This window comes from Taudactylus pleione, unplaced genomic scaffold (assembly GCF_031769625.1).
Source record: "Taudactylus pleione unplaced genomic scaffold, aTauple2 ptg000685l, whole genome shotgun sequence".
NCBI lineage: Eukaryota > Metazoa > Chordata > Amphibia > Anura > Myobatrachidae > Taudactylus > Taudactylus pleione.
Window position 1 is genome coordinate 3,280,137 of NW_028285087.1, and position 144,179 is coordinate 3,424,315.

The 144,179-nt window shown below is 47.7% G+C and overlaps 1 protein-coding gene across 1 annotated transcript; it reads right to left on the reverse strand.

Moving 5' to 3' along the window:
- Positions 1-4,254: 4,254 nt before the first annotated feature.
- LOC148477865 (solute carrier family 2, facilitated glucose transporter member 3-like) lies at positions 4,255-58,978 on the reverse strand. Its single transcript, XM_088456096.1, has 10 exons — positions 58,891-58,978; positions 53,411-53,509; positions 39,954-40,114; positions 30,773-31,013; positions 19,709-19,871; positions 16,786-16,973; positions 14,104-14,208; positions 8,014-8,115; positions 5,879-6,082; positions 4,255-5,569 (listed from the first exon to the last, which is right to left on the reverse strand). Exons 1-10 carry the CDS (start codon positions 58,903-58,905, stop codon positions 5,360-5,362), a joined length of 1,488 nt encoding a protein of 495 aa, XP_088312222.1. The 5' UTR covers positions 58,906-58,978; the 3' UTR covers positions 4,255-5,359.
- Between the last annotated feature and the right edge of the window lie 85,201 nt (positions 58,979-144,179).

Genomic DNA, 144,179 nt, shown 5'->3' on the forward strand with positions numbered 1-144,179 from the left:
CAAGTATGATCTTTGTGTGGAGGATTGCCATTCCCTTGCTGTGTGTGTGTGTGTATATATATATATATATATATATATATAAATATATTGTGACAGTCTGGATAGGGGTCCCTCTTCTGGGGTAGATGGACTCCCTCTTTACATACACAGCAGCCGGAGAAACAGGACACAGTTCTGGGGTTCTCGTGCAAGCTGGTCGGAGCCAGTCTTTATTGTGCCAAACACATAAATAAAATAAAACATAAACAAAATCCTAGCCCGTCTGGGCTCTAACTAGACAGTAGGTTCCCTCACTAACAGATCACTAAACAAGTTCACGTCCACTGTACTTACAGGTTTGTATCACACAGTGTTTCAGAGCAAGCTAGCCTGCAGGCCTGCTCTCCCAGGTGTGAGACACTCAGCCACAACTAAACCCAGCTTATATCAGCCATTTCCAGGTGCAAGCCCTAATGAGCCTGCTACCAGTCTGAAAGGCCCAACACCTGGAGTGGCCTGTGGATGGAGCCCTCCCTCTCCTCACATCCACACCCCCAGGACCCATTCCGGCTTTTCACCAAAGCCGACATTTCTAAGTCTGTTTCTTCAAACAGACTTTTCTTGGGGGTTTCAAAACACATAGGACAGGAATCTGGGACACACATAGAAGCCATTCCAGACTTTTCCAGTGCTTCTATCACAATATATATAGAGATGTCTCCTCTTATACTGAGTGTCTTTACACCATATGGCTGTGACGACCTAGCCCGACTGGTGCAACGCAGACCCAGCGAAACACCACTCACAGTGTACCACAGAGTAGTGTTCACTCTAGGTCCGGCGCCGGACCTAGAAAGGGGCTCTCCAGCACGTGCCCGAAAAGGGCCTGACCACCTAAATATACTCCCCATTTTCATCACTCTTGCAAGCGTGCATGGCGCAGCACCCCGCTAAAACTGCCTAGCGGTAACACTAACAGAGGCTGGGCTGCCACTTTAACCGCACAGGAATTGGGAACACACATGTACAAAGCACAATGGAACTTGGTGCGAGGAAAATCCGTGGCTTCTCTTACACAGAATAAGACTCAGTGGCACAACAATGTACGAGTGTCGCAGATCCCAGGGGTCAGTGTAAGCTAGCAATGTAGTTTTGTTGCTTCTAGGTTTTTATTTATGTGCGGTGCAGCCAAGGCACAGAGGATCTGACCTGAGAGGGGCAACAGTACGAAAGGACACATCTGTACTTATATATACAGTATTGTGTGTCAGGGTAGTATGTGCGTTCTAAGGGCCTGATTCAGACCCATTCGCTAGCAAGCGATCGCTCGGAGCGAGCGATGTTTTGCAATGTGCGCATGCATCGCAGTGCGCAAACTAGGCTGAGCGATCGGGAAGCAATCGCTCACCCAGCAGAGACAGCCCAGCTGAATGAGTGACAGGAGAGGCCGTTTGTGGGTGGTAATGGGCAGGCCACTGGAAACGGGGGAGTGGAGGTGCGAACGAAGGCGTGCCTGGGCATCTTAACGCCATTTCAGAGGCGTGCATAATTACCAGTCAGCATCATAGTACACGTCACCTGGTTGAATTATACAATGAAGTGCTCGCAGTGCTTGTGGTAGTGTATAGTCAACCTCAAGCGCTGCGTTCACTTCCGATGGAACCCGATGTACCGATGGTTGCATACACTTCCTGGAGATGACATGCGCTAGTGGGCATCTAAAGACAGGCTGGTGGGCGTCTGCATACACACCGCCATCGCACGCCAAGACATAGTGGGCATGCTTATACCTTGCCGTGCGATCGCCTGCCTTGCCGTCACTTAGTTGAATTTGCATACGCTGGGAGCGAGCGTACGCATCTGGCGAACGGGTCTGAATTAGGCCCTAAATGAGATGTGAACATTCAGTAGAACTAGTAGTGGCATTGCTGCCTTATACTGTAAAATACCACACTATGCTAACTTTTTGCAGCATATGTTTTCCTTTTATGTTTAGTAACGATTTAAATGAAAAAAAAAAAAAAGTTTTGATATCCTACTGAGAGGGCGAAATATAGTTGTGGTTCCCCGGCCAGCTGTGTGTACACAGGCAGGGCTGAAGGTATCTACAGGCAGATAACTCTCAGCATAGGTGCCTTAGGGGCCTATTTATCATGTATCCCTGCAACTTACCAAAGGCTGAACGCAGATGAAAGCTATCTCCTGCATTCAGCTAGGTTACGTAGGATACTGCAGTGTTCCTTATTCGGAATCAGTATGAATCCATCGTCATGGTTCAAATCCCGACACTGGAAGACCGGCAGGAGTGAAGATCCAAACAGGGGATTAAGGTAAGTAAAACTAACCTTACTCCCCCCCTAACCCTCCCTTAGGGGTGCCTAACCCTAACCTTCCCCTCTAGTGCCTAACCCCCCCCCCAAGTGCCTAAACCTAACCTCACCGTCCCGCAGCCTAAATCTAAGTCTCCCGTTGGGGTCCCCTAGCCTAACCCTCCCGAGAGGGTGCCTAACCCTACTCTCCCCCCCGCGGCTGTCTGCGCCCGCCACCCGGCTTACCTTCGTTAAGTGTGCTGGGCATCGGGCTCCTGGCGTATCGATAATGATAGGCGTCAGGATTTCGACCCCTATCATTAGATACCTGCCGGGATTTGACAGTAGGGAAGCCGGCATTCGGCGTTTCGACCGTCGGCTTCCTGACTGTATCCCCCTTATTCATAGTGGAGACTTTGCGAAGCTTGGTCTTTTAGCTAATGCCGCCTACAAGTGACGTTAGCCAGCGTAGTCTGTCGTATATAAATTTTTGTGCATGCATTCCTCCCTGGCATCTTGTAGTGTGCACATCATCACTGCTATAAGTATGCCGTGTAGGAGGATATTATGGTGAAATCATTGCTGAACCAGCCTCTTTTCTGATTCGCTGTTCCAGTAGAACTGTAATCATGAATTGCCCAATTGATTAATCTGCTACTGCTACAAATAAAGACCTATGTTACTTAACGGGGCAAACCATCGGAGATTAATAAATAGCTTTACCAATGTCCCCTCATACACCTAGTTTCTTTTCGTCATATGGCGTGAGACATTTGGCGCGATTTGGATGCTCTGCCAAGGGTAGCGCAGCGTACTTTTTCCTAAGTATTGAAACTTAGTTGCACCGTAGCCACCTATAAAACCAATCACAGTGTACTAGGGACGCTTGGTTGCGACTATTGTCTCAATAGAAATGTTAGAGCATATGTACAAAGGCGCAGATTAAGCATAAAGAAATGTCCCGGGAGGAATAGCCAAGGCCGCTTGCATCAAAACCTTTTTTACGCAGATTTGTGACTATGTCACATTCCTCCCATCTTATAAATGGTAATCGGGACCCTGACTCCTGGACCTGAAAAGGGGGTCGTGGCAGTGGCGTAACTAGTGTATATGGAGCCCAGGACAAGATGAAAAACGGACCCCCTTTCCTCCCAACCATTTGTGCAATGAAGAAGGGGGCGTGGTCACTGAAATATGGGGGCGTGTCAACATGACACACCACCGTTTCTCGTCACTCTGGGAACATTCCTTTCCATTCTATATGCACCTTAATGCCCCCAGTAGTAGTGCCCCTTATGCAATGCCCCTTGTGCAATGCCCCTAGTAGTAGTGCCCCTTATGCAATGCAGTCGGCGTGTTTGTTTTAGTGTGTAGTGCCGCGGACTGCACTGCCCTGTACGGCGTCACCACCGGGTCTGACAGTGTCCAGTGTATGTGTCCTGCCAGACACACCCTAGCTACCCCATTGGGTGGTGATCTAATGACAGGGGGCCCCCCACACCCATCATTTTCATCATGCTGGGGGCCCTGTGCTCCGGGAGCCGCTGGACGTGCACCCAGTCCCTCTCTCCACAAAATAGATGCAAATTTAAGAAAAAAAGACAGTTGGCAGGCACCAGCTAAGTTGCAAGGCCTATGGCGTGCCAAGCGGAGCTATTTGGTGCAACCACAACAAAGGTGTATGACATCAAATCTGCATCTAGAAATTGAACGTTCTTATAATTAAACTGCTTCATTGTTAACTATTATATAATGCTGGCAATTACAGTATACAGCGTTAAACTTGTAGAAACTAGCATGCAAAAAACATGTTTCATTCAAACAGAACCATGAGCTGTAAACTGATTTTGTCTGGGTACCAGCAGATAATCATATAGGAGCACCAGACACAGCAATCAGGAGAACACAGAATTGTCTTTGACACAAGTTGATTTTTAATCATAAAACAGATGTCATTATTCTCAGATTGTTTTTTGTGTGTGTCCTGTGTATAACAGAATGTGATTGATGTAAGCTGTAGTTCTGTCACTACTGTACTTTCCTTGATACTGTACAAAGTTACAGATAATTAATAGCAGTATTTCGTGAAAACCTTGTTTTCGCGTAAGTGAAGAAATGTTCTTCATGATGAGAAAACTTATGTATTTATTACTTCATTGCTTGTTTATTTATGTAAATGTTTTAATTTATTAGGCTAAAACAACAGCGATGATTTATGTTCTCAAACCGCGATGCTTCCGGTGAAGGTTAGCAAGTGCTTATTGTAACATTTCTCAAAAAAAGGTTGATCTTCAAAAAAGCGAGCAAAATAGAAAATAAAATGTAGAAAAATATATTTTTACAAAAGACCTAGAATAAATATATTGATAATACAGTTGGCTGTTGTATTCCACATGCTCTTTTCATTCCTTCATTGGTGTGTGCTGACGTGGAACAGGGAAGGGGGGTTGACTGTTTTTCGGCAATGTCACACATTTTATACAGTGATTTTATGGTAACCATGGTAATCATGCCCTGGTGACGGTTGGTGCTGTAGTATTGCACTGAATTATTTACAGTATTTGTCTGCAACTATTGGGCTATTTCTGAGTCGGGCGGACCTTTGCCGGATCTCGCTTTGCGCGAGTCTGGCATTTTGGGTTGACAACTGGACGGCATCAATGCGATCACACGGAACCTCACATAAGCCCTACAGAAACTTGTATTAGCATAAGGTAGTAAATCAGGCCTCCGCAGCATCACACAAACGTCACCACTTTGCGTCCAACTCAGAATCGAGCTGGGTAGGTTTGCAGGAGGAAAGTGCCTTCTTCTGGAGATCTGAAAAGTCAGCCATATAAATACTATCAACTATTCCCAGAGTTCAGTCCGTCATGCAAAAAGTCAGCTTGTAATAACCCAATAGACTTTACGGAGACCAATACCATCGCTTGAGTCATGCAGAGCAATATTTTTTTATCTTCAGCAATCTCCTCTTGTTTCAACCTTCTCCAAATTCACCAAAAACACTGAGGAATAGGTGTTACAATGTTCAGCAGATGCAAGAGAGTTGTCGACCACCCCTGTTCTATTTATTCCGCTGGTTCCGCCGGTACTTTGACTCCAGTTAATTCCAAATTGTTAAGTTTGCTACTGGAATTCACGCCCTTCGTCCTCTGGAAATCACGAGCGATATCTTCGAATGTCCGGCCCCGTGTCTCGGGGACTTTGAAGAAGGTGAAGACGAAGAACAGTATCAGCAGACCCACGAAGATGAGGAAAACATATGGGCCACATCCTTTCTTTAATAGAGAAACAAACAAAAGTTATAATATTATGACTCCTTATAATGTACAGTACTTACAGATTGTGTTGCTATGTTTAATGGATGTACCCTTAACTTGTAATAATTCACTATGTATGTAGTGACAGTCTGGACCACAAATAACAACCTGGCTTCCCACTATATCACCTAAATGATAATGCTCTTACATAGGTTTTGGCATTTATGACTTTGCCAGAAATTTGTACTATTTTCACCCATCCAGCCGCATGCCTTCTTTACATCCCTTTTGCTCCCAAAACCAGACAATATTGCTTGTCCTACTTACCGCTGCATAGGGAAATAACATCCCCACCAGAAAGTTTGCTGTCCAGTTTGAGCACCCAGACACAGCCATGGCTGCTGGCCGGGGACCTTGACTGAAGAGCTCAGCCACGATGAACCAAGGAATGGGCCCTGGGCCGATCTCAAACAGAGCCACAAATCCAAAAATGGCGACAATGCTGACATAACTCCATCCAATTGCATGATCCTGTTGGGCCCAACACAAAAGTGACAGTGAAACACAACAAAACTGACTTGTTTGAACTAAAAATTAAAATAAATGGTTATACGCGGTGTGGCATATGTCTGCAATTGAACAAACAACAGGTGGGGCAGAAATTGGGTGGCATTAAAAGGTGCTGTATAGGGCAGAAGAGTAAATGTAGAAGTATTTAGATAAATAAAAGATGGCAAATTGCTGAAACGGGATGTCAGAGCCAATGGAACATCTACAATAAGAGTCATATGCAAAATAAATAAAAAAAGAGAATGTAATTTATTCATGGGTAGTGGACTCTGAATACAAAGTAGAAGAGCATTGTGAGGAGTTAGTGAAAAGTTCAGCAGTAAGGGGTCTATTTACTAAGCTGTGTTAGGAGATAAAGTGAACGGAGGTAAGGTACCAGCCAATCAGCTCCTACCTGCCATGTCACAGGCTGTGTTTGAAATATTACAGTTAGGAGCTGATTGGCTGGTACCTTATCTCCGTTCACATCTAACAAAGCTTAGTAAATAGACCCCTAAGAGTTGTGTATGGGAAAGTGAAGGGCTTATTTGAAGGAACCAGGGTGAGTTGCAATAAGCGAAGATGGTGAAATGCGTTATACATCTGAACAAAAGTGTGTAAGTGGAGCATAACAGAAAGATGGAACAAGTTGTATATGGGAAGCAGACGGAACAAGCTGTATATGGAAAGTAGATGGCCCAAGCTGTATATGGAAAGTAGACGGAACCAAGCTGTATATGGAAAGTAGATGGAACCAAGCTGTATATGGAAAGTAGATGGAACCAAGCTGTATATGGAAAGTAGATGGAACCAAGCTGTATATGGAAAGTAGATGGACCAAGCTGTATATGGAAAGTAGATGGCACAAGCTGTATATGGAAAGTAGACGGAACCAAGCTGTATATGGAAAGTAGACGGAACCAAGCTGTATATGGAAAGTAGATGGACCAAGCTGTATATGGAAAGTAGATGGACCAAGCTATATATGGAAAGTAGGAGGACCAAGAGGTTTATGGAAAGTAGATGGACCAAGCTGTATATGGAAAGTAGACGGAACCAAGCTGTATATGGAAAGTAGATGGAACCAAGCTGTATATGGAAAGTAGATGGAACCAAGCTGTAGATGGAACCAAGCTGTATATGGAAAGTAGGTGGACCAAGCTGTATATGGAAAGTAGATGGACCAAGCTATATATGGAAAGTAGGAGGACCAAGCTGTTTATGGAAAGTAGATGGACCAAGCTATATATGGAAAGTAGGAGGACCAAGCTGTTTATGGAAAGTAGATGGATCAAGCTGTATATGGAAAATAGATGGACCAAGCTATATATGCGAAGCAGACGGAACAAGCTGTATATGGGAAGCAGACGGAACAAGTTGTACAGTTTATGGAAAGTAGCTGGAACAAGTTGTTGTTTGGGAGGAGAAAGGCTGACCTGCATATGGAAAGATGAATTAATGTGTTGTGTGTATGCGGATGATGGAATACATTGTGCACAGGAAGAGGATCGAGAAAGTTGTGTATAGGGGGAGACAGGGTTGACTATATGGAAATATGATGGAATTACTGGTCTATAGTCAGGTAAATGTATGATTTCAACAAATATTCAGGTAGGGGATGATAGATAAAATGGAGAATTACACAATGTACAATTCAGGAGCCAGTCTGTTAATGAGACTGGTGGTATGAATAGACATTAAGTAATAAGGAACCCTTCAGTCAGCAGGTGGCTAATGGTTGCAGAAAAACAATGGGTTCACATTGTCAAGGTAACTTCTATGTGGATACAGCCAGGAGTTTGGCGAATAGCAGCATCGGGAGACAGCAGAGCCATGCAGAGTACTATACAAAGCATAGTTAACGCTTGTAGAACAGTGCTGGGAGATGGATCAATTCTATACCATGTTCTCACCTTGAGTCTAAGAGCGATTGTCATAATGAGAGCAAACACCGCCATTCCACCGAGACCAGTGAGGTGCAGAGTCCGGCGACCAGCGCGTTCTACAATCAAAAGCTGAAATGGAGGAGATAATAATCAGAAAAGCTGCGGTGGAAAGATCACATATGGCTCTTATATATGCCAATCATTTTATATACATTACACACAGTTCATACTTCCATTATAACCATACACTATTCAGATCTTCTGTGAACATTATGTAATGTTTTTTTAAACCTATATACATTGTATAACACTGATTAACAATTAACATACACTAAGGGCTCTATTCATTATCACTTAATTTCTACAAAGGCAACATTCTCATCTGCTTTTGTAGAAATTAAGTTTTCGGGCCATTCATCAACAGGGTAATGCAGCAGATATCGCAGATATCTCCTGCTTACCTTTGTCTTCCGAAATGGCCCGCTGTCCCCATACACTAGTATAGGGACCCGAATGCTCCCGCAGTCAAGCTCCGAAAATATTGCGGATCCCTCCGCCCTGTCCAGCTCCTTCCACCAGGCGCCGGGGCTTTTGTGTGCCTGCGTGAACTCCAGGTCATGGAGGCATGACATTGTATTGCTAGAGAGCCGCTGCGATTCTATGGAAGGGAAGGGGAGGGGAGGGGGGACTGGGAGGTGACCAAAAGACATTGCAAAAATTGGAGGTGGCTTGGGTGTGTTGTGGGAGTGTCAGACACCTCCTGCTGCATTTGCATTTTAGCCAGGATGGAATTGCTGCTTGTGTGCAGCTTTGTAATTCCGTCCTCTGCTGAATCACCCCCTCAGTCCATTGCACGGAAGTAGCATTTGCTTATTTTCGCACTTGCAAATGCATGAGAAATCGTAGCCGCACATGAACTGCGTGCACCATTGAATCACAGCCCTTAGTGAGATAGTAACATTAGCTGATGGCTGTATAGGCCTGATGATATATAAATGCTTAGTTTGTGGGTGAAAGAGCAATAGTGGTCTGAGCATTTATGGTTAATTTATTACAATTTTATGATTGAAAGCTTTTTATCAACAGGGTGCAGCCTATAAGAGTGTAATAGGGATTGGAGCATAGTGTTATATATAGGTTGGGATTCACGGGTCACTTCCTCTTTCCTGGGGAAATCCTGAGTGATAAGTATCACTGACATCCATTTGCTGTTATTATTTACCTGTCACTTGTCTTTCTTTATTCCTGTGCCTGACTGGGTGGGCTCTGACAGCCCCTCCCGCAGCTGTGTTACCACTCATTACCCCATGTGACTCTGACCCAGGTTGCAGACATGTCCCTGCTCCTGTCCTTTTATCTGTTGCTCTATCTGCGCTCCAGGGGTGCTTGCCTATTCCCTAGACTCACTGGCCTCGGCCGCCCCTGCCTCTAGTGCTCAGCGGGAACCTCCCACTCATGCTTTATGGGCAAGTGTGGACTGCAACTATTCAGCCTGGTGCTGTTTTCAAGGTCCTCAGTGGCGCCTCCTTCTGATGGAGTGAATAGGTGCCTTGGTCTTCATGGGCTGTATGTCCTGTCGTCTCTCCTTGAATCCATCTCGCCTTTTCCTTTTTATCATTATTCAGATCTATACCTACCTTTGGGGTAATCTCTTCTCTATTCATTTTGGCCTACCTGTCTGGAGGGCAACACATGCTGCCTGTTTAATGACATTAGCCCTGCCTTATCGCCAGACCAGGATGGGTTTACTTCTTGCAGCCATAGTTTGGAGCTGTTTCTGGAGACATTACCATTCCTTAGGTGTCGGGGCCCAAGGTGAATGGCATGCTTAGTCTTGTCTACAAGCTTGGCACACCAAAGGGCTTAACAAGCGCCATCTGCTGTTGGAGTTTTTCAAATACTATTTGAAGTTGGGCACCGGATGCCATGCCTTATGTTCTGTGTGACAATTTAGGGGGGTTCAGGCCATCAATTATCAGAGAGCATTTTCACCCATGGTGCTACTTTTAAATCATTTGGTTCTTCTCTGTCTCAAGGTGATCATTGGCTTACCAGGTTGGCCGGTATAAGGTGGCTACAATGTCTGCACTAAGGGGTTGGGCCAGCACTAAGGTGATTCTGGATGATAGGCGATGGCTAATTCATCTGGGGGTTTTGTGAGCCTTCATTGATTCGCTGGATAGAGGGCCTACTATAGAATTTGAATTTGCTTTGGTAGATGTAAGGAGTAGGGATAGATGGGAGGAATAGGGGGAAATGTGAGCGGGAGATGGGAGGATTAAGAGGAGAGGGAGGTGGGATGCATAGGAGGCGAGGAAGAAGGGAGGATTAGGGGGAAGAGAGAGATGTCATGAATAGGGGTAGATGTTAAGAATAGGGAGAGATGTTAGAGAGAGAAGGGTAATAAGGGGCGACAAGAGAGGGAGATCTGAGGAATAGGGGGACATGTGAGAGGGAGACGGGAGGAATAAGGGAAGATGGGAAAGTGAGATGGGAGGAATAGGGGGATATGGGAGAGGGAGATGGAAAGAATAGGGGGAGACTGGAGAGGGAGATGTGAGTAATAGAGGGAGATGGGAGAAGGAGATGTAAGGAATAGGTGGAGATGGGAGAGGGAGACGGGAGGAATAAGGGAAGATGGGAAAGTGAGATGGGAGGAATAGAGGGATATGGGAGAGGGAGATGGAAAGAATAGGGGGAGACTGGAGAGGGAGATGTGAGAAATAGGGGGACATGGGAGATGTGAGGAATAGGGGGACATGAGAGAGGGAGATAGGAAGAATTGGGGGGAGAGGGACAAGAGGAATAGAGAGAGATGTCATGAATTGGGGTAGACAAGAGGACTAGGAGGACATGGGAAACGGGAGGAATAAGGGGAGATGGGGACATGAAATTAGAAGAAAAGGGGAAGATGGGAGGAATTGAAGAATACATGAGAGGGAGATGTGAGGAATAGGGGGAGATGGGAGAGGGAGTTGTGAGGAATAAGGGGAGAGGGAGAAGGGAGGAATAGGGGGAGATGTCATGAATAGGAGTACACGGGAGGACTAGGTGGAGATGTTAGAGGAAGAACGGAGGATTAAGGGGAGATGAGAGGGAGATCTGAGGAATAGGGGGGATGGGAGGAATAGAGGGAGATTGGAGGAACAGGAATACGGGAGAGGGAGATGTGAGAAATATGGTGAGATGGGAGAAGATGTGATAAATAGGGGGAGATGGGATAGGGAGATATGGGGAATCGAGGAAGATAGGAGGGAGAAGCGGGAGGAATAGGGGGAGATGTTAGAGGGAGACTGGGGGAATAGAAGGGAGATATTAGAGGGAGATGGGTGGTATAAGGGGAGATGGGAGAAGGTCATATAAGGAATAGAGGAAGATGGGAGAAGGAGATGGGAGGGATAGGGGGAGATGGGACAAAGGAGGAATTGGGGGAAATGGGAGAAAGGAGGAAGAGGGGGAGATGGTAGAGGAAGATAGGAGGGAGAAGCGGGAGGAATAGGGGGAGATGTTAGAGGAAGAACAGAGGATTAAGGGGAGATGAGAGGGAGATCTGAGGAATAGGGGGGATGGGAGGAATAGAGGGAGATTGGAGGAACAGGAATACGGGAGAGGGAGATGTGAGAAATATTGTGAGACGGGAGAAGATGTTATAAATGGGGGAGATGGGATAGGGAGATATGGGGAATCGAGGAAGATAGGAGGGAGAAGCGGGAGGAATAGGGGGAGATGTTAGAGGGAGACTGGGGGAATAGAAGGGAAATATTAGAGGGAGATGGGTGGTATAAGAGGAGATGGGAGAAGGTCATATAAGGAATAGAGGAAGATAGGAGAAGGGATTGATAGGGAGAGATGGGACAAAGGAGGAATAGGGGGAAATGGGAGAAAGGAGGAATAGGGAGATGGTAGAGGAAGATAGGAGAAAAAAGGAAACATGGGAATGGAAGATGGGGAGAAATAGGGGGAGAGGGTATAGGGAGAGGGCAAGAATAAGATGGGAGAAAAGGATGTGAGGAATAGAGGAAGATGGGAGAAAGAGACAGGAGGAATTTGAGGAGATGGGGAGAGAGATGGGAAAGTGGGGGAAGAGAGAAAAAATCCGGCGCAGCATCCACAATAGCTAGCGGTCTGGCAAATGACGGCTCCAAAACACCAGTAAAAGTAAAGAATATATTTATAAAGTTTCCTAAGCCACCCTGTGTTGTACATTCTGCTTTCTGAGTGATTTGCGTGACTGTTCAAAGTAATCTCTCCCTGTATAAAAACTATAATGCTCTAAGCACTCATGTATTATATAATAAATGACCGACCCTCCAGGCCTGCAGCCTTAGCCTAAAGGTAAGGCTGCAAAGGATAAGAGGGAATAAATAGCTAAGCTCTACGTGTTTAGGCATGTAGCCCCTACCGTGTGGCTAAATGGCTTTTTCTTCTATGCACATTCCTGGAATATTCAGGCCCAGACCGCTACGTGCCCTCTCTGCCTTCCTCCCACATTACTGTTATTTACATTACTGCTGTCATTTTCTTTTTGGAAAGATGGAAAAGGACTGTTCAGATAAAGGTACAGTATATGAATGCATCAGGGGCGGAGGAAAGTTGTTGGAGAGGATATTTCATTTGACTGTCGGGTTTCCAACTGTGTATTTGACATTTGCTGATGAGTGGAAAGTTGAAAATGAAGGAGGTCTTCCTCATAGAGAACGTGGCCAATCACGTGCTGCCTTTTCCTGAGATGCAGTATTTGTCAGAGACTAGTGATGTAGAAATATGGCAAAGACAGTGAGCAACGTTTTAATTATTATTAGGAAATAAGGAATTTTTTTTCCGGATGTTGGGTTGTGAGCATAAATGGATCAAATTATGAACCAATACGTTAAATTTTTGTGGTAGATATATACTATGCTGATTTACATTGAGAAACAAGACAACAATTTTGTTTGGTATCCAGATATGTAGCTCATTATAATTGGTGCAGCTAGTACCCTTACAAATACACAAGTATATTTATTTTCTGTTTTTACTTTAATCGGCTTGATAGTAAAGAAAGCTATTGAATACGTTTAACAAATTTTAGTCCTAGAATATTTGGATGAGAAATAGAGATGAGCGGTTTGGCTTTTCTGAAAACTAAACACACCAAGTAGAACCAGGTCCCACAAATTCCTCGCAAATTCGGAACCCGGATCTGAAAACCGGATCCCACACATTTTGGATTGCATTTAAGTTCCTTCCTCGTGATTTTAAGTGCTGTGAAGTGGTCAAAATTGACTGGAAATGACTGGAAATTAATGTTATTGGTGTTAATAATACTATAGGAACAAAAACAGGTCCAAGTTACATCATTTTAGCTGATTTTATAAATTTTCAAAGAAATCCAAAACCAAACCAAAACACTGGAGCCTGATTTTGCCAAAATCAAAACCTGACGAAGATTTAGACCTAAAACCAAAACTCAGAGGTCTGAGGAGCTCATTCAGACCCGCTCGCTAGATGCGTTCGCTCGCACCCTGCGTATGCAAATTCAGCCACGCCCAGCAAGGCAGGCGATTGCACGGCAAGGCATTAGCACGCCCACTATGTCTTGGCGTGCGATCACTTATTGTATGCAGACGCCCACCAGCCATTCATATGACGCCCACTTGTGCACGTCATCTCCTGGAACTGAATGAAAACATTGGTACATCGAGCACCATCGGATGCGATCGCAGCGCTTGAGGTTGACTATACCTTGCCGCAAGCACTGCGATCACTTCAGTGTGAGATACAACCCGGTGATGTGTACTAGGACGCTGCCTTTTAATTATGCACGCCTCTGAAACCGCGTTGAAACACTCAGGCACGCCTGCGTTCGCACCTCCACTCCCCCGTTTCTAGTGGACTGCCCCTGTCACCACCCACAAACGGCTTCTCCTGTCACTCACTCTGCTGGGCTGTCTATGCGCAGCGAGTGATTGATTCCCGAGCGTGTGCACACGCAAATTGCGATACATACGCATGCGCAGATTGCAAATATAGGCCAGCTACGAGCAATCACATCCTAACGAGAGGGTCTGAATCAGCTCCTGAGCTCATCTCCAGTGAGAAACATGCACCCCGACCTGTCACACAAAGTGTACTCACCGATACCACAGTAAACACAGTGTTCACCACTCCAGCGCCAATGGTGGCATAGACTGGTTGAGCAACTCCTGCACTCTCAAAGATATTGGTGGAATAATAGAAGACCTGCGAGGGGAAAAGATGGAGCCAGTAAGAGACAGGGAAAACAAAGGGAAGATCAGGGCGTGGAATTGGGAGGTGGGAGAAGAATAAAGGGAATGGAGGTAGGTAAATAAGAGAAGTGTAATAGAGGGAAGATGCCTAAATTGAAGACACATCACATTGTAGGTTCCAGTTCAGCCATTTAAATTACAACTGAATGTAAAACCCTGATCCAGTAGGTAGAGAGGGCTATTAGATAGATAGTATTAGTATTGGTCCTGATTTCGTACGGAACGCAGCTGCAAAAATATACTAATGCCAAAGGGCAGCCGGCATAAAGACGCCCACTACTGCTTTCTCATATCCGTCCAATGCCGCTCTTCTGCTAAAACGTCGGTACCATCGACGCACAGTCACGCTGCACTTACAGCCGGTCTGACCAGCCAGTCTCCTTGCTCTTATGCTGCGTATGCAATAGCAGCGGCTCATTTATGCACGCTCATGAAACGGCGTTCAACAGACAGACACGCCTGCGTTTTTCCGAATCCCCCGTCGTCCACCCCCAAATGCTGACAGCCTGTCACTCACTTTTCGATGGATTCCTCTGCATCTGTCATCGCAATGCAATCGCTGTGCACGCGCAGTGCGGCTTAGGCACAAAACTATCGTTCGATCTGTGTCCGTAATCGCCATTGTGTCCACTGCTGAATCAGGCGAATTATCCTTAGTATAGAGTGATCTGTAGCGCTGATTGTAGCACTGTTTAGATATGAGATATATACACAGTCGAGTCACATTATTATGACCACCAGCAGGGTGTTTGTTCTCTGATGTTTCTCGCTTGACACGCCAACGTCCATCCGTTCGATGAAGCAGAAAACGTGACTCAGTGGAGAAGGCAACCCTTCGCCAATCAGTGGAGGTCCAATTCCGATACAGGCGTGAACATTGAAGCCTTTTTCGCCGATGCATCTTTGTTAGCATAGGTGCAGTGACCATCCGTTTGGTTCGGAGCCCCATACGCAGCAGAGTTTTAGACACCCGTTTGGTGGCCCCCAGGTTCATTGTGACGGTGAGCTGCTCCAGTGTAGTGTCGGTCAGCCCTCATGCACCTTCGTAGCCGACGTTGACCTCTCACATCAATGGCACGTGGTGCTCCACAGTTTCCACGTTGGTTATTCGCACTCTTGCCATTTGTCCAGTCACGATACACCTTCACCACAGCAGGACGCAAACGGCTCACAAACTGCGCTGTTTCAGAAATACACCACCCTTGGCCCGAAAGCCAAAAATTATCACTTTTTACTACTCGGATAAATCGCCCCTTTTACCCATGACAGCAGTGACTGATATGTATGCAGACGGCCTATCGCACACCTTATATACCCACCAAGCCAGCGCTAGGCACGTGACGTACTTCATGGGCTATGCGCTGCCGGACGTTAAATGTAGGAGGTGTTCATAATATTGTGACTCGACTGTGTAGATTATAGATAGATAGATAGATAGATAGATAGATAGATAGATAGATAGATATGAGACAGAAAGATAAATAGACAGATATGAGATAGATTTTAGATAGATAGATATGAGTTGGATATATAGATAGATATGAGTTAGATAGATAGACAGATAGATAGATAGATAGATAGATAGATAGATAGATAGATAGATAGATATGAGTGGGCTAGATAGATATGAGATAGATGGATATGAGTGAGATAGATAGATATATAGATATGAGATAGAAAGATAGACATGAAATAGATGGATAGATAGATAGATAGATAGATAGATAGATAGATAGATAGATAGATTATGAGATAGATAGATAGATTGATATGAGTGATATAGATAGATAGATATAAGATAGATATGAGACAGAAAGATAAATAGACAGATATGAGATAGATATATATTAGATAAATACTGTAGATATGAGATATATAGAAAATATGAGTTGGATATATAGATGGATATGAGTGGGACAGATAGATATGAGATAAATAGATATGAGTGGGATAGATACAGTAGATAGATAGATAGATAGATAGATAGATATGAGTGGGATAGATACAGCAGATAGATAGATAGATAGATAGATAGATAGATAGATAGATAGATAGATAGATAGATAGATAGATAGATAGATGAGCATAGTCGGAGGGCAGAAAGCACTGTATGAAGGAGGACATGTCTGAACCAATAAAGGAAGACACGACTATAACCCTCCCTTACAGAAAGGGTTATGAATAGAATAGAGGGCTGCCGGGGACCTGTGACATCACACCCACGTGACCCGGCATGAAAGGGGGAGGGGTGGGGATGCTAATGGGGGACCAAAAGTGTCCCCTTGCGGGCTCGCTACGCTCGCCACGATTCGGGCACGGTGGCTCGCTACGCTCGCAACAAATATTTATTCCCCCTCTATGCCCTCGTGGAAGGTAACGCAGGAGCGGTCCAGCCCTCTTGCAGCGGTCACATGGTTGATACGTCACAGAGGTCCTTTCTGCACATAGGATCTAGCATAAACCTTACAGAAAGGTGAAGTGTCTGAGGAAGAGGAAGAGAGTTTGGGAAGCAGAGGAGGAGGTTACGCACCGCGTTGATGCCAGACAACTGCTGTGACAGCTGCAGAACTATAGCAATGATTATCGGCTGCCGATACTGCCTGGAGCTGAATAATTCTATAAAGGACACGGGTTTCTCCTGGGCCATCCTTTGACCTTCTTCTTTCATCTCGTCAATGGCACTGGCTACATCATGGGTGCCACGTAATCTCTGTAGGACTAGAGGCACATACTGGGTAAATCATCGGCATATTAGATATGTGAGAAGGTTTTCTGACAAACATGAGTACGGTGATGAGAATTTCCCTGCTTGTTTTTGTAGTATATTTGTACGGAATCGGTATGGAATCCCGGCTGCCGCATCGCTGGCAGTTCGATTCCCGGCAGCCCGACAGATCAGCAGAGCCCGGCAGTGGAAGCCCGACAGCGCTGGAAATCCCGATCGTCCCTAAAGTAAGTATAAACTAACCTAACCCCCTAACCCTCCTTAGGGGTGCCTAACCCTAACCTCCCCCCCAAGTGCCTAACCCTAATCCCCCTTCTAAGTGCCTAACCATAACCCTCCCTTCCCCTAGCCTAACCCTCCCGGGGGGGTGCTTAACCCTAAGTCCCCCCTGGGTGCCCTAAACCTAACCCTCCCCCCCCACACGGCTGTCCACTCGCGGCACCCGGCATCCCTTCGATCGGGATGCCGGGCGCCGGTCTACCGGCGTGGGGTAAATGACAGGCGTCTAGACATAGACGCCGGTCATTTATCCCACGCCGGGATAAAGCAACCCGGAAGCCGGTTTCCCGACTGCATACCATTTGTACATGCACAGTCCAAGCTGAGTACACCGACACTTACTGTATGTTACCCCAGGTGTTGTTCATGTACAGGCTCAGCGCCTGATTCTGAGTCAGGGCATCCGTGGCTGTTTACCAGCTCACCCATGAAAGCCTACTTAGGGCCTGATTCAGACCCACTCGCAAGCGGCTGTCCGCTCGCAAGTGGGTCGATGGTGTGCACTGAGCATGCGCACGACGGAGTGAGCTCCGTCGTGCGCATGCGCCAGACGCGACGAGCGAAGGAAAGTCCTTCGCTCGTTGTGTCTGATCAAAGGGGGCGTGCTGTCGATGTTGATTGACAGCACGCCCCCTTTGGTAGGCGTGCCGGGGGCGTGCCTCCCTGACGGGGGCGTTCCCACGGGAACGCCTCCCGTCAGAAGCCGGCCCACTGACATCACTAGTGATGTCAGTGGGAGTGATTTTGGCTCTGATAGAGCCAAAATCACTCCGGAGCTTGCGGTTGAAAACCTCAACCGCAGGCTCTGGCTCGCAGTTTCGATGGTCGCGATGGTCAAGACCATCGCGGCCATCAAACTGCACGCTCGTATAGCCTGTGGGTGGTGACCCACAGCTATACGAGCGTCCAGGAGGACGCTCCATTTTCATGGAGGGCGGCCCTCATTCAGAGCGTGCGCTCTGCTCAGAGCGTACGGCTCTGAATGAGGGCCTTAGTCAGTTGCATATTAATGCCCGAGAGGGCCCATGTGCAGCAGGCTATCCTTACATAGATATCATTGGGAAGATGGCATCACGGAGGAGGGGGGACTGGCTTGTCGGCACCAGGTGTTCATGCCGTGGGTGCAGGGTGTGAGATGGGGGGGCTTCTCTGGACCCGTGTGCACCACACACCCTGCACTCACTATAACTATGCTTATGGCATACTAAAAATCCATGTGTCCGTCATCATTGTATATGGACCTGCACCTGCCCCGTGCTGGTAGCAAGAGATCCGTTTGACACAAGCGTCCAATTTCCATCCGCTTCATGCATGGAAGCCGGCATACATCCCTGCGACACCCCCAGAACACAGAAGAGTTGTATGGCCAACGCCCATTTCACGGATAGCGTGCTCCTTGGATGGATGGATTTGTATGCACTAGAGAACTCTCTGCAAATACCTGATCCGGAGCATGCGCAGAAGCTGATTTCTACCTGCCGCGCATGCGCACTGTGCGGAAATCTGCCAGACCCCTGCACACCCCTAGTTACGGCCCTGGTCTGAGTGCACAGCTGGCCACCGCATATTGCATAGTACCATATAGAGTCAGCATGCTGGTTCTCTGTATCCATAGTGGGTGGAGCTCTTAGTTTCTGTGCACTTCCTGTGCCCTCCCTGACCTCTGCTCCTCACCCTGACCATTGTTCCTCCTTCACCAATTTCTCTGAGCTTTTCGATGCTAGGTAACATCATCTTCTGATGGAGACACCCTAAACCTGTCATTGGGGTCTTACAAAGACCTCCGAGTCAAAGCTTATGGGTGGGCATAGGCATACTGCAGGAACCCCTCCACGTAGCAGCGGTGATTGGTGAAATGGGCTACAACTAAAATTAGTATTGGCCCGATAGGCATTGATACAGATTTTTATCTAGGCCATGTTTTTAATAAATGGACCCCATTCTCATACATGTCTGTCTGACATCAAATATCCTTAAATTGTTCCCTCTACGGCCCTTGCCTCTATTGATGATAAGATAAACAATAGATAGTTATTAAGATAATTATCATGTTCAAAGTCTCAATTGCTTGGATAGTTTGGACAAAGAAGCAGATCACTTGTTATATTAAATTGTTATTCTCTGATGCTCCTGGGTAAATAAACTGCTTTCAGCAGCAATGTACGTAACCTACACCACTTTTTGCCTCCTTTACCCCTTAATATAATCTTATTAACAAAACACTGAAGGGGAGATGTATCAATGCTTGGAGAGTGATAAGTTGGAGAAGTTGCCCAGAGCAACCAATCAGCTACTAACGGTCATTTATCTAGCACAGTCTATGAAATGACAGAAGCTGATCGGTTGCTTTGGTAAACTTCTCCACTTTATCCCTCTCCAAGCCTTGATACATCTCCCCCTTACCGAGCATTTCCCTTATAATGGTCATCGATAGTCCAGCCGTACTCACTTTCCTCAGCTTTCTCATTCTCCTTCTTGACAATCAGCAGATACCGGGGACTCTCCGGACAGAACGGCAGCAGTGCGCACTGGATGACCGACATGATGACTGTGAGTCCCAGTAAGAGAGGCCACAGTATGGTGGAACCCAGGATAAATTCCAGGCCAAAAATCTAGTGGAGGAAAAATGAGCAAAGAATCAATGGTCATGTCATTTGGAGTTCAATAAGTAGTTAAAGGTTGGAAAAGCAACATCTATCCGTGAGCCCCAGTAGGGCCACATTGACCAGTCATAAATGCGGATAAGCCTGCCGGATGGTAATTTATGGTCTAAAGTTAATCAAGTACATTAAAAATTATCCAACAGGATTTTATAAAAAAAAATGGAAACAAATAACATTAACATCAATTTTATATCGGTCATCGATATATCAAACCATCGGTGTCCGGAAATATCACGACGATTGCAACTTTGATTTCCCCAGCGGCTGCTCCTCTGAGCAGCTGTCAGATTAAGGTTCACATAGGACCGGAGCTAAATATTTATGAAGGGTCTATAGTAGGGGTGTGCACCGGCCACTTTTCGTGTTTTGTGTTTTGGTTTTGGATCTGGATCTTTCTTCGTGTTTTGGATCTGGATTGGTTTTGCCAAAACCACCCTTCCGTGTTTTGGGTTCTGGGTTTTGTGTTTTGGATCTGTATTTTTTTTTAAAAAAGCATAAAAACAGCTAAAATCACAGAATTTGTTGGTTTCTCTGCTCCTATGCTATTATTAACCTCAATAACCTTAATTTCCACTCATTTCCAGTCTATTCTGAACACCTCACACCTCACAATAGTGTTTTCATGTCCAAAAGGTTGCACCGAGGTAGCTGGATGACTATGCTAAGCGACACGAGTGGGCGGCACAAACACGTGACCCATCTAGGAGTGACACTGCAGTGGCAGACAGGATGGCAGTTAGAAAAACTAGGCCCCAAACTGTACATAATGCAAAGAAAAAAAAGAAGTGCAAGATGGAATTGTCCTTGGGCCCTCCCACCCACCCTTATGTTGTATAAACAGGACATGCACACTTTAACAAATCAATCATTTCAGCGCCAGGGTCTGCCACACAACTGTGGCTGAAATGATTGGTTCGTTTGGGCCCCCACAAAACAAGCTGGCAATTAATGTGTCCCTGCACAAACTGGCTCTACGGAGGCAAGATGTCATCCTCATCCTCCTCATCCACCGATTCCTCACCCTCTTCAGTGTGTACATCCTCATCCTCACAAAGTATTAACTCGTCCCCACTTGAATCCACCACCACAGGTCCCTCTGTACCTTCTGGAGGCTGGTCTCCCTGGAAGAGCTGATAATTCATTTTGATGAACATCATCTTCTCCACATTCTGTGGAAGCAACCTCCTACGCCTTTCGCTGACAAGGTTCCCGGCTGCACTAAACACTCTTTCGGAATACACACTGGAGGGGGGGCAACTCAGGTAAAATAGAGCCAGCTTGTACAGGGGCCTCCAAATTGCCTCTTTTTCCTGCCAGTACAGGTATGGACTGTCTGACATGCCTACTTGGATGCTGTCACCGATGTAATCCTCCACCATTCTGTCAATGGTGACAGTATCATATGCAGTGACAGTAGACATGTCAGAAATTGTTGCCAGGTCCTTCAGTCCGGACCAGATGTCCAAACTTGGTCCTGCCTGCCCTGCATCACCGCCAGCGGGTTGCTTAGGATACCTAAGTTTTTTCCTGGCAGCCCCAGTTGCGGGAGAAAATGAAGAAGGAGCCGTTGACGTGTCACGTTCCGCTTCAGCTGACAGTGTGTTCACCAGCAGGTCTTTGCACCTCTGCAGGCTTGTGTCGGCCGGAAAGAGAGACACCACATAGGCTTTAAACCTAGGATCAAGCACGGTGGCCAAAATGTAGTGGTCTGATTTCAACAGATTGACCACCCTGGAATCCTGGCAAAGCGAATGAAGGGCTTCATCCACAAGTCCCACATGCCGAGCGGAATCGCTCCGTCTTAGCTCCTCCTTCACTTTCTCCAGCTGCTTCTGCAAAAGCCTGATGAGGGGAATGACCTGACTCAAGCTGGCTGTGTCTGAACTGACTTCACGTGTGGCAAGTTCGAAGGGCTGGAGAACCTTGCACAACACGGAAATCATTCTCCACTGTGCTTGAGTCAGGTGCATACCCCCTCCTTTGCCTATGTCATAGGTGGATGTATAGGCTTGTATGGCCTTTTGCTGCTCCTCCATCCTCTGAAGCATATAGAGGGTTGAGTTCCACCGCGTCACAACCTCTTGCTTCAGGTGATGGCGGGGTAGGTTCAAGAGTGTTTGCTGGCGCTCCAGTCTTCGGCACGCAGTCGCTGAATGGCGAAAGTGGCCAGAAATTTTTCGGGCCACCCAAAGCGTCTCCTGCACGCCCCTGTCGCTTTTCAGAAAATTCTGCACCACCAAGTTTATTGTGTGAGCAAAACATGGGACGTGCTGGAATTTGCCCAGATGTAATGCCCGCACAATATTGGTGGCGTTGTCAGATATCACAAATCCCCAGGAGAGTCTAAGTGGGGTAAGCCACTGGGCGATGATTTCCCTCAGTTTCTCTAAGAGGTTGTCGGCGGTGTGCCTCTTACTGAAACCGGTGATACACAGCGTAGCCTGCCTTGTAACGAGCTGGCGTTTCTGAGATGCTGCTACTGGTGACGCTGCTGCTGTTGCTGCGTAAGGTGATACATCTACCCAGTGGGCTGTCACAGTCATATAGTCCTTAGTCTGCCCTGTTCCACTTGTCCACATGTCCGTGGTTAAGTGGACATTGTGTACAACGGCATTTTTCAGGACACTGAGGACACTTTTTCTGACGTTTCTGTACAGTCTCGGTATCGCCTGCCTAGTGAAGTGGAATCTAGACGGGATTTGGAACCGGGGACACACTACCTCCATCAATTGTCTAAATCCCACTGCACTAATGGCGGATACCGGACGCACGTCTAACACCAACATAGCAGTCAAGGCCTCAGTTATACGTTTTGCTTCAGGATGACTGCTGTCGTACTTCATCCTCCTCGCTAAGGACTGTTGGAGGGTCAATTGTTTAGTAAAAGTAGTGGTGTTCCTACTTCCTCTCTGGGATGATGAACGACTCCCAGCAGCAGCAACAGCAGCAGCGGCAGCAGTAGGCGTAGCAATGCAGGATCCTCCAGAGGAATCCCGGATAGGAGAGTCAGTCATGCCAGTGACATGGCCTGCAGGACTACTTCCGATCCTGACTAAGGAGGAAATTGACGAGGAGGGAGTTGACGGTGTGGTTTGCAGGCGCTTGGATACAACAGGACAACGGGATTTAGGTGTCCCTGGACTGCTTACGGTCTTAGCCAAAGTTTCTGAACTTGACAGTAACTTTTTATGAACGCGCTGCAGGTGCCGTATAAGGGAGGATGTTCCTAGGTGGTTGACGTCCCTACCCCTACTTATTTCACCTTTACATATGGTACATATGGCAAGACAGTTGTTGTCCGGATTTGGATAGAAATATTGCCAGACCAAAGAGGTGGAATGTTTGGTCTTCTGCCCAGGCATGACCGTGATGGGCTTTTTCATCCCACGGACAACAACTGTCTCCCCCGGAGCCTGATTTAAACAAACCACATCACCATCAGAATCCTCCTCGCCAACTTCCTCCTCAGCGCCAGCTACACCAGTATCCTCATCCTGTTGTACTTCAACAGTGACATCTTCAATTTGCATATCAGCAAGTGGACTGTGGGTGCTCCTTTCAGCACTTGCAGGGGGCGTGCAAATGGTGGAAAGAGCCACCTCTTCCCGTCCAGTGCTGGGAAGGTCAGGCATCGCAACCACCACCACACTTGGACTCTCCTTGGGGATTTGTGATATCTTCTTAGAAAGCACAGTTCTTCGCTGTGCTTTTGCCAGCTTAACTCTTTTGATTTTTTTAGTGGGAGGAGGGCTTCCATCGTCATGTGAAGCTGAACCACTAGTCATGAACATACTAGGGATCGACCTTAACCGTTCCTTGCCACTCCGTGTCGTAAATGGCATATTGGCAAGTTTACGTTTCTCTTCAGCTGATTTAAATGTCTTTTTCAAGGTCATTTTCCTGAACTTTGCCATTTGGGATTGTATGTGCCCTCTACTATGACATTGGGCATCGGCCTTGGCAGACGACGTTGATGGCATGTTATCGTCTATGTCATGACTAGTGGCAGCAGCTTCAGCACTAGGAGGAAGTGGTTCTTGATCTTTCTCTATTTTATTTTTATCGGAGAAAGTTTGGTCCTCCATTTATGTTATATCGATTTGATATATACGTGCGGCTAAACACAGAAAATAATTTTTTTTTTGGTTTGGACTGGAGTGTACTTTCAGGGGTTACAGCACCCTTTAACGGTCAAGCCAGCCGGCCCTTTACTTATGACACAGGCGCACGCTTGGCACTACTTTGTTGATGCACGTGAGGCTACTGCGCACACAATTCACAAACACAGAAAATAATTTTTTTTTTGGTTTGGACTGGAGTGTACTTTGGGGGTTACAGCACCCTTTAACGGTCAAGCCAGCCGGCCCTTTACTTATGACACAGGCGCACTCTTGGCACTACTTTGTTGATGCACGTGCGGCTACTGCGCACACAATTCACAAACACAGAAAATAATTTTTTTTTTGGTTTGGACTGGAGTGTACTTTCGGGGGTTACAGCACCCTTTAACGGTCAAGCCAGCCGGCCCTTTACTTATGACACAGGCGCACGCTTGGCACTACTTTGTTGATGCACGTGCGGCTACTGCGCACACAATTCACAAACACAGAAAATAATTTTTTTTTTGGTTTGGACTGGAGTGTACTTTGGGGGTTACAGCACCCTTTAACGGTCAAGCCAGCCGGCCCTTTACTTATGACACAGGCGCACTCTTGGCACTACTTTGTTGATGCACGTGCGGCTACTGCGCACACAATTCACAAACACAGAAAATAATTTTTTTTTTGGTTTGGACTGGAGTGTACTTTCGGGGGTTACAGCACCCTTTAACGGTCAAGCCAGCCGGCCCTTTACTTATGACACAGGCGCACGCTTGGCACTACTTTGTTGATGCACGTGCGGCTACTGCGCACACAATTCACAAACACAGAAAATAATTTTTTTTTTGGTTTGGACTGGAGTGTACTTTCGGGGGTTACAGCACCCTTAACGGTCAAGCCAGCCGGCCCTTTACTTATGACACAGGCGCACGCTTGGCACTACTTTGTTGATGCACGTGCGGCTACTGCGCACACAATTCACAAACACAGAAAATAATTTTTTTTTTGGTTTGGACTGGAGTGTACTTTGGGGGTTACAGCACCCTTTAACGGTCAAGCCAGCCGGCCCTTTACTTATGACACAGGCGCACGCTTGGCACTACTTTGTTGATGCACGTGCGGCTACTGCGCACACAATTCACAAACACAGAAAATAATTTTTTTTTTGGTTTGGACTGGAGTGTACTTTCGGGGGTTACAGCACCCTTAACGGTCAAGCCAGCCGGCCCTTTACTTATGACACAGGCGCACGCTTGGCACTACTTTGTTGATGCACGTGCGGCTACTGCGCACACAATTCACAAACACAGAAAATAATTTTTTTTTTGTTTGGACTGGAGTGTACTTTCGGGGGTTACAGCACCCTTAACGGTCAAGCCAGCCGGCCCTTTACTTATGACACAGGCGCACGCTTGGCACTACTTTGTTGATGCACGTGCGGCTACTGCGCACACAATTCACAAACACAGAAAATAATTTTTTTTTTGGTTTGGACTGGAGTGTACTTTCGGGGGTTACAGCACCCTTAACGGTCAAGCCAGCCGGCCCTTTACTTATGACACAGGCGCACGCTTGGCACTACTTTGTTGATGCACGTGCGGCTACTGCGCACACAATTCACAAACAGAAAATAATTTTTTTTTGGTTTGGACTGGAGTGTACTTTCGGGGGTTACAGCACCCTTTAACGGTCAAGCCAGCCGGCCCTTTACTTATGACACAGGCGCACGCTTGGCACTACTTTGTTGATGCACGTGCGGCTACTGCGCACACAATTCACAAACACAGAAAATATATTATTTTTTTAGCACTTGGGGGGAGCACCCCTGATGGACAGAGCACCCCCTGGACAACACTACAGCACTCCTTTAGGACTGGGACACTGCACAGGACTTTGGAGTGGACACAGCCCCTATGGAGAACTGACTGCACAACACAGTCCAGCCAGCCCCTATGGACTTTGAAGTAGTGGACACAGCCCCTATTAACAACAGCAGCACAGCACAACACAGCCAGCCCCTATGGACTTTGAAGTAGTGGACAACAGCAGCACTACACTACACTACACTACACAGCCCTAACTCCCACCCTCCCTCTTCACTGTCCACAGCCGAGTGAGAAAATGGCGCCGACGCGGGTACCTTATATAGGATCCAAAACCCGCGAGACTCGGAAGGCGGGATGATGACGTTTTGCCTCGATTTCAGATCCGAGTCAGGCGGGAAAAGTCGAGCCTGACTCGGATCAGACTCGGATCGGGGGGGTTCGGGGGGGTTCGGATTTCAGAAATCCGAACCCGCTCACCCCTAGTCTATAGTGTGTCACTGAATAGGGCGTGACCAGCGTTGTAGCGAGAAACAGCGGTTTTCGAGGGGGATCCATGCAAATATTAAGAATCCTCCGGATTTTAAAAGGAGGTACTACAGCAGATATCTCCGATATCTGCAGTGGTTCCTCTATATCTGACCTCAGCACAGCTCCCATAAGTTTCTATAAAGGATGCTGTCTGATTTACCAAGTTCTGGAAAGTGAAGCCTAGTGTAGCTTATGGACTTTTTACAACCTTCTCAGTCTTCCAGTGAAGAATGCTCAGGCTGACGGACTGTGCAATGAGGGCCTGATTCTGTCCCAGCTCGCGAGCGCTGAGCGCTCGCAACCGGGTCGATGATGCCTAATTGCGCATGCGCACAACGGGTCAGAATTAAGGGTCTCGCACCAAAGGGGGCGTGCTGTCGATGGTGATTGACAGCACGCCCCCTTTGGTGGGCGTGCCGGGGGCGTGGCTGCCCAGACCGAGGCGTTCCCGTGGGAACGCCTACTGTCTGGGTCCGGTCCCACTGACATCACTAGTGATGTCAGTGGGAGTGCTTTTGGCTCTGATAGAGCCAAAAGCACTCCTGGGCTTGCGGCAGCGAGACCCTACCGCAGGGTCTCGTCGCAAGCCCGATGGTCGCGATGGTCTTGACCATCGCGACCATCATTTTGGCCGCTCGCTATAGCTGTGGGTGGTAACCCACAGCTATGCGAGCGGCCGGGAGGCCGCTCCAAAAAGGAGCAGGGACGGCCCTGATTCAGAGCGAGCACTCTGTCAGAGCGTCCGGCTCTGAATCAGGGCCTGAGTTCTCAGAGCCCTTGTCCCAGCAATAGATTCTTCCTAATGTTCATTTCCATCTTGTGAGTTTAGGCAATAATATCATATAATATCATATACATTTAAAATGTGGGATATGATATATCGACCACTTAGTGACAACAGTTAAAACGCCATAGTATGTCACTGACATTTACAGATACATATTACAGTTCTATAACACCCTATGCTATGCCCAGATTTCCCACATACATTGGGCCCCATTTACAAACGAAATATAACCCCTTTAGCGCTCGCTAAAAGGGTTATACCATCTTGCTGTATTTAGTAAACAGCGGTAATCTAAGATTACCGCTGTTTGTACAGCATCGCTCTCGCCATCTAAAAGATGGCGAGAGCGATGCGGGCCCCATTGCCGGCAATGGAGACCCGGCGGTGCCTTTCCGGCTTCAACGAACCTTCCAGGCACTGCCGGGTCTCCCTGTCATGCACATGCGGAGACGGACCGTCACGCATGCGCATGACCCTGGAGCCCTGTCGCTGGCAGCGTTAGGCTGCCAGCAGCCCAGCAGAGGACCTCGTCGAGGACGAGGATTCCGCTGGACTTCGCGGGACCTCGCCGGAGGGGTAAGTATTTCTAAATACCAGTGGAATTTTCGTTTGTATCACAGTGATACTAAACGAAAATTCCCGCTGGTATTTCCCTTAGTTTGTAAATGGGGCACATTATGTGATATATAATATGTGAGGTCTGTTGGGGATATTTATATGCATATACAGACATGCATATAAATAAAAAACATAGAAATATCCCCTCCAGACCCCATATAGTTCAGATTATCTACCTCTATCACCTCACTCAGTGACAGGTCTCAGTCAGTCACTGACGGGGAGGCTGCCAGCCTCTATGTGCTGACCCTTTCCTGGTGGGTGCAGTGAGGTGTGACATCACACAGCGCAGAGGTACTCTATCAAACATATCACCTGCCCTCTTCACTCCAAGCTTTGGCCCCCTCCGTGACACGCTTCAGTCCTGTTACGTGCTCCTCAAGCTCCTGTACCCTCCCAATTTAGCACTGTATCAGCTTCACCCCTCCTTAGAGCACCACTATTATGTTAAGTAGTCCAATATTAAATAAGTATGTTATTAAATAAGGTGTGTGTGAGGCAATGGAGGCAGCATATGTGTGAGGCTGTGGGAGCAGGGTAGGTATGAGGCTATGGTGGCAGCTTATGTGTATATATATTTATATATATATATAATACATATATATATATATATATATATATCATGGGCGTCGTGGGAGGGGGGGCAAGAGGGCAGCTCGCTCCCCCTTCTCAAACATTTGGAAGGAGTGGCAAAAGCAGGCGGTCAGGGGTTGTGCTTTATAGGAATAGACTGGAGGAGGTGTTATGCGCGGTCATTCAGTTAACACACAGCACATTACACCTCCTCCGTGTGATGCAGGGGCTGTGCAGCTTATTGCTATAAAGCAAAGCCCCTGACCATCCGTGGCCTCCGCTCAGGTAAGAGAGAAGGTGGGAGGAGGGGAGAGAAGAGGTGGGGAGGGGTCTGATCTGTATATACATATACTATATATACTCTGTACTTCTCTAGAGATCATACTCCGTGGCTGCACTTTTCTGATAAATTAAGTGCCTAGGAGCTATCTAACTCAGGGCGGAATTCAATTAGTTTCGCATCGGCGAGAAAGTTCCGCCTGCCCGACTTTTCGCCTACATCGCGTGTTTTGGATGCAAAAAACTTATCGATCGCTTCCCCAGTTTTCGCCCTATTCAATTACTATCCAGGCGAAAACGGCAAGCGGCGAATGCAGAACAGGTGGAAAATACTGTCAGAATAGGGGGAATCAGTCTGCACCCCCAAAAAAGATGCACTAACATTGGGGATCAATGTAGAAGTGTTCCAATGACCCTAATAATACTATTTGGGGTACTGAAGTTGTTTAAGATCCTTGTTACTACTTACTAGCGTCCTTGTTAAAGTGGTGAAGAATGGCATAAAGCAGTATTTTTGGGTGAAAATAAGTAGTCCAGTCAAATTTGGGATACTTGAAAATGGGTACTAGGATATTTTTATGCCTGTAAAGTAAAGTTTAAAAACATGTGAAAACGCACCTATTGCAAGCACCTGCAATACTTAAAACACCTGGCCCCTCCTTACAGACCCCTAAGAAGGCTATTTTGCTAGTTTTTATTCTTGTCCCCCCACTTTATACTTTTTCGCCCCCAAAATGAAAGTACTTTTTTGGGGTGTTCTTATGTTTTTTCCCCGGATTTTTTGACCGTGTTGTCTTTTGGGGGCTGTCACAAGGGTTCTGAGTGGTTTCCCCTCATTTGCACCCCAAAATAAAAATGTTGCACTTCTTTTCTCCTGCTATTCTTAGGCAAATCTTTTTCGGCTATTACATTGCATTGACTTTCCGCGAGTTGAAAAACCGTCTGGAATTGAATTTGGAGATAAGTTCCGACCACGCGAATAGCCCCGATCGGCGAAACTTTTCTGCGGAAAGCGGCTCTTCGCTTCTAATTGAATACGACCCTCAGTTGCCAAGGGACTCCGGAGGGATTGGTCAGGTGGAATTGAATGTGCGGGACTATAGGTTATATGGTGGCGGGACTTATTGTGCCACTGGTGGGTGGGGCTTTGGCAGCCTTGAACAAATGGGTGGATCTTCAGACTGCTGGATGAACGGGCACTCAGTGCTTTGAAGTTTGGACATCTGAGAGGTGAATGGGCAGGGCTTTGGACGGCTGGGATCTGGATGGGTAGAGCTAGGGAAAGCCGGGGGTGAATGGGCGGGGCTTCACAATGCTGCTGGTGGTGACAGGATTTTTTTTTTCCTGTTTTACCTGTCATAACTGTCTGGACTACAGTGGGCCTATTTTCATGGGGAGGCCTGGATCTGCAGCTCCACTAGCCTCTTTGTTAGCCTGGCCCTGCTGCAGGTACACACGGGGGGGATGTTCTGGGAGGTCCTGCCGTGCTACAGCAATGATCGGCAGCATGGCAGACACTGGGAAAAGGTGCAGATATGCAGAGGGGCCGGGAATGAGTTGCAGATGCACCAGTGGGCATTTCTAACTGATCGTATTGTTTGCGACTACTGTATGTCAGGTAACGCACTGCATGGTGTGGGCACAAACGATGCGACCACACCACCTCATTATTGCCTATACTTTTGAAGCATAAGCTCAGGTGCATATTGCCATATCTCACTGCCAAGAGAATAGTTAATACTTGTTCTGTGCAGATCGTTCTGCATACCTCACAATCTAACCACATGTTCATAAATGCTTGCCCCTAGGAAAACTGGCATCCCAAAGTTTCCAGAGCACTCCTCGAGATGGCACCATTCCCAACCATTGTAAGATTCATCCTTGGGTGAAAGAAGCCAGGGGTGCAGTGCCATTTGTAGGGCAAGCGTAATGCCAGGTAACACATAACACCATGCCAAAATGCCCATTGTGTAACCTGATGTGTGAAAGTGCTATTGTCTTCTCTTGCCATCAGGTTCGCAGGCAATTGTGAGTAGGTGCAATGATATACACTATAATCAGTATCATAAACTGCCTTATATATTCAAGTGCAATTGTCATAAAAAAATGAAGCACGTTACCACAGTACATAGTACCCACCTGTGCCACCAATATTCCAACTACAATTCCAAGCTGATTCAGGGTCCCCAGGGCTCCACGGTACACGGTGGGTGCCAGCTCTCCGATGTACATTGGCACTAGACCGGTACAGAATCCAGAGAAAATCCCAACGATGAATCTTCCAATGATGATCATCTCAATGGACCGAGCTAATTTAGAGAGAGCCATGAACGCTCCTCCCACCACGGCGAAGACATTGACCAGCAACATTGCGTTCCTCCTAGTGTAGGGCACATGAGAACAGTATTCACAAAATTTGTAAGGCTCTTATCTGTGCAATCCCCTACTTATATAAATAATAATAATGTATATCATTTATCTTTACTTATCGATCATGTATTTGGCTGAAATGAGATATAGAACGTCCAGTGTATGAGGTTTTGAAAGGGGTAATTTTGTTTGTAAGAGTCATTTGCATTATAAACATTGTTCTTTGGCAAAGACACTAGTTCCACTTCCTACATAAGTATCCTGGGAACATTATATCATTATATCAGCCCAGAATATGGCTCGGTGTGTAGGATGCAGGATGATTTAAAAAACATATTCAGGGTTGCAGATAGGAAGAGGGTGTGTATGTAAGGGAGAACCCTGGAGTGCAGTGACCACACACCCTTCTGCGCACCAAAGTAACCCTTCGACCCCCTACAGTAATCACAGCCCAGTGCCGGGTTGGCCTAATGTCTTGATGCCCTGAAAATTGTCTGCCTCTAATACAGGCCATCCTTATACAGTGTGATTCCCCGTTCTGGCAACGCTGATCGATATAAAAAATGCAGATCGGAGGACATCATTGATCAACGATCTGTCTGGGAAAGTCATTAAAAATCCCTAACTTGCCGATTCCAACCATTTTTGGGTCAAAATTGGTGGAATTGAGATCATCCAAAATTTTGGATTTACCCGGCATCGGCAAAACAGGAAATTGCCCCATTACTGGCGAGAGGTATGGGCCCCATAAGAGGACATTATTGAATCTATATTAGAATTAATTTGTGGCTTTCATCCTACAAAACAATATTCATGCTAACATGTAGCCAAAGTCACAATCTAAACTTTCATACAAGATTTCAAATGGAATTATATTGCCAAGTGATAAAGTGCAAAATTTAACAAATACAGGTTAATTTACTAAGCAAAGCTCACCCTTGCCTACATCAATGTGTGTAAAAATGGAAAGTGCATCAGTTCTCCCAGATAGTTTAGTGCACAAAATGTGGGGGTTACTTGCACAGCCTTGGAATATTATATGTATACTGGATAAAATGTAAGAAGGGATTAGTAAAACTGTATAGACGTTCCACCTCAGTGAAGAGATACTGTGCAGCAATATTATACACAAAAATGGAGAAACTCTCAGTGCTCCCGAGCAGCCCCCTGATCAATCACCTAAAAGGGTATCCCCACACCCTAATCAACATATAAAATACACACAAATGGTGATATTATCTAGGGGATGTAGTTATTAGACGGGTGGACGCAATGCCGCCGATCTAAATACTGACACTTCCTGCCCTACACGGGACTTAACATAGGCGTCGAAATGCTGACGCCTATGTTAGTCCTGATGCCGGAAGACTGACCCCCACCATCCCGATCATCGTCTGACGGGTAAGTATAACACTTAGCCCAGGGATGGGGGGGTTAGGTTTAGGGACCCCTGGGGGGACTTAGGGTTAGTCACCCCCTCCCCCCCCAGGAAAGGTTAGGGTTAGGCTAGGGGAAGGGGGGTTTAGGGTTAGGCGCCACTAGGGAGAGATTAGGGTTAAGCACCCTCCCAGGAGGGTTAGGTTTAGGGTGCAGGGAGGGGTGGTTAGGTTTAGTCACCCATGAGGGGAGGTTAGGGTTAGGCACTAGGGTGGAGGTTAGAGTTAGGCACCCCTAAAGGAGCGTTATGGGGGGGGATAGGGCAGGGTTAGGATACTTACCACCACCGGTCGGAATCTCCTACTGTCGGATTTTCATTGTCGGGATTTGAACCAGCTCAGTTCAGCCGCCGGTATTTTAATCCCATTCCGTTATCTAGTGGCGCTCATGAAACATGGATAAAAATCAAGAGTATAGTCACATTCCTTTCATATGAAAGTATCACCGTGAATCCTGCTATGTTATTATTCCTATGAGTCAATCAATAACATCCAGCTGTAGATGAATTGTAGCAAATATTTGCAGCTGTATCTTTCTCACGCCTTTCAATATTCACAGATTTCATATGAAAGGAATGTGACTAGAGTCAATAGATAACGCTAGTGTGACAGGATCGGGAGCCCCTCTACTGTTATTTCAACTTCTAGTATGGTGCTAACCAAACTATCATAGGACCCTGCATATTATTCTATATTTCCATAATTGTTTTTTGTATTTTCCTTATTTGTTTGCATTAATAATAATTATAATAATGTTATTTATATAGCACTTTTCTCCTAATAGGATTTAAAGTTCTTTATGTTTGCTTTTACAGCAATAAATACAAAACAAGCTGAACAGGGACATTAGTGAAATAGGGTAAACAGGAAAGTCTTGAGTCTATTTTGAGGGACTCTAGAGTGGAGACCTCTCAGACTGTGCGGGAAGCGAGAACCTTAGAGTCGGAGCCTCAAAGCTGAAAGCTCGAGCCCCCAAATGAATTCCGGGAGATTCTAGGTACTGTTAATAGTCCTTCATCAATGAATCACAGTATTTGAGTAGGACATTAAGGAATGTCAGGTAGGGCTTTTGAAAGTCAGTAAGCCAATCCTGAAAACGATTCGCCATCTTACAGGCAGCCAGTGAAGGGAGTAGAGAATGGGTGTAATGTGGCTGGAACGGGGCTAGTTGGTTAATAGCCTGGCAGCTGCGTTTTGTACCATCTGCAAGCGGTGCAATTCTTTTGCTGGGAGACCAGGGTAGAGAGCATTGCAGTAGTCTAGGCGTGATGATATAAATGCATGTATGACTTAGGCAGATCTTCTGAGGGAATTAAGTGTTTGATTCTGGCTATGTTCCTCAGATGAAAGAATGAGGATTTGATTGTGGCTGATACCTGATGTTTAAGTGTCAGATGCCACAATCCAGGACAACACCAAGATTCCGCACATGTTCAGTGTTTTTTAGTTCTGAACCCCCAAGCGTAAGTCCTGTTGATTGGCTATGCTGCAGTCTTTTTCTCTGATGGTTAGCTCCTATTATCAGGACCTCTGTATTATCAGGGTTCAGTCACAGCCAACTGGCATCATAAACTCTCAGCTAGGTAGAAAGTTATGGTTGTTATTGGGTTCTCAGTACCCAGAGCAAAGGACAGGTACAGATGAGTATCATCTGCATAACAGTGGTAGACCAGGCCATGATATCTGATTATTTCACCCAGTGGTAGCATGTATACTGCACAAAGCATGGGAGATAGTATAGAACCCTTTGGAACACCACATGGAAGTGGCACTGGTGATGAAGAGTTTACTCCAGAAGAAACACTCTGTGACCTGCCAGTGAGAAATGATTTGAACAAGCTAAGGACTGTGCCATCCAGTCCACAGAAATTTTTCATATGCTCAATTAGAACCCCGTGGTCCACGGTATCAAATGCTGCTGAGAGATCCAGAAGATCCAGAAGACTTAAGTTTGAACAGTCGCCCATGTCTCTTGCAATGAGAAGATCATTAGGCACACGTACCAGGGCTATTTCAGTGCTGTGTCTTCTCCTGAATCCAAACTGAAATGGATCATAAATATTATGGGTAGACAGGCGGATTTCTAGTTGAGTTACCACCACTTTTCCAATAACCTTTCCTAGAAAAGGAAGGTTTGATACCAGTCTGTAAATGGACATGCAGTTGGGATTTAAATAAGGTTTTTTAAGAAGTGGTTCAACAATTGCTTCCTTCAGTGGTTAAGAAAAAATGCCTATATGCAAATAGCAACTATTTTTGCAAATACAGGGCCAGTCATGTCCATACACCAGATTAGCAGTTTGGCTGAAGCAAGGTCCAGATCACAGGTGGTGGGACGCAACTTACGGGTAATTTTAGCAATATCTTTTACATCCATTATGTCAAAGCTGTTCCATGGAGATGGGTGGCTTACCTTGGCAGGCTTGATAGTTTGGCACTCCTTTGATGGCACTGTAGGGATTCTAGCCTGGATGGAAGATACTTTATCTGCAAAGAATTATCTTGACTGGGAGATGGTTTCATCAGGCTGCAGACATGCTGGTTTGCAAAGCATCTCCACTGTATGGAAAAGCTGAGCTGGCCTATAGTTTGCTGCCATGATCTCATTTGAAAGGAACTCTTTTCTTACGGGTGATTGTTGATTGATATTCTCCAATAGCTTTGATTAGTTTTAACATCCTTTACCAGGTTCGTCTTCCTCCATCACTTTTCAAGTCTATGACCCATTTTCTTGAGGTGACTCACACTGTTGTCAAACCAAGGGGCTTGACGGTGTGGTATGCAGGGTCTTAATATCCATTGCAGCTGTCACATCCCTGTTATTGTAACTGACTAAGGAACAAGGCTCTTCACAGGCCCCCATTCCCCGAGAGATATCCAGGTTTGCTGCAAGAGCCTGGGGAGTCACACCCCTCCTTGTACGATACGTGGTGATCTCCATGGGTAAAGTTTTACTTTGAGGGGTTGCAACTGAGAATCGAATTGAGTGGTGGTCTGACCATGTGACTGGGTTTCAATTTAGGTCAAATACTTCTAATCCAATCTGGAAGACAAGATCAAGAGTGTGACCACTTTTATGTGTGGCAGAAGGAATGACTTGTATGAGGCCCAGAGCATTCATTGTGCATAGGAGGTGTTGACCAAGGTGTGAGAGCTCATCATCAATCCATGCATTGAAATCCCCAAGGATCAGCCATCTTTGATGCTCCAGAACAAGTCCAGCAACAATAGCTGCAAATTCTTGTAGAGATTTCTTTCCATCTCCAGCGTGCGGTAAATGAGAAGTACTCTGAATCCTAATTCTGTAGAACTCTGAGCAGTGATGCACTCAAATGAGTAATTTCCATTGGGTGGATCCTAAGCTTAAGTGCTTTTTTAAAGCAGAAGGCCACTCCCCCTCCCCTGCAGCTCAGTCTTGGGTTGTGAATGACAGGATAATTTGTTGGAACTGCAGTTTCCAAGATAGGTGCTGCATTTTCGTCTAGCCAAGTCTCCGTAATACAGGCAAGATCTGAAGATTCAATAAGGTCAGCAATTGTCGCAGTCTTCTTTCTTATAGATCTGGCATTACAAAGGACGGCCCTGATTGGGCCTGTAGTTTTCTTTATATTGAGTGTGGGGGCTCTGGGAATGTCAGTCACAGAGCAGGAATTTACAGATCTGTTCTTCCAAGCACATGGCCGTGTGTTAGGTACCACTTCCATTCGTCTCCTAAATGAAAGTGGTGAGCCTGAAGGCAAGGGACTTGGGTGGTTACAGCGGATAAGAGATTTTCGGCATCGCTTCCCATGACTGCCCTGCTGAGCTTTTCTTTAATATGCCAAGGGATTTCTGAATGGAAGCCTGTGCTGGATTAATAGGAACTGCCGCTCGCGGTGGTCAAAGTATACGTATAAAGCTGGAGGTGTACAAGTACATTGGGTCTTCCATGAGAGAGACAAGCTGCATACACACACAAAGATTTTATAACTAACGATTTTATGAACGATTTTCTGTCATATTATCTGTCAGATTTTTTAAAGTGTAATGAATGATTTTTGAAGTACAAACGATTTTTGCATATTCCCTTAATGAAAATCGTTCAGTTGACAAGTCTGACTGAACTACAAACGTGAACGCGCATGAACGATAATCGTTCATTGGCCCTCATTCAGAGCCGTTCGCTATTTGCGGTCGTTCGTTTAAAAACAAGGGGTGGCTATTCAAATGATCCGTACGCACATTGCAGTCTGTTCACACCTCTAAGTCTGAACGAACGAGCAAAACATACGCTCGTTTATTTGTTAAAAACGCCCCCTGGCCGCTCGCACCATACGTCATGTCCGCTATTTATTAGATTAATCGAGTACATCGACCAGCGTATGAACTGCTCGCTATTCTTGTGGTTGGTGTTTGCTACCACAAATTTGCGAGCAGTTCTGGCTCTAAAATAACCCAGTGACGTGGTCATTGACGCTGCTGTTTTAAATATACACACCCATAAAACGCCCGTTTTGACCTTTAAGCACGCCTGCGTTCGGATCTCCACTCCCCATTTTCAAGCACCTTCCCCTGTTACCACCCACATACGCCTCATTCTGTCACTCAAAATAGCAGGCACTCGCTATATAGCGTACAAATGATTTTCGGCCGCACTGACTGGTTCGCGCATGCGTACTAGAAAGCGTACGCATGCGCAGATGTGCAAACATCGCTCGGAACGAGCGTACTGCCGCTAACGAGCGGCTCTGAATGAGGGCCATTGTTTGACTCAGAAAGTGACCAATTTTTTCAAACGATTTTTCGAACGATTATCGTTCAACGATATCGTTCAACGATAATCGTTCAAAATATCGTTGTGTGTGTATGCAGCTTAAGGATGAATTGCATTTGATGATGAGAGAAGATTAAACAGTTTCATATTTTTATTTTTTCTCAATTCTGTGCGTGATCCAGAAGTTATAATGGGATTCATGAACAGAGGGCCTGATTCAGACCCGGATGCTATGCTACACTCGCTCGCATTGAGCGATTTTTCACAATCTGCACATGCATATGATTCACAATGCGCATGCGCGAACCAGTCATTGCGATGGGAAAGTGCTCGCCCGTAGCCCGCAGTCGGGCTGCTATTTTGAGTGACAGATAGAGCCGTTTGTGGGTGGTAACAGGGGAAGGTGCTTGTAAATGGGGGTGTGGATGTGCAAACGCAGGCGTGCCTGACCGTCAGAACGGCGTTTAATGGGTGTGCATAATTAGCAAAGTAGCGTCATTACACACGTAACTGGGTTGTATTTTAGCCAGAACTGCTCGCAATGTTGTGGTGGGAAAAGGCTCCCACAAGCGCTGCGAGCAGCTCCGATGGCTCTCGATGTTCCCTTTTAATCCTACAACTGCCGGAGATGACGTGTGTTGCGAGTGGCAAAGTGGCGTCTTTATACAGATGCGAGCGCATAGTGCGGCCGCTCGCTATTACTTAGTGGGCGGCTTTACGCGGCGCAGTGTGAGCACATGATTTAAATAGCCGGCCCCTTTTAGCCAGTGAGCGGCCGCAAATAGCGTCCGGGTCTGAATCAGGCCCAGAGTCTAATTTAATTTGGTTATTGCTTTATCCAGTTGCTACTCTCTTATACAAAAGGTTTTGAGCAAGTCTAAATAAGTTCACTTTTCTTTTCAGTTTCCAATTTAGGCCCGTAGTAAATTAGAGGCGAAAAGTCGGAAAACTTTCGCTAGGCCGATTTTTCTGCCTCCTTCGCCTGTTTCAGAGGCGGAAACTTTACGTGCACGTCCCCACATTTCTCCCTATTCAATTACTAAACAGGCGAAAACGGAAAGCGGCGAATGCGGAACAGGCAGAATTGGGGAAATCAGTCTGTACCCCCCAAAAAAATGCACTAACATAGGGAATCAATGTAGATGTGTACTAATAGCACTATTAAAAGTGTTTGGGGGTACTTAAGTAGTTTAAATTGCTTCTTATTAGCAAAAGTGGTGAAGAATGGCATAAAGCAGTATTTTTTGGTGAAAATAAGTAGTCCAGAGAAATTTGGGGTACTTAAAAATGGGTGCAAGCATATTTTGATGTTACTAAAGTGAACTTTTAAAAAACTTCAAAAACGCTCCTGCAGCAAGCACCTGCAATCCCAAAAACACCTGAATAATCCTTGCAGACCCCCAAAGAATTCTATTTCGCTAGTTGTTATGCTTGTCCCCCCACTTTTGACTTTTTTGCCCCCAAAACGAAAGTACTTTTTCGGGGTGCTCTGAGGTAATTTTTTTGTTGATTTGTCCTTTGGGGGGCTGTCCCAAGGGTTCTGAATCGTTTCCCCATGTTTGCACCCCAAAATAACGATTTTGCACTCTTTCTCACCTGCTATTCATAGGAGATACTTTTCCGCCTATTACATTGCATTGAGTTTCCGCTTAGGCGTAATCGTCCTGGAATTGAATATGGAGATACTTTGAAAACAGGCGGAAAGTCCGAATCCGCGGAAACTTATCTCCAAACAGCACTTTTCACCTCTAATTGAATTTGGCCCTTAGACTCACACAACTTATTCCAGGACAAAGCAGGCTTGTGGAACGGTGTTAGAAGCCATTTCTATTGTCTACTGTAGGTGTGAAAATCCCAGTGTGAGACTCCTTTTGAAGTGGATAATCCATGCAGGGTAAATATAACATGTCTCCTGGGAGTAAGCTGGGCTCCTGTGTTTTAAAATGAACAGACCTCCAGATTTCAGAGGCTGGGGATACTGAATCTTAAATTATTAATGCAAGAAATCATAGTTATTTGCCGACCAGAGAACAGAGGTGAAGGGAAGAGCTGGATGGAGGCAAAGATAGTTTGTTTTCCACAGTACCTTGCTCTGTGGTGTCCACTACAGAGCTGATGTCAGTCTCAGTTGTACTGGAAGTGCCAGAGGTTTCAATCCTATCCAATGTGAATCTCAGGGCAGGAATGCAATCCATTGATTTTGGAGAGATGTCCACGTAGTGCAGTACAAGGTAAAGGTAGGTCCTTGGATATTCGTGATGCTTCTGGTGTCAGTTGTGTTGAATTTAAGCTGTTTTGTAGAGATGTTCAGGAGCATGTAAAAGGTGAGGCAGCCATCGTGGGTCCCTGTATTAATACACATTTACTTACCTGGAACAGTTGAATTGAGATGAGGTATCACCAGTCTAAGGTAAATCTTGAAATAAACTTTAAAGTACAATATAACATCTAAGGGCAGCACTGTTCTTATTTATATTATTCATCAGAATTATTCACTATGCACTACAGTATGTATTCATCTCTGCTGTCCTCCCCAAGAAATTGTGCCAATTTTGTCTTGTCCTACTTGTTCCTCTGGTTCCTGGCTTGAACCAGATTTAATGAGGCAGCTTGTGTCGGGAGCACCCTTAGGTGTTATAAATCTGTATTGTCCTATTCCTATGTACTCCTCATCATGTCTAGAAATACCACTCATCGCCAACCTCTCTCTCTTCCTATCTGTCCTTCATTTCATCCCCCACAAGTTCAGATACAGCCTCACCTGCCAAAGCGGTTTGCAAAGTATCCCACGGAAAGGGAGCCGACCATTCCGCCCACAGGGAATATGGCCACAGAGAGAGACCATAGTGAGGTTTCAAGGCTCTCGGACATCGGTTTGTTGTAGCGATGGATATATGTTTCGTTATAGAAATTCTTGATGATCTGCAGAAACCAACCAAAGTAAATGTCTTACAAATCAAGTTAACAAGTCAAAGCACATTGGGGATTATTCTGAGTTGGGAGCAAAGTTAGAAAAAAGCAAGTAACTTTGCACCTGGAACAAATCATGCTGCACTGCAGGGTGTGCAAATACATTTATTATTTTTGCCTGCAGGGTAAATACTGTCTGTTTCTGCATGTAGCCCCCAAATGCTGGGCAACTTCATTCTTAAGCTGGCCACACACATAGCGATTTTTCAACCAATTTGGCCGATTTCGACGAATCGTGTAAAATATGGACAAATCGTGAGTATCCACTCTTGATGGCGATGCGCGTCCCCGCTCGTCGTATCTCACATCTTCAGATCTGCCGTGCTGTAGGGCAGATTTTCCAATCTGGGACATGATGGGTGTCGATCGAGAGTACTTTTTTAGTCAGGATTAATCGTACAATTCATCGTACATTGCGGAATTTAACAGACAGGGCTTGCACACGCCCATCCGCCATCTTGTGCAGCATCGTGATTGCAAGAAGAAGGAAGCATGATCAGGAGCCTGCACAACAAGTCTGGATTTCAGCACTTTGGTGAGTATTGGTTCTGTATTAAATGCAACCTCACTTCCCACCAATGTATGACCGAGCCACCGCCCGCCTGAATGAGGCGGGCGGGTGGTGGCTGGGTCACGCATCAGCCTCCCACTGCCCACCAATGTGTGCCACCCACCTACCCACCAATGTGTGCCACCCACCTAGCCAATCGATGGCCACCAATGTCACGGACAAGCTAAAAAATACCTTCAAAATCAGCAAACACTAAAAATGTAATAAAATGCCAAAAACATATTTAGTTCAACAACAAAAAAATAAACATTACAACAATATCAATACATATATTAAACTTGTTCTTGTGATACATCTGTTTATGATGGTTGAATATACCACTAGAAACAAATGTATATCAACAACATAAACAAATACATTGCTGCACCAAAAAAATGAAAAAGATATTACAATACTTTTAAAAACACATTACATTCCTGTAAAAAAAAACATATTAAAATACAAAATAAAACATTAAAAACCAGAAAAATAACATATTTCAATACTTTTAAAAACATATTACGTTCCTGTAAATAATACCATTAAAATACAAACAAAAACAAAAAACATCAAAAACCAAAAAAAAACATATTACAATACTTTTTAAAACACATTACATTCCTGTAAAAAAAAAACATGAAAATACAAAAAAAAAACATTAAAAACCAGAAAAAAACATATTACAATACTTTTAAAAACACATAACGTTCCTGTAAAAAAAACATAAAAAATACAAATAAAAACATAATTAAAACCTGGAAAAAATATTTGTTAAAAAAATATAGTAAATAAATAACTATAATAACTATAGAAATAAACATAAAAAATGTACAGAACAATTTACAATTGTAGCTTAATAAAATGTCCTTTATTTTTTCCTTCCTAGCAATGTCTATGGATAGCGAACGCGAGTTTGTGACTGGGTTCCTGGAGATACTACAGTCAAAGGAGTGTCTATGGTGGACTACACCCAAAAGTTCATTGCAGATGCTGACCTAAAAACAGTCAGACACAAAATCCAGAACCTGCGTACCGTCTAGATAAAAGAAGAGAAAAAAGTGGAGGATTCAAAAAGGTCTGGAGCAGGCACCGACGACTTGTACCAGCCAACATTGCGGTACTATCACTTGATCAGCTTCATTAGTGAACAGGAGCCACAACGCCAGTCAGTTGTCCTGATGGCCGAGCGAGAGGGAGAAGAGGAGGCGGCAGAAGTGAGAGGACCGTCTGAGGAAGTTTTGGTAAGTAGAGACACAGGCAGTTGTGTAACTATAAATTTTTCTCCCCCATGCCAAAAAAGTTTCAGGCGCCCCCCCCCCGCCCAAAGATCAAACACACCCAATGACGACGTTTAAGGTGTGTGGTTACATGATACAGAAACGTGCCTTACACATTATGACACACTAAGGAATGCCCCTTACAACACATTATGCCACACCGTAATGCCCCTTACAACACATTAACACATTATGCCACACAGCAATGCCCCTTACACATGCCACACAATAATGCCACGTATAACACATAATGACATACAGTAAAGCCCTTATAACAAATGTATGCCATGCTGTAATGCCCCTATTTCACATTATGCCATACTGTAATGCCACATACAACACATTATGCCACACAGTAATGCCACATACAACACATTATGTCACACAGTAATGCCCCTAATAGCACATTGTGCACAAAGTAATGCCAAAAACACATTATGCCAAACAGTAATGCCCATTACATCCCACCCTGACAGATCTACTTCACCAACCCTCCTCTCTGCTCCTGCCAGTCTGTGACCTCAGTTCAAGACAGGTTGCAGCCAGTATTTACCTTACATGCAAAAAAAAATTTATGTATTTACACCCCTTGCATTGCAACATGGTTTGTCCAGGTCACAGTTAAGTGCTATCTCTCTATTCACAACTCTGAATCAGGCCCACAGTTCATAAACCAAAACCTTTTGTTGTTTTGTAGTTCAATCCCAATTGTCCAATATTGTCATTTATCTCACAGACGGTCCTCCTGCCATGGCACCCAGTCTGTTGAAATAGGCCATATACTCATCCCTCACTTCTTTGGCCCGTGCTGTCGGTTGTCGAAATTGGTGGTGCAGACAAAGATGTAAACTGGGCAATGTCCTCCGGAGGTCCTACATCTTCTGGTCTAGCTGTGACTGGTCCTCGCTGTGTAGTCTTCCTTCGCAGAAAGTTATACAGCACGCCATCACGACCCAGTCTATCTTCTCCACGCGTAGGTTTATGTTGGTGTGGAAAATGCGGAACCGGTTGCTGAGTATTCCAAACGCATTTTCCACAATGCACCGTGCCCGTGATAGACGATAATTGTAGATCCTCTTCTCTCTGGTGAGGCCCCTCTGTGCAAATGACTTTATGACATGTTCATGTAATGCAAAAGCCTCGTCTGTGACGATAACGTAATTTAGGCCGTGCTTTGTCTCGTCCAGTGACGGCAAGTTGAGGGTTTTGTTGGTGAGTCTCTGGTAGAAAGCCATCTGTTTAAAGGACCCACCATCTGAAGCACGGCCATTCTTGCCAACATCCACAAACAAAAATTCGTAGTTGGCATTCACCACTGCCATGAGAACGATGCTGAAGAAGCCTTTATAGTTGTAGTAATATGATCCGGTGTTGGCAGGTGGGTTGATGCGGATGTGTTTTCCATCGATGGCTCCTCCGCAGTTAGGGAAATTCCAACGTTGTTCAAACTCTTCAGCGATGCTCTTCCACTCCTCCACGGTATTAGGAACTGGTAAAAAGTAAAATATGGGTTAAAACATGACTATAATATTGTTTTTCTTTTTTTTCCTATATAGACTCAAGAGCCTGATATGTCCTCCACGCCAGACCAAAGTTTGCTCGGAGACAGCGAAGGGGATAATTTGACCCCAGTGGCCACACCCATTCTGCCAGGACCATCATCTTCATTGGTATCACCCCAAAAACAAAAACAGGCAAGAAAGCAGCAGCATACAGAACAGGAGGACTTGTTTCTCCAAAAAGCTGAAAGCATCCTTCAGAAAGCCCCTGATGATATCGACGATTTTACTACACATATTAATAGTCAAATTATAAAAATGGATGAGGTAACTAGTAAAAAATTCCAAAGGCTCACCTATGACCTTTTAAGTAGGTCACTCAACAGAAATTTGCACGACTCCACTTATATTGCTGACCCACTGCTATATTTCCCTGCCCCAAACACCTATGTCAACCCCCCCCCCAGCCCAGTTGGAGATTACTCCCCCACCCAGCACCCCAAGCACGGGCCTTACCATTTATAATGCCCTACTGGAGTCAGAGGAAGATTTGCCACGTTACTCTTAATTTTTATTATTTTTTCTTGTTCTTGCCTGTACTATCAGCAAATGTAATCACTCCCAATTGGTGCTGGCTGTATGCTATACGGTGGTGATGACGCTAATTGGACAAGGTCACTACACACATGGCACAAGTACAGATTGCTGGAAGCTGGGGCCACAATCTGTACTTGCGCCAAGTGTGTATTGGCCTGTTCAACCTGGTGTCTGACCCACCGTACAACATACAGCTGGCTACCTATTGGGATTGATAACATTTGGTGATAATGCTGTTTTCTACAATTTATATACTTGTTGATGCTCTATATAAAATATAACTAAAAATGATGTTATTGCCTGCAGTTCAGTGCACAGTCTGGTTTATGCAGCCTAATTGGCTGTCTTATAATAAAGAGTTTAAATAAAAAACACAACAATTGTTAGTGCCTGTAGTTTTTATAAGGAGTTAAAAAAAGTTAAATAATAATTTAATAGACTGTTATGTAGTGTTGTTGCCACGCATGTGTTAATGACTGCTATGCAGCACACTCTTGTTAATGCTGGCTTATTGGCTGTCACAGTTTTGATAAAGAGTTGAATTTAAAAAAAAAAAACTACAAAAAAAAAATAAAAAACTTTTTTTCTTTGACAAGAAACAAATGTGCAGTGTGTTTTTTTTTTTTTTCCTTACCTTGCAATACTGGTACTGCAGCACTTTAACGATAGCCTTGCAGGTCTCCGGAATGATGACGCCCAATGACTGAGGTGAGATGAGTGTCCCAAACTTCAGGTCTTCAAATGATCTTCCTGTAGCCAGGTACCTCAGGGTAGCCACCAGCCTCTCTTCAGCAGGGATTGCCCTCCGCCACCTTGTGTCTTGCCTCCGGATGTGGAGGGTCACCAGATGCAGCAACTTCTGAAAGGTGGCGTCATCCATGTGCAGGTAGTTGCAGTAGTCCGGGTTGTTCTCCTTGATCTCCATCAGCAGGGACATGTGAGAGCGAGTATCCTTTTGCTGCAGCCAGTCCTTGGTCCAGCATGTTCTTCTCCTCCTTCGCTGGGCCCTCTCCTGGATCACCTTGACCTCAGCTTGGGAGACCAACACTCTATACCGATAAGGATCCATCAGCACAGAATTCAGGAACAGGATAGAATGCAGGTAGCACACACACACTTGCAGGTAGAAGACACTTTGTAAAAGGCAAGCCAAATACAAAGAGCACAGTAGCAATGTACAGGGTTCAGCAGGTATACACCTAGCCTCATCTAGTAGCAGAGCAGAATGTGCACAGGTTTAAAATGGCTCCTGCTTTTTATACCCCCTAGCTAGCCCCTCCCATTGTTATGATTATTTAAATTTCCCCCCAATCGTGAAGAGGCTCTTGTGTTTATTTTTTAAACTCACGATGTATCATGCACGATCTCACGATGCGTACGATCAGATACATCGTGAGATCGTGTGTTAAATTGGCAGGTGTTTTGACCAAATCGTGACCACGACTTGCTCCCGGGGAAAGTTCAGGGGAAATCGTACACATCGTGTGATCGTGAGCACATCGCTATGTCTGTGGGCACCTTTACACTGCAATTAAGATTTGAGTTTGGACACGCCCCTCCCAAATCTAATTCTCTCTGCACATGTTACATCTGCCCCACCTGCAGTGTAACATGGTTTTACTAAGTTGCAAAGTTACTTGCTCTTTATGATTGCTCCCAACTCAGAATTAGCCCCAATGTGTGGTAAAAAAAAAAATTGGCTGCACAAAGTTCTCCCTGAGAAAATCAATTTAAACATCTGAAATGTTCAGCAAATTTTGCTGAAATGATGGAGCAGAATATGTAACTACCATTTAATTGCTGCTGATTACAGGCACAGGTGTGTAGTCTCTGACCTGGCAGATTACATCATTTAAATGGTTTACCCAAACTTGCCCACTTTGTGGCTCCCTCCGTGGAGGTGCAATCGTTTCATCGTGACTCCCAGTACCGTGACTATATAGTACCGAGATTACAGGCATTGTAAAGCAGCGACGGGGCTACAATGACGCAATTCAACTCGGATCGCGTGTGCGAGTGGGTGGCGGTTGGCTCCGGGAGACTTGTCCACTCTTCCTGGTGGCTGGGAGTACCACACGATTTTTGTGAGCCTCCCGACCATTCCGAGTGAGTATGGCCTTCCCATATTTTTCCAACATGTCGTGAACATAATTGCAAAGTCATTCCTTGTATTTGAAATCACCTTCAGTAAACAATTATACAAGATAACACTACATGTTACTGTAAGAAATACAGCTTAGGATAAACGAGTGCAGCACAAAACATTACTGTACAGCTGGTAACTGACAAGGACAATGCTCTTCTTAATTCTATTGTGTCCTAAAGTGCATTTTATCAAGCAACCAGAACACAGGATGATCAGATAGAGGGACCTCTGCTAAAGACAACTACTGCCTGCCGATTACAATCAGTATCTACCATGTAAAAGCCCTGTACCATGAGCATTTTTACCATGCATTTAATGCGTGTCATCATGTATGAAGATCCCAGTGAGAACCAGGAGAAGCTAATGGCAGTGATTTTAATTAGGGGTGTGCACCGGCCACTTTTCGTGTTTTGTGTTTTGGTTTTGGATCTGGATCTTTCTTCGTGTTTTGGATCTGGATTGGTTTTGCCAAAGCCACCCTTCCGTGTTTTGGGTTCTGGGTTTTGTGTTTTGGATCTGTATTTTTTTTTAAAAAAGCATAAAAACAGCTAAAATCACAGAATTTGTAGGTTTTTCTGCTCCTATGCTATTATTAACCTCAATAACCTTAATTTCCACTCATTTCCAGTCTATTCTGAACACCTCACACCTCACAATAGTGTTTTTATGTCCAAAACGTTGCACCGAGGTAGCTGGATGACTATGCTAAGCGACACGAGTGGGCGGCACAAACACGTGACCCATCTAGGCGTGAAACTGCAGTGGCAGACAGGATGGCAGTTTGAAAAACTAGGCCCCAAACTGTACATAATGCAAAGAAAAAAAAGAGGTGCAAGATGGAATTGTCCTTGGGCCCTCCCACCCACCCTTATGTTGTATAAACAGGACATGCACACTTTAACAAACCAATCATTTCAGCGCCAGGGTCTGCCACACAACTGTGGCTGAAATGATTGGTTCGTTTGGGCCCCCACAAAACAAGCTGGCAATTAATGTGTCCCTGCACAAACTGGCTCTATGGAGGCAAGATGTCATCCTCATCCTCCTCATCCACCGATTCCTCACCCTCTTCAGTGTGTACATCCTCATCCTCACAAAGTATTAACTCGTCCCCACTTGAATCCACCACCACAGGTCCCTCTGTACCTTCTGGAGGCTGGTCTCCCTGGAAGAGCTGATAATTCATTTTGATGAACATCATCTTCTCCACATTCTGTGGAAGCAACCTCCTACGCCTTTCGCTGACAAGGTTCCCGGCTGCACTAAACACTCTTTCGGAGTACACACTGGAGGGGGGGCAACTCAGGTAAAATAGAGCCAGTTTGTACAGGGGCCTCCAAATTGCCTCTTTTTCCTGCCAGTACAGGTATGGACTGTCTGCCATGCCTACTTGGATGCTGTCACCGATGTAATCCTCCACCATTCTGTCAATGGTGACAGTATCATATGCAGTGACAGTAGACATGTCAGAAATTGTTGCCAGGTCCTTCAGTCCGGACCAGATGTCCAAACTTGGTCCTGCCTGCCCTGCATCACCGCCAGCGGGTTGCTTAGGATACCTACGTTTTTTCCTGGCAGCCCCAGTTGCAGGAGAAAATGAAGAAGGAGCCGTTGACGTGTCACGTTCCGCTTCAGCTGACAGTGTGTTCACCAGCAGGTCTTTGCACCTCTGCAGGCTTGTGTCGGCCGGAAAGAGAGACACCACATAGGCTTTAAACCTAGGATCGAGCACGGTGGCCAAAACGTAGTGGTCTGATTTCAACAGATTGACCACCCTGGAATCCTGGCAAAGCGAATGAAGGGCTTCATCCATAAGTCCCACATGCCGAGCGGAATCGCTCCGTCTTAGCTCCTCCTTCACTTTCTCCAGCTGCTTCTGCAAAAGCCTGATGAGGGGAATGACCTGACTCAAGCTGGCAGTGTCTGAACTGACTTCACGTGTGGCAAGTTCGAAGGGCTGGAGAACCTTGCACAACACGGAAATCATTCTCCACTGCGCTTGAGTCAGGTGCATACCCCCTCCTTTGCCTATGTCATAGGTGGATGTATAGGCTTGTATGGCCTTTTGCTGCTCCTCCATCCTCTGAAGCATATAGAAGGTTGAGTTCCACCGCGTCACAACCTCTTGCTTCAGGTGATGGCGGGGCAGGTTCAAGAGTGTTTGCTGGCGCTCCAGTCTTCGGCACGCAGTCGCTGAATGGCGAAAGTGGCCAGAAATTTTTCGGGCCACCCAAAGCGTCTCCTGCACGCCCCTGTCGCTTTTCAGAAAATTCTGCACCACCAAGTTTATTGTGTGAGCAAAACATGGGACGTGCTGGAATTTGCCCAGATGTAATGCCCGCACAATATTGGTGGCGTTGTCAGATATCACAAATCCCCAGGAGAGTCTAAGTGGGGTAAGCCACTGGGCGATGATTTCCCTCAGTTTCTCTAAGAGGTTGTCGGCGGTGTGCCTCTTACTGAAACCGGTGATACACAGCGTAGCCTGCCTTGTAACGAGCTGGCATTTCTGAGATGCTGCTACTGGTGACGCTGCTGCTGTTGCTGCGTAAGGTGATACATCTACCCAGTGGGCTGTCACAGTCATATAGTCCTTAGTCTGCCCTGTTCCACTTGTCCACATGTCCGTGGTTAAGTGGACATTGTGTACAACGGCATTTTTCAGGACACTGAGGACACTTTTTCTGACGTTTCTGTACAGTCTCGGTATCGCCTGCCTAGTGAAGTGGAATCTAGACGGGATTTGGAACCGGGGACACACTACCTCCATCAATTGTCTAAATCCCACTGCACTAATGGCGGATACCGGATGCACGTCTAACACCAACATAGCAGTCAAGGCCTCAGTTATACGTTTTGCTTCAGGATGACTGCTGTCGTACTTCATCCTCCTCGCTAAGGACTGTTGGAGGGTCAATTGTTTAGTAAAAGTAGTGGTGTTCCTACTTCCTCTCTGGGATGATGAACGACTCCCAGCAGCAGCAACAGCAGCAGCGGCAGCAGTAGGCGTAGCAATGCAGGATCCTCCAGAGGAATCCCGGATAAGAGAGTCAGTCATGCCAGTGACATGGCCTGCAGGACTACTTCCGATCCTGACTAAGGAGGAAATGACGAGGAGGGAGTTGACGGTGTGGTTCGCAGGCGCTTGGATACAACAGGACAACGGGATTTAGGTGTCCCTGGACTGCTTACGGTCTTAGCCAAAGTTTCTGAACTTGACAGTAACTTTTTATGAACGCGCTGCAGGTGCCGTATAAGGGAGGATGTTCCTAGGTGGTTGACGTCCCTACCCCTACTTATTTCACCTTTACATATGGTACATATGGCAAGACAGTTGTTGTCCGGATTTGGATAGAAATATTGCCAGACCAAAGAGGTGGAATGTTTGGTCTTCTGCCCAGGCATGACCGTGATGGGCTTTTTCATCCCACGGACAACAACTGTCTCCCCCGGAGCCTGATTTAAACAAACCACATCACCATCAGAATCCTCCTCGCCAACTTCCTCCTCAGCGCCAGCTACACCAGTATCCTCATCCTGTTGTACTTCAACAGTGACATCTTCAATTTGCATATCAGCAAGTGGACTGTGGGTGCTCCTTTCAGCACTTGCAGGGGGCATGCAAATGGTGGAAAGAGCCACCTCTTCCCGTCCAGTGCTGGGAAGGTCAGGCATCGCAACCACCACCACACTTGGACTCTCCTTGGGGATTTGTGATATCTTCTTAGAAAGCACAGTTCTTCGCTGTGCTTTTGCCAGCTTAACTCTTTTGATTTTTTTAGTGGGAGGAGGGCTTCCATCGTCATGTGAAGCTGAACCACTAGTCATGAACATACTAGGGATCGACCTTAGCCGTTCCTTGCCACTCCGTGTCGTAAATGGCATATTGGCAAGTTTACGTTTCTCTTCAGCTGATTTAAATGTCTTTTTCAAGGTCATTTTCCTGAACTTTGCCATTTGGGATTGTATGTGCCCTCTACTATGACATTGGGCATCGGCCTTGGCAGACGACGTTGATGGCATGTTATCGTCTATGTCATGACTAGTGGCAGCAGCTTCAGCACTAGGAGGAAGTGGTTCTTGATCTTTCTCTATTTTATTTTTATCGGAGAAAGTTTGGTCCTCCATTTATGTTATATCGATTTGATATATACGTGCGGCTAAACACAGAAAATAATTTTTTTTTTGGTTTGGACTGGAGTGTACTTTGTGGGTTACAGCACCCTTTAACGGTCAAGCCAGCCGGCCCTTTACTTATGACACAGGCGCACTCTTGGCACTACTTTGTTGATGCACGTGCGGCTACTGCGCACACAATTCACAAACACAGAAAATAATTTTTTTTTGGTTTGGCCTGGAGTGTACTTTCGGGGGTTACAGCACCCTTTAACGGTCAAGCCAGCCGGCCCTTTACTTATGACACAGGCGCACTCTTGGCACTACTTTGTTGATGCACGTGCGGCTACTGCGCACACAATTCACAAACACAGAAAATAATTTTTTTTTGGTTTGGACTGGAGTGTACTTTCGGGGGTTACAGCACCCTTTAACGGTCAAGCCAGCCGGCCCTTTACTTATGACACAGGCGCACGCTTGGCACTACTTTGTTGATGCACGTGCGGCTACTGCGCACACAATTCACAAACACAGAAAATAATTTTTTTTTTGGTTTGGACTGGAGTGTACTTTCGGGGGTTACAGCACCCTTAACGGTCAAGCCAGCCGGCCCTTTACTTATGACACAGGCGCACTCTTGGCACTACTTTGTTGATGCACGTGCGGCTACTGCGCACACAATTCACAAACACAGAAAATAATTTTTTTTTGGTTAGGACTGGAGTGTACTTTCGGGGGTTACAGCACCCTTTAACGGTCAAGCCAGCCGGCCCTTTACTTATGACACAGGCGCACGCTTGGCACTACTTTGTTGATGCACGTGCGGCTACTGCGCACACAATTCACAAACACAGAAAATAATTTTTTTTTTGGTTTGGACTGGAGTGTACTTTCGGGGGTTACAGCACCCTTAACGGTCAAGCCAGCCGGCCCTTTACTTATGACACAGGCGCACGCTTGGCACTACTTTGTTGATGCACGTGCGGCTACTGCGCACACAATTCACAAACACAGAAAATAATTTTTTTTTTGGTTTGGACTGGAGTGTACTTTGGGGGTTACAGCACCCTTTAACGGTCAAGCCAGCCGGCCCTTTACTTATGACACAGGCGCACGCTTGGCACTACTTTGTTGATGCACGTGCGACTACTGCGCACACAATTCACAAACACAGAAAATAATATTTTTTTTGGTTTGGACTGGAGTGTACTTTCGGGGGTTACAGCACCCTTAACGGTCAAGCCAGCCGGCCCTTTACTTATGACACAGGCGCACGCTTGGCACTACTTTGTTGATGCACGTGCGGCTACTGCGCACACAATTCACAAACACAGAAAATAATTTTTTTTTTGGTTTGGACTGGAGTGTACTTTCGGGGGTTACAGCACCCTTAACGGTCAAGCCAGCTGGCCCTTTACTTATGACACAGGCGCACGCTTGGCACTACTTTGTTGATGCACGTGCGGCTACTGCGCACACAATTCACAAACACAGAAAATATATTATTTTTTTAGCACTTGGGGGGAGCACCCCTGATGGACAGAGCACCCCCTGGACAACACTACAGCACTCCTTTAGGACTGGGACACTGCACAGGACTTTGGAGTGGACACAGCCCCTATGGAGAACTGACTGCACAACACAGTCCAGCCAGCCCCTATGGACTTTGAAGTAGTGGACACAGCCCCTATTAACAACAGCAGCACAGCACAACACAGCCAGCCCCTATGGACTTTGAAGTAGTGGACAACAGCAGCACTACACTACACTACACTACACAGCCCTAACTCCCACCCTCCCTCTTCACTGTCCACAGCCGAGTGAGAAAATGGCGCCGACGTGTGTACCTTATATAGGATCCAAAACCCGCGAGACTCGGAAGGCGGGAAGATGACGTTTTGCCTCGATTTCAGATCCGAGTCAGGCGGGAAAAGTCGAGCCTGACTCGGATCGGACTCGGATCGGGGGGGCTCGGGGGGGTTCGGATTTCAGAAATCCGAACCCGCTCACCCCTAATTTTAATTGCGTATAATCTATGTACTTGCAATGGACTTTTAGACGTAAGAAGAATATGGCTATGGCATATGGATTGTAGTTTATTACAATTATGCAGAGTTTGTAAACACTTCAGTATTTGTCTCTGTCCCAGCGGAGCTTACAATCTTATTTCCTTGCCACACAAACACAAACTAGGGTTAATTGTGTGTCAAAAGCCAATTAACCTACCAGTACTGTTTGTTTTTGGAGTGCAGGAGGAAACCAGAGCACCAGAAAGAAATGCACGTAAGTGTGGAGAGAACATACAAACTCCACATCGATGGGAATTGAATCATGGCCGGGAACTGGAACTTATGACCACAGTGCTGTGAGGCAGTAGTGCTAACCACTACACCATCCGTGCTAACATTAATATGATACTACATCTATCTAGCTCACAGAGGTAAATGGGACAGTTGATGCATTTATGACGTGGGATGCATTTTACAGAAATATGGCAACAAGCGGTAAGCAATTTTGTAAAAAGGGTCCTTTCAGATATACAATGAATAAAGTGGTTTCATGAAAAAAATCTCATTGTCTAAGTATGTGTGAAGTACATGTGTATAGTTTAGACCATATAAATATATTTCTAGCCGTACGCACATGTTTGTAATCCTTAATGGTACGTGCTCAAATCTTACATTGGCTAATGTTAAAAACTCTGCGTATTACAGTACAATATAATGTATGGTCAGGCGATGTTTAACTCTAACGGTGGAGGGTTTACTTTAAACATTATAAATGTGCACGGTTCACAAGAGGCACTTTAAAGATATAAGTGCTTCCGCAGGTCTAATTTACTCTATAGCGCTTTGCACAGAGTAGGATGAATATTTCATTTCAGGTTAGTTTACAAAGTGGGAATGTCCTTGTAAACCATGAAATGTCATAATAACTGCAAGTTAGGACAGAGTGTTCGCGACGGAGGAAAATGTGCCTTAACAATGACATACATATACAGTACCATGGACCAGCCTCCCAGATATAGTATAGTCCTACAGATAGTGAATACATTTATGTCACCTTTTCAGGTGCGTTGATCACTCCTGTATTGTATCCAAACTGCAGGGAGCCGATTGCTGCTACCAGCACAGCAAAGGCCAGAGAACATGTAATCTTGTCCTGTAGAGAGAAGAGAGACACGTGTTACATGCGGGTTCCAGACTATAGATAGACAGTGATTAGTTAGACAATGTCTAGATAGACACCAGATGTTAGACAGTCAATAGTTAGACAAGTATAAAAGTTTGACACAGAAAAAAGTCAGACACACTAAGGTTAGACAGGTACAAAAGGTCGACAGGGTCAAAGGTTCGAAATAAAAATTAACGACACAACAGTGGTCGACACATTTTTTGAATTTTTTTTTTTAGGATTACGGTTAGGCACTTGCCCAGACGGTTAGGGTTAGGCACCAGGAGGGAGGGTTAGGGTGAAGATTAGGGCTAAAAACAAAAAATTGTCAACCATTTTTGTGTTGATCATTTTCATGTTGAACTTTTGACCCTGTCGACCTTTTGTACCTGTCTAACTTTAGTGTGTCTGACTTTTTGCCGTGTCGAATTTTTATCCTTGTCTAACTATTGACTGTCTAAAATCTGGTGTCTATCTAGACATTGTCTAACTAATTACTGTCTATCTCTTATACGAGTCTACATGTACCACAATGACCAGCATGTGGTGCTATATACAGTAGTTAATAAATCCTTTTGTCTCCACTACAATTGCTCAGATGCTCCGTGGGGGACCCTAATGGGTCACACATGTCTCTGGACCACAACCCTTGCCATGACCTAGTTATCATGGATACAATATCATTTTCCTAGCATTTATAATATTTTGCTTTAATAATCATTCAATTATAAAATAAAGAACAATGACGTAGGATAAGAATGTAATGTAACATACAGAAAGATACAGTAATGACAGTTGGGGAGTACAGAACTCCTGTGGACCCCTGAGAAGTGCGTAAAATAGTTTCAGCATCCTTCCACAATAGATTGCAAGCTCTCATGAGCAAGGTAGTCTCTCTTCCTGTATTCTTGTGCGTTCCCACCTCATCCTTTCCTGTGTCCTAGTATTATGCATTCTGTGCTACAGTATGCTTTCTGAATGCACCTTGCCTACTGGGGCAGATGTATGGAGCTCTGGAAAGTGATAAAGTGGAGAGTGATAAACAACCAACCACTCAGCTCCCAACTGTCATTTTTCAAACAGCCTGTAAGATGACAGTTGGGAGCTGATTGGCTGGTGGTTTATCACTCTGCACTTTATCACTTTCCAGAGCTTAGTACATCTGCCCCCTTATGTATTATGCTTCATTTCCTGTCATTATTGCATCTGTTTCTTGACTATGGCCCTGATTCAGAGCCGGACGCTCTGACAGAGCGCTCGCTCTGAATCAGGGCCGGGCTATTTATTTTTTAGGGCGGCCTCCTGGCCGCTCACATAGCTGTGGGTTATCACCCACAGCTATAGCGAGCGGCCAGGAAGATGGTCGCGATGGTCAAGACCATCGCGACCATCGGGCTTGCGACGAGACCCTTGTGTTAGGGTCTCGTTGCCGCAAGCCCCAGAGAGATTTCGGCTCTAACAGAGCTGAAATCTCTCCCACTAACATCACTCGTGATGTCAGTGGGGCCGCCCCCAAACGGAGGCGTTCTCATGGGAACGCCTCCATTTGGGCAGCCACCCCCCCCCCCGGCCCGCCCACAAAAGGGGGCTCGCTGTTACTCAACATTGACAGCACGCCCCCTTTGGTACGGCTCCGTCGTGCGCATGCGCACTGGCCCACCATTAACCCGGTTGCAAGCGCACTGCGCTTGCGACCGGGTCAGAATCAGGCCCTCTGTTCTGTCCTCACTATACGAGTACGGTACGGTAGGATGCTGCCACGCCATAAAAATAACTAGTTACTAATAATAGTAACCGGACTCATGTTTCATCTCATTCTTTCTGTCTAACGTGTTCCTCTTTTTGTTTCTTCTCAATGTAAATATAAAACAGTTAACCCCCATATAGTACATATCTGCCTAGTTCCTCAATCCACATGATTGTGTTTTTGGGCATATTTAGCAGTGGGGATGGAACATTGACGGTTTAGTGTTACCATCGATGTCATGAACCCATCAGCTGCTGAAGATACATTTTTAGGGTTGAAACAATGTTTTAGGATGAAAATATCGGCTTCTGAGACTTGGGGACAGATTTACTAAACATCGGATTTTCAATCCTGCCAATGACCGGCAGCCTTGACCGATGGTTATCAAGCCGCAATAGTGACACATTGGGCCTGAATCAAAGCGGCAATCCACTCGCAACGCCGATGGTCACGTAGCTAAGCAGTTTCTTTGTAACTGAGCATATGCAATAATTTCTAAAAAACCCTACGGTGCATGAGATACACAGAGTGTGCGCACAAAGGCGCTGATGCGATTGGGACAGACGTTATCGGAAATGTGGTGGAAAAGTGATGGGCGTTCCTGAGCGGTGACTGGGAGGTGGCTAGACTTGCACGCAAAAAATGGCCCCAGGGTTGGCGCAAGTCTCGATGGTATGACTGATGGTGAGTATAAAGGCGCACCATCGGTATTTCCGTGTCTGCGGACGCTGACAGTGAGCGTTTCAGTCCTTGCACATTCGGATGCATGTGATGTACACCAGGGAAGGGCTATGTAGCAACAAGGCGACTTTGCATGAAGTCGCAGACAGGCGACCTCCAAAAGACACGGCCGCGTCCAATTTAGGAGCAGTCCCTGAATGCACTAAACGCTTATAACACTCGTCCTCCTAACTCTTCTCACACGTGCCACTGTCACCTCATGCTCAGTCACTCACACCACGGCACCCACACACCCAGTCACTATTTTGTGATTATGACCTGCCGAGTCGGACCGCGTGTTCTCAGAGAGCCAATCATAAACTAATATTTAGCGGGAGAATACAGTGGGAAACATCGACCTCCCAGCATCGCTGACAAAAAAAAGACACCTATAAACGGGATGTAGTTGGCATCCCGGCGTGCGGGACGCCGACGGTCTGAATACTGGCACCGAAATCCCGACAGGTCGGGAGCTCGACCGCCGGCATCCCGAAGTTAAGTATCAGGGTGTTAGTCAGAGGTAGTGGGGTTAGGCACCGGGTAGGGAGTGTTAGGATTAGGGCATGGGGAGGTCGAGGTTAGGTTTAGGCACTAGGGGGGGGAGGTTAGGCTTAGGCACCGGGGAGGGTGGGGTAGGGGTTAGAAAAATACTTACCATTACATCCTATGGGTGTCAGGATTCTGGCTGTCGGTATTCATACCAGCGGCATCCCGACAGCTGGGATTTTTATACCCAACCCATACCAACAGGGGTCATAAAACATTAATGTAGATGTCCCGTCCCTTGCTTGTTGTCATTGGTGGATCCACCACTGATGCATAGAAAGCGGCTGCCTCAATGTACAGGCACAGGCTGCCTTTGCTTGGTTTATACTAGGGATGTGCAGGCTCGGATAGGTTCGAGTTTGCACGTGGAGTTCGGATTTTTCCCTCCAAAAAAACGGAACTCAGAACGAGGCAAAACGTCATCTTACATGGACGAACATCATCATTCCTGGTCTTTTGTCCAGGAATGATGATGTTCGTCCATGTAAGATGACGTTTTGCCTCGTTCTGAGTTCCGTTTTTTTGGAGGGAAAAATCCGAACTCCACGTGCAAACTCGAACCTATCCGAGCCTGCACATCCCTAGTTTATACTGTCCACTGTGCATCTAATTAGGAGTGTATCTATAATGGGTGCAGGGGGTGCGGGGCACACAGGGTCCAGGGGGACCCGCACCGCACACCATGCACCCATGTTGTTTAAAACTTACCTCTCCGAGGTCCCGCGCCAGGTGTCAGTGCTGTACAAGGCTGCCGTGGCCATTATTCCGGCGTTTTGTGCATGCGCAGTAGACTCCGGGCACACTTTAGTGCCCAGAGTCTACTAATGCTCCAGTGGCTGGCCAGTCGTGTTAGTCGGCTGCCGGGAAGAGAGGAGGGGACCCCGGACGGGGAATGGACACGGGCCCCCTCCTCTCTAAAGACGCCCCTGCTTCTAATACCCCTGCGGTCTGTGGCTGGTGTGGTGTTCTCCTACATGCATCAGTCTTAGGGGATTTCTGGTGCAGTGCAACTAATCTATACGTCAGAGAATGTAATACAACTAGTGTGCTACATGTGCCTAGCCTCTAGTTGGCTCTGTATGTGTATATGACTAGGAACACGAGTTACGTGCTGCTGATGAAGAATAAACCATGTTGCAACAAGAAGAGTAAATTTAATTATTTTATTTGTTTGCATGCAGGAAAATTACTGATTGCTGAACGCATGTACAGTAGTGATCAAATACCAGGCAGCTTTGTTTTTAAGACCCTTTCCATCTCTACATCTCTCTGCAGATTCTAAGTCTGCCCCACATGCAGTTTTATCAAGTTGCAAATTGCACCCTTTTTTTGCTCCTTGTTTCTGCTCCTAACTTTGAATCGTGCCCACAACATAGATCACTAGCCGAGTCTTGCTACTAAAAGCATTGCCCTTTTAAGCATCTGGCACGAACACAATCAGTTTTACAACCTGACGCTTCGTGAACAAAATCCAAGTTTCGTTTTTATATAAGCGGGTCCGTAACTCGGGGTGTGCGAGTCGCCACAACCACCCACGGCCCCTGCGTCTGACTAGCAGGGTGCCAGGAATGGCACAAGAATTCTCTGCTGCCCGTTGACTAATTGGACCAATACTTCTGGAGATAAATGCTAAGTTAGAGGTAGAGCGGTTTACGGGGGGCAGCTCCATGGTGGTGAGGTCAGTGCGCACCCTGAGTATGAAGTTGTGCACATAACAGCTCAGTGTTTGTATGCCCATGTGCAGATGTCAGGTCTCCCCTGGTAATGTCTAATGATTGGATGGCTGGGTTGTAGACAGCTAGTGACTGCCAGTGACACAAAGTATTAGACTATAATACATAAATTATATTAATATATGTGCTGTATAAACTGCTAAATCAAGTAGTTTTACAGTATATTTGAATGAATTACATACAACGCCCCATCTATAAACCATTCAGTCACTTTGCAGCAGGGTGCTCCGTGCCGTCCAGTATTTTTGAGAGAAAGATATATTCGGTTTAAAAGCAATAGTAATCCTATGTAGTAACATGTCTATTAATATTCTACTCTCCTTGCGTAAACTTCATAGTGTAACAATGTATAGGAAAAAGTATATTCTAGCTGTGCATTTAATATCTGCATCATAAACATCCTAATACACATCACGACTCCTATAGTATGGTGTACAATGCTATACACACACAGATCTATACACACACATATATGTATATATAATATATATATACATAATATATATATATACAAACACACACATAATAAATATATGTGTGTGTATAGCCACTGTGCTCAAGCATGCAGACAGTGAAAATCTCTTCTGTGCTAATTTGGGGTAAGCAAGAGATCAGTACTGTACCTTCTTAGGTTCCATAATACAGTTGTCCTGCCCTACTTAGGGTTAAATCTACCAGCTGCTGCAAGGACCACTTGCTGGTATGTTCTGCGACGTTCCTCTTTATACATAAAAGTGAGACAGAAGTGACTACGTGAATGAAGCAGTATTACACAGCCTATAAGAGGGAGGGATCTCTGAGCTAATCTTGTTTGCATCATCACCAGCCGTCCTCTTAATTAAAGTGGGTACACACTAGTACAATCATACTGGAGAGCCCATTCTTCTTACAGTTACACTAATGGGTGCACACTATACAGATATATCTGCAGATGATGGTCGTTCATACACACTGAACGGCCATCATCTGTGTCTGGCTGCGGGTCTCGGCGGCCAGGGGGCGTGTCCCGGTGGGTGGGGGCGTGTCCCGCCCCCTTCCCCGCGGCTGCCGCTGTGTGTGTACGGGTAGTCTGCAGACGTCCACCGACATATCGCGGGTACACACTGGCCGACGGGCAGCAGATATATTGGCCGATCAGTTGATCGGCTAATATATCTGTCAGTGTGTACCCAGCATTAGGACTGAAATGAACATGCAGATTCATGTGTACACCACATATTACATTCTACCGTTCAATCCGTGAACCTCATCTCTTGAACCCATCTGCTGAAATGGTCCTAACCACAGGAGAAGCAGCAGAGGGAACGTACACACTTCCAGGTTTATTGTACTATTATTGTTCCATTGTACCTTCACATCTGATGAATATTAGGACACCCACAAAAACAGATCTTCAAATGCGATCAGTTTTCTCCGTCATTGAGTAATGTGTATATATACACAGATGTCCTGCCTTCCAGGGGCGTATTAAGAGATGAGGGGGCCCGTGTTCACTCCCTATCTGAGGCCCCCTCCTCTCTCTCCGGTGGCCGCTGCACACTGACAGCCTCAGTAGACTCCGGGTACTAAATTGTGCCTGGAGTCTACTGCTCATGCGCAGATCACAGGGAAAATGGTGCGGCAGTCATTTTCCCGGCGATTTCCCTACTGCGCATGCGGAGAACGCCGGGAAAATGGCCACGCGACGGCCATTTTCCAGGTGTTTTGTGTAGCGCCTCTCTAGCCAACGTGGGACTTCAGAGAGGTAAGTATTAAAAAGTATGGGTGCAGGGTGTGCCGCACACCCTGCACCCATTATAGATACGCCCCTGCTGCCTTCATCAAATACTGCGCCTGAATTCTGTTCAGTCAACGTCATGGTCCGTCAAGGCCTTTACCAAGACCTCCTCCAGAGATGGCAGCAAAGCCATAATGTAAACCTTTTCACAAGCGATCTGTATCAGACTGAGGTACAAAAGAAATATTCCAATATGGAGACCTAACTGGAATGAATAAATAGAGGTTTAGAAGTTTGTACGTACCCCTTGTATTTGTGTGGGTTTCCTCCGGTGCTCTAGTTACCACCACATCCTAAACACATGCTGATTTTATCATTTTACTATAGAAACATTTTTAGTTATCCTTCTATGACAGAAACAGTGTAGCGGTCAGATATGAAAACAACGTTAACTTTGTGCATCGCATTTTACTTGAATTACCCAGTAATGTTTCCTTTAGTAATCATGTCTCTTTTTGTGTACACATTAACAGAGATTGAAAAAAGACAAAACGGTTATTTGAAAAAAAGAAAGAGGTTAAACTTTGTCTGCCGACCCACAGGCACACGGGGCCGGTGCAAGGTGTCTGGGCACCCTAGGCAACATTTCACCCACCTTCCTTGCTCCCTCCAATTCATACTATGCCACATATTAGTGATGCTAATTTATAATATGCCACACAGTAGAGCCCCAGAATTATACTGTGCCTCATAACCCTGCCCCAATTCATAATGTTATGTTCCGCAATTCATTATATGCCACACAGCTGTATCCCCAATTCATAATTATGCTACACATCAATGCCACAATACATAATATGCCACACATTTGTGCCCCCAATACATATGCCACACAGCTGTGCAAGAAAGTAATTGTATGCCACATAACCTTGAATTATGACAAACAATGCCCCTAGTACATATGCCACACATGCCCCAAGTTCTTTATATGCCATATAGCTGTGCCCCCAGTATATTATGTCAACCATCCATGACCCAATATATTTATGCCACACATCTGTGCTCCAATATATGTCGGTACCCATTACCCTCCACATACACTCACCCTGCCATCACTCAGTAAATCCACACTAACCCTGTCAGCACGCAATAAAACCACTACTCCCACACAAACTAAACCAACCTGCCTGGGACTGAAAGAGACATCCTTTTTTTTCTGTGCTCAGCGGCGCCCCCCAGTGGCCGGCGCCCCTAGGCAGCCGCCTAAAGCTGCCTAATGGTAGCACCGGCCCTGCAGGCGCAGTACAGTTTATGAAATACATCCAGACTCTATGGCCCACGGGAGTGGACAAAACAACTTTACTGTGTAAAGAATGAAAAGTTTAATTTATTCAATTTTAGATGTCTAAAAGAACAAAAATATATTGCATGCATAGTAGCATAGTAGCCCAGTGAGAAGCACAATAGACAGAAATGGTCATTACTCATTCTTCTATGCAAAAATAAAATTTATTCAAATAATGAAAGATCAAAAATACTGTAATTAAAGAATTTAGCTTTTCAGAGCTCAGAATTCAGAGTTGGAAAGAAGTCGAAACCGTTGCTCTGAGTTGTATGTGTAACTGCCGGAAACTTAGGCCCTCATTCAGAGCCGTACGCTCTGAGCAGAGCGCACGCTCTGAATGAGGGCCGTCCTCCATAACTATGGAGCGTCCTCCTGGACGCTCGTATAGCTGTGGGTCACCACCCACAGCCTATACGAGCGTGTAGTTTGATGGCCGCGATGGTCTTGACCATCGCGACCATCGAAACTGCGAGCCGGAGCCTGCGGTTGAGGTTTTCAACCGCAAGGCCCGGAGTGATTTTGGCTCTATCCGAGCCAAAATCACTCCCACTGACATCACTAGTGATGTCAGTGGGCCGGCTTCTGACGGTAGGCGTTCCCTTAGGAACGCCCCCGGCAGGGAGGCACGCCCCCGGCATGCCCACCAAAGGGGGCGTGCTGTCAATCAACATCGACAGCACGCCCCCTTTGATCAGACACAACGAGCGAAGGAAAGTCCTTCGCTCGTCGCGTCTGACACATGCGCACGAAGGCGCTCCCTCCGTCGTGCGCATGCTCAGTGCAGAACATCGACCAACTTGCGAGCAGACAGCCGCTCGCGAGTGGGTCTGAATCAGGCCCTCATTCCTTTGATTACTCACAGTTCTTTGAAGGAGTGGGTAAACTATATTCTCTTCTTTCTTTAACTTCCCAATGGGCCGCTTGGTGGTGTTATTGTGTCCCTTTTCCCGCACAGCAGAGAGGCAGGTGATCCCCAAACTCAACACAATAATTGACACAATAAATAGAAATGATATCCACTTTATTAAGCTGGATCTCTTCAATAAATCTGGATCCAATCTGTCATATAGGGCCTGATTCAGTATGGATCGCATCTGCGATTATATGCAAATGTCTGCAATCGCTATGTCGTCGCAGCCTAATATAAGGATGCCCACATCCCCTTAAACACATCCGTAATACTTAGCAAAATAGCAAAACCATTGGTAACATCGAGTACCATCGCAGCCCGCACAGTTGCACAAGGTCTGACCCTACTTAGCAATTGCTAAACTCGATGCACGCAGTGGGAGCTCAAGCTGCGTATAACATAGCAGTGGCTAATTTTTGCACGCCTCTGTAAGTGCGTTCAAAAACGCACTGACACGCCTGTGTTTTTCGCTAACCACCCCCCCATCACCACCCTCAAATGGCCACTTCCTGTCAATCATTCTGCAATGGGTCTGCGTAGTCACTGCAATCGCAATCCGATCACTTTGAGACCTTCACGCACACGCACTGCAATGCATACACGTGCAGAAAGCAAAAATCATCCGACTGCGTGCGTAATCACACTTGTGATCCTTGCTGAATCAGGCCCATAGTCAAGAAAAACATCACACTCTAAAACATATTGATGCAACACTTTGAATATATATACAGTATATCTCTATGCCAACACTTACAAATTGTTACCTCCAATTACTAATTTAGTTAACTAATATAATTTCATTAGTTCTATAAGTTAAAGTACAGCTCAACAAATATATACTTTAATAATGTACACTAATGTAATCTGTATTCTTTTCATTAGCTTACGCTGCTAAATAGTGGTGACACTAACAGTGCTACAATAATGTAACAAGTTTACAACTAATGTTTAAATCCTTCAATTCAGAACAAAAAATTAGTTGCCTGGAGAAAAACTATAACTCTGCAAATATATTTAAATGCACAACTACAGTTCATCAATTATATATACAATGCCCCTCAGTCTGAACCCTTTACTCTTTCCTGGCCAGACTTTTACAGTGGTGCACTTTTACAACGGCTCTCTTGAGATAGCGAGGTACTGTCTGTTAAAATAATGTTTAGCGGTTTTAAAGAAGTTTATAGAGACAGAAAAAAGGTGGGATGAGCTTCTACCCTATTTGTTATTTGCAATCAGAGAAGTGCCCCAGGCTTCTACTGGCTTTGTCCCTTTTGAGTTTCTTTATGGGAGGAAGCCCACATTCTGCTGGAAGCATGGGAAGAACAACCAATAGAAGACGAAAGCATCCCTTAATATGTGGTCCAGATGCATAATCGCATAGACCTTCAATTGGCCCAGAAAAATGTGGTAAATGCACAGGAGGCCCAAAAATTTCTCTATAACCATAATGCCCAAACTTGAGTTTTTTCACCTGGGGATAAATTCCTTTTGTTGTTACAAAACCTAGTCAGGGAAGCAAATTACTAGCAAAGTGGCAAGGGCCATTTGAAGTAATTAGAAAGGTTGGCAAAGTAATTATGAAGTCTCTCAACCTGGCTCCCATAGAGGTAGGCAGATTTACCATGTTAACCTGTTGAAAGCAGGGAAGGATTAAGAGGTGTTTTTTGTAGACCCTGGTAATGGCCATAGTGACCTTGGTCCACAGATTCCTCAGTCCAATGGAGTTTCTCCAACCCTTGAACCTTTGAATTCAGACAAGCTGAAGCCTCCCTTGGATAAGTTTGTTAATGAATTCTCAGATGTTTTTTTCTGATAAACCAAGGAGGACCAATTTAGTCTTACAAGACATTGTAACCCCACCTGGTGTAGTAGTTCGACAAAGACCATATAGGCTTCCAAAGAAAAAACAAGCGCAGGTAATCAAAGAAATACAAGAAATGTTGAAGTTAGGAGTAATTGAGGAGTCGTCTAGTGACTGGTGTAGCGACTTTGTCACAAAACCAGATGGTTCCACAAGATTCTGCATAGACAAAGTTAATGTACTGTCCAAATTTGATGCCTACCCTGACAGAGGAAGCTAGGAAGAAAACTGCTTTTTCTACTCCCTCGGGCCTCCTTCAGTTGAACACAGGCCCTCATTCAGAGCCGTACGCTCTGAGCAGAGCGCACGCTCTGCATGAGGGCCGGGCTCCTTTTTCATGGAGCGTCCTCCTGGACGCTCGTATAGCTGTGGGTCACCACCCACAGGCTATACGAGCGTGCATTTTGATGGCTGCGATGGTCGTGACCATCGCGACCATCGAAATTGCGAGCCGGAGCCTGCGGTTGAGGTTTTCAACCGCAAGCTCCGGAGTGATTTTGGCTCTATCAGAGCCAAAATCACTCCCACTGACATCACTAGTGATGTCAGTGGGCCGGCTTCTGATGGGAGGCGTTCCCGTGGGAACGCCCCCGTCAGGGAGGCACGCCCCCGGCACGCCCACCAAAGGGGGCGTGCTGTCAATCAACATTGACAGCACGCCCCCTTTGATCGGACACAACGAGCGAAGGAAAGTCCTTCGCTCGTCGTGTCTGGCGCATGCGCACGACGGAGCTCCCTCCGTCGTGCGCATGCTCAGTGCAGACCATCGACCCACTTGCGAGCGTACAGCCGCTCGCGAGTGGGTCTGAATCAGGCCCACAATGCCTTTTGGCTCGCATGGTGCCCTGGCCTCTTTTCAGAGAGTAATGGAATGTGTGCTTTGTCCTCATAAGAATTATGCTGCAGCATACTTAGGCAACATTGTCATATAGTCAGTATTGGAATGCCCATGTTAATAGGCTGCTGTTCTTGTCTTTGAGAGAGGCAGGTTTAACTGCTAACTTGAAGAAATGTGTTCTAGGTAATAACGAAACTAAGTACTTAGGGTATGTGGTGGACAGTGGTTGTCTAAAGCCCCTTGTGAATAGGTACAGGCAAAAGCCAATGCCCCAGTTCCAACTACCAAGACAGAGTTAAGGTCCTTCTTTTGTTTAGTAGGCTATTACAGGAGGTTTTTGCCTCAATTTTCTACCTTAGCGGCTCCCTTAACAGATTGTTTGAAAAATTCTGCCCCAAATAAACGGTCTAGGGACTGTCAGTCTACGTTCACCAAAATGAAACATCTTTTGTGTAAAGGCTCCAGATTTTACCAAGCCTTATGTCATACAAAATGGGCTCTTGAGTCAATGAGATATTATCTTTGTGGGGCCAGGTTTACTGCGGTTACTGATCATGCACCGTTACTGTGGTTACTGACCATGCACCGTTACTGTGGTTACTGACCATGCACCGTTACTGTGGTTACTGACTATGCACGGTTACTGTGGTTACTGATCATGCACCGTTACTGTGGTTACTGACTATGCACAGTTACTGTGGTTACTGACCATGCACCGTTACTGTGGTTACTGACTATGCACCGTTACTGTGGTTACTGATCATGCACCGTTACTGTGGTTACTGACTATGCACCGTTACTGTGGTTACTGACTATGCACCGTTACTGTGGTTACTGACTATGCACCGTTACTGTGGTTACTGATCATGCACCGTTACTGTGGTTACTGACTATGCACCGTTACTGTGGTTACTGACTATGCACCGTTACTGTGGTTACTGACTATGCACCGTTACTGTGGTTACTGACTATGCACCGTTACTGTGGTTACTGATCATGCACCGTTACTGTGGTTACTGACCATGCACCGTTACTGTGGTTACTGACCATGCACCGTTACTGTGGTTACTGACCATGCACCGTTACTGTGGTTACTGACCATGCACCGTTACTGTGGTTACTGACCATGCACCGTTACTGTGGTTACTGACCATGCACCTTTACTCTGGTTACTGACCATGCACCGTTACTGTGGTTACTGACTATGCACCGTTACTGTGGTTACTGACCATGCACCGTTACTTACTGACCATGCACCGTTACTGTGGTTACTGACCATGCACCGTTACTGTGGTTACTGACTATGCACCTTTACTCTGGTTACTGACCATGCACCGTTACTGTGGTTACTGATCATGCACCGTTACTGCGGTTACTGACTATGCACCGTTACTGCGGTTACTGATCATGCACCGTTACTGCGGTTACTGATCATGCACCGTTACTGCGGTTACTGACCATGCACCGTTACTGTGGTTACTGACCATGCACCGTTACTGTGGTTACTGACCATGCACCGTTACTGTGGTTACTGACCATGCACCGTTACTGTGGTTACTGACCATGCACCGTTACTGTGGTTACTGACCATGCACCGTTACTGTGGTTACTGACCATGCACCGTTACTGTGGTTACTGTTTATGCACCGTTACTGTGGTTACTGACCATGCACCGTTACTGTGGTTACTGACCATGCACCGTTACTGTGGTTACTGACCATGCACCGTTACTGTGGTTACTGATCATGCACCGTTACTGTGGTTACTGACCATGCACCGTTACTGTGGTTACTGACCATGCACCTTTACTCTGGTTACTGACCATGCACCGTTACTGTGGTTACTGACTATGCACCGTTACTGTGGTTACTGACCATGCACCGTTACTTACTGACCATGCACCGTTACTGTGGTTACTGACCATGCACCGTTCCTGTGGTTACTGACTATGCACCTTTACTCTGGTTACTGACTATGCACCGTTACTGCGGTTACTGATCATGCACCGTTACTGCGGTTACTGACTATGCACCGTTACTGCGGTTACTGATCATGCACCGTTACTGCGGTTACTGATCATGCACCGTTACTGCGGTTACTGATCATGCACCGTTACTGTGGTTACTGACCATGCACCGTTACTGTGGTTACTGACCATGCACCTTTACTCTGGTTACTGACCATGCACCGTTACTGTGGTTACTGACCATGCACCGTTACTGTGGTTACTGACCATGCACCGTTACTGTGGTTACTGACCATGCACCGTTACTGTGGTTACTGACCATGCACCGTTACTGTGGTTACTGATCATGCACCGTTACTGTGGTTACTGACCATGCACCGTTACTGTGGTTACTGACCATGCCCGTTACTGTGGTTACTGACCATGCACTGTTACTGTGGTTACTGACCATGCACCGCTACTGTGGTTACTGATCATGCACCGCTACTGTGGTTACTGACTATGCACCGTTACTGTGGTTACTGATCATGCACCGTTACTGTGGTTACTGATCATGCACCGTTACTGTGGTTACTGATCATGCACCGTTACTGTGGTTACTGATCATGCACCGTTACTGTGGTTACTGATCATGCACCGTTACTGTGGTTACTGATCATGCACCGTTACTGTGGTTACTGTCTATGCACCGTTACTGTGGTTACTGATCATGCACCGTTACTGTGGTTACTGATCATGCACCGTTACTGTGGTTACTGACTATGCACCGTTACTGTGGTTACTGACTATGCACCGTTACTGTGGTTACTGACTATGCACCGTTACTGTGGTTACTGACTATGCACCGTTACTGTGGTTACTGTCTATGCACCGTTACTGTGTTTACTGATCATGCACCGTTACTCTGGTTACTGACTATGCACCGTTACTGTGGTTACTGATCATGCACCGCTAAAATGGTCACAGTCTAAGAAAAATTCTAATGCAAGACTGGCAAGCTGGTACCTGGTTCTCCAGCCATTTTCTTTTGAAGTCCAGCACAGACTCTGACATCTACATTTGAATGCTTTTTTTTGTCCCGAATTGGGCTGGAGAGTTGGGCTTCCACTGCAGGCAATTTAGTTTCGCCCTTTAACAGGGGGGGGGGTATGTGCCACAGTGGGTCTCTCCCACATTCTGAGAAAAGAGTTAACCTCCCTGTAGCCAAGGAGGAACCACACCCTTACCTCAAGACCAGCTAAGGTATAAAAACCTGGTAAGTTGAGTTGGTGGAAATGTGAGGGATGGGTTGCACCTTTAGACAGCTCTATGCTGGACTAGCTGAACCATAACTGCTGTGAATACTCTGCTTGTTTGAACTGCTGTCTCATGTAAGCTGAATTATCGTTCCTGAACTTTGCCATATGTAAGAAGTCATTACACTGTCTCTGCCTTTTCAAGCCTGGAATAAAAAGCTTACTTGTTTGCAACAACTCTGTCTCCCATTGGTAGTCTGAAATTATCTGCTACAGGTGAGAAATCCAGGAGCAGAGCATTTTGTACCTGATGGAAGGGGTCATGTTGGAGGGTAGGTATGTAGCTGAGATTCTGTTTTTGTTATCTGTCTGCCAAGTATCTAAATAATGTTCAATAGTATCTGACCGAGTGTTAGGTGATTTCCACATATCTGCTCTGGATTGTGACTTGTATTCCTCCACAGAACCCTCAAGCTCCTTTACATCAGCAGCTCCACAAAATTCAGCCCCATCCAATGTATGCAGCCCTGTCAATCTGGTCTCCCCATCTCAGGAGCCTCCCTGGGGATGGATCTCTGCTGCCCGGATTCACCTCACTGAAAGTAGCTGGCTTCTGTCTCTATGGGACACTTCCCTGGCAGTCTCCATTGCAGACACAGGGCTGCTACCACAGGTCCGCCTTCGGCTCTGACATGTAAGGAAGGCGGGTCCTGAATTGCAGCTCCACCCACTCTGCATCTAGATATGGACATCGGAAGCCCACCATCAAATGATGGCTGGGTTTCCACCATTGAAACTTTCAATACAATGGTAACTAACCATCACAGCAAAAGAATTCAATGGTAAAAACTATATAACTGATGCATGCGCAAAAACCAGTTTGCAGCGGGCGGAATTCACGTTTGCAGCGGGCGGAATTCGTGACACCCTCGTTCACGTCAGTGTGGGTGCATGCCCAGCAACCTCCAAGATGCTTGGCTGCTCCCAGGCTCCCCCTAACAACCCCACAGCCAGCCATCGGATGGGCATTGGAAAGCTGTATCCGATGACTGGCAACCATCGAATTCCCAGTATTCGATGGAAAGTATACTTCCATTGAATTGGAAACATCGATGGTTGCTAACATCGGTTTCCAATGTCCATCCCTAGCTCACAATCAGCGACACCTCAGCAGCACAGGTCAGCTCTCAGCGGGCACCTCAGGAATCTGCTCTAACAGTCATTGGCCCACATGCATAGTTCTTCCTGCCATCGACACAAGCAAGTTATAGGGGGTCATTCAGACCCGTTCGTGAGCAAAGGACGCTCGCAAACGGGTCGATGTTCCCCCACTGCGCATGCGCACGACGGAGGGAGCTCCGTCGTGCGCATGCGCGAGACCCGGACTGCGACAGCCAAGCTGTCGCTCTGGGTCTCGCACCAAAGGGGGCGTGCTGTCGATGTTGATTGACAGCACGCCCCCTTAGGTGGGCGTGCCGGGGGCGTGCCTGCCAGACGGAGGCGTTCCCATGGGAACGCCTACTGTCTGGAGCCGGCCCCACTGACATCACTAGTGATGTCAGTGGGAGTGATTTGGGCTCTGAAAGAGCCAAAATCACTCCTGGGCTTGCGGCAGCGAGACCCTACCGCAGGGTCTCCGTCGCAAGCCCGATGGTCGCGATGGTCAAGACCATCGCGACCATCATCATGGACGCTCCATTTTCAGGGAGGAGGGTCCTGATTCAGAGCGAGCGCTCTGGTCAGAGCGTTCAGCTCTGAATCAGGCCCATAGATCCTTTTCTCAGCTACCAGTGGCTTCCCAACAGCTACAGTTAGGCAGAGGAGAAAGGGGGAGTCCCAACAGTGCTCCACACAAGCAACATCTCAATAAAAGCAAAGGACTCACGTCTTTTTAACATGAGTGGCTACCCTCATGGCTCTATATATATATACAGGGTCTGTTGGTGGGGTACCACATATGTCTTTGACTTTCTCTTTAAATGTGTGACATCTGAATTGGCATTTGAAGTCGACAGTGAGGGATTTTGGGGCACATTTAGCAAAGATCATTTGAGGTAAATTCCCCGAAAACACCTGTTTTCGGGGGTTTACCTCAAATACTTAGTATCCCCCGGATGTATGAAGGAGGGAACACAGCAGGTATCTCCGATACTGACCCCAGCAGCTAACGTCATCTGCAGATAGCGTTAGCCGCTGTGTCCTATGGGCACTTACCGCTTTGAGCCGGTGGAGGGATCTTCCAGATCCCTCCGCCGGCAATGGGCGCCGCTCATGTGCAGTCCGCGGGACTGCGCATGCGCAGCAGCCCGGAATGCGCTCCGGCCACATCGCAGGGACGGGCTCTTATCGGAGCCCGTCTCCGCACATGTGCCGGGTCATACATTCGGCCGGTATGATCGCATTTTGCAATGCGATCATGGGCGATACTGCATGCCCTGATCGCATTGCAAAATGCGATCCTTAATAAATGGGCCCCCTTGTCTCATATGCACTTTTGAGATGCCTCCTACTAGTTGCGAAGTTGTTGTGCATGTCTTACAAGAAATGTAAGCCTTTAATTTATTTCCTTGTCTGAGCTGTCCTTCGGAGGCAGGGCCAGTGCAAGGGGCAATATTGCACTGCTACATCGCTGGATGATGAAACTGAGGGCTCGATTCAGACCCGCTCGCTAAATGGGGCCGCTCGCTCGATGTGTATGCAAATTCGGCCAAGTGACAGCAAGGAAGACAATTGCACGACAAGGCATAAGCACGCCCACTATGTCTTGGTGTGCGATCGCCCTGTTTATGCAGATGCCCACCAGCATGTCTTAAGACGCCCACTTGCGCACGTCATCTCCAAGAAGTGTATGCAACCATCGGTACATCGAAGACCATTGCAAGCGTACGCAGCGCTTGTGGGTGACCATACCCTACTGCGAGCACTTCAGTGTGAAATACAACTAAGTGACGTGTACTATGATGCTGCCTCTTAATTATGCATGCCTCTGCAACGGTGTTAAGATGCTCAGGCACGCCTGCGTTCGCACCTCCAATCCCCCGTTTCTAGTGGCCTGCCCCTGTCACCACCCACAAATGGCTTCCCCTGTCACTCTGCTGGGCTGTCTTGCGCTGCGAGCGAACGCTTCCCAATCTCTCGCACTGGTTCGCGCATGAGCACTGCGATGCATGCGCACATTGCGAAACATCGCCAGCTACGAGCGAATGCTTCCTAGCGAGCGGGTCTGAATCAGGTCCTGAGTTTAGCTGAGCCAGCTCTCTTACTCAGTATATAGAAATGACATCCATCAGCTCTCCACTGACAGGAATACTGTGTATGTTGCTAGTGAATACAACTGAATACCATTGTAGGAAAAGTTACTACAACATTGTTTTTGAGGACTAAGGGGTTTGTTTATTAAAAACATGCACCAACTAAAGATCAATATGGCTTCTTACTGCGGCAATACAGATTTTAGATGCAGCGCCGTTCACCAATCAAATTATTTTCCCTATTTCACCTGCAGCCTAGCATTGCTATCCAAGTGTCACTTTACTATAATAATCAATCACATTTTGACAAAATAATGCTACTTGATATGCAGATAACAATAAGCCAGTTAAAAAGAAAAACACAATGAATTAAGGGCCTGATTCAGACCCGCTCGCGAGCGCATAGTGCTCGCAAGCGGGTCGATGGGCGGGCCGTGCGCACGCGTGAGCCCCGGAGCGAGTGAGAAATCACTCGATCCGGAGCTCGCTACGAGACAGGGCGGCTGTCGATGTTGATCGACAGCTCGCCCCGTTTTGTAGGTGGGTCGGGGGGGGTGGCTGCACAAACAGAGGCATTCCCGAAGGAACGCCTGCCGTTTGTGGGCGGCCCTACTGACATCACATGTGATGTCAGTAGTGAACTTCCTGCTCTATTAGAGCAGGAAGTTCACTGGAGCTTGCGGTGGACAAGACCCTACCACAAGTGTCTTGTCGCAAGCACGATGGTCGCGATAATCAAGACCTTCGCCAGGCTGCCCGCCCGCTAGCGAGCGGACTGGAGGCCGGGGTAAAAAAAAAAACATCCCGTCCTGATTCAGAGCGAGCGCTCGCAAATAGCGAGCGGCTCTGAATCAGGGCCTAAAATTTAACCATCTTAATATCAAGGCAATAAGATATGTTGATCTGGGTCGGGGCCTCTTGGGCTAGCTGTATGGACTGGAGTGTGGATGAAGCTGGGTGGCTTAATAATGCTATTCCTCATGCAGTATATTGGTAAATCTGGAACAGACTGCAATAATACAATGGAGGCGGAAGCACAATTAGAGCAGGCTGTTGATGATACTGGAACTGGGTGCTACAGAACAATAGATGCAAAAACTTTAGAACTAGGTTCCAGGAGCACAACTGAATAAGACTTGGAGATACTGGAACCGGGTGCTATGGCGCAATAGAAGAAAGGTGGCAGGAACTCTAGAACTAGTTGCCGGGAGCATAATTGAGGCAGGATTGTAGCAGAACTGAATGCTGGGAAGCAATACTGGTGCAGGAAACTGGAACATTCTGGAGCAGAATGCTGTGAGCAATACCGAAGCAGGACACTGGTACAGGCTGGGGCAGAAAGCTATGTAGCAAATACTGATGCAGGTTACTGGAACAGATGCAGAATGCTGTGAAGCAAATACTGTAGCAGGTTAAGAACAGGTGTAGAATGCTGTAAAGCAAATTCTGGAGCAGAATGCTGTGAGCAATACTGAAGCAGGACACTGGTACAGGCTGGGGCAGAAAGCGATGTAGCAAATACTGATGCAGGTTACGATCAGGTGTAGAATGCTGTAAAGCAAATTCTGGAGCAGGTGATGAACAGGTGCAGAATGCTGTGAAGCAAATACTGAAGCAGGACACTGGTACAGGCTGGGGCAGAAAGCGATGTAGCAAATACTGATGCAGGTTACTGGAACAGATGCAGAATGCTGTGAAGCAAATACTGTAGCAGGTTAAGAACAGGTGTAGAATGCTGTAAAGCAAATTCTGGAGCAGAATGCTGTGAGCAATACTGAAGCAGGACACTGGTGCAGGCTGGGGCAGAAAGCGATGTAGCAAATACTGATGCAGGTTACGATCAGGTGTAGAATGCTGTAAAGCAAATTCTGGAGCAGGTGATGAACAGGTGCAGAATGCTGTGAAGCAAATACTGAAGCAGGTTAATAGAAGAGGTGCAGAATGATGTGAAGAAAATACTGAAGCAGGTAACTTCAAAATGCAGGAAAACAGAAGCAGGAGCCAATGTACTGATCTTCAGAGAGAGAGAGTTGTACCTGCAATGTGCTGTCAGCAGTCCCTTAGAACTGATGGGCTGGTTGAATCACGTGACCGGAGTCACTGGAGACTGATTTGTCAGGGCAGATCATGTGATACTGTGCAGGATGGCGGCACCCATGATGCAGAACAGCAGGAACTACACATTTACAGATGAGTGCCCACAGGTCTCATGGACGCAGCAGGCGGCCAGCAAGGACTCCGATGGCATTAAGGTGACACCGCCGGACTCGGTATCGGGGACGTGGACCCTGATGTGTAACACCATTGTCCTCTATTTCTAAAACAACAATATATGAACCGCATATATACATTCATTGTAGTACAAAGAAAGCAAGTTCAGATGAAAAGTACAAGCGCCCTGCTCATTACATACAATATAAAGAACTTAGGGCCTGATTCAGAGCCGCTCGTAAGCGGCTGCTCGTCTTTCCGAGCGATGTTAGCCCAACTGCGCATGCGTACGGATCGTTATACGCATGCGCTAACCAGTCAGTGCGGCCGAAATTCATGTGCTCGCAAAATAGCGAATGCCTGCTATTTTGAGTGACAGAAAGAGGCGTATGTGGGTGGTAACAGGGGAAGGTGCTTGAAAATGGGGAGTGGAAATCAGAACGCAGGCGTGCTTAAAGGTCAAAACGGGCGTTTTATGGGTGTGCATATTTAAAACAGCAGCGTCATTGACCACGTCACTGGGTTATTTTATAGTCAGAACTGCTCGCAAAATTGTGGTAGCAAACACCAACCCCAAGAATAGCGAGCAGTTCATACCCTTGTCGATGTACTCGATTAATCTAATAAATAGCGGACATGACGTAGGATGCGAGCGGCCAGGGGGCGTATTTTTCCCAAAAACGAACGCAAGTTTTGTTCGCTTGTTCAGACATAGAGGCGTGAACAGACCGCAAACAGCGAACGGTTCATTTGAATAGCCACCCCTAGTTTTAGAACGAACGACCGCAAATAGCGACCGGCTCTGAATGAGGGCCTTAGTTATCAATTTGCAAACAAATTACAGGATCTATCCTAAGTCACTAAATTACTCTGGCTTTTTAGATTAATTTACCCCGCTGTGTATCCCATTGCATCATCACAAGTAGTAAAACAGAGGGATTCTAAATAGCCTGTCACCATTTCTCATTTTGTCATCTAAATTGTGGTTTACCTCTTGACAAATTTTCCTCTTGCTGAAACATCCCATCACAGCATTCAGCAAACATACAGCTCTTCCTCTCATTTCATCATGTTTAGAGATGTCAATTCACTTTGGAGCGTAGGGCTAGGTTGGTGCTAGTTCCAATATATGGCCACTATAGCACTTGCCTACAATGTGTATTTGTGGATTTCCATGTAGAATTTATTTTTGTCTGTGATTATAGCTAGAGCCATTATGACAACAATAGGTGCCATCTGACAGACAGAAATGCATGCAGCACGGCCGTTGTGATGTCACTCACAAGCTGAATCCCTTGTAGCACTTGAGGGTAACATAATAGTAAAGCAAATATACTAATGATTATTTAATAGCTAGAATTGGTATCAGTAATAAAACACTCAAAAAGTAAAACTAGCTTACCATATCTGCTTAGAATACCACAAGAACAGTTACATTTATAACTATAAAGTCTGAATGCAAGATGGAGCTTCAATTAAGATATAAGGTATTCTCATTGACAATCATTCTTCAATAATTATACTTCTAAAACTATATTAAGCATGGTATATCTGTTAGGATTCGAGTATATCTTTGAAAGAATGAGTCCAACAACAGCCTTGAGGGCTGGAACACTTGGCTAGCTGCGGCCATGGAGTAGCCTTAAGGGCTGGTAAGTCTTTGACTAGTCGTGGCCTGAGGGCAGTAAGATAAGATGCGGCCTTTGGGCAGTGCAGCAGCCTTGTGGGCTGTTAAACATTGGCAAGCTGTGGCCTGTGGGCCGTAGAATGAGATGCAGCCTTTGGGCCGCGCAGCAGCTGTGGTCAGAGTGCTGTAGACCAAGATGCGGCCTTTGGACTGTGCAGAGCAGCCTTGAGGGCTGGTAAGCCTTGGCAAGCTGTGGGCCGTAGTACAAGATGCGGCCTTCGGGCCGTGCAGCAGCCTTGAGGGCTGGTAAGCCTTGGCAGCCTGTGGGTTGTAGAGCAAGATGTGGCCTTTGGATAGCACCCACTCCGAACTCAGACGCATCCACCTCAACGACAAATGGAAGTTCTGGTTTGGGATGCCGAAGAACAGGAGCAGACACAAAAGCCGCCTTAAGTGCTTCGAAGGCTTGAATGGCAGTAGTCAACCAATTAACAACCTCAGCTCCTTTTTTAGTTAATTCTACGATGGGCGAGACAATGGAGAAGGCTTTAATGAATCGGCGATAGTAATTTGCAAAACCGAAAAAACGCTGGATGGCCTTCAACATAGTGGGTTGTTGCCAATCCAAGATGGCCTTCACCTTGCCAGGGTCCATGGAGAAACCTTGCAAAGAAATGATGTAGCCTAAGAATGAGACCTCCTTCACATCAAACTCGCATTTCTCCAGCTTGGCATACAAGTTGTTATCCAATAATCTTCGCAAGACCTGCCTCACATGCCTACCACTGCAAAGACTCCCAGAAAATTCTTTAACACCTCATTGATAAAATCTTGAAAGACGACTGGGGCATTGGAGAGGCCAACTGGCATAACAAGATACTGAAAATTTCCAGAATGGGTGTTAAATGCCGTCTTCCACTCATCTCCTTCTCTGATTCGAAAGAGGTTATATGCGCCTCTAAGATCAATTTTAGAAAAAATTGAAGCCTCACGCAGTTGGTCAAATTGAACGGAGATGAGCGGCAAGGGATACGCGTTCTTGACTGTGATCTTATTCAGTCCACAGAAGTCAATGCAGGGTCGGAGTGATCCATCCTTCTTGACAAAGAAAAAACCTGCTCCTACTGGGGATTTAGAAGGACAAATGAATCCCTTATCCAGAGCCTATTGAATATATTCCTGCATGGCTTTATCCTCCGGGATGGACAAGCCATATAATCTGCCGTTTGGAAGCCTGGCACCTGGTAACAAATCAATGGCGCAATCAAAGGACCGGTGAGGCGGAAGAACGTCAGCTTTTTTCTTGGAGAATACCTTGGCTAGGTCACAATAAGGAGTAGGAATAGATGAGGATTTGGATGAGACGGCAGCAGCAAGACGAATAGGACGAGACAGACACTGGGAGAAGCAAGCCGATCCCCACTCAAGGATTTCACTGGTTTGCAATTGGATCATGGGGTTATGTTTTTTCAGCCAAGGTAACCCCAATACGACCGGAGCAAGTGGACACTGAAGAAGGAGAGATTACAACTCTTCCTAATGCAGAGCTCCAATGGACAATTGCAAAGGAGGGGTCCGGAAGACAACTGGAACTTTGGAAAGACTTGTCCCGTCCAGACCAATAACCAACACAGGAGTAGATAAGGACTCAGGATTCAGACACAAGGTCTCGAAAAAACACAGGTCCATAAAATTATCCGCAGCTCCGCTATCTATGAAGGCAGGGACAGAAATTACAGCGTTCTGTAAGTTGATAACTGTGGTGATAAGGACAGAATTTTCAGGGGAGATGGATGCAAGGCCTAGATGTACCTCTCCTACCTCATCTAGACCTTGCCTTTTCCCGACTTTACTGGACAAAGCTGGGCTAAATGTCCTTTACCACCACAGTAGAGGTAAAGACCCAACAAACGTCTCCTACGTTTCTCTTCGGCTGGAAGACGAAATGCTCCCAGTTGCATTGGTTCTTCAGGCTCAGACGAAGCCATTCATACCGGAGATCGCGAAGGCAGAGAAGGTAGATTATTTTCTACTCAGCACTCCCAGAGTCGCCGGTCAATGCGAATGGCCGAATTCATGAGGTCATCTAAGGAATCCGGAGAGGGTGTTGGACTAGGATATCCTTTATTTGATCCGACAATCCCCAAAGAAACTGGCTTCGTAAGGCCGGGTCATTCCAACCCACATCAACGGCCCATTTACGGAATTCCGTACAGTAGTCCTCGGCTGCTCTTTTCTCCTGTTTCAAGGACCTGAGACTCGCCTCTGCCATAGCCACTTTATCGGGGTTATCATAAAGTAGACCCAATGCAGCGAAAAAGGAGTCCACAGTCTGTAATGCCATACTAGTGGAGGGAAGACCAAAGGCCCAAGTCTGAGGGTCTCCCTGTAATAGGGAAATTATGATCCCAACTTGTTGGACCTACGAGCCCGAGGACCTGGGCCGAAGCTTAAATTAGAGTTTGCAACTCAACTTGAAATTCATGAAATCCTTACGTTTCCCTGAAAACCGGTCAGGCAGATTAAGCTTTGGTTCAATCACCACAGGGGCTGAAGCACCTCGAGTCTACTCAACTCAAAGGGAAAGCTCCTGCACTTTCTGAGTCAATACCTGTATCTTTGTGGCCAGAATTTGAGCAGGATTTTGTAAGGGCTCCATGCATGATGAATCAAAAGAAGAATACCCTTAATATGGCTAGAAAACTCTCTGATTTTGTGGCCGGTGATAATGTTAGGATTCAGCTATATCTTTGAGAGAATGAGTCCAGCAACAGCCTTTAGGGTTGGAACACTTGGCTAGCTGCGGCCGTGGAGCAGCCTTGAGCGCTGGTAAGTCTTTGACTAGTCGTGGCCCGAGGGCAGTGAGATAAGATGCGGCCTTTGGACCATGCAGCAGCCTTGTGGGCTGGTAAACCTTGGCAAGTTGTGGCCTGTGGGCTGTAGAACGAGATGCGGCCTTTGGGCCGTGCAGCAGCCTTGAGGGCTGGTAAGCCTTGGCAAACTGTGGCCTGTGGGCCGTAGAACAAGATGCGATCTTCGGGCCGTGCAGCAGCCTTGGCAGCGGTGGTCTGGTGAGCGACTTGTGCCGCCGGGTTGACACAGGTGGTAGTACGCTGGATTGCGTACTTAAGACACTGGATTGCGGCCTGTGCCGCCGGGTTTACACAGACGGTGGTACGAAACTATAATCCAAATTTCATTGTAAAAATAAAGCTGACAGTATTTACCCTGCATGCAAAAAGAATAAATGGATTTGCACCCCTTGCATTGCAACATGGTTTGCCCAGGTGCACATTTACTTGTTCTTATTTGCATTACTCCCAACAGGCCCATAAGTAATCTACTCCAATATCTATAAGTTAGCTTAACACAATTCAGACAATTGATGATTGGTTCGAATTCAGAGAAAATCATGTAATTTATGCAATTCAAGACCCGATTTTCGGATTTAAAATCCAAATTCCGAACCGCAAAAAGATCTAAACTGCGACCCGGATTTACCAGGATCTTCTCAAGAGATTAGAACCGCGACTCGGATTTACCTGGATTCACGAAATTCGGGTGGATTCGAATATAAGGAGAACCGAACCGCACATCTCTACTTTAGGTCAGTGTGATAGGCAAAACCAGTGCTGGTGAGTGCCAAGCATACAGTATGTGGGCAAAGAGAAGCACACACCTGTCTACCACCACATAAGTGAACATAAGGATGACAGGTAAGCACAATTTATTTAATTTAATAATATTTGCAGAGTATCTCAATAAGAAACTTTTAGCCTATGGGTGCCGAGGAAAAATATGCTGATTCTCTAGGGTTCCGTGATTCAGAAAAGTGTGGCAACCACGGAAATAAGCTGAATAAACACAAACAGCACACACAATATATTAACAACAGTATAGCTGCTATAGGTCACACGGTTTATAGGACATGCAGAAAACACAATCTACAGTACTAACCTGATTTTCGCATACTCATCAGATCTTGTATAAGGAAATCCATTAGCCATGTGCAGCAGCGGCTCCTACCCTCTTCATTGAGCGATGCTAACGGTGCTGCTGCTACCTTCACTGGAGGTCAGAAGAGAGGAGTCCGTCGTTCTGGATGGCCGGGTTGTGGCTTCTGCACAATGGGTCTTGTAGGCACCAGGATCGGCACCAGTGACAGTGGGACTGCACCATGTGCAAAACACTGGCTTCTAGGGGCTGCATCCCCTGGAACTGCCTGTCCTGTGTGTGATTGGCAGGGAGCGCTTTCAATGGGAAGCCACTACTACTCACAGTGTAGCCAGTGCAGTCATGGACTACAACTGGCTCACTGAGGTTGTGGATTGTACTGGGGGGCAGCAGCCCCAAAGTAAAATCTTCCACTAGCCATGTGTTTATCCAGGCTCTCTGGAGGAAGGGAGATGAAAGATGTCTCTCTGTCTATGGTATTTACATGTGAAAGGCCAGTGAGCAAAGACTGGGGGATTTGTATACCATAAGTATTTAGATGTAAATAGGCTGGTTTGGGCCCTACACAGGAACTGGTCAAAGTCTATAACAGTAAATGTAGGGGTTTGACATAATGACCAGAGAGACTGTTTTTCTGCTGTGCATGTAAATAGGGGTGTGTGCGTGTTACCTAACTATGCACATCATGAACCATACTCGCCAACATTCGGGAGAGGTGGGGGGGGCAAGCAGGGGCGCTGAGAGGGGTGGTGAGCGGGTACAGATTACCCGGGCCTGGGCTTCCTAAGAGGCCCGGCGGGGGTCCGGGTCTGGTCTGGTGCTGCCCCCCCCCCTCCACAGAGCAGCCCAGCACACAGCCAGGAAGGTCACGCCCCCTATTACCCGGGCCCGCCGCGGCTCTCAACAGGCCTGGGGGCAAGACACCATTATTTCCTCATCGTTGCACTGCCCTCCTATTCATAGCTGCAATTTGAGGCATCATAAAGCGGGAATGGAGCCATGATGAAGAAACAATGCAAAACGCATCATCCAGCCCACTCACCTCTCATTGTGGGTAGAGTCCGGCATGCGGGAGGCTGACCTCCTCTCCTGGGAGTTCAGGAGAGCCAACATAAATTTCAGGAGTCTCCCGGACATTTCAGGAGAGTAGGTAAGTACACATTCAATTCCAGTGCACCAAATTATCCCTAGAAATTGTAAATGGATGTATAAATGTTACTATACTAATATAATAATGTTATGTCTGTCTGTTCGTTCCAAGTTTGCGCAAAAACTACTGAACCAATTTTCATGGAAACTGCATCATTGTGTAGCGGAAACTCCCAGAAATAACCAGCACTTTGTGTCATCTCCATCCGTCAAGTTTAAAGTCAGCAATAACAAAAACTACATTTATTGCAGGAGATAGGTGTGGTACCATGCACGTGGCTGGTAATGGGTGGTCGGTAGGGACGTATTTATAATTGGTGCGGGGCACAGGGGCCCATATTATACTTACTTCTCCGGACTACCATGTTGGCGTGGGGGGCATTTTCCCGACGTTTGCGCATGCGCAGTACAGAGAAAATGGCTGCCGTGGCCATTTTCCTGGTGACCTGCGCATGCGCTGTAAACTCTGGGCACACTCTAGTGGAGGGGGCCTGTGACGGAAACTGCACACGGGCCCCCTCTTCTCTAGAAACGCCCCTGGCGGAGGGGGGGGGAGAGAGACGCTTTGGGCCCACGTTCACTCTACATAGCAGTCTGTGCACAGGGCACACAGTGACATTGGTGGGTGGCTGCTGCTACCAGTCTATATAGCGCTGCTGGTCACGTGTGCCACTCCCGTGACAGGGTCCCTATGCAAAGCAATAGAACTAGAGCACCTGAAATAAAAAAAATGATGGCAGAAGCTATTTTATCTTTGGCAAAGCCACGGGCAACAGCTAGTATAACATAAAAGAAAGACATTGGGACAGATGTATCATGCAGTGAGAAGCCTGGAGAAGTGGACCAGTGGAGAAGGTCCCCATAGTAGTCAGCTTCTATCCATTATTTTATAGATTGTAATTAATAAATGCTACCTCGATGTTGATTGGTTCCTATGGGCAACTTCTCCACTGTGTTCCCTGCTTGATATACATCTGCTTTTGGCTTGGTGTTAGCACTAGCAAACATATATCAGAATATATATCGTTACACTATGGTTGCTGGAACACACTGATATTAGAATTGTCAGAAGCAGGAGCTATCTTCAGACCTCTGTGTCTGATGTCAGACTTCCTCCCTCATATCCATCAGTGTGTTTGGTACGTGACAGCGTGGTGCTAGTTTCGTACTCATTTCCACTAGGGGTGTGCACCGGCCACTTTTCGTGTTCTGTGTTTTGGTTTTGGGTCTGGATCTTTCTTTGTGTTTTGGATCTTGATTGGTTTTGCCAAAACCACCCTTCGTGTTTTGGGTTCTGGGTTTTGTGTTTTGGATCTGTATTTTTTTTTTAAAAAAGCATAAAAACAGCTAAAATCACAGAATTTGTAGGTTTTTCTGCTCCTATGCTATTATTAACCTCAATAACCTTAATTTCCACTAATTTCCAGTCTATTCTGAACACCTCACACCTCACTATAGTGTTTTTATGTCCAAAAGGTTGCACCGAGGTAGCTGGATGACTATGCTAAGCGACACGAGTGGGCGGCACAAACACGTGACACATCTAGGAGTGACACTGCAGTGGCAGACAGGATGGCAGTTAGAAAAACTAGGCCCCAAACTGTACATAATACAAAGAAAAAAAAGAGGTGCAAGATGGAATTGTCCTTGGGCCCTCCCACCCACCCTTATGTTGTATAAACAGGACATGCACACTTTAACAAATCAATCATTTCAGCGCCAGGGTCTGCCACACAACTGTGGCTGAAATGATTGGTTCGTTTGGGCCCCCACAAAACAAGCTGGCAATTAATGTGTCCCTGCACAAACTGGCTCTACGGAGGCAAGATGTCATCCTCATCCTCCTCATCCACCGATTCCTCACCCTCTTCAGTATGTACATCCTCATCCTCACAAAGTATTAACTCGTCCCCACTTGAATCCACCACCACAGGTCCCTCTGTACCTTCTGGAGGCTGGTCTCCCTGGAAGAGCTGATAATTCATTTTGATGAACATCATCTTCTCCACATTCTGTGGAAGCAACCTCCTACGCCTTTCGCTGACAAGGTTCCCGGCTGCACTAAACACTCTTTCGGAGTACACACTGGAGGGGGGGCAACTCAGGTAAAATAGAGCCAGTTTGTACAGGGGCCTCCAAATTGCCTCTTTTTCCTGCCAGTACAGGTATGGACTGTCTGACATGCCTACTTGGATGCTGTCACCGATGTAATCCTCCACCATTCTGTCAATGGTAACAGTATCATATGCAGTGACAGTAGACATGTCAGAAATTGTTGCCAGGTCCTTCAGTCCGGACCAGATGTCCAAACTTGGTCCTGCCTGCCCTGCATCACCGCCAGCGGGTTGCTTAGGATAGCTAAGTTTTTTCCTGGCAGCCCCAGTTGCGGGAGAAAATGAAGAAGGAGCCGTTGACGTGTCACGTTCCGCTTCAGCTGACAGTGTGTTCACCAGCAGGTCTTTGCACCTCTGCAGGCTTGTGTCGGCCGGAAAGAGAGACACCACATAGGCTTTAAACCTAGGATCGAGAACGGTGGCCAAAATGTAGTGGTCTGATTTCAACAGATTGACCACCCTGGAATCCTGGCAAAGCGAATGAAGGGCTTCATCCACAAGTCCCACATGCCGAGCGGAATCGCTCCGTCTTAGCTCCTCCTTCACTGTCTCCAGCTGCTTCTGCAAAAGCCTGATGAGGGGAATGACCTGACAAGCTGGCAGTGTCTGAACTGACTTCACGTGTGGCAAGTTCGAAGGGCTGGAGAACCTTGCACAACACGGAAATCATTCTCCACTGCGCTTGAGTTAGGTGCATACCCCCTCCTTTGCCTATGTCATAGGTGGATGTATAGGCTTGTATGGCCTTTTGCTGCTCCTCCATCCTCTGAAGCATATAGAGGGTTGAGTTCCACCGCGTCACAACCTCTTGCTTCAGGTGATGGCGGGGCAGGTTCAAGAGTGTTTGCTGGTGCTCCAGTCTTCGGCACGCAGTCGCTGAATGGCGAAAGTGGCCAGAAATTTTTCGGGCCACCCAAAGCGTCTCCTGCACGCCCCTGTCGCTTTTCAGAAAATTCTGCACCACCAAGTTTATTGTGTGAGCAAAACATGGGACGTGCTGGAATTTGCCCAGATGTAATGCCCGCACAATATTGGTGGCGTTGTCAGACATCACAAATCCCCAGGAGAGTCTAAGTGGGGTAAGCCACTGGGCGATGATTTCCCTCAGTTTCTCTAAGAGGTTGTCGGCGGTGTGCCTCTTACTGAAACCGGTGATACACAGCGTAGCCTGCCTTGTAACGAGCTGGCGTTTCTGAGATGCTGCTACTGGTGACGCTGCTGCTGTTGCTGCGTAAGGTGATACATCTACCCAGTGGGCTGTCACAGTCATATAGTCCTTAGTCTGCCCTGTTCCACTTGTCCACATGTCCGTGGTTAAGTGGACATTGTGTACAAGGGAATTTTTCAGGACACTGAGGACACTTTTTCTGACGTTTCTGTACAGTCTCGGTATCGCCTGCCTAGTGAAGTGGAATCTAGACGGGATTTGGAACCGGGGACACACTACCTCCATCAATTGTCTAAATCCCACTGCACTAATGGCGGATACCGGACGCACGTCTAACACCAACATAGCAGTCAAGGCCTCAGTTATACGTTTTGCTTCAGGATGACTGCTGTCGTACTTCATCCTCCTCGCTAAGGACTGTTGGAGGGTCAATTGTTTAGTAAAAGTAGTGGTGTTCCTACTTCCTCTCTGGGATGATGAACGACTCCCAGCAGCAGCAACAGCAGCAGTAGGCGTAGCAATGCAGGATCCTCCGGAGGAATCCCGGATAGGAGAGTCAGTCATGCCAGTGACATGGCCTGCAGGACTACTTCCGATCCTGACTAAGGAGGAAATTGACGAGGAGGGAGTTGACGGTGTGGTTTGCAGGCGTTTGGATACAACAGGACAACGGGATTTAGGTGTCCCTGGACTGCTTACGGTCTTAGCCAAAGTGTCTGAACTTGACAGTAACTTTTTATGAACGCGCTGCAGGTGCCGTATAAGGGAGGATGTTCCTAGGTGGTTGACGTCCCTACCCCTACTTATTTCACCTTTACATATGGTACATATGGCAAGATAGTTGTTGTCCGGATTTGGATAGAAATATTGCCTGACCAAAGAGGTGGAATGTTTGGTCTTCTGCCCATGCATGACCGTGATGGGCTTTTTCATCCCACGGACAACAACTGTCTCCCCCGGAGCCTGATTTAAACAAACCACATCACCATCAGAATCCTCCTCGCCAACTTCCTCCTCAGCGCCAGCTACACCAGTATCCTCATCCTGTTGTACTTCAACAGTGACATCTTCAATTTGCATATCAGCAAGTGGACTGTGGGTGCTCCTTTCAGCACTTGCAGGGGGCGTGCAAATGGTGGAAAGAGCCACCTCTTCCCGTCCAGTGCTGGGATGGTCAGGCATCGCAACCACCACCACACTTGGACTCTCCTTGGGGATTTGTGATATCTTCTTAGAAAGCACAGTTCTTCGCTGTGCTTTTGCCAGCTTAACTCTTTTGATTTTTTTAGTGGGAGGAGGGCTTCCATCGTCATGTGAAGCTGAACCACTAGTCATGCACATAGGGAAAGACCTTAGCCGTTCCTTGCCACTCCGTGTCGTAAATGGCATATTGGCAAGTTTACGTTTCTCTTCAGCTGATTTAAATGTCTTTTTCAAGGTCATTTTCCTGAACTTTGCCATTTGGGATTGTATGTGCCCTCTACTATGACATTGGGAATCGGCCTTGGCAGACGACGTTGATGGCATGTTATCCTCTATGTCATGACTAGTGGCAGCAGCTTCAGCACTAGGAGGAAGTGGTTCTTGATCTTTCTCTATTTTATTTTTATCGGAGAAAGTTTGGTCCTCCATTTATGTTATATCGATTTGATATATACGTGCGGCTAAACACAGAAAATAATTTTTTTTTTGGTTTGGACTGGAGTGTACTTTGGGGGTTACAGCACCCTTTAACGGTCAAGCCAGCCGGCCCTTTACTTATGACACAGGCGCACGCTTGGCACTACTTTGTTGATGCACGTGCGGCTACTGCGCACACAATTCACAAACACAGAAAATAATTTTTTTTTTGGTTTGGACTGGAGTGTACTTTCGGGGGTTACAGCACCCTTTAACGGTCAAGCCAGCCGGCCCTTTACTTATGACACAGGCGCACGCTTGGCACTACTTTGTTGATGCACGTGCGGCTACTGCGCACACAATTCACAAACACAGAAAATAATTATTTTTTTGGTTTGGACTGGAGTGTACTTTGGGGGTTACAGCACCCTTTAACGGTCAAGCCAGCCGGCCCTTTACTTATGACACAGGCGCACGCTTGGCACTACTTTGTTGATGCACGTGCGGCTACTGCGCACACAATTCACAAACACAGAAAATAATTTTTTTTTTGGTTTGGACTGGAGTGTACTTTCGGGGGTTACAGCACCCTTTAACGGTCAAGCCAGCCGGCCCTTTACTTATGACACAGGCGCACGCTTGGCACTACTTTGTTGATGCACGTGCGGCTACTGCGCACACAATTCACAAACACAGAAAATAATTTTTTTTTTGGTTTGGACTGGAGTGTACTTTCGGGGGTTACAGCACCCTTTAACGGTCAAGCCAGCCGGCCCTTTACTTATGACACAGGCGCACGCTTGGCACTATTTTGTTGATGCACGTGCGGCTACTGCGCACACAATTCACAAACACAGAAAATAATTTTTTTTTTGGTTTGGACTGGAGTGTACTTTCGGGGGTTACAGCACCCTTTAACGGTCAAGCCAGCCGGCCCTTTACTTATGACACAGGCGCACGCTTGGCACTACTTTGTTGATGCACGTGCGGCTACTGCGCACACAATTCACAAACACAGAAAATAATTTTTTTTTTGGTTTGGACTGGAGTGTACTTTCGGGGGTTACAGCACCCTTTAACGGTCAAGCCAGCCGGCCCTTTACTTATGACACAGGCGCACGCTTGGCACTACTTTGTTGATGCACGTGCGGCTACTGCGCACACAATTCACAAACACAGAAAATAATTTTTTTTTTGGTTTGGACTGGAGTGTACTTTCGGGGGTTACAGCACCCTTTAACGGTCAAGCCAGCTGGCCCTTTACTTATGACACAGGCGCACGCTTGGCACTACTTTGTTGATGCACGTGCGGCTACTGCGCACACAATTCACAAACACAGAAAATAATTTTTTTTTTGGTTTGGACTGGAGTGTACTTTCGGGGGTTACAGCACCCTTTAACGGTCAAGCCAGCCGGCCCTTTACTTATGACACAGGCGCACGCTTGGCACTACTTTGTTGATGCACGTGCGGCTACTGCGCACACAATTCACAAACACAGAAAATAATTTTTTTTTTGGTTTGGACTGGAGTGTACTTTCGGGGGTTACAGCACCCTTTAACGGTCAAGCCAGCCGTCCCTTTACTTATGACACAGGCGCACGCTTGGCACTACTTTGTTGATGCACGTGCGGCTACTGCGCACACAATTCACAAACACAGAAAATAATTTTTTTTTTGGTTTGGACTGGAGTGTACTTTCGGGGGTTACAGCACCCTTTAACGGTCAAGCCAGCCGGCCCTTTACTTATGACACAGGCGCACTCTTGGCACTACTTTGTTGATGCACGTGCGGCTACTGCGCACACAATTCACAAACACAGAAAATAATTTTTTTTTTGGTTTGGACTGGAGTGTACTTTGGGGGTTACAGCACCCTTTAACGGTCAAGCCAGCCGGCCCTTTACTTATGACACAGGCGCACGCTTGGCACTACTTTGTTGATGCACGTGCGGCTACTGCGCACACAATTCACAAACACAGAAAATTATTTTTTTTTTGGTTTGGACTGGAGTGTACTTTCGGGGGTTACAGCACCCTTTAACGGTCAAGCCAGCCGGCCCTTTACTTATGACACAGGCGCACGCTTGGCACTACTTTGTTGATGCACGTGCGGCTACTGCGCACACAATTCACAAACACAGAAAATAATTTTTTTTTTGGTTTGGACTGGAGTGTACTTTCGGGGGTTACAGCACCCTTTAACGGTCAAGCCAGCCGTCCCTTTACTTATGACACAGGCGCACGCTTGGCACTACTTTGTTGATGCACGTGCGGCTACTGCGCACACAATTCACAAACACAGAAAATAATTTTTTTTTTGGTTTGGACTGGAGTGTACTTTCGGGGGTTACAGCACCCTTTAACGGTCAAGCCAGCCGGCCCTTTACTTATGACACAGGCGCACTCTTGGCACTACTTTGTTGATGCACGTGCGGCTACTGCGCACACAATTCACAAACACAGAAAATAATTTTTTTTTTGGTTTGGACTGGAGTGTACTTTCGGGGGTTACAGCACCCTTTAATGGTCAAGCCAGCCGGCCCTTTACTTATGACACAGGCGCACTCTTGGCACTACTTTGTTGATGCACGTGCGGCTACTGCGCACACAATTCACAAACACAGAAAATAATTTTTTTTTTGGTTTGGACTGGAGTGTACTTTGGGGGTTACAGCACCCTTTAACGGTCAAGCCAGCCGGCCCTTTACTTATGACACAGGCGCACGCTTGGCACTACTTTGTTGATGCACGTGCGGCTACTGCGCACACAATTCACAAACACAGAAAATATATTATTTTTTTAGTACTTGGGGGGAGCACCCCTGATGGACAGAGCACCCCCTGGACAACACTACAGCACCCCTTTAGGACTGGGACACTGCACAGGACTTTGGAGTGGACACAGCCCCTATGGAGAACTGACTGCGCAACACAGTCCAGACAGCCCCTATGGACTTTGAAGTAGTGGACACAGCCCCTATTAACAACAGCAGCACAGCACAACACAGCCAGCCCCTATGGACTTTGAAGTAGTGGACAACAGCAGCACTACACTACACTACACTACACTACACAGCCCTAACTCCCACCCTCCCTCTTCACTGTCCACAGCCGAGTGAGAAAATGGCGCCGACGCGGGTAGCTTATATAGGATCCAAAACCCGCGAGACTCGGAAGGCGGGATGATGACGTTTTGCCTCGATTTCAGATCCGAGTCAGGCGGGAAAAGTCGAGCCTGATTCGGATCGGACTCGGATCGGGGGGGCTCGGAGGGGTTCGGATTTCAGAAATCCGAACCCGCTCACCCCTAATTTCCACTATTCTTTCTAACCAACGCACACACCCCTTACCTTCCCGTAACTGCTGTGGTGTTTGTGTTGCATATACTATAAACTTTCTCAATCATGGACTGTGGCTGTTTGCTACTACTGACACCTTCTTCTACTATATCTGATGCCGCGAGGCCTTAAAACCCCAAATCAAAACACATGAAGGGGGAGCGCTAGTAAAGTGCGGTTTTGCCAAACGACATGTTCTTTTAGCAGTTTCGTAGGCAAATTAGCACATCACTAATTACTTACGTGCACCCAAGCACACTAACAGCCGAGCCAGGCCCAGCTGAAGGGGCGTGGCCACGCCCCCTTAGGGGCGATGGAAAACACTTTTGTAGCTCTGCAAAGCGCTGGAGAGGGGGGCGCTGTGAGCCCTTCAGCCTGGCACATAGCCAGTGGGGGGCGCGATCAGTGTGATCGCTCCCCCGCCCCCCTCACAGGCATAGGAGACTGCAGCCGCGAGCAGTCAGCCCATCACACAGCAGCGTGTGCTGGGCTGCTGTGATGTAAGCCCGGGCCCGGGTAATTAGTACCCCCCCTCTTGGCACCCCTGTGTGCGCCAGTTCTGAGATTGACTTCTGCAATGTATTAGGTTGTTGTTTACCAAATGAAAAAGAGAGGCAGTTTGATAGGTGAGATAGGTCAAAACACATTGCAGGTTGACCTATCTGGCCTGTCAGAAAAGAAGAAAACAGCAACACTGGCTTATTAATTATGCAAAAATTATTCATTATTTAAGAAACCAATACTACATTTGTTACGGATGTCAATATCAATTTAATAGTAAAGGGACCCGGCGGGTTCTCATCCTAAAAGGGTGCGCGCCCTGATTCCCACCTTCCATGTATGTAAAGGGACCTGGCGAGTTTTCCTCCTAGCAGAGCGCGCGCCCTGATCCCCAAATTCCATGTATGTAAAGGGACCTGACGAGTTTTCCTCCTAGCAGAGCGCGCGCCCTGATTCCCACCTTCCATGTATGTAAAGGGACCCAGCAGGTTCTCATCCTAGCAGAGCGCGCGCCCTGATTCCCACCTTCCATGTATGTAAAGGGACCTGACGAGTTTTCCTCCTAGCAGAGCACGCGCCCTGATTCCCACCTTCCATGTATGTAAAGGGACCTGACGAGTTTTCCTCCTAGCAGAGCGCGCGCCCTGATTCCCACCTTCCATGTATGTAAAGGGACCCAGCAGGTTCTCATCCTAGCAGAGCGCGCGCCCTGATTCCCACCTTCCATGTATGTAAAGGGACCCGGCAGGTTCTCATCCTAGCAGAGCGCGCGCCCTGATTCCCACCTTCCGAGTATGTAAAGGGACCTGGCGGGTCCTCATCCTAGCAGAGCACGTGCCCTGATTCCCACCTTCCATGTATGTAAAGGGACCTGACGAGTTTTCCTCCTAGCAGAGCGCGCGCCCTGATTCCCACCTTCCATGTATGTAAAGGGACCCAGCAGGTTCTCATCCTAGCAGAGCGCGCGCCCTGAATCCCACCTTCCATGTATGTAAAGGAACCCGGCAGGTTCTCATCCTAGCAGAGCGCGCGCCCTGATTCCCACCTTCCATGTATGTAAAGGGACCTGACGAGTTTTCCTCCTAGCAGAGCGCGCGCCGTGATTCGCACCTTCCATGTATGTAAAGGGACCTGACGAGTTTTTCTCCTAGCAGAGCGCGCACCCTGGTTCCCACCTTCCATGTATGTAAAGGGACCCGGCAGGTTCTCAACCTAGCAGAGCGCGCGCCCTGATTCCCACCTTCCATGTATGTAAAGGGACCCGGCGGGTTCTCATCCTAGCAGAGCGCTCGTCCTGATTCCCACCTTCCATGTATGTAAAGGGACCCAGCGGGTCCTCATCCTAGCAGAGCGCGCGCCCTGATTCCTAACTTCCATGTATGTAAAGAGACTTGGCGGGTCCTCATCCTAGCCGAACGCGCGCCCTGATTCCCACCTTCCATGTATGTAAAGGGACCCGGCAGGTTCTCATCCTAGCAGAGCGTGCCCTGATTCCCACCTTCCATGTATGTAAAGAGACCCAGCGGGTCCTCATCCTAGCAGAGCGCGCGCCCTGATTCCTAACTTCCATGTATGTAAAGAGACTTGGCGGGTCCTCATCCTAGCAGAACGCGCGCCCTGATTCCCACCTTCCATGTATGTAAAGGGACCCGGCAGGTTCTCATCCTAGCAGAGCATGCCCTGATTCCCACCTTCCATGTATGTAAAGGGACCTGACGAGTTTTCCTCCTAGCAGAGCGCGCGCCGTGATTCGCACCTTCCATGTATGTAAAGGGACCTGACGAGTTTTTCTCCTAGCAGAGCGCGCGCCCTGGTTCCCACCTTCCATGTATGTAAAGGGACCCGGCAGGTTCTCAACCTAGCAGAGCGCGCGCCCTGATTCCCACCTTCCATGTATGTAAAGGGACCCGGCGGGTTCTCATCCTAGCAGAGCGCTCGTCCTGATTCCCACCTTCCATGTATGTAAAGGGACCCAGCGGGTCCTCATCCTAGCAGAGCGCGCGCCCTGATTCCTAACTTCCATGTATGTAAAGAGACTTGGCGGGTCCTCATCCTAGCAGAACGCGCGCCCTGATTCCCACCTTCCATGTATGTAAAGGGACCCGGCAGGTTCTCATCCTAGCAGAGCGTGCCCTGATTCCCACCTTCCATGTATGTAAAGAGACCCAGCGGGTCCTCATCCTAGCAGAGCGCGCGCCCTGATTCCTAACTTCCATGTATGTAAAGAGACTTGGCGGGTCCTCATCCTAGCAGAACGCGCGCCCTGATTCCCACCTTCCATGTATGTAAAGGGACCCGGCAGGTTCTCATCCTAGCAGAGCGTGCCCTGATTCCCACCTTCCATGTATGTAAAGGGACCTGGCGGGTTCTCATCCTTGCAGAGCGCGCCCTGATTCCCACCTTCCATGTATGTAAAGGGACCTGGCGAGTTTTCCTCCTAGCAGAGCAAGCACCCTGATTCCCACCTTCCATGTATGTAAAGGGACCCGGCAGGTCCTCATCCTAGCAGAGCGTGCGCCCTGATTCCCACCTTCCATGTATGTAAAGGGACCCAGCGGGTCCTCATCCTAGCAGAGCGTGCGCCCTGATTCCCACCTTCCATGTATGTAAAGAGACTTGGCGGGTTCTCATCCTAGCAGAGCGCGCCCTGATTCCCACCTTCCATGTATGTATAGGGACCCGGCAGGTTCTCATCCTAGCAGAGCGCGCCCTGATTCCCACCTTCCATGTATGTAAAGGGACCCGGCTGGTTCTCATCCTAGCAGAGCAAGCACCGTGATTCCCACCTTCCATGTATGTAAAGGGACCCAGCGAGTTTTCCTCCTAGCAGAGCGCGCGCCCTGATTCCCACCTTCCATGTATGTAAAGGGACTTGGCGGGTTCTCATCCTAGCTGAGCGCGCCCCCTGATTCCCACCTTCCATGTATGTAAAGGGACCCGGCGGGTTCTCATCCTAGCAGAGCGCGCGCCCTGATTCCCACCTTCCAAGTATGTAAAGGGACCCGGCGGGTTCTCATCCTAGCAGAGCACACGCCCTGATTCCCACCTTCCATGTATGTAAAGGGAACCGGCAGGTTCTCATCCTAGCAGAGCGCGCACCCTGATTCTCACCTTCCAAGTATGTAAAGGGACCCGGCGGGATCTCATCCTAGCAGAGCGCGTGCCCTGATTCCCACCTTCCATGTATGTAATTGGACCCGGCGGGATCTCATCCTAGCAGAGCGCGCGCCCTGATTCCCACCTTCCATGTACGTAATGGGACCCGGCGGGATCTCATCCTAGCAGAGCGCGTGCCCTGATTCCCATCTTCCATATATGTAATGGGACCTGACAGGTTCTCATCCTAGCAGAGCGCACGCCCTGATTCCCACCTTCCATGTATGTAAAGGGACCCGGCAGGTTCTCATCCTAGCAGAGCGCGCGCCCTGATTCCCACCTTCCATGTATGTAATTGGACCCGGCGGGATCTCATCCTAGCAGAGCGCGCGCCCTGATTCCCACCTTCCATGTACGTAATGGGACCCGGCGGGATCTCATCCTAGCAGAGCGCGTGCCCTGATTCCCATCTTCCATATATGTAATGGGACCTGACAGGTTCTCATCCTAGCAGAGCGCACGCCCTGATTCCCACCTTCCATGTATGTAAAGGGACCCGGCAGGTTCTCATCCTAGCAGAGCGCGCGCCCTGATTCCCACCTTCCATGTATGTAAAGGGACCCGGCAGGTTCTCATCCTAGCAGAGCGCGCGCCCTGATTCCCACCTTCCATGTATGTAAAGGGACCTGGCGGGTCCTCATCCTAGCAGAGCGCGCGCCCTGATTCCCACCTTCCATGTATGTAAAGGGACCCGGCGGATTCTCATCCTAGCAGAGAGCTCGTCCTGATTCCCACCTTCCATGTATGTAAAGGGACCTGGTGAGTTTTCCTCCTAGCAGAGCAAGCACCCTGATTCCCACCTTCCATGTATGTAAAGGGACCCGGCGGGTCCTCATCCTAGCAGAGCGTGCGCCCTGATTCCCACCTTCCATATATGTAAAGGGACCCGGCGGGTCCTCATCCTAGCAGAGTGCGCTTCCTGATTCCCACCTTCCATGTATGTAAAGGGACCCGGCGAGTTTTCCTCCTAGCAGAGCAAGCACCCTGATTCCCTCCTTCCATGTATGTAAAGGGACCCGGCGAGTTTTCCTCCTAGCTGAGCGCGCACCCTGATTCCCACCTTCCTTGTATGTAATGGCACCTTGCAGGTTCTCATCCTAGCAGAGCGCGTGCCCTGATTCCCACCTTCCATGTATGTAAAGGGACCCGGCGAGTTTTCCTCCTAGCAGAGCAAGCACCCTGATTCCCACCTTCCATGTATGTAAAGGGATCCGGCGGGTCCTCATCCTAGCACAGCGCGCGCCCTGATTCCCACCTTCCATGTATGTAAAGGGACCTGGCGAGTTGTCCTCCTAGCAGAGCAAGCACCCTGATTCCCACCTTCCATGTATGTAAAGGGACCCGGCGAGTTTTCCTCCTAGCAGAGCAAGCACCCTGATTCCCACCTTCCATGTATGTAAAGGGACCCGGCAGGTTCTCATCCTAGCAGAGCGCGTGAACTGATTCCCACCTTCCATGTATGTAAATGGACCCGGCAGGTTCTCATCCTAGCAGAGCGCGCGCCCTGATTCCCACCTTCCATGTATGTAAAGGGACCCGGCAGGTTCTCATCCTAGCAGAGCGCGTGAACTGATCCCACCTTCCATGTATGTAATTGGACCCGGCGAGTTTTCCTCCTAGCAGAGCGCGCACCCTGATTCCCACCTTCCATGTATGTAAAGGGACCCGGCCTGTTTTCCTCCTAGCAGAGCAAGCACCCTGATTCCCACCTTCCATGTATGTAAAGGGACCTGGCGGGTCCTGATCCTAGCAGGGTGTATGCACTGGTTTCCATTGTGCATATATGTTGGAGACTGCACAGGCCTAAGAGAATTATTTTTATTATATAGATTATTTTGTCATAATGGGGGCAATAAAAATTTTTTTTATAACAGGGCAAAACTTATTTTTTTGTGATGGGTCCACCATTTGTAATGCACACTTGTGGCATACCTAACTACTTTCCCTGGAAAGTCTGGGAGTCCCCTGAATTGTCACATAGTTCCCCGACTCTATGCAAATGCCGATGCAAACTCCTTCCCTGTTGTACATCCGTGAGACCGAACGTGTGTCTGGGAACGCAGTCACTTGCACTGAAACGCCTGCAACATTCCAATAACACGCCCCCTGAATGGACCATTTTTGCATGCACTACCAGCCATCGCCCATCCCTTCTCCCCCACATTTCTGATGCCTTCCATCTAATTCTTTGTGTGTACACGCTGTGCAACGCACGCGCCATATGAGCTTTAAGAAATTTTTGTGCATGCGAAGTCGCGAAACAATCGCTCAACTACGTGATTATCGGCGTTGCTTGTGCGTATTGCGTGCACGCTGGATCAGTCCCTTAAAGTTGCCAGCTAGTCTGTAGGTAGCCCTGTCCCGCAAAAAAGATTTGTTTACTAAATAAAATTTAAAAAAACAAGGTTTGTTACAAGTCAAAGTAACAATTACGCCACATTGGAGCATGTCAGCCAGAAAAGAGAAGGGGGCTTACGTAATAGCCTGCAAGTTGCGGACACGGTCGCTATTCTGGGCACTTAGAATGTATTTTTAGAGTGCCAATAATTTAAAGGGGCAATGCCAACTTGGTTTTGCCTGCTGGAATAGCTACCGTGCCTGCACCGCGCATGCTATTACATTAGCCCCTATGGCTCTAGTGTGTCAACTAAAATTTGTTTCTCTCTGCATTGCAATTACTTATAGCAACTGCATTAAAGGATGAACTGAAGTTTTATGTGAACAAGTGTTAATTTGTTAATGAGGAGGAGGCTAATTTACAGATAAAGGAGGGGACGGCTAAGAATCCAACACTCCGGGTGTGCGTGCTTTCTGTGCAGCTCATCTTGCAGAATCACGGCCCCAGCGAGGTCCTACATGAACTACAATTCATCATCCTGCTCCCTTGTCCCTGGCTTGGACTTTTCTCCAAGCTATGTAGGCAGAGATGGGATGATGGGGGTAGTATGGCGAGTCGACATGTCGGCATGCTCTGACTGTTAACAGGTTCTGAATGTCGACATGTTAGGCCAACCACCAATTTGTCTACATACAATTAGGTCGGCATGGTTAAAATGTTGACACGGACAGAATGTCGACATTTGCCCTGTTTTTTGCTTATTTTAGCTTAACTCTACACGTAGCCCTAACCCAAAAAATAAATATGTCGACCTTCTGATGCTGACATGTTAAATGTCAACCTTTTGAATGTGTCGACATTGTAACCAAGTCGACCTACTTGTATGTCGGCATATTAGACTGTTGACCTAACATCCATGTCGACATTCTGATTGTGGACATTCAGAACCTGTCAACATTCTAATGTTGAATTGTCGACTACCTGACCGGATACCAGGATAATGTATTCTTCACCTTGCTGCGCTAACTTCTGCAGTGCTAAGTGTTTGTTCACTACCTACTCTCCCCATGGTGGACACGTACTGTAGATAATTCTTTACTATTAGACACTGCTTACTAATACCCCTTTCACACCAGAGCTAAAACCCGGGTTATTGCAGGGTTAACCCAGGTTGCTTCTGGGTGTAAAAGGGGCTAAGGTTGAGTGACCTGGTCATCCATCCCAGGTAACTTGCAGGGTTTAACACGGGAACAACCCGTGAAACCCTGCAGTGTAAACGACGCGATCCGGGTCACGATGACCTAGATCGTGCCGCATGCCGCTCGATTGGCTGGCTTCAGTGGCCCTTGGAGATGATGTCATCTCCAAGGGTCCACTTCAACACTGGAAGAGCCAGGTCACTGCAGACCTGGCTCCAGTATGAATGGCGCTGACTCGGGAATATCCTGGGTCAACATAACAGTATGAAAGGGTTAAGTTGTGGGTGTGATCCGGGTTGGAACCCAGGTTAGACCCGAAACTTTGGTGTAAAAGAAGTATTAGTAAGTAGAGAGCCCAGTGATACTGTAGGCCAGGTGTGAGTATTTTGGCTTACTGCAAAGCAATAGCATCAGGTTCATGGTAAAGTTCAGCATTATCCTGTTACTGCATGTTTGGGATTTATAGGGCGTCTGAGGTGTGTAAGAGCAGAAGATAAGATTGCAGTTCTTGTTCTTACCAACTTCTCCACCCTGGGAACTAGTAAGGTCAAGGACTATGACGTGGGGGAGATTTATTTATATTGTTACTAACGTTTATTTATTGTTACTAACAATACTAACATTCTCCCTAGGAAAAAGTGTCACCATTTGGGGCCACTGCTGGTTCTCTACCCATGCCAACGAGCGAGGAATGCTCTAAGAATTAACCAAGAATGATGCCAACACTGGATTAACACTGACGGGTTTAGCCCAGTGTCTTAACCCTTCACCGGTACTGTGGGCACATGTCATCGACCTAGACAAATATCTATATAAACAAAACATGGATTAAATGTTTATGACACTTAAATAAACTGAATCATTTCGTGACACTGCAAAATTGTACATGCAGTGTTTTCAGGACTGAAAACCCTGCGGGGGCGAGAAAAAAAACTACTTACCTCTCCAGTGGTCTCCAAGGCGGCTCCCTGTCATCTCCCCTCCATGTTTGCACTGGGGAGGGTGCTGGTGGGAGGGGAGGTGGCTGCTGGGAGACTTAGGTCTCCCTGCTGCTGACTCTGAGGGGGGGGGGGGGGCTCGCACACAAACAGGGGTCACACAACCGCTCACACATACTTACATCCATTCACACATACAGACACTCACATAACATACTTACACACACTCACACATACTACACATGACATACTTCTTATTTACCCGGGTCAAGTAACCTGGCAATCTAACCCAGGTAGCTACCAGGGTCGGACCCAAGATGGACCTGGGTAATGGTGCACTGTAAACGGCGCAACCCGGGTTATCCGACCTGGGTCATGCCTAAAAGGAGATGGTTGTGGAACAGTCACCTCCCACTTTTTATGACCTCACAGGTTTAGCAGGGAATAACCCAGATCGATGGTGCTGTGTAAACGGTGTCTGACCTGGGTTGGAACTATGGGCTCGATTCAGACCCGCTCGCTAGATGCGTTCGCACGCAGCCGTCAGCTGCTAATATATGCAAAAGCTGCGATCGCACGGCAAGACATTAGTTCGCCCACTATGTCTCAGCATGCGGCGGCAGCACGATCGCAAGACAGTCTTATGACGCCCACTTTCCCTTCGCAGCACACGTCATCTCCAGGAAGTGTATATAACAATCGGTAACATCGAGTGCCATCGGAGTCACATGCAGTGGTTGTGGTTTACCCTACCCTACCGCAAGCACTGCGAGTGCTGCAGTGTTTTAAACAGCCAGGTGACGTGTACAATGACGCTGCCTTTTAATTATGCACGCCTTAGAAATATCTTATTGACGCCTGCGTTCGCACTTCCTTGCAATAGTCCGGGGACAGTGGCCCTGATTCAGAGTCGGACGCTCTGACAGAGCGCTCGCTCTGAATCAGGGCGGGGCTATTTTTTTTTTAACAGCCTCCTGGTTGCTCGTATAGCTGTGGGTGACCACCCACAGCTATAGCGAGCGGCCAGGAAGATCGTCGCGATCATCGGACTTGCGACGAGACCCTTGTGGCAGGGTCTCGTTGCCGCAAGCCCCAGAGAGATTTCGGCTCTAACAAAGCCGAAATATCTCCCACTGACATCACTCATGATGTCAGTGGTGCCACCCCCAAATGGAGGCGTTCACATGGGAACACCTTCGTTTGGGCAGCCACTCCCCCGGCCCACCCACCAAAGGGGGCGAGCTGTCAGTCAACATTGACAGCTCGCCCCCTTTGTTGCGAGACCCGGAGCGAAGGAGTGCCCGTCGCTATCCGGGTCTCGCGCATGCGCTCGCGACTGGGTCTGAATCAGGCCCAGTATCCACACCAACTTAGCAGTGATGTGCAGTGAAATCAATGGCTGGGGAGGCACACATGGGGGGGGCGTCTGAGTGCTGGGAGCCTGTCTCATCCCCTACTCACTGTAACTCTCCCCTCACTACACTAATCTTCAGGGTCTATCGATAAAAATATCTTCTTTGTATTATTATAATCATTTTTATATCAATGCTCTGGAGCAGGACAGGGCGTATGATAGGGGAGGGAGTATGACAGGAGAGGCTCTGCCTCCCCTGACTGCACATCCCTGTAACTTAGTGTTGGGGCTGCTTACTGGTAAGGAGTCTTAATTATTAAACATGATTGCTATTGATGTCGCCCTGCCTTTGACACCACAAGACAACATAGAGAGTCAATTTGCAAAGTCTGAAAGATTACACACTTTGCTGTTTGGCTCCAGACCAGCTCAAAGGGAATCGCAACTCCCAAGGTCAACACAAGGGCCAGAGGTGATGGTGATACTGGAGGGTGCGGTCCCAGTACGTGTGGTAACAGGTGTCGGTACTTGATTGAAAAAAGTCAGTGAAAAAAATCATTGGAGCACTGGGTGGCCCAGAGTGACCATTACTATTAACTATAGCATTTATCAGGTTGACATGAATGTGAACTACAGTATCGTGCTGCTTTCCATTGGTCATACTATAAATATCAAGGGAAAGCCGAGAAAATGAAGACTAAAGAGCATTCTAAGAAAGATAAAGTTCTAGACATACACAGTATAGGAAAAGGCTACAAAATAATATCCAAGAGCTTGAATATCCTAATGAACATTGTTGAATCACTTGTGAGAGAATGGAAGTCTCATCATACCACTCAGGCACTGCCTAGACCAGTAATAAGCAACCTGTGGCACTCCTCTGGGGTGGGTATGAAATGTTGATGGCCGGGAAGCCGACTGACTAAATACTGATGCCACAAGCCCGAGCGCTGAAGATCCCTCCTAGGGCTGGTAAGTACCCTCTTTCCCCCCTCTAACCTTAACCCTCCCTTAGTGGTGCCTAACTCTAACGTCCACCAGTGGTGCCTAACCTCCCCCAGTGGTGCCTAACCACCCCCCAGGGCTGCCTAACCCTAACCCCACCTCTCCGCACCCTAAACCTAACCCTCCCTGGGTGGTGCCTGTCCCTTACCTCTCGCCGGTGGTGCCTAACCCTAACTCCCCCTCCCCGAACCCTAAACCTAACCCTCCAGGGGTAGTACCTAACCCTAAGTCCTCCCCCCTCCCACGGCTAAGCGTTAACAGTGCCCGGCTTATCTTCATTCGGTAAACCGTCTGTCAAGATTCCGGCATCGGGATTTAGACGGGCGCCGGGATTTCGACACATGTCTTTAGTCCCGCGTCGGGATTTAGTCACCGGTATTTAGTCTGAAGGCTTCCCGGCCGTCTGCATTTTGACCACATACCCTCCTGCTGCCTTGGAACTACACATCCCAGCATTCCCTGCCACTGTTTTGCTGTTAGGGCATGCTAAAATTTTTGCAGGGCATGTCCACAGCAGCTGGAGTGCCACAGGTTGCCTAAACCTGGCCTAGGCAAGGCCATTCCCCAAACCTCAGTGTCAGAGAGGCCAGCTATCATTTTGCTGGAGCTAAAGAGTTCAGTGGCTGAGGCTGGAGTGAAGGTGCACCAGTCAACCATAGACCCATGGTACACCTGCAGTGTGGATAGTTCAGACTGCCTGTGGTCACGCACCAAACACGTTAAGGTGCATAGGCGTGCATCACAGCTGTGTTGGCTCATACCATGTCTGCCAGACTACAAAGCATTTTACAAAGCAAATATTGCCAAATTTGAAAGGTAACTGTAGAGGGCAAGGGGAGGTGGATGGGTATCCTTGGCAAGCTGGCCAAGGGTGGTAATGGCAGGTTGCCTCTCAGTAATGGCACTGGGAGCTGTGAGAGCGGGGGGTGGAAGATTATATTATAATATATACATAAGATGATGCTCAGGCTGTATCTTTGGTCTAGGAGTATGGTATACAGCAGGATAGGAGAAGAAAATTAAGTAACTGAGGTTGACGTAGGCTTTATGGTGGGCGTTGGATTTTGAGAGAGATTCAACTGAATGGGGGTTTAAGTCGGTAGGTTATTGAAAAGGAATTGAGGAGTTTGACAGATGGGTGGGTTTTAAACTGGTATGGTGATGAAGAGTGAGAAATAGATGGATATGGACTTTGTGGAGCGAGAAATGGATCAAAGTTGAGAAAGCTGGAGTGAGATATAAAGTTGGATAAAAGAAGATGATAATGATGATGCGTTATTAATGGATAGGGAGTGAGGCATGTGGGTGAACGAGATCAGGAAATTATCAGGGTAGGGTGTATGGTGGATGAAGAGTGAGTGATGAACTGAAATTGGGTCATCAATAGAGGTTGACATTTGAGGTGGGTGGTAGATGGAGAATCAGAGGTGTATGGAGTTTTAAGTGTATGAGGGAGACTGAGATGGGTGGTGGCTGAGTTGGATGGCTCATGGAAAGTGAGAAATGGGTGGAGGTTGAGGTGGGTGGTTTAGATGACAAATGCTTTGAGGCTCAGTAAACTGATGGAGTGAGAAGGTAAATGCAGGTTTCAGCTCATGGTTGAGTGTCGATGTGGGAAGTCCTGACTCTTAGATTTAGTGCCTTGTAGCTTATAGTAATATCCAATATATTAAGTGCCCAATGATAGCCGTCTGTAGCTATGGGAGAGATGTAACTAAAGAAGACAGATGGAGAAGATGCCCATCCTATAGAATTTACTAGATAATACATAGCTATTAGCTGATTGGTTGCTATTTGCAACTCCACCTAGAAGGTTTGATACATCTCACCCTATTTGTTTGCTTTCTATTTATGCACAGAGAGTTGAAAAGTGACATAAGTACTAGCTGTGGAAGAAACGGGTGACCTACCCGCCTTATTCCTGCCAATATCTAAGGATGGAATATGAAAACAGGATAGGTGTGAGAAAAACATGAGGTAGTCAGCCGGCTGCTGTTGCATATAATGTGCACATGATCTGTGGTGACTTGATTAACATATGATACCTGCCAGTCTCAGTAATCTACAAACAAATAACTGAGGTTAATTAGGCAGAAGAATGCAGTTTTGAATATAGGATACAATTTACAGTAAGCTGTCTGCTGTAGCACTAATGAAACTGAGGTCTAGTTGTTACCATGATCTAATTGGAAACTTAGAAACGGGGGCGGTTTAAGAGAAGAGAGGGTCCGTGTGGGCCCCGTCCTTTCTGGCAGCGCAGTGGACTCTGGCTTGCTGCCAGAGTCTACTGAGCATGCACAGGTCTCTGGGAAAATGGCGCCTGTGACGGGGACATCTCTAGTGTGCATATGCAAATCAGCAGGAAAATGTGCGCCCACCATTTTCTCTGTGATATTTGCTGCTCCGCAACTCCTGGCCACCGGCAGACGTAGGAGTCCGGAGACTGTTGAGAGGTAAGTATAATTATATAGATGAAGGGTGTGCAACCATTATAGATATGCCATTGCTTAGAAACGGGATGTACTGTAGTTAGCAGACCGGCGGCCTGAATGCCACCGGTCTAAATCTCAATGCTGGAAGTTTGACATGGGACTTAAGATAGGTGTCGGAGTACCGACGCCTATCTTAATCCCGAAGCTGGAATACAGACGTCAGCCCGAATGAGGTAACCCGGGGGCGTCTTAGCTGTTAGCCGCAGGGAGGGAGTGTAAGATTTAGGTAGCATAGCGGGGATAGCGTTTTGGGGGGGGCTAGGGTTAGGCACCCCTAGGGGGCATTAGCATTAGGCACCACTGGGGTGGGGTTAGGCACTAAGGGGGAGGGTTAGGTTTAGGCACGAAGGGGGGAGGCTTAGGCACTAACGGCTATGGTGTGGGGAGGGTTAGGGTGCGGGGTAGGACGGGTTAGGCTACAAGAAGGGAGGGTTAGGGGGAGAAGGGGAGAGAGTATGTGTATGTACCCAACCCCTGTCGGGATACCGACCATCGGGATGCTGCTGTCGGTATTTTGACATCCCGACTGTCGTTATTACATGCCCATTCCCTTAGAAACATGGACAAAGGAGATATACAATAGAAGCCTATATTATTATTAGAATTATTATCTAGCAGATGCTATGGACAACCATGCCTTCTCCTCCGGTGCGTTGTCGGTGCATTGGTTTTCCATCCAAAACAAAATTAAAATAACTGATTCAGTTTACTAGAAATATTAATGCCGGACATGAGCAGGCGCTGTAATCAGGTGCAGTCCTTTAACAAAATTACAGTGATGGTTGAAGTACACAAATTACTTTGAATGAGAACACACATGGCCAGGGGCGATTCTAGAGAGGAGGGGGCCCATGTGCAGTCTCCGACACGGGCCCCCTCCTCTCTGTCCGGCGGCCAGCAGCGCTCTGACCTGTGCGTGGCCAGCGCCAGAGTTATAGACTCTGGGCACTAGAGTGTGCCCAGAGTCTATAGAGTATGCGTAGGTCACCGGGAAAATGGCCGCGGCGGTCATTTTCCCTGTATTGCGCATGCGCAAACGACGGGAAAATGGCCACGGCGGCCATTTTCCAGTCGTTTTTACAGCGCCGGACCCCCGGGCGGACGTGGGACTCCGGAGAGGTAAGTAATACAATGGGTGCAGGGTGTGCGGAGCGAGGCCCCCCTGGTCCCAGGGGCCCGTGTTCCCCGCATACCCTGCACCCATTATAGATACGCCCCTGCACATGGCATATGTTGTCAGCCGCCTACAGGTTTCAATACTTGTTTCTTACTAAGAATGGTTGTGGAGACTCCTTTGTGGTGTTACGTCTACGCCCTTGTATAGTTATTATTATTATTATTATCCTTTATTTATATGGCGCCACAAGTGTTCCGCAGCGCCTTACATAGTACATAGAACTAATAAGTGAACAAGAAACAAGTAACTTACAGTACATTACAGTGCAGTTCAAGTTATACTCATAGTTATAGCAGTGTTTTGACAGCTTTGAATTAAGGACCTCTATCAGTGCATGTTTTCCAGATCTCCTATATATCACAAATGAAGTAATTAGTACCACCTATAGATCTATTGAATTTGTCAGCCAATAATGAATACATTTCTGCACCAATTAGGATCTGGACTGCACTACTCCGCACTGTTACCGTGATTTCACACACAACGGTTTTATCCGTCTGGAAAAAAAAAATACTTTTTTTAGCGTTTAACTGTAGTGGAAGTAACTAATAAAATAGGGCTTCCATACTGCATGAACACGGCACAGTCGCCGCGTTACAGCCGTGATAACCACTGACTAGGACGGCTGCCGCCCACGATTTCAGAATTAAAGATTGAAAAGAAATTCAAACACACGGCAAAACATCACACACGGCACAAAACCATTGTGTGTAAAAGGGACTGATCCATAGGAAAAAGAAACATCAGGTTTTTTACTGTCTGCACAAAAACGTTGTGCGTGCAGTAACCCTTAGGGGTCCCGGGGACTGAAGAAGGGAAACGCTGGTTTGGAGGGCGCAGTACTGTAAATGTATAATAAAGAGAAGCACGTTCTGGGAGATGACTTTCTCTCTTTAGTGAAATATTTCTGTTTTGATTTCTGTTCTGTCCGCAGGTCATGAGCTGGCACTGATTCGCTGGCACCGATTCACTGGCACTGATTCGTTATTAGACCAGATATCAACCCGGTCGAACACTTGGGGGTTTGATATGTGCAAAATGTGCGAGGATCAGCATAGACTCATGCACAAAGCGAAATCACACAAGATACACTCCACGACCCCAACTAAATCCTAAACTATTTCTACATCAGCCCTAAAGTGTCTTAATAGTGTGTATTAGGCCTGATTCAGAGTTTTACGCAATGCCGATATTTACTTTGTGCCGTTGAGCGATTATCAGCAAACCGCGCATGCGGTCGCACAGCACATGTGCCACGGTACATTTCTGTAGACGCAGTGACAATTTACTTGCAGTGTGATTGACAGGGAGCATTTGGGGAAGGTAACGGGGCGTGGCGGCAAAGAACGCGGGCGTGTTACATTCTGCAACTGCGATCCCGTACACAAGGATATGTCTCTAACGTCCCAATTCCCACGGCCAGTCTACTGGACCATAGACTCACTCAGGACTGCAACAATCGAAGGATCTGTGAACGATGCCTATGGGACTGAATCAGCACTCATCACTATTGCGATCGCGGTTGTGATTACGCACGCAGTGAGGCTGCGAAAGTATGCTAATGATTGCAAAAGCTCAGACACCATAAGGACGCCCACTTCTCCTTTCTCACATCCGTTTTACCTCGCAGACCAGCGAAAACATCGGTAACATTGACGGACATCATCCCCTCACGCACAATTACAGCAGGTCTGACCTTACTCAGAAATTGCTAACCTCGACGCAAGCAGCGAGTACTCAAGCTGCGTATGCCGTCGCCGTGACTAATTTATGCACGCCCATGTAACCGCGTTCAAATGGACAGGCACGCCTGCGTTTCTCCAATTACCACCCCTAAACGCTGACTGTCACTCACTCGGTGATGGCTTTTCTGTCGCAGAGCGATCACAATGCTATCTCACGCACGAGCACTGCAAAGCATGCGCAGTACACACCATCGACCAATCCGCGTACGCTGTTTCCATTGCGATCCGTAGTGAATCAGGCCCTATGTACCAGATGCTGCAACATTTTACATGGATGTTTTTTGCAAAGCCGCAGGGGGGTCTCCGTACTCCTGGTGGCTGCAACATTTGCATATTTTCACATAGCATCAGCGTGCACAGACGCAGCAGCGGCAGCATTCGTGTACAACTCTGAATCAGGCAATGTTTCTCGGCATAGGGGCATATTCATTTAGCCGCGATAAGCTGATTTCGGCAAAAAGGTTTTCGCCGGTGACGTCATTTCGCCAGGCGAAAACTTATCCCCGTATTCAATTCCAAAGACTTTTCGCCGGTGCAGAAAGTCAATACATTGGAATAGGCAAAAAAGATTCACCTATGAAAGCAAGTGGAAAAAAGTGCAGAATTGGAGTTTTGGGTTGCAAACTTGCAGGAACCACCCAGCACCCTTGGGACAGCCCCCCAAAGGTAAATGTCAAAAAAGGTTTTAAAAAACTTAAGAACACTCAAAAAAGTACTTTCATTTTGGGGGCGAAAAAAAGCCAAAGTTGGGGGACAAAGTTAAAAACTAGTGAAACAGATTCCAGGGGGGGTCCCCAAGTATGCGTCAGGTGTTTTGAAGATTGCAGGTGTTAGCGGCAAGTGTTTTTTTTAAGTTTTTTAAAACTTCACTTTAGTAACTTTAAAATATGCTAGCGCCCATTTTAGTGTACCCCAAATTTGCTGGGACTAGTTATTTTCTGCAAAAAAACCTGCTAAATGCTATTCTTCACCACTTCTGCAAAGACGCTAATTAGCAACTATTGAGATCATTTATGTGTAAGGATGGGGAAGGGGCTTTGTACTCTGTGGCATAATGTGTAAGGGGGGTTGGGCTTTGTACTCCGTGGCATAATGTGTAAGGGGGGGCTGGGGTTTGTACTGTGTGGCATAATGTGTAAGGGAGGGATTGGGCTTTGTACTGTGTGGCATAATGTGTAAGGGGGGCTGGGCTTTGTACTGTGTGGTATAATGTGTAAGCGGGGGCTAGGCTTTGTGCTGGGTGGCAAAATATGTAAGAGGGGGCTGGGCTTTGTACTGTGTGGTATAATGTGTAAGCGGGGGCTAGGCTTTTGTGCTGTGTGGCATAATATGTAAGAGGGGGCTGGGCTTTGTACTGTGTGGCATAATGTGTAAGGGTGACTGGGCTTTGTACTGTGTGGCATAATGTGTAAGGGAGAGATTGGGCTTTGTACTGTGTGGCATAATGTGTAAGGGGGGCCTGGGCTTTGTACAGTGTGGTATAATGTGTAAGGGAGGGGTTGGGTTTTGTGCTGTGTTGCATAATGTGTAAGGGGGCTGGGTTTTGTACTGTGTGGCAAAACGTGTAAGGGGGGTTGGGCTTTGTACTGTGTGGCATAATGTGTAAGGGAGGGATTGGGCTTTGTACTGTGTGGCATAATGTGTAAGGGGGGCTGGGCTTTGTACTGTGTGGCATAATGTGTAAGAGGGGGCTGGGCTTTGTACTGTGTGGTATAATGTGTAAGCGGGGGCTAGGCTTTGTGCTGTGTGGCATAATGTGTAAGGGTGACTGGGCTTTGTACTGTGTGGCATAATGTGTAAGGGAGAGATTGGGCTTTGTACTGTGTGGCATAATGTGTAAGGGGGGCTGGGCTTTGTACTGTGTGGTATAATGTGTAAGGGAGGGGTTGGGTTTTGTGCTGTGTTGCATAATGTGTAAGGGGGGCTGGGTTTTGTACTGTGTGGCATAATGTGTAAGGGGGGTTGGGCTTTGTACTGTGTGGCATAATGTGTAAGGGGGGGCTGGGGTTTGTACTGTGTGGCATAATGTGTAAGGGAGGGATTGGGCTTTGTACTGTGTGGCATAATGTGTAAGGGGGGCTGGGCTTTGTACTGTGTGGTATAATGTGTAAGCGGGGGCTAGGCTTTGTGCTGGGTGGCATAATGTGTAAGCGGGGGCTGGGCTTTGTGCTGTGTGGCATAATGTGTAAGGGTGACTGGGCTTTGTACTGTGTGGCATAATGTGTAAGGGAGAGATTGGGCTTTGTACTGTGTGGCATAATGTGTAAGGGGGGCCTGGGCTTTGTACAGTGTGGTATAATGTGTAAGGGAGGGGTTGGGTTTTGTGCTGTGTTGCATAATGTGTAAGGGGGCTGGGTTTTGTACTGTGTGGCAAAATGTGTAAGGGGGGTTGGGCTTTGTACTGTGTGGCATAATGTGTAAGGGAGGGATTGGGCTTTGTACTGTGTGGCATAATGTGTAAGGGGGGCTGGGCTTTGTACTGTGTGGCATAATGTGTAAGAGGGGGCTGGGCTTTGTACTGTGTGGTATAATGTGTAAGCGGGGGCTAGGCTTTGTGCTGTGTGGCATAATGTGTAAGGGTGACTGGGCTTTGTACTGTGTGGCATAATGTGTAAGGGAGAGATTGGGCTTTGTACTGTGTGGCATAATGTGTAAGGGGGGCTGGGCTTTGTACTGTGTGGTATAATGTGTAAGGGAGGGGTTGGGTTTTGTGCTGTGTTGCATAATGTGTAAGGGGGGCTGGGTTTTGTACTGTGTGGCATAATGTGTAAGGGGGGTTGGGCTTTGTACTGTGTGGCATAATGTGTAAGGGAGAGATTGGGCTTTGTACTGTGTGGTATAATGTGTAAGGGGGCTGGGCTTTGTACTGTGTGACATAATGTGAAAGGGGGCTCGGCTTTGTACTGTGTGGCATAATGTGTAAGGGAGGGGCTGGGCCTTGTACTGTGTGGCATAATGTGTAAGGGAGGGGCTGGGCCTTGTACTGTGTGGTATAATGTGTAAGCGGGGGCTGGGCTTTGTACTGTGTGACATAATATGTAAGGGGGCTGGGATTTGTACTGTGTGGTATAATGTGTAAGGGGGGCTGGGCTTTGTGCTGTGTGGTATAATGTGTAAGGGGGGCTGGGCTTTGTGCTGTGTGGTATAATGTGTAAAGGGGGCTGGGCTTTGTGCTGTGTGGTATAATGTGGAAGGGGGGGCTGTGCTTTATACTGTGTGGTATAATGTGTAAGGAGGGCTGTGCTTTGTACTGTGTAGTATAATTTGTAAGGGGGGCTGGGCTTTGTACTGTATGGCATAATGTGTAAGGAGGGGCTGGGCTTTGTACTGTATGGCATAATGTGTAAGGGGGGGCTGGGATTTGTGCTGTGTGGTACAATGTGTAAGGGGGGTTGGGCTTTGTGCTGTGTGACATAATGTGTAAGGTGGGCTGGGCTTTGTACTGTGTGGCATAATGTGTAAGGGGGGCTGAGCTTTGTGCTGTGTGGTATAATGTGTAAGCGGGGGCTAGGCTTTGTGCTGGGTGGCATAATGTGTAAGCGGGGGCTGGGCTTTGTGCTGTGTGGCATAATGTGTAAGGGTGACTGGGCTTTGTACTGTGTGGCATAATGTGTAAGGGAGAGATTGGGCTTTGTACTGTGTGGCATAATGTGTAAGGGGGGCCTGGGCTTTGTACAGTGTGGTATAATGTGTAAGGGAGGGGTTGGGTTTTGTGCTGTGTTGCATAATGTGTAAGGGGGGCTGGGTTTTGTACTGTGTGGCAAAACGTGTAAGGGGGGTTGGGCTTTGTACTGTGTGGCATAATGTGTAAGGGAGGGATTGGGCTTTGTACTGTGTGGCATAATGTGTAAGGGGGGCTGGGCTTTGTACTGTGTGGCATAATGTGTAAGAGGGGGCTGGGCTTTGTACTGTGTGGTATAATGTGTAAGCGGGGGCTAGGCTTTGTGCTGTGTGGCATAATGTGTAAGGGTGACTGGGCTTTGTACTGTGTGGCATAATGTGTAAGGGAGAGATTGGGCTTTGTACTGTGTGGCATAATGTGTAAGGGGGGCTGGGCTTTGTACTGTGTGGTATAATGTGTAAGGGAGGGGTTGGGTTTTGTGCTGTGTTGCATAATGTGTAAGGGGGGCTGGGTTTTGTACTATGTGGCATAATGTGTAAGGGGGGTTGGGCTTTGTACTGTGTGGCATAATGTGTAAGGGAGAGATTGGGCTTTGTACTGTGTGGTATAATGTGTAAGGGGGCTGGGCTTTGTACTGTGTGACATAATGTGAAAGGGGGGCTCGGCTTTGTACTGTGTGGCATAATGTGTAAGGGAGGGGCTGGGCCTTGTACTGTGTGGCATAATGTGTAAGGGAGGGGCTGGGCCTTGTACTGTGCGGTATAATGTGTAAGCGGGGGCTGGGCTTTGTACTGTGTGACATAATATGTAAGGGGGCTGGGATTTGTACTGTGTGGTATAATGTGTAAGGGGGGCTGGGCTTTGTGCTGTGTGGTATAATGTGTAAGGGGGGCTGGGCTTTGTGCTGTGTGGTATAATGTGTAAAGGGGGCTGGGCTTTGTGCTGTGTGGTATAATGTGGAAGGGGGGGCTGTGCTTTATACTGTGTGGTATAATGTGTAAGGAGGGCTGTGCTTTGTACTGTGTAGTATAATTTGTAAGGGGGGCTGGGCTTTGTACTGTATGGCATAATGTGTAAGGAGGGGCTGGGCTTTGTACTGTATGGCATAATGTGTAAGGGGGGGCTGGGATTTGTGCTGTGTGGTACAATGTGTAAGGGGGGTTGGGCTTTGTGCTGTGTGACATAATGTGTAAGGTGGGCTGGGCTTTGTACTGTGTGGCATAATGTGTAAGGGGGGCTGAGCTTTGTGCTGTGTGATATAATGGTAAGGGGGGCTGGGCTTTGTACTGTGTGACATAATGTGTAAGGGGGAGCTTGGCTTAGTACTGTGTGGCATAATGTGTAAGGAGAGGCTGGGGTTTGTACTGTGTGGCATAATGTGTAAGGAGAAGCTGGGGTTTGTACTGTGTGGCATAATGTGTAAGGGGGGCTGGGCTTTGTACTGTGTGGCATAATGTGTAAGGGGGCTTGGTTTTTGTACTGTGTGGCATAATGTGTAAGGGGGGGCTGGCCTTTGTACTGTGTGGTATAATGTGTAAGCGGGGGCTGGGCTTTGTGCTGTGTGGCAAAATATGTAAGAGGGGGCTGGGCTTTGTACTGTGTGGTATAATGTGTAAGCGGGGGCTGGGCTTTGTACTGTGTGGCATAATGTGAAAGGGGGGCTGGGCTTTGTACTGTGTGGTATAATGTGTAAGCGGGGGCTAGGCTTTGTGCTGTGTGGCATAATATGTAAGAGGGGGCTGGGCTTTGTACTGTGTGGTATAATGTGTAAGGGGGTTGGGCTTTGTACTGTGTGGCATAATGTGTAAGGGGGGCCTGGGCTTTGTACAGTGTGGTATAATGTGTAAGCGGGGGCTAGGCTTTGTGCTGTGTGGCATAATATGTAAGAGGGGGCTGGGCTTTGTACTGTGTGGAGTAATGTGTAAGCGGGGGCTAGGCTTTGTGCTGTGTGGCATAATGTGTAAGCGGGGGCTGGGCTTTGTGCTGTGTGGCATAATGTGTAAGGGTGACTGGGCTTTGTACTGTGTGGCATAATGTGTAAGTGAGGGATTGGGCTTTGTACTGTGTGGCATAATGTGTAAGGGGGGCTGGGCTTTGTACTGTGTGGTATAATGTGTAAGGGAGGGGTTGGGCTTTGTGCTGTGTTGCATAATGTGTATGGGGGGCTGGGTTTTGTACTCCGTGGCATAATGTGTAAGGGGGGGCTGGGGTTTGTACTATGTGGCATAATTTGTAAGGGAGGGATTGGGCTTTGTACTGTGTGGCATAATGTGTAAGGGGGCTGGGCTTTGTACTGTGTGGCATAATGTGTAAGGGAGGGGCTGGGCCTTGTACTGTGTGGCATAATGTGTAAGGGAGGGGCTGGGCCTTGTACTGTGTGGCATAATGTGTAAGCGGGGGCTGGGCTTTATACTGTGTGACATAATATGTAATGGGGCTGGAATTTGTTATGTGTGGTATAATGTGTAAGGGGGGCTGGGCTTTGTGCTGTGTGGTATAATGTGTAAGGGGGGCTGGGCTTTGTGCTGTGTGGTATAATGTGTAAGGGGGGCTGGGCTTTGTGCTGTGTGGTATGTGTAAGGGGGGGCTGTGCTTTATACTGTGTGGTATAATGTGTAAGGAGGGCTGTGCTTTGTACTGTGTGGTATAATGTGTAAGGGGGGCTGGGCTTTGTACTGTATGGCATAATGTGTAAGGAGGGGCTGGGCTTTGTACTGTATGGCATAATGTGTAAGGGGGACTGGGCTTTGTACTGTGTGGAATAATGTGTATGGAGGGGCTGGGCTTTGTACTGTATGGCATAATGTGTAAGGGGGGCTGAGCTTTGTGCTGTGTGGTATAATGTGTAAGGGGGGCTGGGCTTTGTACTGTGTGACATAATGTGTAAGGGGGGCTGGGCTTTGTACTGTGTGGCATAATGTGTAAGGGGGCTGAGCTTTGTGCTGTGTTGTATAATGTGTAAGGGGGGCTGGGCTTTGTACTGTGTGACATAATGTGTAAGGGGGAGCTGGGCTTAGTACTGTGTGGCATAATGTGTAAGGAGAGGCTGGGGTTTGTACTGTGTGGCATAATGTGTAAGGAGAAGCTGGGGTGTGTACTGTGTGGCATAATGTGTAAGGGGGGGCTGGGCTTTGTACTGTGTGGTATAATGTGTAAGCGGGGGCTAGGCTTTGTACTGTGTGGCATAATATGTAAGAGGGGGCTGGGCTTTGTACTGTGTGGTATAATGTGTAAGCGGGGGCTGGGCTTTGTACTGTGTGGCATAATGTGTAAGGGGGGCAGGGCTTTGTACTGTGTGGCATAATGTGTAAGGGGGGCTGGGCTTTGTACTGTGTGGTATAATGTGTAAGCGGGGGCTAGGCTTTCTGCTGTGTGGCATAATATGTAAGAGGGGGCTGGGCTTTGTACTGTGTGGTATAATGTGTAAGCGGGGGCTAGGCTTTGTGCTGTGTGGCATAATGTGTAAGCGGGGGCTGGGCTTTGTGCTGTGTGGCATAATTTGTAAGGGGGACTGGGCTTTGTACTGTGTGGCATAATGTGTAAGGGAGAGATTGGGCTTTGTACTGTGTGGCATAATGTGTAAGGGGGGCTGGGCTTTGTACTGTGTGGTATAATGTGTAAGGGAGGGGTTGGGTTTTGTGCTGTGTTGCATAATGTGTAAGGGGGGCTGGGTTTTGTACTGTGTGGCATAATGTGTAAGGGGGGTTGGGCTTTGTACTGTGTGGCATAATGTGTAAGGGAGGGATTGGGCTTTGTACTGTGTGGCATAATGTGTAAGGGGAGCTGGGCTTTGTACTGTGTGGCATAATGTGTAAGGGGGGCTGGGCTTTGTACTGTTTGGCATAATGTGTAAGGGAGGGGCTGGGCCTTGTACTGTGTGGCATAATGTGTAAGGGAGGGGCTGGGCCTTGTACTGTGTGGCATAATGTGTAAGCGGGGGCTGGGCTTTGTACTGTGTGACATAATATGTAAGGGGGCTGGGATTTGTACTGTGTGATATAATGTGTAAGGGGGGCTGGGCTTTGTGCTGTGTGCTATAATGTGTAAGGGGGGCTGGGCTTTGTGCTGTGTGGTATAATGTGTAAAGGGGGCTGGGCTTTGTGCTGTGTGGTATAATGTGTAAGGGGGGGCTGTGCTTTATGCTGTGTGGTATAATGTGTAAGGAGGGCTGTGCTTTGTACTGTGTGGTATACTGTGTAAGGGGGGCTGGGCTTTGTACTGTATGGCATAATGTGTAAGTAGGGGCTGGGCTTTGTACTGTATGGCATAATGTGTAAGGAGGTGCTGGGATTTGTGCTGTGTGGTATTATGTGTAAGGGGGGTTGGGCTTTGTGCTGTGTGACATAATGTGTAAGGTGGGCTGGGCTTTGTACTGTGTGGCATAATGTGTAAGGGGGGCTGAGCTTTGTGCTGTGTGATATAATGGTAAGGGGGGCTGGGCTTTGTACTGTGTGACATAAATGTGTAAGGGGGAGCTGGGCTTAGTACTGTTTGGCATAATGTGTAAGGAGAGGCTGGGGTTTGTACTGTGTGGCATAATGTGTAGGGAGAAGCTGGGGTTTGTACTGTGTGGCATAATGTGTAAGGGGGGATGGGCTTTGTACTGTGTGGCATAATGTGTAAGGGGGGCTTGGTTTTTGTACTGTGTGGCATAATGTGTAAGGGGGGGCTGGGCTTTGTACTGTGTGGTATAATGTGTAAGCGGGGGCTAGGCTTTGTGCTGTGTGGCATAATATGTAAGAGGGGGCTGGCCTTTGTACTGTGTGGCATAATGTGTAAGGGAGGGATTGGGCTTTGTACTGTGTGGCATAATGTGTAAGGGGGGCTGGGCTTTGTACTGTGTGGCATACTGTGTAAGGGAGGGGCTGGGCCTTGTACTGTGTGGCATAATGTGTAAGGGAGGGGCTGGGCCTTGTACTGTGTGGCATAATGTGTAAGCGGGGGCTGGGCTTTGTACTGTGTGACATAATATGTAAGGGGGCTGGAATTTGTACAGTGTGGTATAATGTGTAAGGGGGGCTGGGCTTTGTGCTGTGTGGTATAATGTGTAAGGGGGGCTGGGCTTTGTGCTGTGTGGTATAATGTGTAAGGGGGGCTGGGCTTTGTGCTGTGTGGTATGTGTAAGGGGGGGCTGTGCTTTATACTGTGTGGTATAATGTGTAAGGAGGGCTGTGCTTTGTACTGTGTGGTATAATGTGTAAGGGGGGGCTGGGCTTTGTACTGTATGGCATAATGTGTAAGGAGGAGCTGGGCTTTGTACTGTATGGCATAATGTGTAAGGGGGGCTGGGCTTTGTACTGTGTGGAATAATGTGTATGGAGGGGCTGGGCTTTGTACTGTATGGCATAATGTGTAAGGGGGGGCTGGGATTTGTGCTGTGTCGTATAATGTGTAAGGGGGGTTGGGCTTTGTACTTTGTGACATAATGTGTATGGGGGCTGGGCTTTGTACTGTGTGGCATAATGTGTAAGGGGGGCTGAGCTTTGTGCTGTGTGGTATAATGTGTAAGGGGGGCTAGGCTTTGTACTGTGTGACATAATGTGTAAGGGGGAGCTGGGCTTAGTACTGTGTGGCATAATGTGTAAGGAGAGGCTGTGGTTTGTACTGTGTTGCATAATGAGTAAAGAGAAGCTGGGGTTTGTACTGTGTGGCATAATGTGTAAGGGGGGGCTGTGCTTTGTACTGTGTGGCATAATGTGTAAGGGGGGCTGGGCTTTGTACTGTGTGGCATAATGTGTAAGGGGGGGCTGGGCTTTCTACTGTGTGGTATAATGTGTAAGCGGGGGCTAGGCTTTGTACTGTGTGGCATAATATGTAAGAGGGGGCTGGGCTTTGTACTGTGTGATATAATGTGTAAGCGGGGGCTGGGATTTGTACTGTGTGGCATAATGTGTAAGCAGGGGCTGGGCTTTGTACTGTGTGGTATAATGTGTAAGGGAGGGGTTGGGATTTGTGCTGTGTTGCATAATGTGTAAAGGGGGCTGGGTTTTGTACTGTGTGGCAGAATGTGTAAGGGGGGTTGGGCTTTGTACTGTGTGGCATAATGTGTAAGGGAGGGATTGGGCTTTGTACTGTGTGGCATAATGTGTAAGGGGGGCTGGGCTTTGTACTGTGTGGCATAATGTGTAAGGGGGGCTGGGCTTTGTACTGTGAGGCATAATGTGTAAGGGAGGGGCTGGGCCTTGTACTGTGTGGCATAATGTGTAAGGGAGGGGCTGGGCCTTGTACTGTGTGGCATAATGTGTAAGCGGGGGCTGGGCTTTGTACTGTGTGACATAATATGTAAGGGAGCTGGGATTTGTACTGTGTGGTATAATGTGTAAGGGGAGCTGGGCTTTGTGCTGTGTGGTATAATGTGTAAGGGGGGCTGGGCTTTGTGCTGTGTGGTATAATGTGTAAGGGGGGCTGTGCTTTGTACTGTGTGGTATAATGTGTAAGGGGGGCTGGGCTTTGTACTGTGTGGCATAATGTGTAAGGAGGGGCTGGGCTTTGTACTGTATGGCATAATGTGTATGGGGGGGCTGGGATTTGTGCTGTGTGGTATAATGTGTAAGGGGGGTTGGGCATTGTGCTGTGTGACATAATGTGTAAGGTGGGCTGGGCTTTGTACTGTGTGGCATAATGTGTAAGGGAGGCTGAGCTTTGTGCTGTGTGATATAATGGTAAGGGGGGCTGGGCTTTGTACTGTGTGACATAATGTGTAAGGGGGAGCTGGGCTTAGTACTGTGTGGCATAATGTGTAAGGAGAGGCTGGGGTTTGTACTGTGTGGCATAATGTGTAAGGAGAAGCTGGGGTTTGTACTGTGTGGCATAATGTGTAAGGGGGTCTGGGCTTTGTACTGTGTGGCATAATGTGTAAGGGGTGCTTGGTTTTTGTACTGTGTGGCATAATGTGTAAGGGGGGGCTGGGCTTTGTACTGTGTGGTATAATGTGTAAGCGGGGGCTAGGCTTTGTGCTGTGTGGTATAATATGTAAGAGGGGGCTGGGCTTTGTACTGTGTGGTATAATGTGTAAGCGGGGGCTGAGCTTTGTACTGTGTGGCATAATGTGTAAGGGGGGCTGGGCTTTGTACTGTGTGGCATAATGTGTAAGGGGGGGCTGGGCTTTGTACTGTGTGGTATAATGTGTAAGCGGGGGCTAGGCTTTTGTGCTGTGTGGCATAATATGTAAGAGGGGGCTGGGCTTTGTACTGTGTGGTATAATGTGTAAGCGGGGGTTAGGCTTTGTGCTGTGTGGCATAATGTGTAAGCGGGGGCTGGGCTTTGTGCTGTGTGGCATAATGTGTAAGGGTGACTGGGCTTTGTACTGGGTGGCATAATGTGTAAGTGAGGGATTGGGCTTTGTACTGTGTGGCATAATGTGTAAGGGGGGCTGGGCTTTGTACTGTGTGGTATAATGTGTAAGGGAGGGGTTGGGCTTTGTGCTGTGTTGCATAATATGTAAGGGGGGCTGGGTTTTGTACTCCGTGGCATAATGTGTAAGGGGGGGCTGGGGTTTGTACTGTGTGGCATAATGTGTAAGGGAAGGATTGGGCTTTGTACTGTGTGGCATAATTTGTAAGGGGGGCTGGGCTTTGTACTGTGTGGCATAATGTGTAAGGGAGGGGCTGGGCCTTGTACTGTGTGGTATAATGGGTAAGGGAGGGGCTGGGCCTTGTACTGTGTGGCATAATGTGTAAGCTGGGGCTGGGCTTTGTACTGTGCGACATAATATGTAAGGATGCTGGAATTTGTACTGTGTGGTATAATGTGTAAGGGGGGCTGGGCTTTGTACTGTGTGGTATAATGTGTAAGGGGGGCTGGGCTTTGTGGTGTGTGGTATAATGTGTAAGGGGGGCTGGGCTTTGTGCTGTGTGGTATGTGTAAGGGGGGGCTGTGCTTTATACTGTGTGGTATAATGTGTAAGGAGGGCTGTGCTTTGTACTGTGTGGTATAATGTGTAAGGGGGGGCTGGGCTTTGTACTGTATGGTATAATGTGTGAGGAGGGGCTGGGCTTTGTACTGTATGGCATAATGTGTAAGGGGGGCTGGGCTTTGTACTGTGTGGAATAATGTGTAAGGTGGGGCTGGGATTTGTGCTGTGTGGTATAATGTGTAAGGGGGGTTGGGCTTTGTATTGTGTGACATAATGTGTAAGGGGGGCTGGGCTTTGTACTGTGTGGCATAATGTGTAAGGGGGGCTGAGCTTTGTGCTGTGTGGTATAATGTGTAAGGGGGGCTGGGCTTTGTACTGTGTGACATAATGTGTAAGGGGGAGCTGGGCTTAGTACTGTGTGGCATAATGTGTAAGGAGAGGCTGGGGTTTGTACTGTGTGGCATAATGTATAAGGAGAAGCTGGGGTTTGTACTGTGTGGCATAATGTGTAAGGGGGGGCTGGGCTTTGTACTGTGTGGCATAATGTGTAAGGGGGGCTCGGCTTTGTACTGTGTGGCATAATGTGTAAGGGGGGGCTGGGCTTTGTACTGTGTGGCATAATGTGTAAGGGGGGGCTGGGCTTTGTACTGTGTGGTATAATGTGTAAGCGGGGGCTAGGCTTTCTGCTGTGTGGCATAATATGTAAGAGGGGGCTGGGCTTTGTACTGTGTGGTATAATGTGTAAGCGGGGGCTAGGCTTTGTGCTGTGTGGCATAATGTGTAATCGGGGGCTGGGCTTTGTGCTGTGTGGCATAATGTGTAAGGGTGACTGGGCTTTGTACTGTGTGGCATAATGTGTAAGGGAGAGATTGTTCTTTGTACTGTGTGGCATAATGTGTAAGGGGGGCTGGGCTTTGTGCTGTGTGGTATAATGTGTAAGGGGGGTTGGGCTTTGTACTGTGTGGCATAATGTGTAAGGGAGGGATTGGGCTTTGTACTGTGTGGCATAATGTGTAAGGGGGGGCTGGGCTTTCTACTGTGTGGTATAATGTGTAAGCGGGGGCTAGGCTTTGTGCTGTGTGGCATAATATGTAAGAGGGGGCTGGGCTTTGTACTGTGTGGTATAATGTGTAAGCGGGGGCTGGGATTTGTACTGTGTGGCATAATGTGTAAGCAGGGGCTGGGCTTTGTACTGTGTGGTATAATGTGTAAGGGAGGGGTTGGGATTTGTGCTGTGTTGCATAATGTGTAAGGGGGGCTGGGTTTTGTACTGTGTGGCAGAATGTGTAAGGGGGGTTGGGCTTTGTACTGTGTGGCATAATGTGTAAGGGAGGGATTGGGCTTTGTACTGTGTGGCATAATGTGTAAGGGGGGCTGGGCTTTGTACTGTGTGGCATAATGTGTAAGGGGGGCTAGGCTTTGTACTGTGAGGCATAATGTGTAAGGGAGGGGCTGGGCCTTGTACTGTGTGGCATAATGTGTAAGGGAGGGGCTGGGCCTTGTACTGTGTGGCATAATGTGTAAGCGGGGGCTGGGCTTTGTACTGTGTGACATAATATGTAAGGGAGCTGGGATTTGTACTGTGTGGTATAATGTGTAAGGGGGGCTGGGCTTTGTGCTGTGTGGTATAATGTGTAAGGGGGGCTGGGCTTTGTGCTGTGTGGTATAATGTGTAAGGGGGGCTGTGCTTTGTACTGTGTGGTATAATGTGTAAGGGGGGCTGGGCTTTGTACTGTATGGCATAATGTGTAAGGGGGGGCTGGGATTTGTGCTGTGTGGTATAATGTGTAAGGGGGGTTGGGCATTGTGCTGTGTGACATAATGTGTAAGGTGGGCTGGGCTTTGTACTGTGTGGCATAATGTGTAAGGGAGGCTGAGCTTTGTGCTGTGTGATATAATGGTAAGGGGGGCTGGGCTTTGTACTGTGTGACATAATGTGTAAGGGGGAGCTGGGCTTAGTACTGTGTGGCATAATGTGTAAGGAGAGGCTGGGGTTTGTACTGTGTGGCATAATGTATAAGGAGAAGCCGGGGTTTGTACTGTGTGGCATAATGTGTAAGGGGGGGCTGGGCTTTGTACTGTGTGGCATAATGTGTAAGGGGGGCTCGGCTTTGTACTGTGTGGCATAATGTGTAAGGGGGGGCTGGGCTTTGTACTGTGTGGTATAATGTGTAAGCGGGGACTAGGCATTGTGCTGTGTGGCATAATGTGTAAGAGGGGGCTGGGCTTTGTACTGTGTGGTATAATGTGTAAGCGGGGGCTGGGCTTTGTACTGTGTGGCATAATGTGTAAGGAGGGCTGGGCTTTGTACTGTGTGGCATAATGTGTAAGGGGGGGCTGGGCTTTGTACTGTGTGGTATAATGTGTAAGCGGGGGCTAGGCTTTCTGCTGTGTGGCATAATATGTAAGAGGGGGCTGGGCTTTGTACTGTGTGGTATAATGTGTAAGCGGGGGCTAGGCTTTGTGCTGTGTGGCATAATGTGTAAGCGGGGGCTGGGCTTTGTGCTGTGTGGCATAATGTGTAAGGGTGACTGGGCTTTGTACTCTGTGGCATAATGTGTAAGGGAGAGATTGTTCTTTGTACTGTGTGGCATAATGTGTAAGGGGGGGTGGGCTTTGTGCTGTGTGGTATAATGTGTAAGGGGGGTTGGGCTTTGTACTGTGTGGCATAATGTGTAAGGGAGGGATTGGGCTTTGTACTGTGTGGCATAATGTGTAAGGGGGGCTGGGCTTTGTACTGTGTGGCATAATGTGTAAGGGGGGCTGGGCTTTGTACTGTGTTGCATAATGTGTAAGGGAGGGGCTGGACCTTGTACTGTGTGGCATAATGTGTAAGGGAGGGGCTGGGCCTTGAACTGTGTGGCATAATGTGTAAGCGGGGGCTGGGCTTTGTACTGTGTGACATAATGTGTAAGGGGGCTGGGATTTGTACTGTGTGGTATAATGTGTAAGGGGGGCTGGGCTTTGTGCTGTGTGGTATAATGTGTAAGGGGGGCTGGGCTTTGTGCTGTGTGGTATAATGTGTAAGGGGGGCTGGGCTTTGTGCTGTGTGGTATAATGTGTAAGGGGGGGCTGTGCTTTATACTGTGTGGTATAATGTGTAAGGAGGGCTGTGCTTTGTACTGTGTGGTATAATGTGTAGGGGGGGCTGGGCTTTGTACTGTATGGCATAATGTGTAAGGAGGGGCTGGGCTTTGTACTGTATGGCATAATGTGTAAGGGGGGCCTGGGATTTGTGCTGTGTGGTATAATGTGTAAGGGGGTTGGGCTTTGTGCTGTGTGACATAATGTGTAAGGTGGGCTGGGCTTTGTACTGTGTGGCATAATGTGTAAGGGGGGCTGAGCTTTGTGCTGTGTGATATAATGGTAAGGGGGGCTGGGCTTTGTACTGTGTGACATAATGTATAAGGGGGAGCTGGGCTTAGTACTGTGTGGCATAATGTGTAAGGAGAGGCTGGGGTTTGTACTGTGTGGCATAATGTGTAAGGAGAAGCTGGGGTTTGTACTGTGTGGCATAATGTGTAAGGGGGGGCTGGGCTTTGTACTGTGTGGCATAATGTGTTTAAGGGGGCTTGGTTTTTGTACTGTGTGGCATAATGTGTAAAGGGGGGCTGGGCTTTGTACTGTGTGGTATAATGTGTAAGCGGGGGCTAGGCTTTGTGCTGTGTGGCATAATATGTAAGAGGGGGCTGGGCTTTGTACTGTGTGGCATAATGTGTAAGGGAGGGATTGGGCTTTGTCCTGTGTGGCATAATGTGTAAGGGGGGCTGGGCTTTGTACTGTGTGGCATAATGTGTAAGGGAGGGGCTGGGCCTTTTACTGTGTGGCATAATGTGTAATGGAGGGGCTGGGCCTTGTACTGTGTGGCATAATGTGTAAGCAGGGGCTGGGCTTTGTACTGTGTGACAATATGTAAGGGGGCTGGAATTTGTACTGTGTGGTATAATGTGTACGGGGGGTTGGGCTTTGTACTGTGTGACATAATGTGTAAGGGGGGCTGGGCTTTGTACTGTGTGGCATAATGTGTAAGGGGGGCTGAGCTTTGTGCTGTGTGGTATAATGTGTAAGGGGGGCTGGGCTTTGTACTGTGTGACATAAAGTGTAAGGGGGAGCTGGGCTTAGTACTGTGTGGCATAATGTGTAAGGAGAGGCTGGGGTTTGTACTGTGTGGCATAATGTATAAGGAGAAGCTGGGGTTTGTACTGTGTGGCATAATGTGTAAGGAGGGGCTGGGCTTTGTACTGTGTGGCATAATGTGTAAGGGGGGCTGGGCTTTGTACTGTGTGGCATAATGTGTAAGGGGGGGCTGGGCTTTGTTCTGTGTGGTATAATGTGTAAGCGGGGGCTAGGCTTTGTGCTGTGTGGCAAAATATGTAAGAGGGGGCTGGGCTTTGTACTGTGTGGTATAATGTGTAAGCGGGGGCTGGGTTTGTACTGTGTGGCATAATGTGTAAGCGGGGGCTGGGCTTTGTGCTGTGTGGCATAATGTGTAAGGGTGACTGGGCTTTGTACTGTGTGGCATAATGTGTAAGGGAGAGATTGGGCTTTGTACTGTGTGGCATAATGTGTAAGGGGGGCTGGGCTTTCTACTGTGTGGTATAATGTGTAAGGGAGGGGTTGGGTTTTGTGCTGTGTTGCATAATGTGTAAGGGGGGCTGGGTTTTGTACTGTGTGGCATAATGTGTAAGGGGGGTTGGGCTTTGTACTGTGTGGCATAATGTGTAAGGGAGGGATTGGGCTTTGTACTGTGTGGCATAATGTGTAAGGGGGCTGGGCTTTGTACTGTGTGGCATAATGTGTAAGGGGGGCTGGGCTTTGTACTGTGTGGCATAATGTGTAAGTGAGGGGCTGGGCCTTGTACTGTGTGGCATAATGTGCAAGCGGGGGCTGGGCTTTGTACTGTGTGACATAATATGTAAGGGGCCTGGGATTTGTACTGTGTGGTATAATGTGTAAGGGGGGCTGGGCTTTGTGCTGTGTGGTATAATGTGTAAGGGGGGCTGGGCTTTATGCTGTGTGGTATAATGTGTAAAGGGGGCTGGGCTTTGTGCTGTGTGGTATAATGTGTAAGGGGGGGCTGTGCTTTATACTGTGTGGTATAATGTGTAAGGAGGGCTGTGCTTTGTACTGTGTGGTATAATGTGTAAGGGGGGCTGGGCTTTGTACTGTATGGCATAATGTGTAAGGAGGGGCTGGGCTTTGTACTGTATGGCATAATGTGTAAGGGGGGCTGGGATTTGTGCTGTGTGGTATAATGTGTAAGGGGGGTTGGGCTTTGTGCTGTGTGACATAATGTGTAAGGTGGGCTGGGCTTTGTACTGTGTGGCATAATGTGTAACGGGGGCTGAGCTTTGTGCTGTGTGATATAATGGTAAGGGGGGCTGGGCTTTGTACTGTGTGACATAATGTGTAAGGGGGAGCTGGGCTTAGTACTGTGTGGCATAATATGTAAGGCGAGGCTGGGGTTTGTACTGTGTGGCATAATGTGTAAGGAGAAGCTGGGGTTTGTACTGTGTGGCATAATGTGTAAGGGGGGATGGGCTTTGTACTGTGTGGCATAATGTGTAAGGGGGGCTTGGTTTTTGTACTGTGTGGCATAATGTGTAAGGGGGGCCTGGGCTTTGTACTGTGTGGTATAATGTGTAAGCGGGGGCTAGGCTTTGTGCTGTGTGGCATAATATGTAAGAGGGGGCTGGGCTTTGTACTGTGTGGCATAATGTGTAAGGGAGGGATTGGGCTTTGTACTGTGTGGCATAATGTGTAAGGGGGGCTGGGCTTTGTACTGTGTGGCATAATGTGTAACGGAAGGGCTGGGCCTTGTACTGTGTGGCATAATGTGTAATGGAGGGGCTGGGCCATGTACTGTGTGGCATAATGTGTAAGCGGGGGCTGGACTTTGTACTGTGTGACATAATATGTAAGGGGGCTGGAATTTGTACTGTGTGGTATAATGTGTAAGGGAGGGATTGGGCTTTGTACTGTGTGGCATAATGTGTAAGGGGGGCTGGGCTTTGTACTGTGTGGCATAATGTGTAACGGAAGGGCTGGGCCTTGTACTGTGTGGCATAATGTGTAATGGAGGGGCTGGGCCATGTACTGTGTGGCATAATGTGTAAGCGGGGGCTGGGCTTTGTACTGTGTGACATAATATGTAAGGGGGCTGGAATTTGTACTGTGTGGTATAATGTGTAAAGGGGGCTGGGCTTTGTGCTGTGTGGTATAATGTGTAAGGGGGGCTGGGCTTTGTTCTGTGTGGTATAATGTGTAAGGGGGGCTGGGCTTTGTGCTGTGTGGTATGTGTAAGGGGGGGCTGTGCTTTATACTGTGTGGTATAATGTGTAAGGAGGGCTGTGCTTTGTACTGTGTGGTATAATGTGTAAGGGGGGGCTGGGCTTTGTACTGTATGGCATAATGTGTAAGGAGGGGCTGGGCTTTGTACTGTATGGTATAATGTGTAAGGGGGGCTGGGCTTTGTACTGTGTGGAATAATGTGTATGGAGGGGCTGGGCTTTGTACTGTATGGCATAATGTGTAAGGGGGGCTGGGATTTGTGCTGTGTGGTATAATGTGTAAGGGGGGTTGGGCTTTGTACTGTGTGACATAATTTGTAAGGGGGGCTGGGCTTTGTACTGTGTGGCATAATGTGTAAGGGGGCTGAGCTTTGTGCTGTGTGGTATAATGTGTAAGGGGGGCTGGGCTTTGTACTGTGTGACATAATGTGTAAGGGGGAGCTGGGCTTAGTACTGTGTGGCATAATGTGTAAGGAGAGGCTGGGGTTTGTACTGTGTGGCATAATGTGCAAGGAGAAGCTGGGGTTTGTACTGTGTGGCATAATGTGTAAGGGGGGGCTGGGCTTTGTACTGTGTGGCATAATGTGTAAGGGGGGCTGGGATTTGTACTGTGTGGTATAATGTGTAAGCGGGGGCTGGGCTTTGTGCTGTGTTGCATAATCTGTAAGAGGGGGCTGGGCTTTGTACTGTGTGGTATAATGTGTAAGCGGGGGCTGGGCTTTGTACTGTGTGGCATAATGTGTAAAGGGGGCTGGGCTTTGTACTGTGTGGCATAATGTGTAAGGGGGGGCTGGGCTTTGTACTGTGTGGTATAATGTGCAAGCGGGGGCTAGGCTTTCTGCTGTGTGGCATAATATGTAAGAGGGGGCTGGGCTTTGTACTGTGTGGTATAATGTGTAAGCGGGGGCTAGGCTTTGTGCTGTGTGGCATAATGTGTAAGGGGGGCTGGTCTTTGTACTGTGTGGCATAATGTGTAAGGGAGGGGCCGGGCCTTGTACTGTGTGGCATAATGTGTAAGGGGGGCTGAGCTTTGTGCTGTGTGATATAATGGTAAGGGGGGCTGGGCTTTGTACTGTGTGACATAATGTATAAGGGGGAGCTGGGCTTAGTACTGTGTGGCATAATGTGTAAGGAGAGGCTGGGGTTTGTACTGTGTGGCATAATGTGTAAGGAGAAGCTGGGGTTTGTACTGTGTGGCATAATGTGTAAGGGGGGGCTGGGCTTTGTACTGTGTGGCATAATGTGTTTAAGGGGGCTTGGTTTTTGTACTGTGTGGCATAATGTGTAAAGGGGGGCTGGGCTTTGTACTGTGTGGTATAATGTGTAAGCGGGGGCTAGGCTTTGTGCTGTGTGGTATGTGTAAGGGGGGGCTGTGCTTTATACTGTGTGGTATAATGTGTAAGGAGGGCTGTGCTTTGTACTGTGTGGTATAATGTGTAAGGGGGGGCTGGGCTTTGTACTGTATGGCATAATGTGTAAGGAGGGGCTGGGCTTTGTACTGTATGGTATAATGTGTAAGGGGGGCTGGGCTTTGTACTGTGTGGAATAATGTGTATGGAGGGGCTGGGCTTTGTACTGTATGGCATAATGTGTAAGGGGGGCTGGGATTTGTGCTGTGTGGTATAATGTGTAAGGGGGGTTGGGCTTTGTACTGTGTGACATAATTTGTAAGGGGGGCTGGGCTTTGTACTGTGTGGCATAATGTGTAAGGGGGCTGAGCTTTGTGCTGTGTGGTATAATGTGTAAGGGGGGCTGGGCTTTGTACTGTGTGACATAATGTGTAAGGGGGAGCTGGGCTTAGTACTGTGTGGCATAATGTGTAAGGAGAGGCTGGGGTTTGTACTGTGTGGCATAATGTGCAAGGAGAAGCTGGGGTTTGTACTGTGTGGCATAATGTGTAAGGGGGGGCTGGGCTTTGTACTGTGTGGCATAATGTGTAAGGGGGGCTGGGATTTGTACTGTGTGGTATAATGTGTAAGCGGGGGCTGGGCTTTGTGCTGTGTTGCATAATCTGTAAGAGGGGGCTGGGCTTTGTACTGTGTGGTATAATGTGTAAGCGGGGGCTGGGCTTTGTACTGTGTGGCATAATGTGTAAAGGGGGCTGGGCTTTGTACTGTGTGGCATAATGTGTAAGGGGGGGCTGGGCTTTGTACTGTGTGGTATAATGTGCAAGCGGGGGCTAGGCTTTCTGTTGTGTGGCATAATATGTAAGAGGGGGCTGGGCTTTGTACTGTGTGGTATAATGTGTAAGCGGGGGCTAGGCTTTGTGCTGTGTGGCATAATGTGTAAGGGGGGCTGGTCTTTGTACTGTGTGGCATAATGTGTAAGGGAGGGGCCGGGCCTTGTACTGTGTGGCATAATGTGTAAGGGGGGCTGAGCTTTGTGCTGTGTGATATAATGGTAAGGGGGGCTGGGCTTTGTACTGTGTGACATAATGTATAAGGGGGAGCTGGGCTTAGTACTGTGTGGCATAATGTGTAAGGAGAGGCTGGGGTTTGTACTGTGTGGCATAATGTGTAAGGAGAAGCTGGGGTTTGTACTGTGTGGCATAATGTGTAAGGGGGGGCTGGGCTTTGTACTGTGTGGCATAATGTGTTTAAGGGGGCTTGGTTTTTGTACTGTGTGGCATAATGTGTAAAGGGGGGCTGGGCTTTGTACTGTGTGGTATAATGTGTAAGCGGGGGCTAGGCTTTGTGCTGTGTGGCATAATATGTAAGAGGGGGCTGGGCTTTATACTGTGTGGCATAATGTGTAAGGGAGGGATTGGGCTTTGTCCTGTGTGGCATAATGTGTAAGGGGGGCTGGGCTTTGTACTGTGTGGCATAATGTGTAAGGGAGGGGCTGGGCCTTGTACTGTGTGGCATAATGTGTAATGGAGGGGCTGGGCCTTGTACTGTGTGGCATAATGTGTAAGCAGGGGCTGGGCTTTGTACTGTGTGACAATATGTAAGGGGGCTGGAATTTGTACTGTGTGGTATAATGTGTACGGGGGGTTGGGCTTTGTACTGTGTGACATAATGTGTAAGGGGGGCTGGGCTTTGTACTGTGTGGCATAATGTGTAAGGGGGGCTGAGCTTTGTGCTGTGTGGTATAATGTGTAAGGGGGGCTGGGCTTTGTACTGTGTGACATAAAGTGTAAGGGGGAGCTGGGCTTAGTACTGTGTGGCATAATGTGTAAGGAGAGGCTGGGGTTTGTACTGTGTGGCATAATGTATAAGGAGAAGCTGGGGTTTGTACTGTGTGGCATAATGTGTAAGGAGGGGCTGGGCTTTGTACTGTGTGGCATAATGTGTAAGGGGGGCTGGGCTTTGTACTGTGTGGCATAATGTGTAAGGGGGGGCTGGGCTTTGTTCTGTGTGGTATAATGTGTAAGCGGGGGCTAGGCTTTGTGCTGTGTAGCAAAATATGTAAGAGGGGGCTGGGCTTTGTACTGTGTGGTATAATGTGTAAGCGGGGGCTGGGCTTTGTACTGTGTGGCATAATGTGTAAGCGGGGACTGGGCTTTGTGCTGTGTGGCATAATGTGTAAGGGTGACTGGGCTTTGTACTGTGTGGCATAATGTGTAAGGGAGAGATTGGGCTTTGTACTGTGTGGCATAATGTGTAAGGGGGGCTGGGCTTTGTACTGTGTGGTATAATGTGTAAGGGAGGGGTTGGGTTTTGTGCTGTGTTGCATAATGTGTAAGGGGGGCTGGGTTTTGTACTGTGTGGCATAATGTGTAAGGGGGGTTGGGCTTTGTACTGTGTGGCATAATGTGTAAGGGAGGGATTGGGCTTTGTACTGTGTGGCATAATGTGTAAGGGGGGCTGGGCTTTGTACTGTGTGGCATAATGTGTAAGGGGGGCTGGGCTTTGTACTGTGTGGCATAATGTGTAAGTGAGGGGCTGGGCCTTGTACTGTGTGGCATAATGTGCAAGCGGGGGCTGGGCTTTGTACTGTGTGACATAATATGTAAGGGGCCTGGGATTTGTACTGTGTGGTATAATGTGTAAAGGGGGCTGGGCTTTGTGCTGTGTGGTATAATGTGTAAGGGGGGCTGGGCTTTATGCTGTGTGGTATAATGTGTAAAGGGGGCTGGGCTTTGTGCTGTGTGGTATAATGTGTAAGGGGGGACTGTGCTTTATACTGTGTGGTATAATGTGTAAGGAGGGCTGTGCTTTGTACTGTGTGGTATAATGTGTAAGGGGGGCTGGGCTTTGTACTGTATGGCATAATGTGTAAGGAGGGGCTGGGCTTTGTACTGTATGGCATAATGTGTAAGGGGGGCTGGGATTTGTGCTGTGTGGTATAATGTGTAAGGGGGGTTGGGCTTTGTGCTGTGTGACATAATGTGTAAGGTGGGCTGGGCTTTGTACTGTGTGGCATAATGTGTAACGGGGGCTGAGCTTTGTGCTGTGTGATATAATGGTAAGGGGGGCTGGGCTTTGTACTGTGTGACATAATGTGTAAGGGGGAGCTGGGCTTAGTACTGTGTGGCATAATGTGTAAGGCGAGGCTGGGGTTTGTACTGTGTGGCATAATGTGTAAGGAGAAGCTGGGGTTTGTACTGTGTGGCATAATGTGTAAGGGGGGATGGGCTTTGTACTGTGTGGCATAATGTGTAAGGGGGACTTGGTTTTTGTACTGTGTGGCATAATGTGTAAGGGGGGGCTGGGCTTTGTACTGTGTGGTATAATGTGTAAGCGGGGGCTAGGCTTTGTGCTGTGTGGCATAATATGTAAGAGGGGGCTGGGCTTTGTACTGTGTGGCATAATGTGTAAGGGAGGGATTGGGCTTTGTACTGTGTGGTATAATGTGTAAGGGGGGCTGGGCTTTGTACTGTGTGGCATAATGTGTAACGGAAGGGCTGGGCCTTGTACTGTGTGGCATAATGTGTAATGGAGGGGCTGGGCCATGTACTGTGTGGCATAATGTGTAAGCGGGGGCTGGACTTTGTACTGTGTGACATAATATGTAAGGGGGCTGGAATTTGTACTGTGTGGTATAATGTGTAAGGGAGGGATTGGGCTTTGTACTGTGTGGCATAATGTGTAAGGGGGGCTGGGCTTTGTACTGTGTGGCATAATGTGTAACGGAAGGGCTGGGCCTTGTACTGTGTGGCATAATGTGTAATGGAGGGGCTGGGCCATGTACTGTGTGGCATAATGTGTAAGCGGGGGCTGGGCTTTGTACTGTGTGACATAATATGTAAGGGGGCTGGAATTTGTACTGTGTGGTATAATGTGTAAAGGGGGCTGGGCTTTGTGCTGTGTGGTATAATGTGTAAGGGGGGCTGGGCTTTGTTCTGTGTGGTATAATGTGTAAGGGGGGCTGGGCTTTGTGCTGTGTGGTATGTGTAAGGGGGGGCTGTGCTTTATACTGTGTGGTATAATGTGTAAGGAGGGCTGTGCTTTGTACTGTGTGGTATAATGTGTAAAGGGGGGCTGGGCTTTGTACTGTATGGCATAATGTGTAAGGAGGGGCTGGGCTTTGTACTGTATGGCATAATGTGTAAGGGGGGCTGGGCTTTGTACTGTGTGGAATAATGTGTATGGAGGGGCTGGGCTTTGTACTGTATGGCATAATGTGTAAGGGGGGCTGGGATTTGTGCTGTGTGGTATAATGTGTAAGGGGGGTTGGGCTTTGTACTGTGTGACATAATTTGTAAGGGGGGCTGGGCTTTGTACTGTGTGGCATAATGTGTAAGGGGGCTGAGCTTTGTGCTGTGTGGTATAATGTGTAAGGGGGGCTGGGCTTTGTACTGTGTGACATAATGTGTAAGGGGGAGCTGGGCTTAGTACTGTGTGGCATAATGTGTAAGGAGAGGCTGGGGTTTGTACTATGTGGCATAATGTGCAAGGAGAAGCTGGGGTTTGTACTGTGTGGCATAATGTGTAAGGGGGGGCTGGGCTTTGTACTGTGTGGCATAATGTGTAAGGGGGGCTGGGATTTGTACTGTGTGGTATAATGTGTAAGCGGGGGCTGGGCTTTGTGCTGTGTTGCATAATCTGTAAGAGGGGGCTGGGCTTTGTACTGTGTGGTATAATGTGTAAGCGGGGGCTGGGCTTTGTACTGTGTGGCATAATGTGTAAAGGGGGCTGGGCTTTGTACTGTGTGGCATAATGTGTAAGGGGGGGCTGGGCTTTGTACTGTGTGGTATAATGTGCAAGCGGGGGCTAGGCTTTCTGCTGTGTGGCATAATATGTAAGAGGGGGCTGGGCTTTGTACTGTGTGGTATAATGTGTAAGCGGGGGCTAGGCTTTGTGCTGTGTGGCATAATGTGTAAGGGGGGCTGGTCTTTGTACTGTGTGGTATAATGTGTAAGCGGGGGCTGGGATTTGTACTGTGTGGCATAATGTGTAAGCAGGGGCTGGGCTTTGTACTGTGTGGTATAATGTGTAAGGGAGGGGTTGGGATTTGTGCTGTGTTGCATAATGTGTAAGGGGGGCTGGGTTTTGTACTGTGTGGCAGAATGTGTAAGGGGGGTTGGGCTTTGTACTGTGTGGCATAATGTGTAAGGGAGGGATTGGGCTTTGTACTGTGTGGCATAATGTGTAAGGGGGGCTGGGCTTTGTACTGTGTGGCATAATGTGTAAGGGGGGCTAGGCTTTGTACTGTGAGGCATAATGTGTAAGGGAGGGGCTGGGCCTTGTACTGTGTGGCATAATGTGTAAGGGAGGGGCTGGGCCTTGTACTGTGTGGCATAATGTGTAAGCGGGGGCTGGGCTTTGTACTGTGTGACATAATATGTAAGGGAGCTGGGATTTGTACTGTGTGGTATAATGTGTAAGGGGGGCTGGGCTTTGTGCTGTGTGGTATAATGTGTAAGGGGGGCTGGGCTTTGTGCTGTGTGGTATAATGTGTAAGGGGGGCTGTGCTTTGTACTGTGTGGTATAATGTGTAAGGGGGGCTGGGCTTTGTACTGTATGGCATAATGTGTAAGGGGGGGCTGGGATTTGTGCTGTGTGGTATAATGTGTAAGGGGGGTTGGGCATTGTGCTGTGTGACATAATGTGTAAGGTGGGCTGGGCTTTGTACTGTGTGGCATAATGTGTAAGGGAGGCTGAGCTTTGTGCTGTGTGATATAATGGTAAGGGGGGCTGGGCTTTGTACTGTGTGACATAATGTGTAAGGGGGAGCTGGGCTTAGTACTGTGTGGCATAATGTGTAAGGAGAGGCTGGGGTTTGTACTGTGTGGCATAATGTATAAGGAGAAGCCGGGGTTTGTACTGTGTGGCATAATGTGTAAGGGGGGGCTGGGCTTTGTACTGTGTGGCATAATGTGTAAGGGGGGCTCGGCTTTGTACTGTGTGGCATAATGTGTAAGGGGGGGCTGGGCTTTGTACTGTGTGGTATAATGTGTAAGCGGGGACTAGGCATTGTGCTGTGTGGCATAATGTGTAAGAGGGGGCTGGGCTTTGTACTGTGTGGTATAATGTGTAAGCGGGGGCTGGGCTTTGTACTGTGTGGCATAATGTGTAAGGAGGGCTGGGCTTTGTACTGTGTGGCATAATGTGTAAGGGGGGGCTGGGCTTTGTACTGTGTGGTATAATGTGTAAGCGGGGGCTAGGCTTTCTGCTGTGTGGCATAATATGTAAGAGGGGGCTGGGCTTTGTACTGTGTGGTATAATGTGTAAGCGGGGGCTAGGCTTTGTGCTGTGTGGCATAATGTGTAAGCGGGGGCTGGGCTTTGTGCTGTGTGGCATAATGTGTAAGGGTGACTGGGCTTTGTACTCTGTGGCATAATGTGTAAGGGAGAGATTGTTCTTTGTACTGTGTGGCATAATGTGTAAGGGGGGGTGGGCTTTGTGCTGTGTGGTATAATGTGTAAGGGGGGTTGGGCTTTGTACTGTGTGGCATAATGTGTAAGGGAGGGATTGGGCTTTGTACTGTGTGGCATAATGTGTAAGGGGGGCTGGGCTTTGTACTGTGTGGCATAATGTGTAAGGGGGGCTGGGCTTTGTACTGTGTTGCATAATGTGTAAGGGAGGGGCTGGACCTTGTACTGTGTGGCATAATGTGTAAGGGAGGGGCTGGGCCTTGAACTGTGTGGCATAATGTGTAAGCGGGGGCTGGGCTTTGTACTGTGTGACATAATGTGTAAGGGGGCTGGGATTTGTACTGTGTGGTATAATGTGTAAGGGGGGCTGGGCTTTGTGCTGTGTGGTATAATGTGTAAGGGGGGCTGGGCTTTGTGCTGTGTGGTATAATGTGTAAGGGGGGCTGGGCTTTGTGCTGTGTGGTATAATGTGTAAGGGGGGGCTGTGCTTTATACTGTGTGGTATAATGTGTAAGGAGGGCTGTGCTTTGTACTGTGTGGTATAATGTGTAGGGGGGGCTGGGCTTTGTACTGTATGGCATAATGTGTAAGGAGGGGCTGGGCTTTGTACTGTATGGCATAATGTGTAAGGGGGGCCTGGGATTTGTGCTGTGTGGTATAATGTGTAAGGGGGTTGGGCTTTGTGCTGTGTGACATAATGTGTAAGGTGGGCTGGGCTTTGTACTGTGTGGCATAATGTGTAAGGGGGGCTGAGCTTTGTGCTGTGTGATATAATGGTAAGGGGGGCTGGGCTTTGTACTGTGTGACATAATGTATAAGGGGGAGCTGGGCTTAGTACTGTGTGGCATAATGTGTAAGGAGAGGCTGGGGTTTGTACTGTGTGGCATAATGTGTAAGGAGAAGCTGGGGTTTGTACTGTGTGGCATAATGTGTAAGGGGGGGCTGGGCTTTGTACTGTGTGGCATAATGTGTTTAAGGGGGCTTGGTTTTTGTACTGTGTGGCATAATGTGTAAAGGGGGGCTGGGCTTTGTACTGTGTGGTATAATGTGTAAGCGGGGGCTAGGCTTTGTGCTGTGTGGCATAATATGTAAGAGGGGGCTGGGCTTTGTACTGTGTGGCATAATGTGTAAGGGAGGGATTGGGCTTTGTCCTGTGTGGCATAATGTGTAAGGGGGGCTGGGCTTTGTACTGTGTGGCATAATGTGTAAGGGAGGGGCTGGGCCTTTTACTGTGTGGCATAATGTGTAATGGAGGGGCTGGGCCTTGTACTGTGTGGCATAATGTGTAAGCAGGGGCTGGGCTTTGTACTGTGTGACAATATGTAAGGGGGCTGGAATTTGTACTGTGTGGTATAATGTGTACGGGGGGTTGGGCTTTGTACTGTGTGACATAATGTGTAAGGGGGGCTGGGCTTTGTACTGTGTGGCATAATGTGTAAGGGGGGCTGAGCTTTGTGCTGTGTGGTATAATGTGTAAGGGGGGCTGGGCTTTGTACTGTGTGACATAAAGTGTAAGGGGGAGCTGGGCTTAGTACTGTGTGGCATAATGTGTAAGGAGAGGCTGGGGTTTGTACTGTGTGGCATAATGTATAAGGAGAAGCTGGGGTTTGTACTGTGTGGCATAATGTGTAAGGAGGGGCTGGGCTTTGTACTGTGTGGCATAATGTGTAAGGGGGGCTGGGCTTTGTACTGTGTGGCATAATGTGTAAGGGGGGGCTGGGCTTTGTTCTGTGTGGTATAATGTGTAAGCGGGGGCTAGGCTTTGTGCTGTGTGGCAAAATATGTAAGAGGGGGCTGGGCTTTGTACTGTGTGGTATAATGTGTAAGCGGGGGCTGGGTTTGTACTGTGTGGCATAATGTGTAAGCGGGGGCTGGGCTTTGTGCTGTGTGGCATAATGTGTAAGGGTGACTGGGCTTTGTACTGTGTGGCATAATGTGTAAGGGAGAGATTGGGCTTTGTACTGTGTGGCATAATGTGTAAGGGGGGCTGGGCTTTCTACTGTGTGGTATAATGTGTAAGGGAGGGGTTGGGTTTTGTGCTGTGTTGCATAATGTGTAAGGGGGGCTGGGTTTTGTACTGTGTGGCATAATGTGTAAGGGGGGTTGGGCTTTGTACTGTGTGGCATAATGTGTAAGGGAGGGATTGGGCTTTGTACTGTGTGGCATAATGTGTAAGGGGGCTGGGCTTTGTACTGTGTGGCATAATGTGTAAGGGGGGCTGGGCTTTGTACTGTGTGGCATAATGTGTAAGTGAGGGGCTGGGCCTTGTACTGTGTGGCATAATGTGCAAGCGGGGGCTGGGCTTTGTACTGTGTGACATAATATGTAAGGGGCCTGGGATTTGTACTGTGTGGTATAATGTGTAAGGGGGGCTGGGCTTTGTGCTGTGTGGTATAATGTGTAAGGGGGGCTGGGCTTTATGCTGTGTGGTATAATGTGTAAAGGGGGCTGGGCTTTGTGCTGTGTGGTATAATGTGTAAGGGGGGGCTGTGCTTTATACTGTGTGGTATAATGTGTAAGGAGGGCTGTGCTTTGTACTGTGTGGTATAATGTGTAAGGGGGGCTGGGCTTTGTACTGTATGGCATAATGTGTAAGGAGGGGCTGGGCTTTGTACTGTATGGCATAATGTGTAAGGGGGGCTGGGATTTGTGCTGTGTGGTATAATGTGTAAGGGGGGTTGGGCTTTGTGCTGTGTGACATAATGTGTAAGGTGGGCTGGGCTTTGTACTGTGTGGCATAATGTGTAACGGGGGCTGAGCTTTGTGCTGTGTGATATAATGGTAAGGGGGGCTGGGCTTTGTACTGTGTGACATAATGTGTAAGGGGGAGCTGGGCTTAGTACTGTGTGGCATAATATGTAAGGCGAGGCTGGGGTTTGTACTGTGTGGCATAATGTGTAAGGAGAAGCTGGGGTTTGTACTGTGTGGCATAATGTGTAAGGGGGGATGGGCTTTGTACTGTGTGGCATAATGTGTAAGGGGGGCTTGGTTTTTGTACTGTGTGGCATAATGTGTAAGGGGGGCCTGGGCTTTGTACTGTGTGGTATAATGTGTAAGCGGGGGCTAGGCTTTGTGCTGTGTGGCATAATATGTAAGAGGGGGCTGGGCTTTGTACTGTGTGGCATAATGTGTAAGGGAGGGATTGGGCTTTGTACTGTGTGGCATAATGTGTAAGGGGGGCTGGGCTTTGTACTGTGTGGCATAATGTGTAACGGAAGGGCTGGGCCTTGTACTGTGTGGCATAATGTGTAATGGAGGGGCTGGGCCATGTACTGTGTGGCATAATGTGTAAGCGGGGGCTGGACTTTGTACTGTGTGACATAATATGTAAGGGGGCTGGAATTTGTACTGTGTGGTATAATGTGTAAGGGAGGGATTGGGCTTTGTACTGTGTGGCATAATGTGTAAGGGGGGCTGGGCTTTGTACTGTGTGGCATAATGTGTAACGGAAGGGCTGGGCCTTGTACTGTGTGGCATAATGTGTAATGGAGGGGCTGGGCCATGTACTGTGTGGCATAATGTGTAAGCGGGGGCTGGGCTTTGTACTGTGTGACATAATATGTAAGGGGGCTGGAATTTGTACTGTGTGGTATAATGTGTAAAGGGGGCTGGGCTTTGTGCTGTGTGGTATAATGTGTAAGGGGGGCTGGGCTTTGTTCTGTGTGGTATAATGTGTAAGGGGGGCTGGGCTTTGTGCTGTGTGGTATGTGTAAGGGGGGGCTGTGCTTTATACTGTGTGGTATAATGTGTAAGGAGGGCTGTGCTTTGTACTGTGTGGTATAATGTGTAAGGGGGGGCTGGGCTTTGTACTGTATGGCATAATGTGTAAGGAGGGGCTGGGCTTTGTACTGTATGGTATAATGTGTAAGGGGGGCTGGGCTTTGTACTGTGTGGAATAATGTGTATGGAGGGGCTGGGCTTTGTACTGTATGGCATAATGTGTAAGGGGGGCTGGGATTTGTGCTGTGTGGTATAATGTGTAAGGGGGGTTGGGCTTTGTACTGTGTGACATAATTTGTAAGGGGGGCTGGGCTTTGTACTGTGTGGCATAATGTGTAAGGGGGCTGAGCTTTGTGCTGTGTGGTATAATGTGTAAGGGGGGCTGGGCTTTGTACTGTGTGACATAATGTGTAAGGGGGAGCTGGGCTTAGTACTGTGTGGCATAATGTGTAAGGAGAGGCTGGGGTTTGTACTGTGTGGCATAATGTGCAAGGAGAAGCTGGGGTTTGTACTGTGTGGCATAATGTGTAAGGGGGGGCTGGGCTTTGTACTGTGTGGCATAATGTGTAAGGGGGGCTGGGATTTGTACTGTGTGGTATAATGTGTAAGCGGGGGCTGGGCTTTGTGCTGTGTTGCATAATCTGTAAGAGGGGGCTGGGCTTTGTACTGTGTGGTATAATGTGTAAGCGGGGGCTGGGCTTTGTACTGTGTGGCATAATGTGTAAAGGGGGCTGGGCTTTGTACTGTGTGGCATAATGTGTAAGGGGGGGCTGGGCTTTGTACTGTGTGGTATAATGTGCAAGCGGGGGCTAGGCTTTCTGCTGTGTGGCATAATATGTAAGAGGGGGCTGGGCTTTGTACTGTGTGGTATAATGTGTAAGCGGGGGCTAGGCTTTGTGCTGTGTGGCATAATGTGTAAGGGGGGCTGGTCTTTGTACTGTGTGGCATAATGTGTAAGGGAGGGGCCGGGCCTTGTACTGTGTGGCATAATGTGTAAGGGGGGCTGAGCTTTGTGCTGTGTGATATAATGGTAAGGGGGGCTGGGCTTTGTACTGTGTGACATAATGTATAAGGGGGAGCTGGGCTTAGTACTGTGTGGCATAATGTGTAAGGAGAGGCTGGGGTTTGTACTGTGTGGCATAATGTGTAAGGAGAAGCTGGGGTTTGTACTGTGTGGCATAATGTGTAAGGGGGGGCTGGGCTTTGTACTGTGTGGCATAATGTGTTTAAGGGGGCTTGGTTTTTGTACTGTGTGGCATAATGTGTAAAGGGGGGCTGGGCTTTGTACTGTGTGGTATAATGTGTAAGCGGGGGCTAGGCTTTGTGCTGTGTGGTATGTGTAAGGGGGGGCTGTGCTTTATACTGTGTGGTATAATGTGTAAGGAGGGCTGTGCTTTGTACTGTGTGGTATAATGTGTAAGGGGGGGCTGGGCTTTGTACTGTATGGCATAATGTGTAAGGAGGGGCTGGGCTTTGTACTGTATGGTATAATGTGTAAGGGGGGCTGGGCTTTGTACTGTGTGGAATAATGTGTATGGAGGGGCTGGGCTTTGTACTGTATGGCATAATGTGTAAGGGGGGCTGGGATTTGTGCTGTGTGGTATAATGTGTAAGGGGGGTTGGGCTTTGTACTGTGTGACATAATTTGTAAGGGGGGCTGGGCTTTGTACTGTGTGGCATAATGTGTAAGGGGGCTGAGCTTTGTGCTGTGTGGTATAATGTGTAAGGGGGGCTGGGCTTTGTACTGTGTGACATAATGTGTAAGGGGGAGCTGGGCTTAGTACTGTGTGGCATAATGTGTAAGGAGAGGCTGGGGTTTGTACTGTGTGGCATAATGTGCAAGGAGAAGCTGGGGTTTGTACTGTGTGGCATAATGTGTAAGGGGGGCTGGGCTTTGTACTGTGTGGCATAATGTGTAAGGGGGGCTGGGATTTGTACTGTGTGGTATAATGTGTAAGCGGGGGCTGGGCTTTGTGCTGTGTTGCATAATCTGTAAGAGGGGGCTGGGCTTTGTACTGTGTGGTATAATGTGTAAGCGGGGGCTGGGCTTTGTACTGTGTGGCATAATGTGTAAAGGGGGCTGGGCTTTGTACTGTGTGGCATAATGTGTAAGGGGGGGCTGGGCTTTGTACTGTGTGGTATAATGTGCAAGCGGGGGCTAGGCTTTCTGTTGTGTGGCATAATATGTAAGAGGGGGCTGGGCTTTGTACTGTGTGGTATAATGTGTAAGCGGGGGCTAGGCTTTGTGCTGTGTGGCATAATGTGTAAGGGGGGCTGGTCTTTGTACTGTGTGGCATAATGTGTAAGGGAGGGGCCGGGCCTTGTACTGTGTGGCATAATGTGTAAGGGGGGCTGAGCTTTGTGCTGTGTGATATAATGGTAAGGGGGGCTGGGCTTTGTACTGTGTGACATAATGTATAAGGGGGAGCTGGGCTTAGTACTGTGTGGCATAATGTGTAAGGAGAGGCTGGGGTTTGTACTGTGTGGCATAATGTGTAAGGAGAAGCTGGGGTTTGTACTGTGTGGCATAATGTGTAAGGGGGGGCTGGGCTTTGTACTGTGTGGCATAATGTGTTTAAGGGGGCTTGGTTTTTGTACTGTGTGGCATAATGTGTAAAGGGGGGCTGGGCTTTGTACTGTGTGGTATAATGTGTAAGCGGGGGCTAGGCTTTGTGCTGTGTGGCATAATATGTAAGAGGGGGCTGGGCTTTATACTGTGTGGCATAATGTGTAAGGGAGGGATTGGGCTTTGTCCTGTGTGGCATAATGTGTAAGGGGGGCTGGGCTTTGTACTGTGTGGCATAATGTGTAAGGGAGGGGCTGGGCCTTGTACTGTGTGGCATAATGTGTAATGGAGGGGCTGGGCCTTGTACTGTGTGGCATAATGTGTAAGCAGGGGCTGGGCTTTGTACTGTGTGACAATATGTAAGGGGGCTGGAATTTGTACTGTGTGGTATAATGTGTACGGGGGGTTGGGCTTTGTACTGTGTGACATAATGTGTAAGGGGGGCTGGGCTTTGTACTGTGTGGCATAATGTGTAAGGGGGGCTGAGCTTTGTGCTGTGTGGTATAATGTGTAAGGGGGGCTGGGCTTTGTACTGTGTGACATAAAGTGTAAGGGGGAGCTGGGCTTAGTACTGTGTGGCATAATGTGTAAGGAGAGGCTGGGGTTTGTACTGTGTGGCATAATATATAAGGAGAAGCTGGGGTTTGTACTGTGTGGCATAATGTGTAAGGAGGGGCTGGGCTTTGTACTGTGTGGCATAATGTGTAAGGGGGGCTGGGCTTTGTACTGTGTGGCATAATGTGTAAGGGGGGGCTGGGCTTTGTTCTGTGTGGTATAATGTGTAAGCGGGGGCTAGGCTTTGTGCTGTGTAGCAAAATATGTAAGAGGGGGCTGGGCTTTGTACTGTGTGGTATAATGTGTAAGCGGGGGCTGGGCTTTGTACTGTGTGGCATAATGTGTAAGCGGGGACTGGGCTTTGTGCTGTGTGGCATAATGTGTAAGGGTGACTGGGCTTTGTACTGTGTGGCATAATGTGTAAGGGAGAGATTGGGCTTTGTACTGTGTGGCATAATGTGTAAGGGGGGCTGGGCTTTGTACTGTGTGGTATAATGTGTAAGGGAGGGGTTGGGTTTTGTGCTGTGTTGCATAATGTGTAAGGGGGGCTGGGTTTTGTACTGTGTGGCATAATGTGTAAGGGGGGTTGGGCTTTGTACTGTGTGGCATAATGTGTAAGGGAGGGATTGGGCTTTGTACTGTGTGGCATAATGTGTAAGGGGGGCTGGGCTTTGTACTGTGTGGCATAATGTGTAAGGGGGGCTGGGCTTTGTACTGTGTGGCATAATGTGTAAGTGAGGGGCTGGGCCTTGTACTGTGTGGCATAATGTGCAAGCGGGGGCTGGGCATTGTACTGTGTGACATAATATGTAAGGGGCCTGGGATTTGTACTGTGTGGTATAATGTGTAAAGGGGGCTGGGCTTTGTGCTGTGTGGTATAATGTGTAAGGGGGGCTGGGCTTTATGCTGTGTGGTATAATGTGTAAAGGGGGCTGGGCTTTGTGCTGTGTGGTATAATGTGTAAGGGGGGACTGTGCTTTATACTGTGTGGTATAATGTGTAAGGAGGGCTGTGCTTTGTACTGTGTGGTATAATGTGTAAGGGGGGCTGGGCTTTGTACTGTATGGCATAATGTGTAAGGAGGGGCTGGGCTTTGTACTGTATGGCATAATGTGTAAGGTGGGCTGGGATTTGTGCTGTGTGGTATAATGTGTAAGGGGGGTTGGGCTTTGTGCTGTGTGACATAATGTGTAAGGTGGGCTGGGCTTTGTACTGTGTGGCATAATGTGTAACGGGGGCTGAGCTTTGTGCTGTGTGATATAATGGTAAGGGGGGCTGGGCTTTGTACTGTGTGACATAATGTGTAAGGGGGAGCTGGGCTTAGTACTGTGTGGCATAATGTGTAAGGCGAGGCTGGGGTTTGTACTGTGTGGCATAATGTGTAAGGAGAAGCTGGGGTTTGTACTGTGTGGCATAATGTGTAAGGGGGGATGGGCTTTGTACTGTGTGGCATAATGTGTAAGGGGGACTTGGTTTTTGTACTGTGTGGCATAATGTGTAAGGGGGGGCTGGGCTTTGTACTGTGTGGTATAATGTGTAAGCGGGGGCTAGGCTTTGTGCTGTGTGGCATAATATGTAAGAGGGGGCTGGGCTTTGTACTGTGTGGCATAATGTGTAAGGGAGGGATTGGGCTTTGTACTGTGTGGTATAATGTGTAAGGGGGGCTGGGCTTTGTACTGTGTGGCATAATGTGTAACGGAAGGGCTGGGCCTTGTACTGTGTGGCATAATGTGTAATGGAGGGGCTGGGCCATGTACTGTGTGGCATAATGTGTAAGCGGGGGCTGGACTTTGTACTGTGTGACATAATATGTAAGGGGGCTGGAATTTGTACTGTGTGGTATAATGTGTAAGGGAGGGATTGGGCTTTGTACTGTGTGGCATAATGTGTAAGGGGGGCTGGGCTTTGTACTGTGTGGCATAATGTGTAACGGAAGGGCTGGGCCTTGTACTGTGTGGCATAATGTGTAATGGAGGGGCTGGGCCATGTACTGTGTGGCATAATGTGTAAGCGGGGGCTGGGCTTTGTACTGTGTGACATAATATGTAAGGGGGCTGGAATTTGTACTGTGTGGTATAATGTGTAAAGGGGGCTGGGCTTTGTGCTGTGTGGTATAATGTGTAAGGGGGGCTGGGCTTTGTTCTGTGTGGTATAATGTGTAAGGGGGGCTGGGCTTTGTGCTGTGTGGTATGTGTAAGGGGGGGCTGTGCTTTATACTGTGTGGTATAATGTGTAAGGAGGGCTGTGCTTTGTACTGTGTGGTATAATGTGTAAAGGGGGGCTGGGCTTTGTACTGTATGGCATAATGTGTAAGGAGGGGCTGGGCTTTGTACTGTATGGCATAATGTGTAAGGGGGGCTGGGCTTTGTACTGTGTGGAATAATGTGTATGGAGGGGCTGGGCTTTGTACTGTATGGCATAATGTGTAAGGGGGGCTGGGATTTGTGCTGTGTGGTATAATGTGTAAGGGGGGTTGGGCTTTGTACTGTGTGACATAATTTGTAAGGGGGGCTGGGCTTTGTACTGTGTGGCATAATGTGTAAGGGGGCTGAGCTTTGTGCTGTGTGGTATAATGTGTAAGGGGGGCTGGGCTTTGTACTGTGTGACATAATGTGTAAGGGGGAGCTGGGCTTAGTACTGTGTGGCATAATGTGTAAGGAGAGGCTGGGGTTTGTACTATGTGGCATAATGTGCAAGGAGAAGCTGGGGTTTGTACTGTGTGGCATAATGTGTAAGGGGGGGCTGGGCTTTGTACTGTGTGGCATAATGTGTAAGGGGGGCTGGGATTTGTACTGTGTGGTATAATGTGTAAGCGGGGGCTGGGCTTTGTGCTGTGTTGCATAATCTGTAAGAGGGGGCTGGGCTTTGTACTGTGTGGTATAATGTGTAAGCGGGGGCTGGGCTTTGTACTGTGTGGCATAATGTGTAAAGGGGGCTGGGCTTTGTACTGTGTGGCATAATGTGTAAGGGGGGGCTGGGCTTTGTACTGTGTGGTATAATGTGCAAGCGGGGGCTAGGCTTTCTGCTGTGTGGCATAATATGTAAGAGGGGGCTGGGCTTTGTACTGTGTGGTATAATGTGTAAGCGGGGGCTAGGCTTTGTGCTGTGTGGCATAATGTGTAAGGGGGGCTGGTCTTTGTACTGTGTGGCATAATGTGTAAGGGAGGGGCCGGGCCTTGTACTGTGTGGCATAATGTGTAAGGGAGGGGCTGGGCCTTGTACTGTGTGGCAAAATGTGTAAGCGGGGGCTGGGCTTTGTACTGTGTGACATAATATGTAAGGGGGCAGGGATTTGTACTGTGTGGTATAATGTGTAAGGGGGGCTGGGCTTTGTGCTGTATGGTATAATGTGTAAGGGGGGCTGGGCTATGTGCTGTGTGGTATAATGTGTAAAGGGGGCTGGGCTTTGTGCTGTGTGGTATAATGTGTAAGGGGGGGCTGTGCTTTATGCTGTGTGGTAAAATGTGTAAAGGGGGTTGGGCTTTGTACTGTGTGGTATAATGTGTAAGGGGGGCTGGGCTTTGTACTGTGTGGCATAATGTGTAAGGGGGGCTGAGCTTTGTGCTGTGTGATATAATGGTAAGGGGGGCTGGGCTTTGTACTGTGTAACATAATGTGTAAGGGGGGCTGGGCTTTGTACTGTGTGGCATAATGTGTAAGGGGGGCTGAGCTTTGTGCTGTGTGGTATAATGTGTAAGGGGGGCTGGGCTTTGTACTGTGTGACATAATGTGTAAGGGGGAGCTGGGCTTAGTACTGTGTGGCATAATGTGTAAGGAGAGGCTGGGGTTTGTACTGTGTGGCATAATGTATAAGGAGAAGCTGGGGTTTGTACTGTGTGGCATAATGTGTAAGGGGGGGCTGGGCTCTGTACTGTGTGGCATAATGTGTAAGGGGGGCTGGGCTTTGTACTGTGTGGCATAATGTGTAAGGGGGGCTGGGCTTTGTACTGTGTGGTATAATGTGTAAGCGGGGTCTGGGCTTTGTACTGTGTGGCATAATGTGTAATGGGGGCTGGGCTTTGTACTGTGTGGCATAATGTGTAAGGGGGGGCTGGGCTTTGTACTGTGTGGTATAATGTGTAAGCGGGGGCTAGGCTTTCTGCTGTGTGGCATAATATGTAAGAGGGGGCTGGGCTTTGTACTGTGTGGTATAATGTGTAAGCGGGGGCTAGGCTTTGTGCTGTGTGGCATAATGTGTAAGCGGGGGCTGGGCTTTGTGCTGTGTGGCATAATGTGTAAGGGTGACTGGGCTTTGTACTGTGTGGCATAATGTGTAAGGGAGAGATTGTTCTTTCTACTGTGTGGCATAATGTGTAAGGGGGGCTGGGCTTTGTAGTGTGTGGTATAATGTGTAAAGGAGGGGTTGGGTTTTGTGCTGTGTTGCATAATGTGTAAGGGGGGCTGGGCTTTGTGCTGTGTGGTATAATGTGTAAGGGGGGTTGGGCTTTGTACTGTGTGGCATAATGTGTAAGGGAGGGATTGGGCTTTGTACTGTGTGGCATAATGTGTAAGGGGGGCTGGGCTTTGTACTGTGTGGCATAATGTGTAAGGGGGGCTGGGCTTTGTACTGTGTGGCATAATGTGTAAGGGAGGGGCTGGGCCTTGTACAGTGTGGCATAATGTGTAAGGGAGGGGCTGGGCCTTGAACTGTGTGGCATAATGTGTAAGCGGGGGCTGGGCTTTGTACTGTGTGACATAATATGTAAGGGGGCTGGGATTTGTACTGTGTGGTATAATGTGTAAGGGGGGCTGGGCTTTGTGCTGTGTGGTATAATGTGTAAGGGGGGCTGGGCTTTGTGCTGTGTGGTATAATGTGTAAGGGGGGGCTGTGCTTTATACTGTGTGGTATAATGTGTAAGGAGGGCTGTTCTTTGTACTGTGTGGTATAATGTGTAGGGGGGGCTGGGCTTTGTACTGTATGGCATAATGTGTAAGGAGGGGCTGGGCTTTGTACTGTATGGCATAATGTGTAAGGGGGGGGCTGGGATTTGTGCTGTGTGGTATAATGTGTAAGGGGGTTGGGCTTTGTGCTGTGTGACATAATGTGTAAGGTGGGCTGGGCTTTGTACTGTGTGGCATAATGTGTAAGGGGGGCTGAGCTTTGTGCTGTGTGATATAATGTATAAGGGGGAGCTGGGCTTAGTACTGTGTGGCATAATGTGTAAGGAGAGGCTGGGGTTTGTACTGTGTGGCATAATGTGTAAGGAGAAGCTGGGGTTTGTACTGTGTGGCATAATGTGTAAGGGGGGGCTGGGCTTTGTACTGTGTGGCATAATGTGTAAGGGGGCTTGGTTTTTGTACTGTGTGGCATAATGTGTAAAGGGGGGCTGGGCTTTGTACTGTGTGGTATAATGTGTCAGCGGGGGCTAGGCTTTGTGCTGTGTGGCATAATATGTAAGAGGGGGCTGGGCTTTGTACTGTGTGGCATAATGTGTGAGGGAGGGATTGGGCTTTGTCCTGTGTGGCATAATGTGTAAGGGGGGCTGGGCTTTGTACTGTGTGGCATAATGCGTAAGGGAGGGGCTGGGCCTTGTACTGCGTGGCATAATGTGTAATGGAGGGGCTGAGCCTTGTACTGTGTGGCATAATGTGTAAGCGTGGGCTGGGCTTTGTACTGTGTGACAATATGTAAGGGGGCTGGAATTTGTACTGTGTGGTATAATGTGTAAGGGGGGCTGGGCTTTGTGCTGTGTGGTATAATGTGTACGGGGGGTTGGGCTTTGTACTGTGTGACATAATGTGTAAGGGGGGCTGGGCTTTGTACTGTGTGGCATAATGTGTAAGGGGGGCTGAGCTTTGTGCTGTGTGGTATAATGTGTAAGGGGGGCTGGGCTTTGTACTGTGTGCCATAAAGTGTAAGGTGGAGCTGGGCTTAGTACTGTGTGGCATAATGTGTAAGGAGAGGCTGGGGTTTGTACTGTGTGGCATAATGTGTAAGGAGGGGCTGGGCTTTGTACTGTGTGGCATAATGTGTAAGGGGGGCTGGGCTTTGTACTGTGTGGCATAATGTGTAAGGGGGGCTGGGCTTTGTTCTGTGTGGTATAATGTGTAAGCGGGGGCTAGGCTTTGTGCTGTGTGGCAAAATATGTAAGAGGGGGCTGGGCTTTGTACTGTGTGGTATAATGTGTAAGCGGGGGCTAGGGTTTGTGCTGTGTGGCATAATGTGTAAGCGGGGGCTGGGCTTTGTGCTGTGTGGCATAATGTGTAAGGGTGACTGGGCTTTGTACTGTGTGGCATAATGTGTAAGGGAGAGATTGGGCTTTGTACTGTGTGGCATAATGTGTAAGGGGGGCTGGGCTTTGTACTGTGTGGTATAATGTGTAAGGGAGGGGTTGGGTTTTGTGCTGTGTTGCATAATGTGTAAGGGGGGCTGGGCTTTGTACTGTGTGGTTTAATGTGTAAGTGGGGCTGGGCTTTGTACTGTGTGGCATAATGTGTAAGGGGGGCTGGGCTTTGTACTGTGTGGCATAATGTGTAAGTGAGGGGCTGGGCCTTGTACTGTGTGGCATAATGTGCAAGCGGGGGCTGGGCTTTGTACTGTGTGACATAATATGTAAGGGGGCTGGGATTTGTACTGTGTGGTATAATGTGTAAGGGGGGCTGGGCTTTGTGCTGTGTGGTATAATGTGTAAGGGGGGCTGGGCTTTATGCTGTGTGGTATAATGTGTAAAGGGGGCTGGGCTTTGTGCTGTGTGGTATAATGTGTAAGGGGGGGCTGTGCTTTATACTGTGTGGTATAATGTGTAAGGAGGGCTGTGCTTTGTACTGTGTGGTATAATGTGTAAGGGGGGCTGGGCTTTGTACTGTATGGCATAATGTGTAAGGAGGGGCTGGGCTTTGTACTGTATGGCATAATGTGTAAGGGGGGCTGGGATTTGTGCTGTGTGGTATAATGTGTAAGGGGGGTTGGGCTTTGTGCTGTGTGACATAATGTGTAAGGTGGGCTGGGCTTTGTACTGTGTGGCATAATGTGTAAGGGGGGCTGAGCTTTGTGCTGTGTGATATAATGGTAAGGGGGGCTGGGCTTTGTACTGTGTGACATAATGTGTAAGGGGGAGCTGGGCTTAGTACTGTGTGGCATAATGTGTAAGGAGAGGCTGGGGTTTGTACTGTGTGGCATAATGTGTAAGGAGAAGCTGGGGTTTGTACTGTGTGGCATAATGTGTAAGGGGGGATGGGCTTTGTACTGTGTGGCATAATGTGTAAGAGGGGCTTGTTTTTTGTACTGTGTGGCATAATGTGTAAGGGGGGGCTGGGCTTTGTACTGTGTGGTATAATGTGTAAGCGGGGGCTAGGCTTTGTGCTGTGTGGCATAATATGTAAGAGGGGGCTG

Bases quoted from the DNA above. Each gene is read 5' to 3' on its own strand.
- LOC148477865 (XM_088456096.1), bottom strand. The intron at 19,872-30,772 runs GTGGGTACTATG...TTCCTCCACTAG, and splicing joins TTGGAATATTGGTGGCACAG to ATTTTTGGCCTGGAATTTAT. The intron at 14,209-16,785 runs GTGCGTAACCTC...TTCCCCTCGCAG, and splicing joins AGTTGTCTGGCATCAACGCG to GTCTTCTATTATTCCACCAA.